Source organism: Chaetodon trifascialis, chromosome 11 (genome assembly GCF_039877785.1).
Source record: "Chaetodon trifascialis isolate fChaTrf1 chromosome 11, fChaTrf1.hap1, whole genome shotgun sequence".
In the NCBI taxonomy this organism is placed as follows: domain Eukaryota; kingdom Metazoa; phylum Chordata; class Actinopteri; order Chaetodontiformes; family Chaetodontidae; genus Chaetodon; species Chaetodon trifascialis.
In genome coordinates, this window is record NC_092066.1 from 3,166,058 (window position 1) to 3,270,000 (window position 103,943).

The 103,943-nt window shown below is 44.9% G+C and overlaps 1 protein-coding gene across 4 annotated transcripts; it reads right to left on the reverse strand.

Moving 5' to 3' along the window:
* Window positions 1-2,654: 2,654 nt before the first annotated feature.
* LOC139338828 (neuropilin-1a-like) lies at window positions 2,655-74,637 on the reverse strand. Of its 4 annotated transcripts, none has more exons than XM_070974104.1 (18): window positions 73,912-74,637; window positions 72,836-73,010; window positions 52,027-52,208; window positions 44,939-45,166; window positions 39,757-39,927; window positions 33,754-33,920; window positions 24,964-25,119; window positions 23,324-23,468; window positions 20,615-20,790; window positions 20,333-20,488; window positions 16,740-16,884; window positions 12,384-12,566; window positions 11,687-11,731; window positions 8,490-8,627; window positions 6,851-7,149; window positions 6,373-6,469; window positions 6,237-6,272; window positions 2,655-5,708 (listed from the first exon to the last, which is right to left on the reverse strand). In XM_070974104.1, the coding sequence occupies exons 1-18, from the start codon at window positions 74,000-74,002 to the stop codon at window positions 5,434-5,436; spliced, it is 2,865 nt and encodes a 954-aa protein (XP_070830205.1). In that variant the 5' UTR covers window positions 74,003-74,637; the 3' UTR covers window positions 2,655-5,433. The 4 variants fall into 4 exon arrangements, with proteins under 4 accessions (XP_070830205.1, XP_070830206.1, XP_070830204.1 ...); XM_070974105.1 differs by having other exon boundaries at window positions 11,687-11,728; window positions 73,912-74,619; XM_070974103.1 differs by having other exon boundaries at window positions 6,364-6,469; window positions 11,687-11,728; window positions 73,912-74,619.
* Window positions 74,638-103,943: the final 29,306 nt, after the last annotated feature.

A 103,943-nucleotide genomic window follows, 5' to 3' on the forward strand; every position in this document is an offset into this window, starting at 1 on the left:
GCTCCCCACCAGGTCTGCAGACCGGACCCTCTTCACCCCCCTGACCACAGGCGGCTCTGTCAGCTCTGCAGACTTACGCTGTTCAGCCAAACTCTCAACTCAACACAGTTATATTTGTTAAAAGATACCAAATATATCAGGCTGAATTTTCTGAAAATGTGTATAAAAACCTGTAGAATATTTCCATTTGATGGAGATAACACATGTTGTCAGTCAAAGCTGCTGAAGGGACATTAAAGGGAAAACTTTTTATTTTAAAGTTGCTTCACTGACATTAAAACATCCCAGAAGTGAAATAAAATTCATGAGGATATTCTAGAAATTGGGCTGTGTGAGTTTTTGATGATATCTCCTATTAAATTAAACATTTGCAATGTGCAATGAGCAGCAGCTGATGCTGCCAGCTGGCCAGATGACTCATGAAGTCACCGTGTCCATTACACATCTTTACATCACTGCACAAGCATCCTGCCACATTCCTCTGATGATCCCACCCTGTTTGCTGGGAGTCAACACATTACGGTGGCTTTAATGCTCGTGGGTCTACTCAGGGGCTACTCTCCCTCTCTCCCACTCAGGGACTAACATGAGCCTCAGCTTCCACCTGTTAATAAATGTCCTCAGAGACCCTCTACAGGAGGAAGCACCATTAGGACCACATCTTTTCAGTTAGCATGTCCAAATAAGTTTACAGTTAATCAAATTAGCACAAACCAGCGGACAGACAGTGAACAGCAGCAGGATGATTATAAGCTTTGATGCTAGAGGAAGTATTAGTGTTTGTCAAAAGTGAAAGCTGGAGGAAAAGCCCTGATATGTTCAGTGTACGTGGCTGTGCAGCAGAGCTGAATGGTGGAAGCAGACATGCCTGCTCGTCATTCTTTATGTTTGATGCACATTCACAGTCTTGGCATGGGATTGAGCTTGCACTACCTTTGTGTCACATATCTTATGTTCTAGATGTTCAGCAGCTCCAGTTTCAACAGCTGTTCTTACCTCTTCATAAGCTACAGCTTTCAATCAGACTGATGAAGAAACACGTCTGCTTCAAGACTGTCACATAACACAACGCGTCACTGCTGCAGTCTGCGTGTGACTGCACTCAAACTCTCTGCAACACAAACATAAGACAGCAAATGAACACAACCGCTGTCGCTGACACCAGCAGGCTATGGGAAAGTGGTAAAGTGGCACCAATATGGGCAGGAAACCTCATCGAAACCGAAGCCACAAGTCTGAAGTTCACATGAGATCAGACTGAGCTGAATGTTGCTGTTTCACGCAGCTCATAAAACACCTTCACCGAGCAGAGGCAGACAGCTTAATGGGGAAAAAATGGTATTTAGTTTGAGTCCACACAAGCTGCTATTATTATTAAATGTTTCAAGAGGCAGTGCTGCCACCCTGTGGTCAAAGCTTGATATAGCATGCAGACAGTAATGAATACATCATGTGAACGCATTATAAGGCTGTAAGGCTTTCTTTTGTTGCATGTAAGAGGAACAATTTCACTTTTAAGTGCATGCAGAATGAATACAGAAGTAGGAGGAACTGTATTTTACTTGTAACAGGTGGAATAAGCTTCAGGACTCCCTTAACAGTGAGATTAAATTAAGATTTCTCCAGGCAAAGCATATGAGCTTCTAAAATGCTTTGTTATTAAAAAGTGCAGCTGATTGGCAGATTAATGAGCTGGTTGACTGACAGAAAATGAATGGCATCATTGTTTGAGTCATTTTTCAACAGGAACTCAAAGTGTGACTTCAGGTCCACTAAGTTTAAAGCTGCAGGAGGCAAAAAACTGAACACAGGCGACGTGTCCATAAACGCTTTGCAGCCTCGGGCCAGAGCGCCCAGACCTCACAGGCGGCTGCAGCTGCTCAGAACAGATGAGCATGCACATCTGCATTTGTAGAAGAGCCAATAGGAAGGCTCGTTTTGTGATTTGACCTGTTTGGTCGGAGTCTCCCGTCACGGGCTGGATTTTCTAAAGCCTGAGGAGGTGCAGACTCTCAGAGCACGTGAACTACAACATGCTGAAAGGTCATTATGACATTTTTGCCCAATGACGCAAAAAACGGCTTTCTACAGCTTTAACTGTCAGTCATCACAAGTGAAATGGTAAACATGGCCACGCCACGTTAAGGTTAAAAGAATAGTTAGACAGTAACACGTCAGTTATTCTACAGATTAAACCAATGAAACGTTAAGAGGTACTGGCAGGTGGCTTTTGTTTGGACTGAGCCAGGCTAATTGCTAAGCTAAGCTAAGCTAAGCTAAGACGTCTCCTGGCTGCAGCCTCACACTGAGTGTACAGACATGACAGCGGGGTCATCAACTCTTATAAAAAACAAACAAACAAAAACAAGCGTACACCCAGAAACGTTTCCTGTAATCTTCATGACTGAATCACTAAATAAAAAGCAACATGTTTCCCATCGACCTGTTTGTGGTGTGCAGCCATGCAGGTGCTTTTTTTTTAGCAGATCTGCTAATCAAACAAAATGTCCCTGATTATCATCCACAAAACGCTGTTTTTAATTCCTTCATCAAACTGCAGCTGCGATGAAAACTGCGTAATTAAACCAAAACTCTGCTTTGTCAGACAGAGTGGAGGTCCGTGCTTTTAAAACAGAAAGAAACGGCCGAGCAGCTTTTACTTAAAACATTTATTTGATCCAATTCTTTGGAATGTAATAGTCGATGATCAGAGTCTGAGACAACAGAGACGGATGAGTCTGGGTGCTGACCAGAGAGTCAAAGTACAAACAATACTTTTAGTCACTTAAGGCCTCACTGCTTTGCCATTTTTTTTTTTACTTCCTTATTTCCTTTCTCGTTCTGTTCTGGATCTGAGACAGCAAAAATTACAGAAGCAGTACTGAAAATAAAACACTTTTTTTCTTGCCATACAAAGAAAAAAACTAAGAAAACAATGGCACGTACGTCAGTGACAGAAACACAAGGTGATATTATACCAAGTAAATAAAACTGTTACCTTTCAAAGAAGCTTTCTCCAGAACGAAAAACATCTCTGTAAATTGTACTTTTCAGAATTATAACATTGTCATCTGAAACGGTGTTAAAAAGAAGCAACAGTAACACTGCCCCCCCACCCCCCCCTTCATAAATCAACATCATAAACACAGATTTTTTTTTAAATATATCAGTGCAACATTTGTTTTCACGTCGAGTGCTGCAGCATCCTTTCTTGTTTAAAGGGGAAGGAGCATAAGAAACACTTTCTGTCAGGCTGAAATTTCTACACTCTCCATTCGTCTTGTTCTTTCTGCTGGAAACACGTGGACTCGATGTTTTGCTGAGGGGACGAAGACGACCGAGTGTCTCAACAGAGCACCTTCATCTGATTGGACGTGAGGAGGCGCGACAGCTTCATGTGTCTGAAGCCTCTGATGCTGCTTGATATTCACGTTCTGAGCTGGCGTGAACGGCGGGCAGGCACCGTCCCTCCAACACGTCAGACGACCACAGCTGCTCCATGGCTTTAAATCTCTGATAGTAAAGAATCTGTCAGCTTTGTCGTCCCGTTGATCTTCGCAGTGAGCGTAAAAACAGCCGCTGGAGGCCGACGGGGCTGTTCGAGGCAGAGACTCAACCCTCCGGCCTGCGAACACGTGACCAGTATCACAACACATTCAGCTACACAAGCTAAAACACAACTAAGCAGAATGATTAGCACGACATTTATATGAGGCTTCTCTTTCCACTTTCCGCTTAAAAATAACAGATTTCTTCAAAAAGGAACCAATTTCCGAGTTTCATCTAAGCTGTTAAGAGGGCGTGATGCCTCGTATGATAAGATGCTCCTGCTAACAGACAGAGGAGTGAAGAGGAGCTGCTGCAGAGTCCCACCGAAGACAAACACAAAGACACGACAGAAACAGAGCTTTTACTGCAAACAATCGTCTTTCCAGCTTTTTTAAACATCACCAATGAGCGCTGTGCTTTCAGAGGCTTTTCTGCTCTGATTAGCTTTTCCGCTGTGTGGAAATGTGACTTCATTCATTCTTTGTTTCCGGCCCGTTTCAGCTGCAGGGAGGTGGACGTGTGGGTGAAAGGGACGCAGCGATCAGCCGCAGTGATCGCCTGTGGTTAAACATCACTTTGCTCCATTAAAGGTCCTTCAAACAGTCCTCTGATAGTCAACACAGACAGAGAACAGCACTGTCATGGCAAACATTAATTCTTGCTTTTTGATCAAGACGGTCAAAGATGGACTCTCTCCTGGACTGTTGGACACACTTCTGCTTCAAGGTTTCAGTCTTTTTGTGCGCCAGTGAGAGACGTTCAGTCCTGATGATCCACCGCTGACGTGCTGTCTTCATCTTAGGACCGAGGTTGTCCCATTTACCCTGTACAAAAGTCTTTTCTCCATAATCTCAAAAAGCTTCATGTTCCCAGAGAACAAAGGGAAACCAAACAAGGACTCTGTACATTTTCTGAATTTTGGAGTTTAGGACGTTTGATTCCAACATAGAAAGGATACTGCGGCACTGGTGTCTTTTCTCTAAAAAAGGGCGCTCAAATATATTAAAACCTATGTACAATATGTTGGATGTGTCATGTGCCATGAAAACGAGGCGTTCGGGGCTCCTACACGTCCTCCGTTCTGACATTCCACAGATTTCCCAAAGCTTTCCCAAACCTAAACGTCACCTTCTTAACTTCAACTCTTTAATCATTGTCGGCGCGACCGTCATCGAGGCTGGAGGATGTTCACATCTGCACCAAGGCGCCTGACAGTGTTTGTGTAGGAACCCTGGACGAACGCCAGCTGATGAGGAAAACAAGGCAACAGAAAAACCAGAGGAAAAAAAAAAAGGCACTGTTGGAGCTAGACACAGGTCACGATGGTACCCGCCTTCACACACACACACGCGTATACAGATAAACACACACATACACACCTACAGCAAGACACATACACACCTTAAATGCAGATGTATATGGATGTGACACATGTACACACACACACACTCAGAGGGAAACATGGCCGGCTGAACAGCCAGATATCAGACCAGCGTATTTCACACACTTTGCTCATTCTGTGAAACTATGACATGAAAACAACAAAAAGAAATCGACTCTTATCTTCCCGTAAAAGCACACAGACGATACTTTCATCTGAATTGGTCTCAACACCAGCATGTGATTACATGAAATCAACAAAGCACGCCGAAAAACAAATAGAATCCTTAGTTTTCTTCTTTTTTTGCTGTACAGATTCTTTATACACAGTGCCCCCTACAGGTCAGTCCCTTCCACTGCCGCTCCTGAGAAAAAAAATTACATTGGCTCACTTTCAGCCCACCCTGCCGTCCCATTGGTGGCTTCAGCCCTGTGTTTCTCTCGCTTGATTGGCTGCGTCACGTGTCCATGCGGAGCGGTCGCGGCTCCGTCCCTCTTTTCCCCTCACGCCTCTGAGTAGTTAGTCTGTCCGTTCATCTTGTCCTTCTTTAGCTTCACGCCGTCCACCAGCTCAAAGTTATAGTTTTCCAGAGCGGATAAGTTCCTGTCCGTCATGCTGCCGTGCGAGCAGGCGCAGTACAGGACCACGCCGCAGATGGCGCCCAGGAACACGCCCAGCGCGGACATGGCGATGATGGTGATGAGGATGGGGTCCAGGGTCTTCAGCATGTTGCCGGGGCCGCCCAGCTCGCTGTTGTCCTGTGAGAGGGAGTCCATCGCTGCGAGAGAGAAGGACATGGACACCAGTTACGCTGCGTTCAAATGACTCATGATTACAGGCCAACGGTGCTTTTACATGTTCTGGATCATAAAGTGTAAAGCGGGCTTTTCCAGAAATGACCAAACATTCCTTCCACAGCATACATTTCCTCCACGGTATAACTTTTGCATGTTTTTGGAAGCAGACTCTAAAATCTCCAACCATCTGTGAATGCACCACCAGAACATGGACTGTCCAGTCAAATGAACAGTGAAATACAGATAAAAAAATAGGAAATCAATACAAAATCTTGCTAAAACAGCAAGATTAAGCATAAACAGCTCATTTCCTAAATCATGGAAATTGACTGCTTTTGTCCTGTAAGATGTCAAAAAACATCAATTGTGTGCGAGGACGAGCAGAATAAACGTTTTTAGCTTCTTTGGAGTAAAGAGGATTTTTCATCGTCATCCATGATATTTCTCTGCACAGCTGAGCAGCAGCTCAGCTGACTGTAGCTTCAGGTGTGAGTCATCAGTGTACGTACGCAGGATGAAGATCTCAGTCGGTGGAGCTTCTGGATCTGGAGGGAAAAACAAAAAACAGACTCTGTTAAACGAAAGCCCGGCGGCTGGATTCAAGCAGAAATCTGAAGAAGAAGGTTACAGCGGCACAACACGCACCCTCGCAGTCCTCAGTCTGGAGTCCGTCCAGGATCTGGATGTTGTCCACAGCTATGTGACCGGTGCTGTGTCTGCCCGCGACGCCGTCCACGACCACCTGCAGAGACATCACAGTCACTGACACACGAGCTAAAGCCGCCCATCACGCCACCCACAGCGAGCTGCAAAGGCTCAGTCAGTGACCTGCTGAAATACCTGGTCGTCAGGTAAATAAGATCATCACTGCACGTTTCTTTCCTGTCATCTCTCCACTGTCCGCTCGAATAAAACCGACTCAGCAAATATTTCTTAAAAATTCAAACAGGCAGATTTTTTAGGGCTTACAAGCCAAAAATTAGTCTACAAAAGCAACAAAAGCAAGCTACAAATGTTCATTTTCATCCTATAAAGAGGAAAAAAAGACTCTTAAATCACAAACGTGAGTTGCTGCAGTCACATAAACGATCGTTTCAGCGTCCGCCATGCAGGACTCTGTCACCTGATAGGACACGCTGGAGTGCGGCAGTAAAACCCGGGCCTCCCTCCAGCGGCCGCCCTGGCGCCCGCTGACCGTCCACAGGAACTGCTCCCCCACCTCCATCTTCTGCTTGATGTCCAGCTCCCCCGCGTGCTCGCCGGACATGTGGTACCAGAAGGACATGCACAGGTCGGCGTCGGGCGCGGTGATGGGCAGGCTGACCAGCCTCGCCACCTTCCCCTCTTCATCGTCTTCCTCGCCGGTCTTGCTCGGCGTGTCTGTGTCGCTCAGCTGCATGTAGATGAAGTTGCCCGGTCTGCCTGCGGGGGGCAGCAAAAGGCAAGGTAAGAAGTGTCAGGGACAGTTCTGTGTACATGCTGAGTGAAAACATGAAGCTCCTCTGTGACAGTGAAAGGTTTCCAAACCTCGATGGTTCATTCTGCTTCACTTTATTTATTCAGCTCATGAACACCTGACTGTCGTGCTGCAGGTGTGTCACTCTCCTTTCATGAATAGCTCAGAAATCAGACGGGACTGTTCAGGATCAAGCTTCACACACTCCCAAAGGGATGAAGCTCAAGGACTTCACAGGGTTTTCAGTGAAAATTCGATATCTGCATCTGCAGGAGGAGTTTGACTCGACGTGACAGCGGGCTCATTTTTCACTTGTGATCCGGTCAAGTCAAGAAATCAAGGTGAGAGCATTCATTTCAGAGCTGCTGCTGTCTCCACACAAACATCCATCACATCACCGCGCTGATCAATCTGAGCGCTGCGTTCTTTAGAAAGTCCTTTTTCGAGGCCGTCCGTGCATTTTCAAAACACTCCAGGGATGAAACTCAGTGCCGCTCGCTCAGTTTCCACTGGGATCTGTTTCTTTGCAGTGCTGCTGATGTTTCAGGGTGATTTAAGTTTGGGATTTGTGGTCATTTGTATGGATTTTAACAGCTCTTGTGTGTTTTAAGGTCACATGTAGCTCATTTTAACAATTACAATTGTTAACAATTACAATTAATTAGAGACTTTATTCACCATTTCATGATGACATTTGTGTTTAATTCAGCTCTTCTTGCACATTTCTGTTTGTCTGTGACTCTTTGTTACTGCTGCTTATCTAAGCACGACACTCCAGTGATGAATGTTATTATTGTCCTTGCTTCTTAATGCCAAGACTCTGACACAGAAAATAAACAAAACAAAAAAATGCCAGATACAACTGAGCTGTTAAAGACCGTCTAAACAACAGTCTGAATTCTGATTGGACAGTTCAGCCGAACGTCTGATAACGCCTCTATTTTTGGACGGGATGTCTTATTATTATCAGAGGACGTCCCTGATTTGATCTCATCTCAGCGTTTCCTGTCAAACATGCTCATGTCAAAACGATTCTGGCTCTATTTATCGCTGATAAGCAGCCGGTCTGGATGGATTTCACCTGGATGTCTTCAGTGTTTAAGCCTGGAGAAGCTCACATTAATACTGATCCACTTATAAAACTATCGACCTCCATGTTTGGTCTGGCTGACTGAGCGGCTCCAGGCTGAGCGCAGCGCCACGACAGCTCTCCGTGCTCCACGCTGTCTGTCCTTTGTCCTGGTTCAGTAGGTGCAATACTCCATCGACCAATGCTTCAGCTCAAAGGCGAACACACATGTCCTACCTGTGTGGTCGAGGGCGGGTCCTCTGTGGACGACGGGAGCCCCGTTGGGCTGGATGAGCCACTCGGCCCCCCTCCCGGTCTCTCTGGTCCAGCCGCAGAACGACGAGAAGTCAAAGTTGCAGGCGAACCACACGTAGGCTGCAAGAGAGAGGAGGGAGGTGAGTTTCTACATGAAGGAGGTTTAAGGATGGAGGCTGCGAGTCTGCTAACAGATGCATTATTATATATAATAATAGATAAATGTTTAGTCTGTATTACAGCAGAAAGAAGGAACAAATAACCTTTGCAAGATGGCAGAGCGGATATAAGAGCTGCTTATATTTTCCAAACAGCATTTAAAGATCCAGAAGGATTCAGCTTATAATAACAATCAGCTCCTATCTGTTCCTAAAGCTGCCATTCAAAGCTGCTGGACTCTGGCTGTGTGGCGACGGATCCCCCGTTTTACAGGCTGAAAACTCTGATCATGTGCAGTCTTCACCCACTAAACTGGCTTCAGTTTAAAGGGGGAAGCCTGAAGTTGCAGGTCCTGTAACATCAATATTTCTGCTGTATTGCACACACAGTGTAGAGTGTACAGCTTGTGGAAACAGCAGACAAAAGGCTTGTGCAGATGGAAGTGGGTGAGAAAGACAGAGACAGTTGTAATTGTATATCTGGCAAAGCGCTGCGGGCACTCTGGTCCACGGCCTCGCCGGAGCAGGAACTGAGACGTCACCGCTGATAGAAAACAGCGCCAGCGCGGACACATGTTTGGGATCAGGACGCCGAGAGAGACGGAGATGAATGGAGGGACCTTCCACGGGGAAAGGCGTGGTGCCACCAACATGCGGATGTGGCCCCCCGAAAAACCCCAAAGCCTCCCTTTCCCTCCCTCCTTTCTCCTGTGCCAGCAGGCGACTGGTGGCGGCGGTTCACCGCAGCATCCAAGTGAACGGAGGTCTCTGAACGCCGGGCGCGTTGTCTCTGAGAGGCTAATAGGATGCAGGGACGGTAACCCTCCTCCAACCCCGAGCTGTCTTCACACCATGCTCGGATTCGGCTAATTGAGACCCAGGAGGCCTTTCTGCTCTCTCTCCAGCTCTCTCTTTGCACCTTCACTCTCCCTTTCTCCTCCTCCTCTTCATCCATCTCACCCTCCTTCTTTCTGTCTATTCACTCCTCTTGCTGGCTCTCACTCCCTCTCTCTTCAAGCCTTTGTCTCTCTCCTTTGTCGCTGTTTTTCGGCCTTTCTGCCGATTCATCCCTCTCCTCCTGCCGTCGGTACTTACAGATGAATTGAATCTGGTGAATTCACAGGGGATGATGAAGTGCGACACGGTGCTGATGTTCATGCAGACAGTGAAGCTCATTGACAAAAACACGGCGCTGTGGAGTGTATGCAGGCTGCGTCCACTGGTTTCCCACCACGTCTCAGACCTCGAACGCCCTGAGCTGCTTTCTTCACCTCTTCAGGCCTTCAAAAACCCTTTAAATTAAGCAATCCCAGAATAGTGGGTGGACATCACTTTGTTTTAAGGTCACAGCTGAAAAAAGGTTGATCCCTGCTGCTTTAGCTCAGTCTGAAACAATGCAGACACGCTTTCCTGAAGCATTTCACACAGCAGCAGTGAGTTTTACTGCTTTAAGGGCAAGAAGCTTTGTGTGTGCGTTGTTTTCTTCCTCTTCACATCTTGTCTGAATTACGGCTTTCCTGCCCTCTTAATGCTCGCCTGGTGTGGCTTCTGTCCTCCTCTCAGCGTAACTTTATCTCTCTTTTCTGTCTTCTCCGCAGAATTCAATTCAGGCCAGTGAAAAAAAACATCATCAAAAACAAAGCAGGTGAAATCTATCAGCGTTTCTCTCTGCAGTCCGGTCGTGTCATGGCTGAGCGGGACTGTGCTGAAGCCTCATTTGTGAACTGGGGCAATGAAAAAGCCATTTACTCTCACCGAGTCACTTTCACTGTTCTTTGTGACTGCGGTCAGTACCGCCGCTGACACTGAGTGATGGGACCGCTGACTGAATTAGGGTGCGTTTGGCTCAGTTAAAATGAGCCCTGGTGTGTTTGCCCGGTAGGGGGGGGTGGGGGGGGGGGTTTGTTTAGGCTGGTGTGAAAGCTGTCAATGAATCCTGGTGCGGACCAAACAAGCAAGACCACCTCCTGTCGGGGGTCCTGGTCCAGTCCCAGATGAATGTGGTGGGAACGCGATTCAACCTCTGTCCGACCTCTACGAAGCGTGCTCTCCCACAGCCAGGTGTGCTTTGCAAAGCAGGATGCAGATAAGCTAATTTAACAGTTGCGGGGAGCTCGTCAGAGTGAATGGAGGTCGGACTTGGACCAGTGACACGCAGCACGTTGTGTTTGTCCAGCTGACAAATCTCCTTCAGGACCTTCTTCCTGTGTTTATGTTCTTGTTCCTGCCTCACACACATCTGATCAATGAGCAGTGCAAGTTACTGAAAATTAGTTATTAGTCACTGCTGCTAGTTACTTTATCTATTACATCATAGAAAAGTCATTATTCACCAGAGAAAGAAACTTCTCTGTTACTTTAAATCTTTCTTTCATTATCACTGAGGCGACAGGTGTCATTATACTCCTGACCACCGGAGGGCAGCAATGACCCGTGCTCCTACCTGTGAGCTACATTTGTTTTGGTTTGACAGGAGGATTTGGTAAAAGAAGACTGACAGTGTTGGATGTTAATCGAGCTTTGGCTGCAGCAGTTAAATGATTGCGCCACCTTCAGGTCAGCTGTGAATCCTGCGTTTGTTTGCTATCCTCTGCTGCTGGTCATGATATTTAGAAGACTAAAGTAACGAAAGGTACACTTTACTTTGTACTGCGTTACCCCAAACACTGCCAATGAGTTCCCACGTGGCTGCATTTTGGTTAGAAAACCCACCAAGTTCCCAAACTCATCGGCTGATTCAGACCAAAGCAAACAAAGCACAGGTGTAAAATGCCCTTAATGCACTGATCTGGCAACCCTGAACTGACACGTTTATTTGTACATTTGTCTGTAAAATGATTCAGAGAACAGAATATATGAGACAGGGTGACAGGCAGAGAAAGCAAAAGATGAGACAAAGGAGGAAGAAGATGAAAGACGCTGGGATAAGAGGAGAAGAAGAAGAAGAAGAAGAAGAAGAAGAAGAAGAAGAAGAAGAGAGGAATACATGAAAGATGAGAGTCAACATGGAGGCGGACTCACCTGGTATGAAGTCCATGATGGGGTTGACCACTGTGGTGCCTCCTGCTAGAGACAGATGGGACAGTCAGAGTGGGGTCAAAGGTCAGGTGCTTCAGTCCCACCCACACAGATGCCAACACGCACTCAAACACACCTAAGCTTATGAGAAATCAACAGCAGGCTTTCACGTCGAGTCGCGCTTCAGGAGAAAATCCAAAGGTTTTGTTTTCGAACGTGAACTTTTTCCAGAAATCTTTCTCACAGAAAACAGATGATGATTCTGATCGTGCACGACAACCGAAGGGATGGAAAAGGAGAATTTTAAATGCGGACAGGACGCTTTAATGTTACGTGGCGTCTTTAAGCGAAGCGAAGATAAACAGAAACATATACGGTTCAGCCGAGACTTAGACAGAGAGGGAAGATAAGGCAGAATGTCTCATGGTTTGAGTCCAAAGAGACGAGAAGATACACCATAACAGACATGAGAGAGAGGAGCGCTGCAGGATGGAAGAGATGAAAGAGTCACTTCAGACTCTGAAAGCACATTAAAATCATTCTGATGTAGAATCTGTGTGTTTTAAAAATGTTGTTTCATGTCTTACGGCTCAGTGTTTTATCTCCGAGCCGTCACGTAGTTTTAAGGAAAGCTCTTTGAATGAAATCATACAGACCCGAGGAGGGGACGCAGTCAAAGAACCGGGCTTCAGAGGTTTACCTGTCCCTGTGTCATAGTCGCCGGGGGCCTCAGTCTCGCCGCTGCAGTCCTGCCGTCCTTCCTCGCAGTCTGCAGCCGCGGTCATGCCGGGGATGGTGATGGGTGCCGTGATGGTCGCTCCAAACGTGGTCATGGGAAGTGTGGAGGCGCTGGGCGTGGTGGGAGGCGCTGCGGTTGTGATGTCTGGATAGGGAGATGGATCAAGAGCAGTTTCAAAATAAAAGCCATATGTGACCTGAAGAGATCTGATTTCCTTCACGCTTAAAGAGAAAGGACTCGACTCTTCTTCCTCTGCAAGAACTTTTCCAGAAACCCGAGAACCTTTTCAGAAGCTCAGGAACTTTACTTCCTTCTCTGGTCTGAAAATAGCCCCTGCTGAGGGAGGACTATTTTCTGATGGAAGAACTATCAGGGCAGAGTTTCGTCTCGTCGCAGGAAAACTGCCTCAAACCTGCTGCTTCTGAATCTGTTACCAGTCTAATCAACCTGATCTTCACAGCTTTCTTAAGTTGAGATGCAAATGCAAACAATAACAAGCAAAAGCAGCGTTTCATCTCCTGATTCATGCGATAACAACGAGGCGCTCAATGAGTCATCGCTGCTCTGGAGACGCGTTTTCAGTAAACAAAGTGTTGCTGCTTTTCGCACAAAAACAAACAAACACTTGCAGCTGTTGCGTCTTAATACATCGTTCAGCTCGTCCTCGCCAGAAAAACGAGGTCGACTCTGCAGGGAGGTTATCACCTACTTGACCCGTATTTATGTTTATTGTTAGGCGGCGAACCCTGGAGGCCACAGCTGCTGAGACAGGAGCAAAGGAGGAAGTCAGGTGATGTTTAATAAAGAGCAAGACAGCCTGCATATGGAGGACGAGGGTGGATGGGTCAGAGAAACACAGGACTTTCACCCGAGAGGCCGCTGTTCATGTTCACGTCCCGTGTGAGCAGACGTAAGTGATGTCACACACATAACTGCAGCTTTTATAACCCAAACCACGATCTTTTCCTGAGGCTAATCAAGTCGTTCAGGGTCTAAATGTTACCTCGACCACGTGACGGCGAAGGCCTCACTAACCCGATCTTCAAAGCTCTGAAGATGTGGTGGAAATACAAACACGGCCTGTATTTCTGGAGTTTTTTGGTCCAAACAGGCCAACATGCAGCACTTCTACGACCTTCAAAGCCTGAAACCAGGAAGCAATTCCTCAAAGATACTAAAGATTTGCTAAAAGCCGGAGATGTAATGCAAGTGTTGGAAGAAACAGGGCTGAGAGGGGATCACGTCTCACCACAGCACGACGTGCACAAAGCTACATTTGGCCAGATTTCAGAGGCAATTTTGCATTGTAATGGCATCTGAAGCTTAATAAGACCTCTGGCTTTGCATTATTTATGCATGAGATACTGGCCTGACTCTCTCACTGATACCACCGCTGAACTCAAGTGTCTCCACCTTCCTGAAGACTCAAGAGCCGGCGCTCTTGTTTCCCATCAAGGACCAAAGTGATAATGACAGAAAGTCTTGTATCTTGTTAAATTCCGGCACACAGTCGACGTCTGGTGGTGTGTTTTTATGGAAATGAAGCAAATTGAAGTTGAATTAGCATATGTAGGCTATGTAAAAATCACAGATGGTGTGCATGTAATTAAACTTTGTAAGGAAGCATGTTTGCGGTGCTTTGAGTGGGATGGAGGTTTGCTCTCACAACGGCGCGTGTAAGTAGATGATTTAAGTTAAAGCTGGAAGCGGCATCAGCGGAGGGAAAGAAAAACACCTGATTAAACGGCTGAAGCTGATCTGCAGGCGCATTGTGAGCTTGTTAGCTTCTCTGGCGCTTTTGTGAGATTCAGTCGGCGTCTTGATGTTTCTGTGGAAACAGGAAGAGGCTTCCTCCCACAGCAGAAACACTTTTTGAGAGTTCTTCAATGAATCCAGATGAAGTCGCTTCACACGCAGCACCTCCATGAAAGAGGCTTTTAATAATATCAGCTCGGATTATTCAGTGAAATCGGCTTGTTTGGCTGTGAAGAGCGCTCGACATCAAAGTTTCATCATTACGGGCATTAACGAGGAGATCGACCCTCAGCGAGCATCAAGGTGTGAGAAAGCTATGATTTGGATAATTGGACGTGATTGCTAATGTGTATGTTTGAGAGCGTGAGAAGACGTGCCGAAGCGTGTGTGTCTCTGAAAGCGTCTCTTTATATACATATGCATTTCTAGGCCTTTCCCAGCGCACACATGTGGTTTGCATGCATTCAGCGAGCACATGCGTGTGTGCACGTACTCTTTTAGCAGCCTGATTAAAGTGTATGTCTCCTGTGACAGCGTGTGTGCGTGCGTGTGCGTGCGTGTGTGTGCGTGCGTGTGTGTGTCGTCTTTGTTCTCTTCTTCTGAAGTGGAACTCTGTTCATCTGGGACGGATACAGACGCACTGCTTCAAATACCACTCTCTTTCTTTTTTCCTCTCCTTTTTCTCTTGCTCTCACTCCTTTCATCCTCTCACGCACGCACACACACACACACACACACTAACCCTCACGTGGACTCCGATGGAGGTGCGTGCCGACATGTTTTCATGTATCTAAAGCAGAAACAGTCACTTTCACAGCTCGTTAATGGGTCCAGGACCTCCTGAGACCACCTGTATCTCACAAAGTTTATCACCTCCGTTACTCCTTGCATCATTATTATTATTCCACCTCTCTCTCTCTCTCTCTCTCTCTCTCTCTCTCTCTCTCTCTCTCTCTCTCTCTCTCTCTCTCTAACACACACACACACACACACACACACACACACACACACACACACCTCAGCGTCTCCTCTGCAGCCTCTCCTGCTTTGGGCGATCCTTATCATTCTCCCTACAGGGCAACCAGATACTCCAGAGAGCCTCCCTTCATCTGTTCCTCCTTCACCTATTGTGGGAGGTCGAGTCCTCCCCCTCTCTTAAACACACACACACACACACACACACACACACACACACACACACACACACACACACACACACACACACACACACACACACACACACACACACACACACACACACACACCGTCCAGGCCTGACCGCTGCAGCAGCAGAGATAGCAGCCTGCCACGGCGGCGTCAGCCTTTCATGTGCTCGCTCTCTCTCTCATTAAAGCGCAGATAAGCAGCCTGAAGTGTAAGCAGTTTACTGTTTAATGACTGATCGCTCGGCTGACTGAGGCCAAGAACACATTCATGCTAATGCATCTGAAAGTGCTGCTTGCATGTTGAACATTTTCCCTCTGCGCTCCTGTTTTGGAGTGTTTTCCTAAAATTCTGGCATCAGAAAAAATACCTGAACGTCGTCTACCGGCCACATGAGCCTCACAGGAAACACACTCTGCCCATGTAGCACTGTTTGACGTCTGTAGCGCACGATGGAAATTCCATGCTGAAGAAGTTACAGGTGATTTGTTCCAAACTGGGGGATAAAACGAGCTTTTCTGGACGTGTACTTTGACGCCATTGATGTACATCCTCACATAGAAAACAATGTTGACATGATGTTTAGACGTTCATCACAGAAGCTGTGCTTGTTTTTTAGCCCTTTCACACTGACAGGAGGGCACGAGCAGATTAGCATCGGCCTTTTCAAATCCACTTGAGAACATGTTGAGTGTCGGTGGTGAGAAACGCTGCAGATGGAAGCCCAAAGTCAGGCGGCGTGGCTCTCTGAAGCGTCTGAGGTAACTGATTACTGCTGCGCTACGACAGTGGCATTCATCATAAAGCTGTTATTCCTCATTCATGGCAAACATGGAAAAAGACGCAATTTTAAAAATAATGTTCAGCTCTGTATTAAAGTGAAGATTGTCAAAATGACCAACAGGCTGAGCAGCCTGAAACTGAAGAACTCCTCTCCGTCCTCTCTGATGCATCACTGATGCATCACTTGCATCAACTGTCGCTGAGTTGAACAACTCTGCCCAAGCCAGAAACCACAGGACTGTTGTGCTTTACTATCAGCCATCATGCAGTATTGAAATATCAAACTGCAGTATGATGAAGGATGACAGTTTGCACCTCCTCTTCTTGTTGTTGGGTGTGTGCAGTGTAAACAGATGTTTTACATAATGTGCATAAAGCAGCTGTGTGTTCACTTTGTTGTTCTTTATATCATTAGATGGTTTCATATTGCATTAGTTAAAGATCAGAAAATGTTAATGTTAATGATAAAATGCGACATTTCAGGAATTTTTCTTAAATTACACATAAATATAAGAATCCTGGAGCACACAAAGCACCATTCAGGAGACATAAAAACACTTTCTGTTCTTTAATGAAGTGATGAATGTTGGTTTTAAAGTCCATGCAGACACTCACCGTCCAGCTCACAGCCCAGCAGCTCCAGCCGGAGGCCCACCCCCTCGATGGTGGCTCTCTCTGGGTAGATCCTGACGAAGCGGGTCAGGAGGGGGCCCACTGACTTCAGCTCGGGGGTGTCGTGGTTCAGATTCCCGATGAATATCTGAGGAGGAAGACAGAGACGCGTCAGGGCCTCAGGGAGGAAGAAGAAGGTTAGATAGGGTTTGAAGGTGTTTTAAGGTAATGAGGGCAAACTTCAAGCTGCAGATTGTTGTTTGTGTTGGTTTCATAAAGCTCAGAGTATCAGAAGAACAGTGTTTACGGATCAGTGAAGCTCTACGATGTAACTTCAGGCTGTATTTCATTGAACATAAATAACTCTGAGGCCATGAAATTCTTGTTTTTCCAGGAACTGAAGAAAATCTGGTTTTCCTTTTCAGGATAAATCAGGCCGTGTCATCAGGTCAATGATAAACTGGCACATCGCAGTAAACCTGACTGCTCTTTCTTGCTGCTGCTGAAGCTCATTGTGGTGTAAATCCCGTCCACGGCGCCGAACGGACGCAAAACAAACAATAACGTTTACTGTTCTGAAGCGGCGTCTGCTTCTGATCGAGCGTCGGTCAGTTTGATAAGCAGCTGAAACAAAATGAGAAGAGGAAAGAAAAGCAAAAGCCAGGAAATCAGAAGCAGAGGCCGTCCTTTCATACGTCCGACGTGGAAGCAGCACACATGAAAATGGTTTCCGTCACGCTGGGAGCCAAGTGGCAGGACACCGAACACCAAAAGCACTCCTGCCCGTCTGCACCGCCGAGGTTTCCTCCTGCATGATTTATCAGCGCAGTGCGGCGTGCGGGCGTAGCTCGGATGTGACCGTGTGTGCAAAAGGCAGGATCTTAAAGAACACAGCAGGATTTGAGTCTGTATGGGAAGGAAAAGCACAAACAGGCTGTTCTCTTCGTGCGGGTTGAACTGCTTTAGCGCATGCTAACCAGACTGCTAACTCTTTAGCATTAACCTTTGGTGAAAAAAATACCACATCGTTGCTCTGTTTACATAAAAAAATCAGCCAGAAAGGAAAGAAAGTGCATTAAAATGATGCTATATGCTAACGGCATGACAAATACAGCAGGTCTGTCGCTGCATTATTCATTGGTGTGTGTGTGTGTGTGTGTGTGTTTATAGTGAACTGCATGGTGCATGGATGGTTTTTAATGCTCCTTTGAATGAATTAACTTTATACTATTTGTTTTACTCGTCACAGAATTTTAAGCTCAGTGATTGGACGCTTCCTGCTGACACGCTCCTCGTCTGCGTCATTCGTGTGTGCACAAGCTTGAACCTTCGACTTCTTATCAACAAACCAGATGTTTCTAAAGAAAGTCACTAATCTTTCGTATTGGTGAGTCAGTAGCCGAAGGAGAGCGCCAGCTGTGAATCACCAACAACGTCTGCGGGGAAAATAAATTCTACTTCTGGAGCCAGTTGAGCCCAAACTCGCCTGAAATGCTGTTATGTTTGGTTTAAATTGAGCTTTTCTTCCAAGGAAATTAATATATTTTCCTCAAGTTAGCGCCAAGTCATGAAGCTCCTTCCAGGAAACTTCCTACCATTTTTTTCTCCACCTGTAAGAAGTGCGACTTCCCCCCATTTCTAATGATCTAACTGAATTCAGCCATGCACTGCTGCTTCTCCGTTCCTGATAAACCCATTCATTTCAAACACCAACGAGTTTAAGCGCGCTGCGTTTTGTTATTCTTCAGTGTGAACGCACTTCTGCTGCAGGCTAAATAAGAAAATCAATGATATAAATAACAAAATGAAATAAAGTTCAGCTCCAGTTTGAACCTGGGTTTATCAGCTTCAGTTGATGCGAGACGCAGAACTGCAGGACAATTACAATCCGCTCTTATTCGAAGCATAACAGCGAAGTTTTCCTCAACAAGCTCTGATACGTCTTCACCTGCTCTGTACAACACAAGAGTCCCTTTTCTCTATTTATGCTCAGGATGACCAGCAGGCCAGTCTCCCACTCTATACACAGCCTGCACTCATGTTTATGCATGAGCACATACAGTACGTAGAGTGTGTGTGTATGTGTGTGTGTGTGTGTGTGCCAGCCAGGGCCTCGCTGAGCCTTCCTGCCTCGTCTTTGAAGAGGTTTTATAAAAAGACACAGGAAGCAGAGCGCAGAGGCGGGGCGAAGGGACGGAGGAGCGTCCAGATCTCCGTCTGCAGTAAATCAGCAGGAGCCTGATGCCGAACCCCGTCCTCCGCCCGGCCGGCCATCTGGAGCGCAGAGAGGAGGATGTCGCACCAACACGACCGGTCCGGGACAGGAAGCGCAGCCTTGAAGGCGGTGACGCGAGTTTCCTCTTGAGGATCAGAATCGAAGTCAGTCAAATCACCAAGAAGGGTCAGAGGGCGAGACAGAGACGGCGGGATGTGGTGTTTGGTAATCTGACGTTCTCATTGTGCCGTAATACAACTGCAATGTCTTATATTTTCATTCCAACTGCACGATTCTTCTTCTGTTTACTCAAACCGTGACATCCATGAGATGCATGTTCATTTTTAGACATGAAAGCAGAGAAAAAGGCTCCAGCCGACGGTCATAAAGCTAAAGAACATTTTTCAGTTTGGAGAGTGACATTAACGGCTAAAACAGCTAAAATATTCACAGCTATTAACAAGCGTGGGGGCTTTGTTTCAGGAGCATAATGAAGTCAAAAAGGTTATTGTGCATAATATCAGACTGGTGGCTCACAAAAAGTAGGAATATGTAAATCTGCCGAATCACTCCTGGTGCTCTTAAAGCATAAATGCTGTAAACACGCAGTAATAATTGAGGACGACTCAGATAAACAAATTATCAGCTCCTCTATTCTTTCCTCTGGATTATCGCTTTTAGGCAGATTTTGTTGATTAATTCACTTAATTCCAGACTTTTTTGGGGCGTCACTGAGGCACAGTTTTATACAGGAAGGTAACAGGTGGAGGAATCATTAGCACAAATCAAATGACTTTAACACCCACACCTGGATATCAGCACGTTTAACTTCCTGTGCACGAGTTAATAAGACCACACGGGACCTCTGATGTGCTGCGTTCAAAGTCTGAGCGAACGACAGTGAGGCGAGGAATGAATAACACGTTCAGAATAAATCCTGCTCTGATTTTTCCTAAACCTCACACTTCATCTCTGCTCTGTGTTCCTTTGTTGCGCCCTACATGTCGTATCATTTGCTCCTCTGACGGCCCAGTTCCCTTCTTCTTTTCTTATGTAAAGCATCCGCCAAACAGCCCAGTCACAGCTCGCATGAATAGCAGTCTATAATTTGGGCGCTAAACGTTTCATTCCAGGAGCGGCGCTGCGGCCAGTCGAGCGTCTGCGTGATGGCCTCCAGGAATGACACATGACAGGAAGAGGAGGTTTATTTCATGTCAACAGGCTTTTATCTGCCTCCTGTGTAATTTCCTTTCTGTTAATCTGCGCTGGCCACACCGAAAGCGAGCGAGAGGCAGAGTGTGGATGCAGCGTGAGAGAGAAAGTGGACTTCACGTCAGACCTTTCACATCCTAAAAGCTTAGAAACACATCGTCAGACCAACCTTGGGCTTGGTGGTGTTGTCCTCCTTCACGATGGTCCACTCCTCTCCGTCCAGGCTGTGGCCCACCTTAAACCTCTTCATGAAGACGTTCCTGTCGCGGTGCTTCCCTCCCTGGATCACCACGCCGCTCACCATCTTGTCCTGGCCCAGATCCACCTGAAAGGGAGGGCGAGAGAGGTTTGACTTTCCAGGAACGACGAGCAGACTTCGCAGCAGTGACGAAACAAAACCCGTTACTGATCCCAGGCCCCCCGTTTGACCAGTCACCCCACTGAAACCCACCTGGAGCCACTCGTTTCTGAAGGGCTGCTTGATTTGCTGCCCGGTCCAGCCCGATCTCCCCGTCAACAAGCGGGCGTTTTCAGCCACCCAGCCCCGGTCGGAGTATGACGAGGCGTTGATCTGAGCGTCCGAGATCTGACCTGACACCATCCCCAGCATCACTGAGCACGGGTAGTCTGTGCAGAGGGAAGGGAGAGCCAAACGGCCATGGATAAGAAACTTCTGAAAGGCGTACAGTACGATAAGAAAGGCTACTGTCATCCTTATCTCGTCACCGCTTTAGTCAGCGGTTTCAGCTGATGCCCTGCGGGCGCTGCTGCAGTGTTTAAACTGAAGAGTAAAAACACCAAAGACTCATTTATCACTGTAGGATGATTGAACTGAACATGGAGGGATGCAGCTTTTAGTGTGTATGAGCGTGTACGAGCAGATTCCACATTGTTTCGAGTGAATGACTTTGTTGTTGACGAGTTGTAGCTCTGCTTTTATTACCACCATTAAAACCAGTAGCACTGTGTGACCACTGGATACGCCACAGTGAGGCAGACATAGACAGCAGACATGGCTCTGGTTATACTACATAAGAGGTCTGCACACACAGGTTTTATACTGCTACAAAGGCCGCGCTCAGACCTGCAGCACTGCGTCAAAGCATGCAGCCTTCTTAGTGGGTGTTCAGGACGAAAACAGCCAGTTAAACAAAATTCAAAGGGCTGCGTTGCTTCAGGTACCAGCGAGACGATGAAATATGACCCAGCAAGTCCAGTTTGAGTAGCAGATCCATCAGCTTGAAGGATTACGAAATGCCAAAACACTGCATGATGTTCTGAGGAGGGACTTCACGGGCGAAACAGGAAAACACTGTTAATGTTACCAACTCATCCACCAGGAATGTGTGCTGGCATTGGACGAAGTAGAGCCAGGATGAGTTTCTCAGACTGGACTTCCAGAATCAAGTCAAGCCAATTATCTATACAGCCAAAATAAAAAAGGCCTTTCCTCTTTAATCTGCCGAACATACGGCAGCCCGTATTCTCAGAGCCTCGATTCAAATAAGAAAACTGAGAAGTAGGAAAGGAAAAGCTCATAATTCATATTCTGTAGCATGAGTAAAGCCTTCGCACACACTCAGTCCTTCGGGTTATTTTTAATGCAGGCTGCTGTCAGTGTGAAAGTGGAAAACTACTGCACTGTGGAATATGTGCTTTTTGCTTGCCCGTCTGAGAGTCGCACGAGTCCACGCTGTCAGAAGCCGAGAGGCAGCTGGTAGCAGAGTCCTTGGCAAGTGCCGGAGGTTCAAAGTCTCGTCTCGTGACACCGACAGACTCGCCTGTCGAAGGGGAGGCTACACGTGGCCTTCAGGCTATCAGACAATCTGTCCAACAACCAGGCCGCTCTGCTTTCTCCAGTGCTGCTCCAGCGTTAGGAAGAGAGATAACTGACGGGTAATTGAAAGGCTTAAGATGAGTGTTTAGTTTCCTCCGAATAAGAAAACTTAATGAAAATCTAAAATATGTGGACACAATGATCTGGTCACTGCGAGCCAAGTTAAATCCATTATCCACAACAAGCTAGATATAATATCCGGGCTCGAACAGTCGTGCTCTCAGTGTGATATTTGAATTTGATAAACGCTCCCGGAGTCGTATCCGGTGCTTAACAACAGCTCCTGAGGATGTAAATTCCTCCATGATGTGAATTTACAGCCTCCCTGGTCTTTATGGAACCCCCCCCCCCCGCCAGGACTCTGCGTGTGTTCTTGTGTTTCTGTGCTCATCAGCACCAAACGTCCTCCCAGGGATAGAAAAAACAGGCTAAATGACCAAAAGTGAATCTGCTCCTCGTGTATTTCATCACTTCTTTAAATTGCATGTTTTGCATTTGGAGTTCAGTTTAGGATTAACTACAGAAATGTAATTAAATCTAAATCAAAAGAGGATGAAGTTTAAGGTTTCGGGTTCTGTTCAGCACCTGCGCACGCACGCACGCACGCACGCACGCACGCACGCACGCACGCACGCACGCACGCACGCACTCCCAGTCTCCCAGCTGTGTCATTATATCTCCTGAATCACCTGTCTAGCGCTCCGCGGCCTGTTCTCCTATGAGTAAGAGCCTAATATCTACTTTATGGAGCCCTCCTACTGAGAGTTGCTTGTAGCACATCAAGGACTAAGGTTTATATAATGTTAGAGGATGAGTAATGAGGCAGGATGATTTTCCTCTGCTCCTCTGTAATGAATAACGGTGTCCTTCTGTGGGAGTTTGCGCTCGCCTTGGAAGCGGTGATTATTTTAAATCAACAGAGAGCAGCAGGAGATTCTCATCCGGCAGCCAGAAAGATGTTCGTTTGATTCACGGTGTGCAAAAATGAGAAAACGTTATTAAAAGGAGAGTTTATGGTCCGAAAAGGAGCGCCGTCCAGCGCCGAGAGCGGGTGAAACTTTCACTCGTTTCCTCCACAGTTCAAGTCCCTTTACATGAGCTCCTAACGTCACTTTGTTTATCCCCTCATGAAACATTTAGTGTTTATGAAAAGGCATCCCACGTTTACGATAACGCCCGTAAAAGAACATTTTGAGATGGTAATTATGGAAAAAGTGAGCTGGCAAGTTCTGTCCCTCTGTGGTGTTTGGTAATAACTCAGAAAATGAAAAGAAGCGTGTGGACGGCGGCGCTGACAGGACGTGAGGAGTCTGCGGACGGTACCTGACGTCCTGCAGCCGTAGATCTCAAAGCGCATGCAGATGCCTTGCTCCCAGGAAATGGGGCGGATGCGGATGTAACGAGCCAGAGTCTGTTTGGGGAGGAAGGCGCGCACCTCGTCCGTGGGGTTGTGGTTCCCCTGGAAGATCTGAAGAGGAGAAAACACAGATAATTACTTCAGGTACTTCTGCCAGTGAAGTACTGCTACTACTGTTACTTCTACTACTGCTCGTACTGCCACTATGATGATTACTGCTGAGCCAACACTGCCACTACTGCTGCAACTACTTTTACACAATTACTACTACCACTGCCTTTACTTACACTACTCCTACTACTAACATAATTATTACTACTATGACTGCTTCTACCACCACTGCTTTGACTAACATTGTCACTACTACCCCACAACTAATACAATAAATACTGCTGCTGCTACTACTACTACTTTTACTACTAGTGCCACTATTACTGCTGCTACTGCTTGACCGGTATATATATTACTACTATATATATTACTACTATTCCTCCCGAAGCAAATGCTATGACTGCTGCTATACATGTATTACCACTACCAGTACAACTGTACTACTACTACTGCTACTGCTGCTACCACTGATGCAGCAAATACCTTGTGAGCCAGTACTTAATAATAATAATAATGATAATAATAATAATAATAATACATTTTATTTGTAGCGCACCTTATATTCAGGCGATCTCAAGGTGCTACAGAGTAAAATTTTGCAAGTTTAACATCAAGTTCAAGGTTAATAACTTCTTCTGCTTCTACACTGTGACCACCTCTGCCTCTGACATCACTGCTACCACTACTACTACTACCACTACTACCACTACTACTAGATACTGTTTTCACAAAATGTACAATTGTGTGAAGTACTACTGCTGCTGTGGCTACAACTACTGCCTCCACTGTAAGTATCACAGCAAAAACTGTACTACCATTTTGTTGCTGCTACTCCAATATCATCATCAGCAGTACGTACTGCTGTACTGTAAGTACTGTACTTCTGCTGCTGCCGAACGTGTCTGAAATGACTTTCTGTCTAGAGGTTGCACATGACTCCAGTGTGTCTAAACACTGCACTGACGCACATAAGAGCTCCAGCTGCAGCGTTGTTTGCAGCGGCAAGCGGTCACAAAGACGTTTTATCGCAGAGCTTTCAGGCTATTTTCTGTCGGACAGAAGCCTACATTATATTCCTCTGGCACAAATCTGTGCTATTATTCAAAGTGGCTGAAATGCTGCATGAGCAGCTACATAACGGGTGTAATGATCAGCTGACCGGGAACAGATTCACGCTGCAGTTTAAGTGGAATCTGCTTTGACCTGCACTGGATAACGAAGCTACCTGAACCATGAAACTCACCGTCAGCGTCCCTAAAACAACTTCTACACTCGTGTTTTTCTGAAGTCGTGGACTGTGATGAGACAAGTGGGATCTTGAGCACTCATTTCAGTCGAGGCTCTGATTAGCGATGCTGCCAAACGCTGTCAGCCTCGGAAAACATTGATTCAGCCACCCACACTTCTGTCCCCATTGATTAGAATACAGAGTCCCTCGCTGCTCGTCAATATGAGATCGCTCTGAGCTGTTACACAATCAGTGACTCATCAGCACCTTCTGCTTTGAGCCCTCCTTCACGGTCACCCAGTCCTCTCCGGTGGAGCTCAGGTCCACTTTGTACGAGCGAACGTAGTAGTGCTTCTTGGTCTCCTTCGAGATCGCTCCCTGCGTCCCGATGGCAGTGACGAATCGGAGAAATCCCAAATCCACCTGGAAACACAGCGAGTGCAAAGACAGGTCAACGGAAAGATCCAGACAGGACGACAGAGAGAGAGAGTTCCTTTAAGAAAACGCAGATCACTATTTGATGTACACACACATCGAGTCAGCTGTGACACCTGAAAACTGCATGTAAGTGGTGGATAAAAGTACTGAATTAACACCACTAAAAGTAAAAGTTAGCTTAAAGTAATAAACAAATGCTAATTAGCTGTTTTAGATAAACAGCTGAAAAAGCTATAAGTGATGGGAAAATGGTGAAAAAGTAAAAGTAATGGATTATGACATTAGCAAACATTTTCTGGAAGGTGACGACTGTGGGGGGGTGCATCGGTTTGTGAAAAGGCTTTCCCCTCTCGTAAAAAAGCCCTTAAGGGAGGAAACGAACGTGTGAAAATGCAAAAGTTTGGGATTTTACAGGCTGATTTAAGGCCAGTGTGCTCTCAAAGCGTCAAACAAGAAGCACGTTTTCTGCTGAACAGGATTCCTCTTTTGGACTTTCTTCTGGGACCTTAAAAAAAAAAAAATCTAATTATATAGAATATAATTTTAAGTTAAAGCACCAATTTCTACGTGAAGAGCTTAGGTGTTAAGCAACTGTCTCGCACCGTGTTTCACTTGAAGCGTATGGGAAACAAGAGGCTCAGATCTCATTAATTATACTGCGATGGGTCCGTAAGCAGACAGTGAAAAATCAGAGCAGGACGCTGGAGGGATCTCCAGCCCCGTTTGTTAAGACAGCCGCCTCTCTATCACATAACAAAGACCTTCACAGAGCATTATGCAGTCCGTACACTCCACCGCCAAACTGCTGACGAGAGCTGGAAGTCACGAGCGCTCTTCTTAATCACGGTTGCTTCAGATATCCACTTAAACCTGCTGAGATGAGGCGCTGACGGCCGAAAATCCTCTTGATCATTTTAGTGTCCGTTGTGGCGACGGTGTGAAGCCCTGAAGTGTTTTCTGATCTAAAATTTACAGTAAAGGAGACGTGAGTGTTTTCCAGAAGCCTCTGTGATTCCCTCTGTTCCACTCATTGATTTTGACTTAATGCGGTTACGTGCGATGACTTTTCTCAACAAAACAGCCTTTTCGTGGGGAGGGATGAAGCGTGACGTGCGGTTTAGCCGTTAAACTCGGGCCTGTTGAGTCAGGGGTGCGCTGAGAGCCGCTGATCCGCGAGGATCCTCTGAAGAGTCTGTTTTCTGGGATACTGAGTGTGTGAGTGTGTGGGAACCAGCTCAGGATCAATTTAACGGTTGTTCACCCGCATCTCTAATGGCTAGTGTGTGACCTGTGGTGTGTGTGTGTGTGTGTGTATGTGTGTGCGTGTGTGTGTGTGTGTGTGTGTGTGTGTGTGTGTGTGTGTGTGTGTGTGTGTGTTTTGTGTTAGCAGACTGTGAAAGACACTGTGAATGAATGAGGACTGAATAATGGCTGCATAGTACACTGTCATGTCTTCAGCTCTAGTGCATACTTATGTCCAGTTAGCCTAGCTTAGCACAAAGACTGCAAGCAGGGGGAAACTGCTAGCCTAGCTCTATCAAAACTTACATACTGCTTATTTCATGGCTACCTCCCTAACTTGATGAAACATTACAAAAGTGGGCAAACCTAATCTTTAACCTTTGACAGAACAAGGCTAACAGTTTCTATCCGCGTCCAGTCTTTGTGCTAAGCTAGGCGTAGCATGTCCTGCGTCTCAGTGCTGACAAACAAACAGTTATCACGCTCTCATCTGACTGTGGAGAGGACAACAAACAAGCAAAATGTCAGAGGTTGGGGTCAAAATGTCAGGAATAAACACAAACAAACCCTCCAGCAGACGAGTTGATGACAACACGGGATTAGCGATGACTTGTGTTAATGATGGAGCTCATAATATGTCCGAAACAAAGAAGTTAGATAGAGAAAAACGATGAGTTCTCAGGCAAAAAAACACACACAGATCAAGCAGAACTAACTATGTCCAGGTTTCCACGTCACACATGTGGAAAGGCCATTAGCTGGACTGTCTCACCAGCACGACAGTCTGCACATAAACTGGTACAAAATCAATAGAGCCTGCAGACGTAAAGCTCATAGAACAGAGATTATCTGCAGCACAGTTCTGTAAGATTATTGTCTTCAGTACTCCTTTATTACTAACCTTCGTTCAAAGCTATGCAGACTGGCGTCACTCAACCTCCAGCTGCCATTTAGCTCTTTTTTTCTGACAATCAGCTAGTTTTTAATCCCCAAAAACCCTGCAGAGCATGACAGTTATCTGCTAAAACAAGGCAATTAGCTGCCACAACTTAAAATAGCCAACACGTCTCTGGTGGCTGAGGGGAATTTCCCACTTTGATTGTACGACTAGACCCACTAAACGCATTGTCTGGTGTCTGGATGAGCTGGGAAAACCTCCCGGTAGAGCCAACAGAGTCACTGACGACAGATTATGAAACGCGTTTTTTTAAAGTGTTTTAAACTTTATTTTTGTTTAAAGCAGAATCTGAGAAAAGGAGATCAAAGTGTAACTTAATTTTTCTTTAATAAAGAAGCACCATCGTCCTTTTTCATGAGCAGTTTCACTTGTTCAAAGCTGTTCTTAAAATAAGTACCTCCAAGTGAAATTAAGTGATCGTATGTTGTGGCTTTACTTTCTCATGAAATTATGATCTGAGGGCTAAAAAACAGATAAAACGGCTCGTTCAGATGGCCGAGGCGTTTTATCTCTCTGCGGCAAAGAGGCGTCCAGAAACACAGCTGTTCAAAGTGCTCGGAAAGAAATTAATAAAAAGATAATTATCATCAAAGAGCGCAGCAGCAGCAGCGATAACAGAAAGCCTGAACAGCGGTCTGCTGAAATCAGAGATTCTCAGGGGAAAACTGTCCACAAATACTACAAGTATGGATACTTCCAGACAGAAAGCAGCTCCGCTTCCTCCAAACTGCACTAAACCATGAAGAGGAATCACTTCATTTTTACAACTGTATTAAACGAGGAGACGCTCTATTTGACTTCCATTTAATTCCACTTCGGCTAAACAAAACTGCTTGTTTGTTGAGTTTGGAAATGATCAGCTGCATACCAAAATACACAGCGCTTCAGCATGTGGGATGCCTGTAATACACGGTGTGTAATTATACTGCCATAGAGACGCTGCTGCTGTCACACTGTACATGGGAAGGGACCCGAGGCCATTATTTAACTTCTCCCGCTGTTGCTTTTTCAGGAAAAGGGAAGAGAGGAGCAGCTCCTCGCGGGTCCGTGTGGGCTCTGAGACCGACAGGGAGACCCCTGGGAAACGGCATTTCGTGGGATCGCTCGCCGGCGTTTCCCAGCTGCCTTCTCATCTGAATTCCCACGAGATGAATCCTCTATATGTGTGCAACAAAGGCACTATGTATGGGAGGTTTTGTGGCGGACAGAGACGAACAAGCTGCGAGGTCTTTTCTGTTCTTCATCACGAGTCGAGAAATGAAGTAAAGTGGCGTCCAAATATTTTAGCTTGTTTAGCTTTGATTGAAATGAAGCACTGTCGAGTGTCTGGTGAAACGATCAACTTCAGGACAGTCCCTTGGTTTAAGGACACTGTAATGTCCATTTTTATCTTTATTTAAGATATAACACTGACACAGACCTGATGTTTGTATTTTCCAATTATTTAACATATAATGATGAAGGAGCTGCTAGTTTAAATTCTGCTTCAGCTCAGAAAACTTGTGACTTTTTCCGTTCACGGTCACAATTGTGCACATAAAGCTGAATGCATGATGCAGTTTGACCAGCAAACTGGAGTTGGTGATGCTGTCCGGCTTCAAACAGGAAGAGTCTCGCCATCGGTCAGTCACTGCATGTTCTCTGCAGCCGCCGGTCAAAGCTCCACACTTCCTCCATCAAACGACTACAGCTAATTGCTCTTCCATCTTCTAATTACTCAACACTTGGCAGCGCCTACGTTCACGTCACAGAAAACAGTCACACTCAGAGCTTTTTAATGACGGGAACAAAATGCAGGAAGGGGACATAATTCAGTCAAGTGTGGCTAAATGAGATTGAACAGAAAACGCTGCTACTTCCTGCCAAAACAGGACACGGCTTTAGTAGTGACAGTCAAAGAAAGTTACTCACTTGTCATCTGAGGTTTTAGCGTTCACAAAGTGCAGTCCGTGCTCATGTGCATCGACGTGCACGTTTACAGTTTGTTGAGTCTGATAATTACGCTTGATTGCCGTCAATTTAACGTGACGCTGTTTTCAAACAGGCTCCTTTTCCACACTGATGATGAGAAGTGTGATTAAAATCGAGACGCATTATTTCTGCAAGTCTATTCTGAGTTTGTCGCAATTTTTCTGTTGCTATTTTTCATGTAAGCAGCCAGCAGGGTAGAAAGCTGCAGTGCTGTTCATGAAGAGGACAGTGGATTCTTTGTTTGGACGACTGTTTGTGCAACGAGGGGACACGGCCGCGATCAAGCACAGTAGACATGTTTCAATCAGGGAGCATGCATCTGTTTGGTGACTTTTCTACCTTGCAAACCTTGAAAAAACCTTTCAAAAGGACACATTTCCAGTAAGAAAGTGGGACTTCTTTTTGCCGACTTGAGGTTTTCATGCCAAAAAATGCAACACGCTAATTAGACAACCCTGCTAGTAAAACAAAATAACATGAATACACAGCTAATTAAAGAGCTAAAACCTGCATAAACATTGGCACGGTCATTTAAAACCCTTTGGAAAAATGACTGAGTCATGTTTTCGTTAGCCGCGTATCTGCTGAGCGACTTTTGGAAGCGCTCGTCTCTTAAAAACTCGTTACAGCATTTAAAAATGCGTTTCTGAAAAAGAAGGAAGAATTCTGTGTTGGCTTGTGAAATATTTCCTTTCAGCTTTCTCTCAGACTAATGAGATCTTCTTGGTTTTGAGGCTTCATACTCTTTGGTGAATGACACAGTTCCCACCTCGTCTCTTTCGCTGCTTGAGGAATCAGATTTACGATTCGCACAAGGCAAAGACACTTGACTTCTTTCACCGCAGCCGCTTAAGAAAACTCAGACGTGACCTCACACGCACGTCGCCATGTTAATGAGTCTGATTTGTGTTGAGGCTTCTCTCCGTTATTGGCATTTCTGGGAGTTGGAAGTTCGCTGTGGCGTTCCTCCAGGGGTCTGCTCTGGATAGCAAGACCCTTTAACGCTCTCTGGAGGATCTTTTGTCTTTCAGCCCCCCCCCGCCCCCGCCCGCCCACCCCCGGCTTGGACAACACACTCCGCTCACACACCGCCCAAATGTGTTCTCCAGATGCGTGTCGCTGCCTTCTTCCTGGTGGCGTCAAAGAGATCCTGAAGACAAACGGCAGGGCGTCTATAAATACCTGAAGTCCAGAGGGGAAGGAAGCCTTTCCTGGGCTTGCATCACCGTTTTCAATAACAAGTCAATTTACCGCAGCTTGTAAGGACGCAGCGATTGGCCACGTTTGAGCCACATTTGTACTATTGAGGCTTGAACGCAGCGTCGACAGAAGCTAATTTTTGCACTTCTCTTTATTTGTGTAATTCAGTTTTGCTGATTAATTACTTTAAAAGAAACTTTTTAATGACCTTTTCTGGTTGCAAGTGTGGGCTGATCTATAATTTGGACATCAAAAGTTACTTTTAGAGCTTATTTTACTTGACTTTTTTATTTTTGCTTTACAGTTAATCATCTCTGCTCAGTCCTTGCTTGCATGAAAATGTGGTTTATAGATACGGAGGCTTTGCGTTTCATTGCAAATATCAAACATGCTGTTGAAATGAGTCACTCCAGTGCAAAATATGATTACAGATTTCTCATAAAGCTCGATAATGAGCTCAACGTCTGCCCCCATCCAAATTGCCATTGGGTAACATCACGCTGACAACATTATGAATAGTAACCTGAAAATAGTATCAATAAAATATAAATGGCTTTAAATGAATAATAGAGGTGTTTGCAGTGGAGGAGGCAGGCATGCAGGAATTAACGAAGTCATAATTTTCTTCTCAAGTAAGATGAATGGAAAGCCGTGAGGCAAACCATGCTGTGCGGAGTTTGCCATGCACCACACTTAATCAAATAAAATGGAAAATTCTCTTTTCACAAAAACAACCAGCCATAACTCAAAGGCCTCACAGAGTCGGGGGGCGGGCAGCAGCACCGGTTCTGAGGCTATAAATCACTGTGGCAGGGGGATGGTCTCCTGTTTCTTCAGGAGGGATCGCCTCCAACAGCACACACACAGAAATCCGTCCACACACACCAAACCGGACCATCCAGCCTCGGGATGGGGGGCGAGCATGTGACCGAGGGGGTCCGAATCTCATGACTGGCGACCTGAACGGCGAGTGTCGTCACTGAGAGGACACATCCGCGCTCGGCAAGCCGTTCCAGGCGTTTCATAAAACATGAGAAACGCTGTAAAATGCCAGTGAGGGGATTAAAAAACATGGCTGCGTCACATCAGGTGGGCAGACCTCAGGCACCAAAGGGGCCCCCAAGGCTCCAGCTTCACCGTGTGTCAGGTAGTTTGTGATCATACAACTGATCTGAATTTTTAATAAGACAATGCAAACAATGGGACTATTACCACAAAGCAACCCAGCTTTGGCTGCCTGCTTCACCTGGTCGGTAATCCTGCTCTGCTTCTATGATTACAGATTACAGACGAAGAGCGTCGGCTCCTGCCTGAGCTCCAAATCGGTCGTCTTTTCTTGACTTTCCAGTCCTCCTACAGACGAGCAGCAGGGTGAGCACACTGACTGTGCTCGTCTATCGCGTGAAACCAAGATGTGTTGATTAGAAACGCTGGACGGGATATTTTAGCTGGAGCTGGCAGGAAAGTAGTGAAGCGATCGCTGTGTGAATACATGCCTAAATCTACACATAATGATAAAGATGGGTTTGAAAATGCGTTCATACAAACACAAGATCTCCAGTGTTTCCTGTTTAACTGTTCGCTAAATTAGCATAACTTGTGCAAAATGTACACTGCACATTTTAAGTGTGCTGGACTGTAAATTCAGCCTCTCCAAGCCCATTAACTTCTACTAAAACACTGCTCTTCATAGCATTACATCCCAGCGGGCTCAGCTGTGGCCCAGTAGCTAAAAGAAGTCCCCTGACAGACAATAGAGTGCCACTACTACTAATCCAGCACCGAAGCCGTCTTCCTGTCTACTTCCTGTTGTAGCCCCCATGGGAAGGAAGCAAGGGTCTGTTCTCTACTGCGAGAGGCATTGTGTGTCTTCCTCTATGAGTTCCTGTCCTGGACAATGGGACAATCCTGCACTCCAGCTGCACCTCACAGGTCTGGCTGAGGAGGCGATCGCATGTACAACTATTTTCTTTGGTCCAAACCATATTAGGAAAAGCAGATGCCTGTTTACGAAGCCCAATTATAAGTGACTCATAAGCACCTACGGTGTTAGCGACTCGTCATCCTGTCAGGTCTGATGATTTGGCGCTAAGAGGAATCCAAACAAGTCATATGGTTCTTCCTGTAACATCAGTCAGACTGTGGTTTGACCAAAGGTGTTCCTTGTTGGTGATATGAAGCTTGTTCTGCTCTACAAAGCTAAAACACAGCATTTACATATCTGGTCCAAAGTGAGCTGAGACCTGAAGATGAGTTTTTGACAACAAAACAACAAACATAAGTAAATGAGACGGTAAGTAAATCTACTCATAAAGATAAAGTAGCTTTGCTAACAGGTTCCTAGCCTAGCTTAACAGAGTAGCATTAAGCTAACGGTCGTCTCAGCTTCTGACTGTGGAATGCATGTAATTTGCTTTTAATATGACGCCAAACCTACATCATCCTGTGGTACTGAAGCAGCTCACGTACACAACAGTGTCTCAGAGTCTCTTAAAACGTCTCACTAAACATTTGGCAAGAAACTGCTGCTGAACAAGCTGCAATCCTGCAGGCCTAAAGATTATGAATGTGGCTGCAACACTGTACTGTATGCGCTTTTCATAATCATTATATATACAGTATATCACTATTTATATAGCCTTCACCTTATAATAGATGATAGAAAGTCTCATTTTTGGGTTTGGTGACAGAAGCGCTGTATCCTGACTGAACAAAAGTAGGAAAAGCTCCAGAGTTTGAATACACTGAATGAAACAAGCTTGATTTAAATGAACCAGAACCAGTTTGTTGCATGGAGCCAGCAGGTCTGCGCCTCTTCCTCTCAAACCTCCTCAAAGATATCGAATATGTTCAAAGAAATTAAACAATGTGCTGCTCTGGCTCCACAGTCAGTGATTGTAGGCTGAAACGTCAGATTCCACAATGACGACAAGAAATGTCAACTGTGCTGCAGCGGCAGATTTCAATAAATAATGCACGCTGGCTTATTTCTTTTTCCCCTCTGTGTCCCTATAACGTGCAGAGAAGTGCTACAAATGAGTGAACAATATTCAGACCAGATGTGAGCAAGATCTCAGCAGAACAAGTTCAAACTGAGGAACACCATCGAGCGAGCGAGCGAGCATGCGTATGTTTTGAGATCAGACTCTGGAATGAGGACCAGTGTGACATAATTTTGCTTTTTCTGAATCGAAACTCGACCTCAGAGAATCCTCCCTCGACTTCCAACATAGCCAAACATCACTGACCTGGATCCACTCCCTGACGGTGTCATCTGACGGCGTCCAGCCGTTCTCCCGGTAGTTGAGACGCGAGCGTTCAGGGGACCAGTTGGAGTTATACTGGGAGGAGGCGGTGATCTGCTGGGAGGAAATTTCCCCCGACTCCATGCCCAGCGACTCCATACAGAGAAAACCTGGCAAAGACAGAAAAACTCCATTAACAAGAGTTCAAAAACAACACCAGACCTAAAACTTTCTGTCTGAGTGAACGCAGTGGTTAAAAAAAATGACTTTTTTCATTCATGTATTTATTGTATTTATCTTTTTTTAACAACGCACCATTTGAACCATTGAATCAACACGTCCTCACACCGAAACGACTGAACAGATCGATCGTCAGCGACCAAAACAAAACAACATATCACGACTGGACAGCAAGTCCAGTGCTGAAAACTGCAGCTCCTCTAACGGCCACTTTAGGCTGGTTCCAGAAGTGAGTCAGTCCCCACAGACCCCCATATTAAAACTTTACAGCAGAAGTGAACATGTTTACAGCCTGACACAAAAAACTGTTCTGGTCTCTAGAGCTAACTTTAGAGGGAGGACATTTTCATACAACTCACTTTTTAAACTACAGTAAAGCTTAAGCTGATGCATAATTCTGGGCGTGGCTGCTTTGAGTTACAGCTGGCTGCTCGGTTTCAGCAACCAGGCTTCACCCGACCCACCTGAGCTCCACCCACGCTCCACCTCCTTTAGCCGGGAGTTTGGTGGAGGCAGACGCTGCCAAGCTCACATCGTGAAAGGCTGCAGTTCGGTCATTTTCAGGTTTAGGAGGAGATCATGGGTTGAAATAAATGTGCTGCTGTTACGTCAACATTAAACATAAATAACCTGCTTGCACAGTCGACATGTCATTTTTCTGGTGTGTGTCATCTTCCTGATGAACTTCCCCTTTAATATGACTCAGAAAGTTTATTACACACATCATTATCTGGATGAACTGACTTTGAGTATTTTGCTCATTTGGTTAATGGCTGAATTTACCACTGAACTCAGTAACTGGGATTCTAAAAAAACCCTCAAAGTCATCAGTCTGTGTTGGAAAAGAGCTCTTTTTGTCTCTGACTCAGGCAGAGAAACAAGTGAGCGCTGTGATTGTCACCCAGACATTGTAAAGTGTCTGTCCCGGCTCCCTGCTGGCCAGTCCGTCACTGCAGTGAAGGAGTCATTTCAAACAGCTCCTGCACGTTTGTACAGTATCCTTACACACTGATCCTACGCACAAACCCACTGAAAACGGCAAAACTGTCACCAAATTTCACTGAAACTAAAACTAATAACAAACTGCTCTTTGTTTCATGGAAGGTATTGATTGCCGAGCATGATATAATAATAATAATAATAATAACAATATGAATATTAAATACTCTCAGACAGTGTTTTAAGTTCAGTTACCGTTTCAAATCCAGTGTGATGGACACAAATCAAAATAATCAAAAACATGTCACAGCCTTGTCCTCACTGTATATTTACATTTCGACATCCATCAAGAATGACTTGATAAGTTGAGAAACTCACTTTTAACAAACAGCTTTTCAAATCACCACCAGTAATTATTGCGGTCATAATCAATTAATTTATCCAAAGTACTGAAAAACATCCACAGCTTCAACATATGGCATTGGTATTTCTTCATAAGAGTACTGGCAGTAGTATTTTTATGAGCTGTAGTATTTCTATAATCTGTACCCTCTTATCGTGACCCTTTTTAACACTTTTTTAATACTTGGGATCAATAAAGTCTGACTGATTTCACAAAACTGTTGTCCCTTAACTTCCTGTCAATCAAATACTCAGCTGATGCTTTCATTCTCTACGTGCACACATGCACTCAAACACAAATGCACATAAAATGCACATAAGCCCGTTTAGGTGCATATTGCTGCTCATGTTATGGTAGATTCAGCTCTAATTTAGCTGATTTTCAGGTTTTCACTCCTCTGTGGATTGAGAAAATCCTGCAATCCTCTGGACTCGCAAACCTGTTTCAAAACAGCATTTGTATAAACTCAAAGTACACGTCTGTGTCTTTGAGACGGCAGTGTCCACTCTGCAGCAGCAGGGGACCCTGGGGAAGGAAGAGGGAGGTGGAACAAAAGGAAGTGTGTGTGTGTGTGTGTGTGTGTGTGTGTGTGGGAGGCCTGTCTGGAGACGCCAGGTCTGCCAGACTGACACAAACACACTTACATCATTCCAAGTTCCACAAATAAATTAGGGAGAAAGTTTGCTTGCAACATCACCAAACAACTGCAGAGAGCTTGTTTTTTCGTGCTCATCATCAGTATTTGTTAACTTGACAAATTTCAGGCCCGTATCTTCCGATTCAGAGCTTTTCCCAGAGGACGCCTCTTGCCAGAAAATGCTCTGAAACTGCAGCTACACAATGGGAAAGTAAAACAGCTCTGGATATCAGCCAGCTGATCCATCAGTTTATCTCCAAACTCTCTCGCTTTTCTGTTTTCCATCTGGCTTCGGCCTCCGATCTAAAACTTCTCTATTGCTCTTTTCTCATTTCTATTCATGAGGCAACCTCCCTGTCTCCCTCACAGCAGGCATGAGGGATAAACTTCCCCCCGTCCCTCTACCTCTCCATCCAAAAAGTCAGAAAAGGCATAAAACTGACGCCCCCACCGACCGTAAAGGCCCCGCCGGAGGCCATGTGATGATAGTGATGACTGGGACGGAGCGAGAGAAAACCCTGAATTCACTCCAGGATATCAGTTTGATTCCTCCCAGGCTGTTAGCAAAGATCCTGTTTGAATGGAAGTGCTCTCTGAAAAGGTTGTTTATAGCAGTGCTCCCAGCCTTTTTTTGTCAGATGGACCCTCCCAACCCCAAGCTCTGTCAAATGAACTCATGAACCTCTTCATCAACAGCAGCCATCATAGCAAAAATGTGTCCATTTCACTGGATTCAAATACCTGTTGTTTTAAAACAGTCTTAAAAAGCAATGTTTTCAGAAAATTGACTAATATTTATGCTAGTTTGGTCAATTCTGCATTTACAGACCTACTAACCAGGATCTACAGCTAATCATTTCAATACTTTTAGCAAACTATTTTGACCATTTCCACAATTTAGCTGTTTCAATTGTTCGATTACTTTTAGCTAACTGTTTCGGCTGTTTAGCATTAATTTAGCTATCAACCACTTATCTCTTTCTTCTAGCTAACTATTTCAAAATGTAAACATTTAGCAGTAACAAGCCAGTACTTTAGGCTAATGTTAGTTCAGCTGCTGAGCATTAATTAAGCCATCTGACATTTATCCGTTACTTTTGGCTAATTATTGCAAGCATTTAGCTATTACTTTTAGATGTAGTTAAGCTAGCCAGCCGTTTACCCATTACTTTAGCGATATTACAACCATTATCCATTACTTTTAGTAGCTAATTATTGCAAGCATTTAGCTAATACTCTCAGCTAGTTCGACTGTTGAGCAGCGATTAAGCTAGCCAGCCGTTTATCCATTACTTTTTGCGACAATTTATTCGCTATTTTTAGCTATATTCCAACTATTTGACCATTACTTTAAGCATATTGTTTGTATCATTTAGCCATCACTTTTAGCTAGTTCAACTGTTGAGCAGTAAATAAGCTAGCCAATAATTTATTTGCAACTTTCAGTTACATTCCAACCATTTATCCACGACTTTTAACTATTAGCTAACTATTTAAGCCATCAACCACAAATTTTAGCTAACTATCTTAATTATTCACACATTTCCAATCACAAGTTCTGTTCGGGTGACTCAAGATGTGGATATTTTTTCCTAATGGTGGAGTGGTGCAGTACCATGGTACAAGTACCCCTACAAGTACAAGTACCCCTGGCTGGGAATCACTGGTTTCTAGGCATCAGAGAGGTTGTAAAATTTGGAGAAAAGACAGTGTGATTTGGTTTGGTGTGAGGCCTTAATTCAATCTGTTGGGCTTAGACGGGGGTCTGTAGGCAAAGTAATTGTGTGTGTGCATGTGTGAGAGTGTGTTATTTAAGCTAATATAATTAGAGCTTTGTCTAACACCAAAGCTGCTCTCAGCCATCCCAGCTACGAAGGACAGATTATCTCACACACACACATACACATACTTGATGCGTGTAGACTACAAGCATATATTATCAGCATGTCATGAACATTCAACATAAACATCAGATAGCAGACATACGTACAACCCAACGACACTCACATGTTCGGCCCAGAGCAAAACAAACAAGGAAATTATGTTGACCCCTCTGGTGAAAAGTCTGCTTACCGTACATGTGGGAGTCTGTGACACTAGCCTGAATAATGCACGAGTGGTGACTGAATGAAGTGGTATTGAACATAATACACAAGTAACACTAAAATTTTAAAATTAAAGGTAAAAAGTGGATACTGCTCAAGCCTATCTATTGCAGTATTTGACCGTAATCAAAGCCATAGCATATGTTTAATCTAAACACGTTTATGTTGTGGAAAAGAAATCAATTGCCATGTTCAATGATCACTGTGTGCCGTTGGGATGTGTAAATCCTTCAGATAAAGGATAATCCTGAGCCACACACAAGATCCACAGACAGTCAACTGAATTTAACAGATTTTTACATTCATTTCTCCCAAAGTGCACGTTAGCCACCGTGGGACCTTAAGTAAACTCACCTCTGTGCACACACTCGCATTCCTAAACAGGGGTGACTGGGGTCGAGGTTACGAGAGTGCAGGAACCATACGGGCCAACATAACTTAAATCTCTGCAGACACTCCAACTGGGTCGTCAACGGCTTTCTTTTAAAGACCACATGGACACGAGCAAACACAGGGCGTAAAAAACAACTCAGCCAAGGACGAGGAACTCTTCATCTCATGATAATATCCTCATGTATGAAATCGGCCTAATGCATTGTTCAGCGGGAGGAGATAAGAGCTAAAAGTAGGTCGAACTGATGAAAATATAAGCTGTTTTCATCTGAACCATTTTTAAACTCACAGCTATGAGATAAGATTACATTTACATTGCTGTGTTGTCAAATTCAGATCCTGATTCTGATCAACTTTAAGCAGACCTGAATCAAAAAGCGGTTGCAAACACTTCCGAATGTTGTTTTTTTCCTGCAGATGACATCAAGCACAGGATTGATTCACACACTTTTTCTATATTCAGGTTGTATTTTCTTGCATTTATTGCACTGGCTCATATGGAAAACCCAACACCCCTGGCAAAAAAGTTGGTTTTGAGTCCACTTGTTCAAATTTAACCAGAACAAATGAACATTTGATAGTTAACTGTAGCAACGATTCGCTGATCACCAGGAAATTAACAGACAAAAAATAGCTTGTTTCAGTCATTTATGACGCAAAAATGCCACAAATTGCTTTTTTTCCCTGTTTTCTATGATGGTTTCTATGAAGCAGTTTGCTGATGTCAGCTCTGGAGTCTGGGAAATTAGGATTTCATCTTTCATTCTAAAGATGAAAAGAAAAATTAACTGTTGATCATTGATGAAAATAATCAGAAATTGAACCCCTAGTGGCAAGAACCTGTTAACTGATGTCTTCGGTGGGGTGTTATGTCTCTTTCTTCTCCTTAAACCACACACTAAGAGCACAGCTGATGACATGAAGCAATCATATGATGACAATTACTGCATGGAGTCTGTTTCTGTTCGCCTTCCCTCCACACAAAGAGGCCAAAGATCACATGCCGATGAGCTCAGACAAGAGATTTAGTGTCTTGCTAAAGGACAGTTGGGTTGAAGCCGAGCTGATAGACAAACCGCTTCTGTATATTCAACACTTTGTGTTTACTCTGAGGGGTTATCAGCAGCGGACGGAGCAGATTTAAAATCTAAACCTATTTTTCTGCAGTGTACAAAGCAAACAAGAAGTGGAAACATCCAGGAAAAAACCCTTCCTAATGCCAGATGACATGTCCGCCCTCAATATCACCCTCCCACTCTCCCTTTCTCATCACTGCTCCAGCTGCTCACCCTCAGCCTTGTGGCCCGGGGGGAGGCTCCTCTCGCGGATGGTGTAGTTGGCGGAGAATCCCTCTCTGGCGATGGCACTGTCCGTGGTGATGATCATGGACAGGATGCCGGTGTAGGAGATCACACGGCCCGGGGATGTCTGGCCACAGTACCGGCCAATGTGGGGACCCACTGAGGGAGGAGGAGGAGGAGGGGGAAAGGGGGATTCAAGAGGAAAGGAGGCAGGAAATGAGGATATGAGGAGAGAGAGGCCGAGAGAGGAAGAAGAGGAGAAAAAGGGAGGCATAGAAAAGCAGCGAAGAGACAAGGGGAGTGAGGGATGGAGCAGGAGAGGTGAAGAAAAAGGAGAACGTCAGCTTCATCACTCATCATCTGCACAGCGCTTGTATTATTCACTCTGTCCTTCTCTGCCCTCGCTGTCCTGGGAAATGTTTCGTGACTTCGGGCAAAAACACACAAGCCTGAAACTTGTTTTTTTTTTTTTTTTCAGTCTGTTATATTCCATCTACACAGAAGTCTAAAAACATGCAAATTTAGATTAAAAACTCCAAAACTTAAAGTCGGCTTGTTTAATCTGCTGTGCCGCGAGTCCTCAGCTGAACACCGTGAGCAGCTGATCTCCTGTCAGCTCCCATCTCTCACCTCTCGTGAGTGATGTGGCACCTTTGAGACAGGAATAAAGGTGAGATGGCAGGTGGCAGAAACAACATGTTGCATTAACACTTATTCTCCACAGGCTATTTATAGACACACACAGTCAGATCAGACATGTTTGGATCCAGGCTGTTAAATTCAGATTTATTAGGAGCTCAAGACTTTCTGTGATGGAATAACTGACATCATTGTTTATATTGTTAAAACAATATCATATTTCTCTCTCAGAGTATCAGACGCAGTGATGTGAGAGGAGTGAAGTTGGATCATGAACTGGAATCAGAGCCTCTGCTCATCCATCTCTGTCCAGACTCATAACAAATGCAGTGACTTTGAAGGAATTTAATAAAGGGTATGAAGCTGAAACATGCTGTCTTCACCAGAGGAGCACAGAGGACTGATAGAGAGCTTCATCACACGGTGCAACGACGATCACCTGAAGAAGCAGAACCAATCATCCTGCGGTGGACTACAACGCTTCAAATATGGATGCTGCCGTAAAATGATGCATCATTAATCTATACGATCAGCACAATTTCAAGGTGGAAACCAGATTTAGCGTCTGACCAAATGTGGAATATGGTCACAATCTCTCCTTCTGTGCTTTTGCAGAACATTACGATTATGATGACGTTCACGAGAATCGGACGGAGAGCCAGTAGACGTAATGCGTCTGGCCACGGCTGTCACCAGCATGAAGGCATAAAAAACGTATTTTCATGCCTCATACTGTCAGAAAATCCAGACTCTGGGAAGGCTCACAATGACGCTCGCTCCCAGCTTCTGCCTCTGACATATCATCATTACATTCGAGTCGCAGAGCCAAGCCTCCATTTTTCAGAAGGATGAATCTCCAGCAGGCTTTGAAAAACCCCAAAGGTAGTTTACAAAAGAGACTGCAGGTATTTCCAGAAGCTGAAAAATCTTTCAGCCCATCTGAATGAACGAATAAGACGACGCTTCCTTAATCCTTTCCGAGGAAATTTCCTCAAAACACTTTGCAACTTGGTATTAGAGGAAACATGAAGCATTTATTTTAAAGAAAACCTCAATTTAAACCAACATTAATATTCATGTATTATTCATTTAAAGCAGGAAACTGTCTCTTCTATTCGTTGCATCATATGCTTGCCTGCAGACAAATTCCAGTCTGGAACGCACAGTGGGACGCTTATAACTGATTAACTGGAAGTGCACCAGTTACACGAGCTGCCTCTATTTTCCCTACAAGTACCAAATTATGTTGCTCTTTCCAGAAAAATTCTTGGGAGATATGGATTTGTAAAATAAAGAGTTGCTAGACATAATCAATCTAATGCGTGATAAGTTACGTTTTAGCTCATTTCCTGTTTGCGACCCCGAAAAGCTTGTAGCCTGATGTGACGTCTCCTCGCTTCATGTGCGTGACATCAATATAGATAATTCCAGCCGATGATGACGGTTTTGAATTTTGATTCACATCAAAGAAATTAAGATGCACATCTTGTAAATTGTGCAGTGGACAGATAATCCTTGACGCATCTTCAGGACGGAGCGTGAGAGGCTCAGAGCGGGGCTGACGTCTCCTATAACGACACCAGCTCACAGCGACAGGCTGTCTTATGTCTTAACACTGCGAGCGCTGACGTCGCTGCCTGCCCACAGTTTGCTGGCCATTTCATCCTGTTCTTATCTGTGAGAAACAAAGCCAGGCTGCCGGTGCCTCCTGTTTGGTGGAGATACTGTATCTGCAGCCTCTCCAGGAGGGAACGTTCAGTCCAGACTGAAGTCATACATGTTAGAAAAACGACACTTTCCCTTCAGCCTGGAGGCAAAATAACCGCAAACAACACAAGTCAATCTTGTTGGAATGCTGATCTTTGCTAATCTGGCGGATTATGTTTATCAGTTACAGTTTAAAGCAGGTAGCTGATAATCTGTGACGGATTACAATTGGAATTATTTCAGCCTTATCGGCGGCAGTGTGAAACGGTTTCCCTGTAAGTCTCTGCTGTCGATGCAATCAGCTGTAAAATGGAAAAATCCTGCAGGCGACATGGCTGCATTTACATTCAGGAAATGGTCATATCTGCAGTAAACAACAAGCAGAGGGAGAGTCGATTCCAGCTTTTCAGCATTAGAAACAATCAGCATGTCGAAGTGGAAGATAAAATAAATAACTTTCTTATTATTATTTTCTTATATTTTTCTTATATATTTTATCTTATATTTTCTTTATTCTTATTATTACAAATCTCCTCTGAAGAACAAATCCAAACATAATGAGCCTTAGATGTTTGTTTGTCTGATCAAATCCCATCAGAAAAAAAAAAAAAAACCTTTCCCTCTGATGAGCAGATACAGCCCTCAAAGAAAGAGCAGTGCATGATGGGAATGTTTGGTGTTCGTGTTAACATCGTGAATGTCTTTGATGGGATGAAAAACTACATCCTGGTCTTCACCCTGCAGCAGAGATGCTTTGTTATCTGCACTGACACACATGTTCCCAAAGCAAACACAGGAATACACACACACACACACACACACACACACACACACACACAGATCATTTGACAGGAAAAGCCCTGCCATGTTCTGTATGCTGGCACGGCTTTAAAGTGTGTGTCACTGCGTATATACCTGTGCCAGTCTTTGTGTCCCTGGCGTTCCCATGCCAGTCTCCTCCCTGGCAATAACCAGGCAGGCTTTGGGCACAGCAGCGAGTATTGTGGGCATCCTGGCAGCCTACTCAGGCCCGTCCAAGGTATGTAGCTCTCACCATTATCTGCACGCTGTACGGCTAATTAGGCAACAATGGAAGCTGAGAAACGCCGTCCAAACGAGGGGACAGAGCGTGAACAGGGGGGACAGCAGGACGCATCGCCGTCGTCCATGTGAGTTTCCAAACGTGATCGGTGAGGGAACAATGAACAAGCTGTGAAGGAGGCACATCCAGCCTTCATGTGCGCGCAGGAGGACGAGTTTCAAGCAACAGACTGACTTTAACACAGCTGAGAAATTAATGGTTATTACAGTGTCCAAGTAGTTTGACATGAAATGAGTTTATCCTCCTCTCGGTGGGCAGATTTTAACCTTTGGGCAGAGTCGGGCTAGCTGGTTCCCCTCGTTTCCAGTGTTTAAATGAAGCTAGGCTAACTAATAATTCCCCAAATGTGCAATCACTGAGATACCACGCGTTTTTTTGCTGAGAGCATGAGGTGAAAAGAGTTGAAAAATAATTAATCTTCTGGGAGGCAGCATGAATAAACTGCAGCGAACAAACAATGAGCAGCATTTGGTGTATTTTAGCTGAAGCGTCAAGTTTGAGAAGTTTTTTTAGTGACTTTTAAGGGCTTAAGGAAAATCTGCATGTCTGATTTCTGCCTTTATTTTAAAATCATCATTTCTTCATGCTCTGAGATGCAGAAGTGACTAAAAATGTGTCATTAACAGTTAAATCCCGTCTATCCCCTTTAAATTGACTTCCAGAGTCAACAAATCAGGGCTAAGGTGGACAGAGTGGATCCCTTGTGCAGTCAGCCAATCAGGACAGAGGGACGCAGTATCATCCTCCCGTGTCAAACAGCCTGTAAATCCTCTGATAAAAGAGAAATACGACTAGAAAAACAAGAACTCTGTGGTTAATTGACGTGATAAAATGCCTCTGGAAGAGAAAAACGTGCGCTGTTGAAGGATTTATCCTGCTGTTGCTGATAAAAAACACGTAAAGTTGTCCCCCAAAACACAAGTGAAAACACACACGCTCTTCCTCCTCCAGCCCACGTCTTCCTCTTGTCTTCATCAATCTATTTTTCGCCTCCGCTTTCTCCTTCGCCGTCGCTCAATCCGAGCCGCTGCCACCTGCGGGGAAGCCATCCATCCTTTGTTCTGCTGCCTCCTCCTCCTCCCCTTCACCTCCACATGTCTCCACCTGTGTCTCTGTCTCTGCAGGGTGAAGCTGTCCCCAGCGCTTCTCATCCTCCTCTTCTCTCTGCTGCTTCTCGGCTCTGTGAGTCTCTCCGGTTCTTACGCTCCACCTGAGGAGACGCAGTCCTCTTCTCTCTTTGCTCGATGTTGGTTGTGAATTCGATATTATTTCTTATTTTGGATTTTTTTTTTCTTCAGCGAAGGCTTCAAGCTGAAAGAGGATGTGGGAGTTCATACAATGCTTTGGAAATTAGAATTTAGCATTTTCCCTTTTGCACTTTCTTTACAGCAATGTTTACCTCAGCTGGGTCTCGAGCTGAAAAAAGGCCTTGAAGGTTCATAAAATGCTTAGAAAGTTAAAGCTCAGCAGCCAAAAAATAAGCTTTTTTGTGTTTTTCTTCGGTGCAGCTAATTGTTCCACAACCCTGATCTTTCCTGTGGATGTTGAAGTAAGCTAACCTGTAAAAATATGAATACCTTCCTGTCGTAGCATCATCATCATGTTTTGTTTCCAGCTTTGTTCTCGTCTCCCTTTAAGACTCGACCACAAACATTTCCCTCACAGTCAGCTTCAGCTCAGCTCTCAACACTCACGTCAGCCCGAGCCAAACCCTCCGCTCACCTGCGGGGAAGCCGTCCCAGATCTCCAGCCAGTCGTATCGGCAGAGGGCGCCCGGCGGCGGCGTGGTGTCGGGCTCCATGTTGAAGCTGTCGAACTCCACCACGATCTCGGACATCTTGGGGGCGAATATCATGAAGGTGCAGTCCAGATTGTTGGGGTACTTCTCGGGGAAGCCCGGTGTCTTGATGACGCCTCTGGGAGCCGTAAAGTTCCTGGAACATTCTGGACCTGCGAGGACAGAAGACACTGATGAGCTTTGGAAGCGAGTAACTGACCCCTCCCCGGGGTCAGGGGTCACGACGTGGTAACACATTCCCTTCCCTCTGAATGTCACTTTCAGTATTTTTATGTTGACACTGTTTACTATAAAGTCTGAATCTCTTTTTGACCTTTTTGTCTCCGCTGCTGTAAAAACTAGGACACAGACGTTGTGGAAGAACTCGGCACATAAACTCAAACACCCTCCGCTGTTTTGACCTTTCTGGGTGTCTGAAACTTTGGCAGCCTGGAACACTTTTACAGCTGTGACTTCACTGGAATAAAGATTTGCTTTAGCGGAGTCTTCATGGGTCTTAAAACTAGGCCTTCCTCCTGAACAATGACTGAATTCAGTGAAAAAAATGTCTGAGATGGGAAATTTCCCTTTTTCTGAATAACAGAATCACATGACAGTATCACAAAAGAAGTTTTATTGACGAATCTCATCCAATCAGACGAAGCGGTCGCCTCCTCTGTCAGAGCCGCCTGTGTCTGTGTTGTGTCTGGGGCGTGGGGGTGTGGGGTGGGGACACTCAGAGGCCGTTTACAGAGACTGATGGTCAGCAAACAACACACACGGACACACTCGCAGACGGACGACCGTATTGGCTCGTCTGATGCACGCACACACGCCACCCCACATAACCGCTCAGCCATGACCTCATAACTTGCATTCAGCGTGAAGTCAGACGCTGCTTCGTGCCGTCACTGTCTCACTTTGTCCACCTCAGATTGAAGCACACATGCTCTGATGTGTGCTTCAGCCACATCTTTAAGACTCTGACTTTGCTCTTGCTGCTCTTTGATTTATATATTTTTGCTGCACGGTGCTGAAAAACCTCCATAAATGAATATTTACATGCACAAAAGAAAAGGCCCACACGTGTCGTCTGCTGTTATTTGACACTCTCTGACAATGATGCTCAATTCCTCGCACTTCCATTCATGCACGTAACACCTTCTGCTGCTAAAATCCTCAGCTGTGTTGTGTTTACATATCTCCCTTTTTTACACTCTTCTCGCCATTTTCATGCAGCAGTGCGATGCTGTTGTGCTGATCGTGAAAAAGGCATCGTAAAATCCTCCGCTGGGTCGCTGAACGGTTTCTACAACTGTCTCACCTCCTCATTAAGATAATGTTCGCTCCGGCTTTACTTCATCTCTCGGCTCATTTGCTTTGCTCTGTTTACCTTCAGTGCATGTGAGACGCTGCTGTATGTGATGTCTTAGAGCAGCAGTTCTGTTTATGTCCAGGCACAAACCTGCAGCACAGGAGGGCAGCTTGCTGAAGCTTGTTTGAGCCAAGGTCGCCGTGGAGCTTGTGGCGTGCTGTCGATACCGTGCTGGCACTGAGGGACTCGTGATGCTGCACGAGCGCAGACAGCATTATGCAAAAGAGACCCTCTCAGTGCGAGGCTGCAGTTTCAGACAGTCAAACACAAAACGCACTCAGCAGTGTTAACAGGTGACATGAACCCCTCCTGATAAGAGTGCAAACAGAGCGGCGGCGGACACGGCGGCTGTTCCGCGACTGATGTTTTTCGGACACAAGCTGTTTTCTCCGCGGTCGCCTCCACGCCGTTGACGCTGCTCGTGACGAATCTCTGCGTCGGCTCACATCGCTCAACCGGCGGCTGGCGGTTCACACCTCCGCTGTCATAAAGCGACACGAGGTTACAGGACGGTGACTGATCTCCGCGGGAGGAAGATGACACGAGGCGTGGACGAGGGTCAAGCATCCCCGGGAGGCACGAGAGCAGCATGTGTGTGCTGGGAGTCCTGATGCTGCCAGGCCAGATGTGTCCAGCAGTTATCTGATCACGCCTGTACACATGAATCCACACACACACACACACACACACACACACACACACACACACACACACACACACACACACACACACACACACACACACACACACACACACACACACACACACACTCCAGCGGACCCCTTGCTGTTGACACAGGTGGTGTCATTAAAAGGGCGACATGATGAATGATGTGGAAGAGACGAGGCAGGCTTCGATCCTGCTCAGCTGGCACACTTTCCACTCTGTGTGTGTGTGTGTGTGTGTGTGTGTGTGTGTGTGTGTGTGTGTGTGTGTGTGTGTGTGTGTGTGTGTGTGTCAAACGTGCAGATGGCTTCAGTGCATCCAAGCTTCATGAGAAATCTGTGCTGCTGTATGTCGATCAAGGTCAGACGTGAATGTGATTTCAGGGCAACAAAGCCTGGAATTAAAAAACGAACAATGCCCACGTTTTTTTTTCCTATGATGCATTCATGTGAGAGCTTAACCTCACAGGCCACCGTAGGCTTTTCAGAGATCTGAGGACAGGGATGTAAACATCTAAGAAGCGGAATAAATCTCTGACTTCCTACAAACGACCGTTGTAAATGAGAACGTGTCTTCAGTCAAGGAAGCGCTTAAACTCAAAGAAGGTCGGAAATGTTATGAAATCCTCAATCCGCAGCAGAAACATTTGTTCCTTAGGCTGTGGCTGAGCTGTCAAATAAATGTTATTTAATCTGTGAGAAAGCAGCAAATGAAGCCAAAAGCATCACTTTGTTGGTGTTGTTGAGCTGTGTGTGACGGCCTGTTTGCATATTTGTGTGTTTGTCCAAAGAGGTTGCATGTGTGGTGCGTTTGAGCGTCTCCGTTACTGCGTCACGTCACTAACAGCAGCCTGCTCTCTCCTCAAAGCGCCGTGCACTGCTCTCATCTCTCATTGGCTCATTCACCGTCCATCCGTCTTACTCTGTTTCACCTTTTTTTTAATCAACGACCCCCCCCCCAGTCGAGTAAACCGCTGAGACATGTGTTTCCGCTTTGAAAACCTGCAGTGAAACCACAGAATCGGGGCGAGTATGGTTCCACGATGCTGCAGAGGACTCTCGTTTCTAAATGATCTGCACTCCGCGGTCGGCCGAGGGTGGGGTTTGGTTATGAGAGGCTGATGCGCCGGAGCCGTGCGGCCCGGAGATTCAGCCACTTTCACCGAGCAGAGCTTGTCATTTGAACGAGGGTTGCGGCCTCCTGCGGTGGTGTTTTGGGGTTTTCGCATCGTGATGACAGAGCGAGGGATGTAGAGAATAAACTAACTCCTAAGATTCTGATATAAGTCTCATTATGCATGTCATGACACTGACTGTAAAATGAGAATAAGCCTTACAAGAAACACAAGAAACACAGAGGACATGAAGGCATCGGTGGCAGCTATAAGGAAACCAGTGCTGACGGTTGGCAGGAGAACGAACAACTCTGGTTTCTGGTTTGAAAGTCGAACACTTCGCCTGACCAACTGGCCGCTCGACTTTCTCCAGACTCGCTGCGACTGAGGGAGGATGGGCTTCGCTCGCGTGACTGTCAGTCCAACGTCAGGACGGGTCATTTTTAGCGTTTGGACAAACTGTCCTGTTTGCTGGTGGAAACTCTGATCCCGCAAACTTCACGAGTGTCAGAAAAACACACAAAAAACCTTCAGCAGGATATTTAGTGAGCTGGCTTCTGGGCAAACAGGTGAGTGTGAGGAAAATCCTTTTTAGTGCACTTTTACATATTTATTTATTCTATATTTAAGTTCAGTTTTGTCAGTTTACCTGATTTCAGTGAGGAGCAGCGGTGCCTGATGAATTGCTCTTTCCTCTCATTATGGTGTGCTGTCATAATGCTGCGGGCTGACGGCTGCTTTTGTTTTATCTCACCATCATAATCACTTTACTTTTATGATACATCAGGTGTTTTCATGCTTTCAGTCTGCGAGCTTACTTAAAAATCACACACACAAAAAAAAAGTCCAATATCTGAAAGTCACTTTGGAAAACTGTGTTGCTGTGATGCTTTCAAGGTTCATCATTTGACTCACTGCAAAATAAAAAGCAGTTGTGAGATCAAAGAACAAAAACAGAGCGATCTGGTAGCACAGAGACAAAGAGGGACGTCTCAGCAGAGCGTGAGGCCTGTTTGTAAGCAGCAGCTCGTTCAGCAGCCAGCTTCAATCTGCCGCTCTGACTCTAATGGATTTTAAATGTGGCGAGGAGGAAGGCGGCGACATGGCAGGGGGATTACCTGAGTGAGTACACGTGCTGTTTTTAACTTGTTAGAGGGTAGAGGACCCATATTGAGGCCAACACACACACGCACACACAGACAGAGACTCCCCCACACACATGCTGTCCCAGTTTCCAAGCCCCTCTTCTATGCCAGAGCATCCATCTCATCTGCAGGTCACCCCTGTTGCCTCCAAGGACAAACAGCCCATTAGCTAAATGAGCCTGGGGTCCCATGCACCTGTCACACACACACACACACACACACACACACACACACACACACACACACACACACACACACACACACACACACACAGATAGATGTAGGCACATAGCAACACAAGACAAACAAAAAACATGCAAAAGATAATAATTCACACACACACACACACACACACACACACACACACACACACACACACACACACACACACACACACACACACACACACACACACACACACACACACACACACACACACACACAAGCTCGTTTGAAGCGTCCGTCCTGCAGCAGAACAGCAGCCAGACGTGTTCGACAACAACAGGAAAACAGTGTTTTTTCTGACAAACGAGGCGGGACAACAGCAGCAGAGACGCACAGACGCGACATCTGCGCCTCTTCAGAGCTGCAGGGTCACGCCAGCAGACCTGACGGCACGCGAGCAGCATCATCATCATCATCATCATCATCATCATCATCATCATCATCATCATCATCGGGCTCATTTCACTCATCCTATAACGGCATTAAGAGACGAACGTCCGAGCGTCGTGGCTGCTGTTTGTGGAGCTTTTCATCGTGTCACATGATTTTCAGAAAGAGGTTAAAAAAACAAAACAAAATAAAGAGAAAACTAAGATGTCGCTGATGGCTGGACCTCGCGGTGAGCTGACCGCCGTCCTCAAAGTCACGTCAGGAGCTAGCTGCTCGCTCACATTACAAATAAACATTTCCTCACTTGGCTGCAGCTTTGCAGATCCAGCTTTTCGGTTAACAAGAGGAAGTGGAACTGGAAGAAGTGGCTTTAAATTCCATTTACCCACTTAAATTGATGGTTAATCCTCGTTTTATTAGACTCCCAAAACTTTCACCACCATCTATTCTGTGAAAAAATGATCTAAAGTTGGAACTTTCCTGAAAGTAAATGGCACGCAGGCCCAGGCTGTACCGCGAATATAAAATAAATCCCGGTTTGATCATTATATTAGCGATCAAAGCTCAAATATAAATCACCACACATCTATGTGGAAAGTATATCTTTACAAAATCCCACCAGGGCCGGCGTTCCTTCTGAGCTGATCCTCTGCCGACCCACTTCGAAAGATTTATTACACTGACTTTCTAATAACATCCTGTCATTCATCAGCTCCATTTGCACCCTGAAATTACAGCAGATCTGAAAGGTGTATCAGAGGCAGGGCCAGCGCAGAGCTCCAGCACAACTTCTCATATTACCGCCTTGCTCTTCATTTAAGCACAGAAAAGCACTCGACTTTCCATTTTTCATATTAAAATACAGTCATTTTCATCATAAGTCCACCTGGGGATTGTTATTCCTGGATCCTGTGATTCTGTGAATGGTTATTGCTCTCAGGGGCACAAACAAAAAAAAGAAGAGGAGGAGTAGTCTCACGCAAACGTCTGTTCCCTTTTTATCTGATTTATCTCCGGTCCCCATTGGTGGAAACTGAAGTGGTCGCAGGAGACTTGCCGTTTGGCAGCCGCTCAAGTGGACCCGAGAGGGAAGAGCAAATACAAATGTAGGACACGGGAGCGAGGTTCCTGTGTTGATGTAGCTCTGTCCTGCTAGCATCCTGCCCCTGCCGGGACTCACTGTTCCTCCAATGGAATTCTGGGTCTTTGAGTTTATTTAAGATGCAGCTGAGAGGTCAGTGTACCAGAGGTTCAGCTCGGGCTGTTTAGACAACCTTGGACAAGAGTGTGGAAACATTTTTAGCTTTATTCTCTGGAAGGTTATTTTAGGATGCGGTTTCGTGGTTTGGTCAGACGTCGAAGAAAACAGATGCTTTTGTCGTTTGCGAAACGTCCTTATGATGACAAGTTATTCAGATTTTTTGCAGTTTGGGTCTTAGCTTTGGTTGTCGCTCCTACTGGTTATGGATGAGAGCTGGAAACATGAAAAAAATGAATGCAGCGAAGTCCAGCAGTGCAAGAAACAAGCAGCCAGGTGATCAGACAGGTTGTATATGAGCCAACTAAAAGTGCTGTCACAGACGCAGGCTGTCAATCTAAAGAAGGCGGGTTTAACGTAATACGAGCTGCAAACTGAGCTAAAAGAAATTATTTGACCAATATTACCTGTGCCATGAAGGCATGCTAGGCTAACGATGAACCAGGAAGTCAATCTGTGAAGTGTAACGGATGCTAACAGCAGAGATTTTGGGGATTAATAAGATCTGCTGGAGGTGGAGGTGCCGATGGTGCCCCCAGGCGCAGCGTCCCACAAGCCTTCCCTGGTTTGTCTTTGTGATTATTATCATATTTCTTATTTCTTACAAAGCTGCCTGCCCCATAAAATACATAAAAAAGTATCTATTACTGATTATTTTTCATCATTTGCATCACATGCATGTCATCAATCCAGGACCTGCAGAACCAACCTGTGGAAACCTGCTGGCTACACCTGAATTTAAATTGGCTGCTTTCCATGCGGCCATTCATCACATTCGGCGGAGTGTGTAGGAAACTGCAGAGCAATCGCAGCTTCGGCTCTTCACTGGTCACATTACGAAAGCGCACACCGCTACACACCTGTCTTGAAGACCTCGTAGCGAACAGAGAATCCCGCCCCGTGCGTCTCGTAGTCGGAGATGAACTTGATGAGGAGCTGGCCGCCGCTGGAGATGATGGGAGACGGCGCGATCTTTCCGCAAAACTTTCCCACCAGGGGTGACTGCTCGTCTCCGCCGTTGTAAACCTCCACCAAGTCGTACCTGAAGGAGAAGAGAGGAGATGCAGGTTGAGGTTCACGCTGCAGCAAAGAGCTAAACACAGATCTTTGGATGAGCTCATAATTGATTTTTACATTAACCCGTCCCAGTGGATCACCGGGCACTGCTCCCTCCTTCTGCAGTGTTTCATGGGTGTTTGCTTGAACGCACACAGCTGCTGAACATATGCATGAGGAACTGTTCTGTCTGAGCCTAATTTATCCGTCCAAAACCTCGTCTAAAAGTTAATTAGCTGCTCTGTGATTAGTGGCAATGCAATTTAAACAGGCATCCAACTGATTTTACAAGAGAAAGTCGATTTAGCAGATATTTAACAAAAAGCTGCTGCTGCAATCTGGAAGCACTGAGGGAAGACACTGTCAAGTTGCATTATGGGAAATGTAGGCTCAAGCATTATTAAGCTTTACTCATACCAGAGAATAAAGGGTAGGGTATCCTAGCTGCCTCTTGCTTTGAGGTTGAACTTTCTTTTCGTGAAAGGGCATATTTATAAAAACTTTAAATAACCGTTTCCATTCTTGAACGTGATCCCTCCACTCTTTGTCACAAACTGCGAGTGAAGCTGAAAAGACGCGCCCACGCCGAAACCACAAAAAATGCATGTCATCTGTTTTTCTCAAGCACGTCTTCCTGACACTGAGTGCTTCCTGATTTCAACTGAATTGAGGCGTTTCCCCCAAATACCAGCGGAGTCAGCTGATCTGCTTTGTTTGCAGCGTTTCGTCCTCTTGTGCTCAGAGCTGATTGCACCGCAGGACCACGAATTATGACGAGTGAGTGACGGAAGTGAAGAAAATCTCAGATTCAGCAGCTGGATGGTGAATTATTCACTGCATGCAGCGACATCTGCGTCTCTCCCGTCTTCTGCACGGTGAAAGGATCAATATCTGTGGTCATATTATGTCAGCAGAGATGTCGCAGATAGTTTGATGCAAGCTTCATTTAATCTCTAAGAACAAGGCACTTCTGTGTCTCCAAATCATGTGCACGTTCAGAGAACATCATATTTTTTTCCCACGAGCGAGATATCAGATCCCATCCTACATCCACTGGTCTGGAGTGAAAAATGAGCTTGCGTGCGTGCTCTTTCGCCATTCACGTTGATAAGAAAGCATCAGCTCTGTCTCGAGTGAAAGAGGAAAGACGTCAGATTTGGGAAGGAGGGTGGGAACGGGAGAGAGGCGGGGTGGCGACAAATGGAGGCTCTGAGGATCCCACCCAGAGGCTTCATCAGTCTCCGCTGTCTGCAAGGACCTCCCACCGCCGCTGCGGCACCTCATCCTTTACCTGCCGACACCCCCTGTCCACCCACTGTCCGCTTCACAACATCTCAAGTGTGTGTACGCTGGAAGTGCAGCTGTTTGTTTGTGAAACACTGCGCGGCGCCTGCAGGCGTACATGTTTGCTTTGCACGTGTCGTGCAGACGTTCTGCAAAGTACTCACTGTAAGAGCATTTTTAAGTGCAAGTAACAGGAAAGTGTGTTTGTGTGAGTGTGTGTGTGTGTGTGTGTGTGTGTGTGTGTGTGTGTGTGTGTGTGTGTGTGTGCCTTGATAAACACCCCCCCTCCTGCCCTCTCTGTGGCTGATTGAATCAGAGCCTGTGGAGGATTCACATCATTTACAGAAAGCTCGCCGAGGTGCAAGGAGAGTTCATGACGAATGGACTGATTATACAGGTTCCACACTGCAGCTAAAAACACGACCGTGAGCAGCAGAGTTATGCTCCCGCTGTCCGGTGCTTCATTTTAAAAGTTTTTAAGATGAGAACCTCTGCAGTATTTCACAAAAACAAAGGGGAGATTTGTTAAGATTGGCCAACAGTGCACACGCACATATTTCTAGCCGCTCTGTAAGACTGTGATCATCTAAATAAGGTAAAATAAAAGTGGATTTCAGCTGAAGAAACACAGAGACCTGTTTGTGCTCTGACAGCTGAGCCCCTGAGAGTAATTGTGGGAAATGTAGGAAATGATTCTGAAGTAGTGGCGGACACAGGCGGCACGCAGACAGACAACCCGTGCTGACCATCAGACCTGACTCAGACGTCCCCTCTGACCAGGACGGGAAAAGTCCGTCTGACGTCCAGACGGTGGAACATCTGTCCTGGAATGTGTAAATCAACCTTCGTAGCAGCAGACCGTCCTCGTGAAGCTGCTCCTGAGCATTTCCTTTGCACTCTCCTGCCATGTTTTCACATCTGACATTGGTCTTGTTTAGACGTTTGTCTGTTATTATTGCCATGCTGTCTGAGAGCGCTGTCTGACTGTTTGGACAAGCGCTCTACAAATAAAGAATAAAATACAGAACTTGTTATATCACATAACGAGCTTCTTCCTTCTGCAGCCAGCTGTGGAAACAGCATTGCCTGGCGAGCATCGACAGCTGAAGAGGTACAGCAGAGAAGCAGGACCTGATGGTGTCCTCGAGCGAGACGGATAATCTATAGCAACTTTGGGGTCTCTGCACTGAAGCTGGGCTTGACCTCTGACCCCTCCGACACAGAAAGCTTGGTGGAATGTCAAAATATGCCTTCAACATGGCGGCTTGCTGACCAGCGAATCGGCTCTCCAGTCAGAATCAAACGAGTCCCTCCTCTGCTGAGATCCACCTTTTCAGGCTTCAGGTTCGGGCTGACGCTCAGACGGTCGGCTCGTCTCACACTGAAGGGACTCAGCTGAGTTTTTAACAGCATTAGCATGCAGACAGAAAGCTTGTTAGCTGGAGTTTTTTCAAGAGTCTCCTCACGAGTTTGACGTGGGAAACTTGTTTTTCTCCCCAGATCTCTCACAGACGTCTTGAGCTGAAGGTTTTTGTTTCTCGATGTGACCAACGGAGAGCAGGGAGACAGACGGAGCTCCAGAACATCAACTCAGCACAAATAAGCATTTGCTTACTTTACCTTTGTGAACAGAAATGTGGTCATTTATTTTATGACGAACTGGAAATTTCTTCAGCAGTGGAAGACGTGGACTCAGAGGCACGGCGGGTAAACTTTTTCCAAAAGCACATTTTCCGCAGAAGCCTGATTTCTAAATATGCTTCTTTAAAACATGATTCCTTTCTTTTGTCTTTATTGCAGCGAATGCGCAGACAGGAAACATGGCTTAGAGAGAGGCCACCACAGGCCGCCAAGACATCCCTTCATTTAAACATCTGAAGATGTTTTAGTTTAACTTCCACCAGCAAAGCCATGCTTCCATCAGAGGGAAACCTGATGAATACAGCACAATCTAACACACTCTTATCAGAGAAGTTGCAGTTGGCAAACACACGACAATTAAAATTGCATAAATAATCAATAGAAATGTAAAAATTGACATCGACGGCAGCAGCAAACCCACAGCAATGCAGAAACATTGAAGCTCTGTCCATACATGCTGGTGTAAAGTCCTCTGCTTAACTTAAATGTCAACCTGCACTTCACCGCTGCAGCTGCATCCTCTGAAAAGACGAGTATCAGACCCAAAAACATAAACAATCCCAAAAACATTTGTTCAATTTCCACATTGTCAAGCATCCAGTCATTGTGAGGCCGGTCTGTTTACACGCATTATGTATCAGCGGCGCTGACAGCTGAGGGCGTAAACAATGTTTTCTATGTTTAAATGGAGGTTTGCGAGCCGGAGGTGTGCGAAATCTGTTCTTTCTCTCTCCATCTCTGACTTTATGCTTCTCTCTGTCTCTCCATGTGTTCGACAAAGCTTTACATGCCCGCTGAGAAATGGACTTAAGTGCTCACTTGTAAAGTCTTAGTGCTGGCGGTGATGTTTAGGTGGCGGCGTTATTATTCACAGCATCAAACCTCCACCTCGCTCCCCCTCCTCTCCCCGCGTCTTGCAGAGGCTCATAAAGTTAGAGCCATGGGGAGAGAGTGTGTGAGTGTGTGTGTGTCTGTCTGCATGCAGATGGCTGCGCTCGCTCCAGTCCTGCAGGCAGTCGGTGTTTACAGAGACAGGCCGTTTAATGAAGTGGCTCCATCTCTTCACACTCTAGTTAAGGAGAGAGTCTCAGCCTGCAGCCCCGCGGCCTCCTCTCCGCCCCCTCACATCACTCATTAGCCACACCGGCTACTCATGCCCTCCAAATGCAGCTGTCCATGGCAAATGCCTTGCTCAAGGGCAAAACGATGGCCAGTCCATCTGAGGGCTGGCAGCAGATGTTTAAATTAACATTGGAGGCGATTAACCGGCGCAGTGACGTACAGAACAGGAAGTGCAAGTGGACAAAATGCCGAGCTTGATGAGCAAACAGGAGCGGGGGGGACAGCGAGACTCCTTGTCTCGCACGTCTTTGCCCTGGGCTGTGCCTCTCAGGCTGTATGCCACCATCATCTGATTGGTTGGCTTGTTGTGGCTGATTCTGCCTTTGAGACATCTCTGCATACACACTCAGGGCTGAAAAACTGACCACCTCGTCATGCTTTGCAGCTACTGATTATTCTGCATCATGAGTAGTTTCATATCTGATACTGTGAGTATTTTGCTGATAATACTTTTTGGATTTGCATATTTATAGTAGAAGTTAATTCAAAGTAATAGAGTCAGAGCATTAATGATACAGAAACTGGACTATTTTTATAGAAAGTCACATCACGACCTCTTCAGTTCAGAAGCTCCAGAACAAGAACGTGAACCTGAGCTAAGCTTGTTCTGCTGATAACATACATAACATACAAACACAGTAACATAAAAACATAGTTTCAGTTTTCCCTCTCGTGTGAAACCAAGGCTGCACCATCGGCTTCACCCTGAAAGCAGCAGCAGATATGCTTTACTTAAAATGAAGACGTGGGTGGTTAGCTAATCAGGAAAAAAGAAACACCTACAGGAACCCTCAGATAAAAATAAATCCAATTAATTAGAGCGAAAATCCAATAAAAACTCTAATTATTAAGATGTCTCATTATCACCCACACAGTTTGATAAGTGACCCACTAAGATAAGTGACACAAAGTGACCACAGGCGGCGACACTGCTGCCAAACGTGAAACAAAAGGCGATGTGGTGGATCAGCTCTTTGAATAAATAGGATGCAGATGGAGGAGGAGGGTTTCTCGCAGCGCTGCATTCCTTCCTGCCTTCTTCTCAAGCTACTGAGCTATGAGCAGACACCCTCGCCCTGCTGCTCGTTAACATGCTCGCGGTGTTGTGTTGTGCCCCCCTCCCGCCCCCGCAGCTAGCTTCTTAACACACATCTGGAAGGTATCTCGGGAGTGTTTACGGGGTGAAGTTTGAGCCGCCGTTGCGTTCGCCTCCTGCAAAGCGAAGCCGGGGATGACTCAGCGTTTCTGCAGAGCGTCCTCCCTGTCGTCCATCCACCTCTCTTTCCCTCCACCTGGATCCGTCTGTGCAAACACCGTCTGCTCTCCACCTTCCTCCCCAGACATTAAAAGATTCTTCCGAAAACTCGCACCTCTCCACAAACCAGCTGGCTTCAAAGGAAGCATCCCAGCTCCGATGCACCCAAACCAAACTTTAAAAGTCTGATCAAGTGTCAAGGCTTTCCCACTTTTCCCCAGAAGGCCTCATCCACCTCTGCTCCACGCGGCGAGTTCCTTCATTACCCAGAACGGCTTTCAACAACCTCAAGAAAACAGTGTGAACTTGTTGCACTCGGCTGCTGACGGAGGAGCGACCGTGCCAGCAGCATCCAGGAGGCGTGTTGCTCCAGCTGAGAAGAAGGGCGTCACGCCCCTTTATCAAAAGCCAAGAGGCATTTTCGATAAAGGAGGAGGGCGTCGTGCCCTTTTATCAAAACCCAGCAGGCAGTTCAGGCTAGTGTTTGATTCTCGAGGGTCCGGCACCTAAAACTGAAGGTTCCTCTTGACTCATGATTCAAAGGAAGACGAACCTGCACCAGATAAAAAGAAGAGGCAGGAAACATTGCCAACTGTTACTTCCTGCTTCCTGTTTATTGTGCTACTTGACCGAGCTTTCACACCACCACACACTCCACGCTTAAAGGTACTCCATCAGGAATTTACGACAGCGGCATGAATAATCAGCCACATTTTCACGTCTTAACAAAGCAGCTCACCATGAACGTGCAGCTGCTGGAAGCTTCAGTTAAATCAGAGAACATGTGATCTATCACGGTGTTTCCTGACCTGCTGTCACACTATGTCAGATTTTTGCTTGTGGCTCTGTCACATTACAATCCAGCTGGGACTTTTAAAGATTCAACTGTGCAGGGAGTAACGGGGAGCATATTTCAGAGTTCAGGTGATCTTTGGGCTCAACACCACCCACGACATGGAGGTTGAAAAGCTATGGAGAGCTTTGCCGCATTGTGCCGTCTAAACAATGGCTGCGCTCGGTGAAACACTGTCTTTAGATCCATCCTCTGTGGAACAAAAAGAGCTTGAAACGCACACACCCACTACAGCACACGCACACACCCACCCTTTTTATCACATGTGAGGACATAACCTTGACTTGATTAATGTCCTGGAGATGTACGGTAACTTTTACCACAACCACTACATTTAACCCCCAAACTGAACGGTTTACAGTGTGACATCAAGCTTTTTGACTCCAGGAAGTGCTGCATGTGAGTCCACCAACAAAACACACACACACACTCACACACACACTCTCACACACACACACACACACACACACAGGGGAAGCTGCAGGCTACAATGCTCAGATTCTGCATTACACGAGCAGTTTCTGTGTTTTACTGCTGATACACTCAGTCTGACCAGTCGTTCTGAGCTCTGCTGGGAGGCTACAGATGGCACGTGTGTGTGCTGTATCCGAGTGTGTGAGCAGAAAACACACTATGACACCACCTGCCATCACACACACACACACCAGTCCATCCCTCCCCGTTTCTCACCTCCCCCGTGTTCATCGAAGGATCTACATCATCTCCCTCTCACCGCCTTACTCACACTCTCACTCACACTCACACACACACACACACACACACACACACACACGAGTCCTCACTACAGCTCTACCCACAAATAATACTCTTAGTCAGTTTCCTGCTCACACACATGCAAATATTTGCAGAAATACTCACTTCTGCAAACTGCACCGTTTGTACTTCTGTTCCTGTGAGGAGCTTCATTCTTAACACTGTTAAGACGCGGTGAATGGGATGCAAGCGCGCAGCTTCGCAAGGCATTATGGGATAGCGGGTGGCGTGGGATTGAGCTCAGGCACAAGAAAAATGAGGGCTTGATGACAAAAGGTGAAATCTACCTGGACGTTCTGCAGAGATCTTCTAAAAACCTCAAAGTCATGAAAAAGGCTGGATGGCAGATTGCTTGTTTACACAATGACTGCTAATGAGCAATACTTGTTAGGCTTGTGCAACCCTGACTCCTCGAAATGAGGTTTATTTGTTTGTCCAGTGATTATGCCTCAACTGCTGCCTGGATGATGTTCACGGGTAACTTTAGTCCATGTAGTAACATCCTTCATCCAGTCATGTGTTCACAAAGTGGTGAACCTCATCCATCCTCACCTGTGAACGACTGAGCCCCTCCAGGATGCCCCTCTCATACCCTATCATGCAGTGTTGGGAAAGTTCACTTTCTACATGAACTAGTTCAAAGTTCAGTTCACAGATTTTAAAATGAACTAGTTCAGTTCATAGTTCATCATTCAAAATGTTGAACTAAGTTCACCAAAAATGAACTCGTTCATAGTTCTTTTTTCCATTTGTTGCTGCGAGCAGTTATTTTTCTAAATTATTGCCACAGCCCATAAAGACCCACAGACAGCAATCATGTTATCAGCGTTAACACTGTCACTACGCGTCAGATTTCATCTTCATATCCAGTTTTGAATCCTTATCCAGCCAGGGTTTACATCAGCACTGAGGGGACAGCATTTCCCCATTGCTGCTTTAACACTTTGTTGATGTCCATTCAGTCCACACCAGCCGCAGCTGCAGCTTTCACCCCATGTGACTGAAGTGCAAATTTTCTTTTTGAAAAGGGCAAAGTTTGCAAAGAAATGTATGACATTTCCCATCCTCACCAACCTTGTCAGAAAACTCGTTTAAATGATCATACGACGCCTCCTTGCTGCTTTTTGTTTTGATGATGCATGCGGCGATGTGACACTGGTGGCTGGTGTTTTTTCTGCTACATATCAAGGCCTGTTTACGGCGTGTTTTAGCCGGGTTTTCAGATTTCTATAGAAATCTGGCACCCTATTGAAAGAAGGTAAACTGAGAGAGCGTGCCGTTCAGACACCAGAATGAACGAGTTCACAGTGACGTTCGTCAGGCAGTCATACAGTACGTTCAGTTCACGTTCGCCCAAAATATGAACGAGTTCATGAACTATCATTCAATGGACGCGTTCAGGCACAACACTGCAATCATGACACCTGTTGCCAGTGAGCCTGTTTACCTGTGGAGGGTTCCAAACAGGTGTTTTTGGAGCGTTCCACATCATTTAAGTGTCATTTCAAGGAGAGTTGGGTTGTGATTGACAAGCGAGAAGCCAGGCGTGTGTCCTGAAAATTAACCCAGTTCTTACTCTAACCTACACCTAAATATAACCCTGACCCCAAAACCTTAAGTCTTAACCCTGAAACAGCCTTCTGAATAAGTGAGGAGCAGCTCACCATCAGCATCAAAGCAACGGTCCTCCCAAAGAGGAGAGACTCGTTAGTGTGAACAAAACTGCTCATTAGAGCTTTGCGCGCTCGCTAGATGTCATTTTCTCTCACACACATAAAGCACACACACTCAGAAATACTTACTCGTGCCACCCGTCCACCCACACACATTTCATTTTCTGACCACGACTGTAATAAAAGCAATAAGCGCACATTTGAAAACAAACATTGATTCGTTTATCCATTTTTTGGTAAACCCGGCATCCGCAGAGCGACGACCAACACTTCCAAAAAAGGAGAAAACCCTTTTAAAACGAGTGAGATCTCACACACACACACACGCAGACACACAAACTCCCTCCTCTGCCCAAAAAATAAATTGGGCCAAGCAGCCAAAGTATGAATATCCTCATCCTTCACCTCGGCTGTGCAGATACAAAGCCGCGGCAGCACAATCCTGCTGGGAAATTAAAAGGGAGACGAGGAGGAGGTGGAATTTGTTCTCATTTAGGAAGCCTTAATCTGACAGAGGAGGGGAGGAGAACGCCGCTTCCCCCCCTCTCTCTTTTAGGCAGACTGTTTAGGGACCCTGAAGGATGAAATGAGATTTGGTGCAAACTCAGTGGGGTTTAATATGGGAAAGCTGAAAAGAACGAAAGTCAAAGTCAACGTTTTGGGGAGAAGTTTCTCTCGGGGTCAAAGCAACTTTAACGGAAAACAAGGTGAGCTCGTCGCTCCGTCTGCGAGTTCAGACTTAAACAAACACAGAAGGGCGTTTCCGAGTGTGAATTCGGAGAAACTTCTCGTCCGTACCTGAGAGATTTGGGAGGAAAAAGGCCTTTTGTCAAGCGACACTCAATCCACGCCTCTCTGAAGTGAGCTGGGGGCGAAGCAATAAACACTGTGTCACTTCCACTGCGCTTCGACATGTGCTAACCCTCAACACGTTCATCTGCATTCACACAGAGGCCCGGCTCTCTATACATCCACCTCTTCTGCTCCAAAAACATGTGAAATTAATTAGCTGGCTCTACTCAGACTCACATATAGAAAGCCCAGCAGGGACCGCTCCGGTTTGGCAGCGAGGGAGTCGGGTTGACGGACAGATGGGGAGGCAGATACAGCAGGAAGATAAAGAGCTGGACGTTGTGAAGCAGCCTTCATTTCAGAGTGACTTTATTAAAGCTGAAAAGCCTGCTGGTGTTGTCACTTAACGAGCCGCATCTGAGAAATAAACCAAGTTAAAAGTGGATAAGCGCATTTGCCAAATTAGCTTTTGCACTCACGCAAACACACACACCAGAAAGACTCCTCTGTTCTTCGTGGATCGCTGCTTTCAGAGCTGCAGGCTAACACTTTAGCATCGTGAGCGACAGAAGGAGGAGAGCGGCGTCGGCTACATATTTCAGCAGCATCTGAGACGTGTTTCTGCGTCACGTTACAGTTAAAATTAGACGTCACACAAAGGTGACATCCTGCTGCGGTGAACTGACCTGCTTTTAAATTAAAAAGATGTGTTTCACACAGAAGAGTGGAGATACAAACCACAGCAACACTGTCCAAAAAGTAGGCTAATTTATTAAGCTAATAGTGCACATTCAGCGTTAGCACATGCACAGGCAGTGTGCAGTTTAATTACTTGTTTATTGCTGTTTAAATAAAGCCATAAATTCCTTTACTGGACTTTACTGAAGATAAAGACAGAAAACACAATAAATTCAAAGTTCTGATGTATTTTCATTGATTTAAAAACCCAACATTGTGTAATATAGTCGAGCAAAGCCTCACAGCGAGCAGCTGAAACTAAAAGATTGGTGCTTATGCAGTAATGCATAAATTACTTAGACTGACTATAAAGGGAGCGTTTCTCATAATGAAGACCATTACTTTTAAACAATACAGGACTCTAATGCAGGGCGGAGAATGGGGAATTGCAAAATTGTGCTATTATTATGGATTATTATTACAGAATTGTGCTACTGATCCAAACAGCACCACCACTCTGACTGCTTGTTGAAGGATACTTGTCAAAAATGGCTGGTATTAGCATTCACTATACTCTAATGTCGGCATGTAATCCCAGAATGAATCACGCTGTGGTGACACACAGATCGTTTTGCTCTCAGCACACCCATTTCCTGAAAACCTGTTGTGTTTCCTTCAGTCAGCAGTCTTATTTAAAAGAGCTCAGAGCTCATGACACTGTGAACACTGAGTCACTCCAGCGCTCGCTGCGCTCCTCCAAGCATCCAAACGTTAACAGACTGAAGCTTCGGAGGCACGAACACGATCGCGGCCACAAAAACCAGTAAACCAGTCTGACCTCGGAGAGCTGCAGGTTGTTCAGAGTGCAGAGCTGACCTGAAAGATCTGGGTCATCACTCATGTTACATCTATCTGTGCATTTTATTTTTGGTGTGTATGCACATGTGTGTGTGCGTGGACATACATTACAGACCTCTGAGGGCATAAATATGTTCATACAGTCACACTGTGGGGACTCACTGTCCTTATGGGGACAAAATACAAGTCCCCATAGTGTAAATCATTCAGCTTTAGGGTGTGTTATGGTTAGAGGAGGTCTCCAGGAAATGAATGTAAGCCTATGTAATGTCCTCAGAAGCTATGGAAACACAACTGTGTGTGTGTGCGTGTGTGTGTCTGTGTGTGTGTGTGTGCTTGCTTCCCACACACTTTAATCTGTTTATCGTCTGCCCACAAGATGCGTGTGTGTATCCTCTACCTACATGTCTCAATGGGAGGTCACCCTGGGGCGTTTCTACACAGACAGACACACATTCCTCTACGAGCTGTGGACCAAAAAGACTCCATTGTCCACGCTGACCGCGAGCGGCCATTAGGCTCCGACAGGGGGGCGGGTTTCCCGTCGCGCATGTTGAAGAAGACAAAGCCCTCCAGGCCGCTCATCCTCCTTGGAGGTCAGGACACAGCTTCACCCCCGTGTCCGACGCTGACCTGTCGCAGGCGTGACATTGAGCTTTCAAGCTTTATGAGTTCACAAGGAGGCAGATGAAAAGACGTAAAATCATTTAGAATTGGTGGATGGTGTCTTGTGACTTTCAGAAACACATACGGCACTTTATTTTACAGACTTCATGAAGAAAGAAGGCCTGTCTGTGATGTAAATCTGCATCTATCTATCCGTCAACATTAAAACTGTGATCAAGGCACTGATGCTGAATTCCTAAAATCCACTCAATCTTCAGATATTTTAAGCACTTTAAAGCTCACATAAGGCCATTTTGTGCATTTTTGAGCCAACTGGACAGGTTTTTCTGGACCTGAGGCTGTTTTGCCTCAGAGCTTAGCTGAGGTGTGAAAGCTGCTGCAGTCCAGAAAAACAGTGGAGAGCAGATTCCCGTGGAGTCCAGACTCAGCGTCCCAAACTGGACGCTGAGTGACATCAATGGTGTCACATTAGCGTCCTTTGTCGTCGAATGAAAAACTTATCTGAAGCTTTGAAAACACGCGTGTTGAACGGCTGCACCGTTATGAACTCCTGCATCCTGACACGCCATGCACACAGGCGTGACTCACTTCCCTGCTTTCATGCAGCAGCAGGACCAAAGTAACAGTAAAATAAAAAGAAACGTCTTCCGCGTTTGCCAAAAAATTGTGCATTTTTCAGGGATGGTGCACCGTGTTGTGATCCACGTCTCTAAAGGGAAGAAAAGACTCAGTGTGGATGAAGCCTGAGCCTCAAATCTCCCAAAGACTTGAAGATTTCAGCGTCCAACCATCCATCCTCACGTGGAACATCCTCCCGAACGCCTGCGCCGCTCCGGATAAATCCTCCAAACTTACTCAAGCAGCCAACCTAAAAAAATCCAGCAAGCCAGCGGCTTGTTGACATCTCTGTTGTTTTCATGCTTGCTGTGCGTCCGGTGTTCACAGCGGATTTAAACGTGAACACGCCAATAGGAGCCGTGTGCAGAAATAGTTCAAAACAAGCTTTATCGCCACTGTAAAATCCAACTGCTCACTCTGATAGAAGCCCCTCTCTCAGGCATAACAGCGTGTATTTTGCTTTGGGAACATCTGGAGTGTATCAGCGAGCGCATCCTGTAAATCCTGGGGTTGCAGCTGTGTGTGTGCGTGTGTGTGTGTGTGTGTGTGACGTTGCTGACTGGGTTTCCCCCCCTCTTCCACTGCCAAACTCTCTCCTCGTTAATCTGCTCGTTAAGGATCTAATCTGACATGTGTTTTCATTTGTGTGTGAGCGTGTGTGTGTTTATGTGCGACGCACTGATGAGCAGGGAATCCACAATAGCTCTGATTACATTTACAGCAATTTGTTGGTTTTATTGTGTGTGTGTTTGTGTGTTTGTGCGCTTCAGAGTGCTTTTTCTGAGCTGTGCGTATCTACACACAGTGTGTTATTTATATGTGTGCTGATTCATATGGGAAGCCGAGTTTGCGGCTATAATTGTTTAGAAAAGCGAATCCAAACAATGTACAGTTGCATAAGAGAAACAATAGCAGGATTCAAAGTTCACCCTTCCGTCCGTCAGACAAATATTTGCTCCTGAGAGACGAGAGTCGGCCGGTGAAAGTCGGCCAATGGTCTCGCTCTGATCTATAAATGGTGGAAAGGAGGAGCTGTGTTTATTGATAGATGAACTTTCTAACATTGAGCTCTGGGGCCAAGCAGTTAATCATAAATTAGTGATACTGAGATCAGTGATGTGAAATTAACTAAAAGGATCAATTCAAGGCTCATTTTGACAGAAGTGTGTCCTCTCGCTATCAGGCTTATCTTATCTTAGCTTTACATTAGAAAAATGGCAGCTTTATCAAACCTCCACGACAGGGAAGTTAAGTTGTTACAGACAGCAAGAGCGCAGGAATAAAAAGGAGATGTAGAAAAAAGAACAAACAGACAGAAAATAAAAAAAAGTTGTCCATCATTTGTCCAAGTCCAAGAGGAGACAGAGACAATATGGCCAACAGGAAAAAAATGGGCTGAAAACATGACGGGTGCACACGGAGTTCAGAGTGTGAGGAGAGAGAAAGTGATGCTGAAGGACGTGACGGGATGAAAACAACTGCCCGAGGGTGGTGGTGGTGGAGGAGGAGGAGGAGGAGGAGGAGGAGGAGGACAGACAGGGAGAGGTCTGTCACCGAGGTCAGGATCGGACTGACCATGCCAACCAGCCCCAAGCCCTTTGTCTCTCTGAGTCTGACTCCACTCTTCCTCTTATCTTCCACCTCTGTCCCCTTTGCTTACTCCTCATCATCGTTACTCCTCTTCTTCTCCTTCTTCATTTCTATTTGTTCCACTTTAATATCTCACGTCCTGCGAGCATCACACTGAACAACCAGGAGCGATTTAACGATTAAACTGACGTCCTTGGTTTGAGTACTATAGGGAAGCCTTAGATTGATGCATCGTGGGAAATGTAGTAGTTTTGGGAAACAAAGATGGCATGACAAAAGGGAGAGGCATATTGATCAGTACATGCTCTATTAAAACCCTGTGAGTATTTAAATCCTGTTAATTGTTGTGGAAACAAAGGAAACTGAAAGCGGAAATCAGACGTTTTGGTCCCAATTAAAACCTAAAACTGTCAAGGTTTCATGAATATTTTCTGTTTAAACAAATGAAAAGAAATTCCACATGTGCCAGTGCAACACAAAAAACAAAATCTGAAGCATATTGCATAAGACAGGACAATTACTCCTTCAGACTACAAACAGGAAAACACAACAAATACCCATCTTTCACTGACCAAAGTCTCACGGCTCTTTTGTACTTCAAAGTAACAAATGGAAGGAACTCATCGCTGCCAAACACCGAACAAACAACCAAATAATTTTTGGAGGCTCATGCCTCAAATTTCCTTGGCAGTGAGCCACAGGCTAACCACTCTGTGACAGCAGCACATTTAGCCTTCCTGTTTTGTGTGGCCGCCGTGGAACTGAAAAACACAACCATCTGGAGGGGAGGCTTTTATTTTCTTTAAAACTGGCAAAGTCAGACCGAACGCTGAACACAGGGCCGCCGGTGGAACAGCCCTCGGTCTGAAGCCACATGAAGAAAGCTGAGATTCAATAGAATATCTGTTCTGCGGCTCAAACACGAGACTAAACAACTCACGGGGGGGCTCTGCTTTCGCAAGAGGAGGTCATCAACAATAAGCTGGGAACTAAAGTTCATCCAACTGTTTATCAATCCATTCAGCAATTCATCCCTCCATCCCAGAATCCTTTGAGCCATCCGATGATTCATACATCTGTCCCACATTCTATTACTGAACAACGCATCCACCTCCTCCATCCACTCACCCATTGATCCATCTCTTTGAGTCATCCATTCGTTCAGACAATGCATTCATCATTCGTCCAGCACTCCACCATGCATCCATCCATCATGGGGTTCATCCATCCATCATCTTTCCATTTGTCAACCAGAAATTCATTCATTCAGTGTCCACCAATCGACATGTCCATTCACCCCCTAATACTTCATCCATCCAGTCATCCATCCATCCATCCATCCATCCATCCATCCATCCATCCATCCATCAATTCATCGTTCAATCACTTCATCCATCCATTCATCCTTCCTCTATCCATTTATCCGTCCAAACATTCACACATCTGCTGATCCATCCACTGATCAATTCATGGCCATCTCTTCATCATCTGCTGATTCTTTCATTCATCCTGCCATTCTTCCATCAATCATCGTCAGATTCACCCGTCCACTCTTCCTCCCTCTATCCTTCATCCATCGTCCAGCAGCCCATACGCACTCATCCATTCACCATCTATCCATCAGTGCTGCCTACCATCCAATTAGCGTTCAATCGATCTATCCATCGCTCCATTATCAACAATCAAACAACAACAACAACAACAACATAACCAACGATCGATTGATCTTTCATCCATCCATCATTCATACCTTCACTGACAAACTGCAGAGTCCTAACGCTTCCAGAACGTTTGATTGGTTCTTTGACTTTGAAAAGGTGAAGTGACTGAAAAACAAAACCCACAGCTGACGTTACAAACAACACAACCTCCCCAGTTCCCACGTATCCACGCAGACAGATGCTGAAGGCTTTGAAATGTGTGTTTGTGTTCATGCAGAACTCCAGGCTGCAGGACGTCGGTCCTGTGACTGTGCGTCCGCCTGAGGAACCTTGTTCTTTGACTAATCGCTTGACCTTTAGACATGAGGGCTGGCTCGTCTTTCCATCACATGTGGAGGAATTTATAGCTTGTCCCTCTATTTCGTTCTTTCTCACATCACAAGCGGTTACTTATCATCACGGGATGGTCAAGACGTTGCAGCTATTCTGTGACAAAGTGTTGCTCTTTGCTGCGTCCAAGCACTACCTTCAGTCTCCAAAGTGATCGTAAAGTAGAATCAACACCTTTGGAAAGCAGCTTCAGCTAAGAGCAAACACTGTGACCTTAATGAGCGAAGGATTTATTGTAGGATGTGGTGTAAGGTTGCTTTTGTTCCACCTAATCAATGATGGATTTCTCTTGAAATGACTCAAACATTAAATACTGTCACACCTTTGTCTGGATATTGCAGATACGAGGATTTTTCACCAGAGGCAAAGTAAAGGAGAAATCATCCGTTGTCTTAGGAAGTGCTCCTTAACACTGATTCTACAAGTCTGAGGTACTTTAACGAGGGATGATCCCACTCTTTTAAAAGTTTAAAAGCTTTTAAATGCTTGCGGTGGAAAGCGCATCCCTCCAAAATCTCCCATCTGTGTTCAGTTGGGTTGATATCCGATGACTGTGAAGGCCGTAATATATGATAACTTCCATGCTCAGTGACCTCTTGTGACCATTACAAACCCATAAATCCAAGATGTGACATGAAAAGCCATAAAAGTCGCCGTGTGTGTGTCAGAGCTACAGAGCTGTGTGTCAGAGGATGTGCAGAGCATGCACACAGGAGCTGTTTGCACCACACAGTGCACATGAAGCATACTGTAAGTGACAGAAAGTTTGGTTGCGACTATGTGTGATGTGTGTGCGTGCTGTGTATGTGTGAGGTGCAGCCTGTGCCAGTGCAGCCTCGTGTGGGAGGAAACAGTTCAGCCAACTCCTAAAAAGATGTCCCAAATTATCCCGCCACCGACGCATGTTCCTTAGCCGTGCCTCTGCTCTATTTCACCGCGCTCCGCAGGGATTCACTTTGTCGGCCGCGCTATTTCAGACGTGGACGTGAGACAAGGCTCGTTCTGGTGCCGCTCCAGATTGGCCGGGGAGGCAGAGCCGATGGATCTTAGCGCGTCTGAACAAAAGTGTTACTGGTTCTCGTCTACACCAACGTCTGTTCGCTGAGCGCAGACGGAGCCACTCGAGAGTTTGTCGAAGTAAAAGGTTGTCGTTGGAATTATCACCCAGACTGGCTGTTTTACAGAAGCTTCTGAAAGCCTCGCGAACCTCAGACTAATGCATTTCATCCGGAAAAATGCTACAGTGAATGTTTGTGATGCGTTACATTTGCTATTTTTCTGACATCAAACGGCACTCTGTGGGTTAAATATAAGCATTTTTTGTGACGAAGGCGTCATTGTTTCCAAACTGGCGCATCATCTAATTTTAGCCGAAAACTCCCCCAAAGTTTCAGTTTCCTCTTTCATGAATCACACTGGCAGAAAACATTTCAGTATTTTTAAAAACACTGTAATTAGGCATCATAATTACAAAGTGTGGGTCACGAGGGTGCATCGGGAGGATTCGGCGTGTTGTGTGACACAGATGTGGACCGCGTTTGCTCGAAGACGCCACTGTTAAGGCTTCTTTGTTTGGCTCGTTGGCTGCAGACGTGTTTCTCAGCGCTGGAACATGTTTGTTCCATTTTGGTCCAGTAATCTAATTATGGGACTGGGAGAGATGGGCAAGCGGTGACAGGCTATCAGATGGGGGGGGGGGGGGGGTCATTCCAACAATAAACTGAGAGTATAGTTGAATTAAAAATGAGATCAGTGGAGTGTTGTTGAAACTGTCTGGTAAACTAAATGCCACTGGCTCGATTTTCCCGACAGAACATTAAAAGTCCATCTGGGAAATTCAGTGAATCTCAACCAGCTCAGTTACGATGAGGGTTACTGGGAGAGAGTCAAGGTTCTGCAGAACTGTGTTTCATCTACAGCTAGAACAATCAGCCGATTAGTTTATCAAAAGATAAATATTCAGCTAAAGTAGACAAGAAGTAAGTAAGCTGAAGTAAGACCAGTTGTCACTTGTTGGGTAAAATAAGGAGAAATATAGCAGACTCATAAAAAAAATAAATAATTAGAGTCACCTTTTCATTTACTCATCAAAAATGAAACCAATCAAAACTCTCATTCTGCTGTGTGTCTCTCATGTTTTCACTCCTGATGATCAGATGTAAAGATTTAGCTTGTGAGCTCTGTTCATTATCGATCGACATGCTGACTGCTTTCCTCGACGAGGTGATTCATCCACTGGCCTACGTAAAACTAAATGTCAGAAAATAATACAAAAAAAAAGTCACAGTGACTTCTTCAAATGTTTTGTCCATCCAACAGTTGAAAACCCAAATATGTTTGTTTACAATGCGGCAGAGAAAATCCTCCTATCTGAGCTGGAACCAGAGAATGTTTGATGATTTGGCTTTGAAGGGACTTCAAAGATGAACTGATTGCAACATTGTTACGTTAATCTTCTGTTGATCAAATCTGACTTTTGACCTCTGACGTCTCTGGACACTTGCTGATGGACAGATGCTCGCTGTCCCACGTGTCTCCGGATTGAAAGCCTATCAGAGGCGGCCTTTAAGACCTCACACTCATGGTAAAACATCACAGTCTGTTGCTGTTTCCAATCACGTCGCTGCCTGGACGGGATCACATTTCCGAGCTGACGTCGGGTTTGGTGGCATCAAACTGTGAAAGCAAACTCTTAAATATCATCTCAGGAAATTTTTAAGTGGGACTGCGGTCTTGCCAAAGGCTTAAAGCCCGGCTCAGTGGGCATATTTCGAACATTTGACTCGATCCCAAAAACAACACCGCTCCTGCCAAGTCAGAGAGCGACGAGCTACACCCCATCATCATCCAACATAAACTCACACAACAAATAATGAAACCAGTCGAGCAAATCGGAGGCCCCTGACCAAACAGTCAAATGACATGTTAAGGTGGCTGCAGGGTGGCCAGGCCGGTGAGCCGTCGCAGGTTTGAATCCTGTGCCGTCCTCACTGCAGGCTTACCGAGCAGCGTGCCTGCAGCCAGAGTCGACAGTCCCACCACAGAGAACGAGCTGGGACAGTGACGAACAGCTCGCAGAGCCTCTTCAGATCCATAAAAACCAGTCTGGAAATCTGATGACACTTTGTCACCGTCTGAATATGAAATAACTTGATCTTTCTTTGTCTCTGGAAACCTTCCTCTGGTTCTTCCTCAGATGCAAGATGGATAAGAACATTTTAGCAACATGTTCAGCACATGTTCACCTCAAATGAAATCATAATATTTGCCTTTACGACGCCTCATTCCAGCACATTAACCTATGGAAAAGTAATTTAAACAGACAATAATACTCTGTTGGTGGTGTGCTACAGCGCCAACCACTGTCTAAAATTTTATCACCAAGATTTACTACATTTCATTAAGTACTTAGACAGCATTATTACATACTTAAACTGCTCCCAGGGCCACCACACAAATAAGGTCGTTACAGAATGAGCTCTTCCAGGTAAAAGCTTTCCTAACAGCACAGAGGAAGGTGTGTGATCCACTGAAAAACACGATATCCACTCTCTGTCCACAGCGCTAATGGTTTATTAGTCCCTTGGTGGTGAAACATGATCCGATAGTATTGGAGGACCCCATCTGTGAGACAGCACCGGACAGCCAGCCATGATTTACACAGGAGCCGTTTATGGAGCTTTTAAAAAAGACAGAGAAGCCGACACAAAAACAGGCTTATTTATGGAGGAGAGCAACACATGGGCTGCTGTGTGGATGCACACAATCCAGTGTGTGTCTCTGGGTCGGGGGGGGGGGGGGGGGGGGGGGGGGGTTTGTGTGTGTCTGCATGAGTGCTTGTTTACAGGTTTTTGTAGGCTAACGCTCAGGAAAGCACCACTATGTGCAGGAATGACTTGTGGTGCATGTTTGAGTGTCTGTGTGGAAAAAGCTTGTTATGTAAAGACATTTTTAAGTGTTTTTATCCAGAAGTAACACCTGCCGGGCCTGGCTGATGGTGACGGGAAACTGGGCTGCGTTAACATTTACTCTCATTATTGATTAATCGGACAACTATTTTCTCAATGAATCAGCTAATCGTTCCTCTATAAAGCAAACAGGCAAAAGCAGATACCATCAAATCACTTCAATTTGGCAAAAAAAACCAAAGAAAAGCAGCAAATTTTCCCATTTGAAAAGCTGGAACCAATGATATTTACAATATACACAAAACTGTTGCCAATTCATTTTCTGCTGATCGACTAATCGATGAACTTATCGTTACAGCTGCAATTGGAAATATAAAGGCGGATGAACAAGCTCAGAGTCAGAAAACGTAAGTGCAGACAAAGTAAACAGCTTCAGACAAAACCGTCAGCTTAGAAAAACCTGACAGCAGCACTTCCAACAATTTGTAGGATTAGATTAGATCCTCGAGGTTCAGAGAAACTCCTCCAAATACAAACAGGTAAACTCTGCCTCCAAATGAAAAGCAAACAGCATCTCTCTCAAAAAGCCCGTGCACTCTGCGTTTCTCCGGGTTTACTCTCCTCTAAATTCCTGCCAAAAAGCCCGAGCAGAGACACGAGACACCCTCCCTCCTTATCAAGTATGAATTACAAAACCCATCAAACCCCATTTTCCTCTGAAGCGACTGCCAGCAGCCTGGGTGCCATATCCTCCAGATCCCTGGGAGCTGATGAAGAACTCCTTGACCAATAGGTGGCAGAGTTTCACACTGTATCCAGGCAGGATTGAGGAGAGAGAGCAAAGCAGGGTGGGAGGAGAAGGGAGAGAGAGTGAGGAGTGAACTCTTACTTGCATTCGCGGTCCTCCAGATCAAAATGCGGATTGAAGTTGATGAGGATCTTCTGGCCGGGCTCTGGGGCCGTGATCACCCACACGCACAGCTGGGAGGGCGGGTACGCGCCGGGGTAGCCCGGGGAGGTCAGGTAGCCCGCGGTGTGCATCTCTATGTTCCCCCCGCAATTACCTGCGCCGCAAGAGAAGGCAGAAAGTTGGTCAGTTAGCGGAGGGAAACGCACTTTGTAGACACTGAACTTAGACGCTGACAGCACATTTTAGCGTGAACATTAAAGTGCATGAGCAGGGGTGGGGTGAGGACACTAAGACCTCCAGCTGCGGATCACCAGAAATCCAAATATCCCACCAGAGGAGTAAAAATTATGTTGCGAGAAAAGCGCCGATTTATGCGCCAAGCAGCGCATCCACACACACTGCAACAATAAATTCACACCTCAGGAAACTGTACCAGCTTTAAAAAGGCGATAAATCCCCGATCAGAGAAGGTGTGGTACAGAGGCTCCTCTGCGTCCCTGCCATAAGATGTGATGACGCCCATTAAGGTGAGGCAGGCTCGTGCTGCTTCTGTTCTGTTCTGTTTAATTTTCTCAATGAATGATTTATTCAGCCGCTCGTATCAAGCTTCAGCGGCAACGTGCAAAAGCTCCAAAATGCGTCTTTGCGTGGCTGACGCGCCAAAAGACCTTCATGAAAAATGTGTGATATTTTTATTCTAATGAGTAAATCTTAACATGGGGACTCCTAGTGCGTCTGTGATAATACATCGTCAGTTTGTAGTGATTGTGAGGCACTTTGTGCATCTTTTTATCGCTAAACATGTTTACAACAACCCGGTTTTGGTACATCTTTGGTGTATTTTGAGTAATATCCTTCGTTGTTTTCATCTATTAGAGTCATTATAGTGAAAGCAGTCTGTACGCGGTCTAACTTGAGCCCCTGCGGACGTGCTCTCGCAGGGAAAGCCGAGGCAATAACAGGTGAGAGGCAACAATGGTGCAAAATGATGCAAAATGGATCAATGTTCTGCCTGTTGTCAAGACACATGCATTCAGCGACGAGTCAACACCTACCAGCATGAGTCAACGAGGCAACCAGGGTGACTTGGGTGAAAAGGAACAATAGCAATCCACAACGCATCCTTAGATTGTACAACACAGACATTCTGGAAAAGAAAATTAAGACAAACGGAGGAGGGGGGAAACGTCCAGAGGGGCTTACGTCCTAAAGAGAAAAATGACGGAGAATTGTCTCAAAGTAAGAAATGTGGTTGTTGTAGGGACCCCAGCATCCCGCGAGCTTCAGCACCAGATCCCCGCGTCTGTCAGGGACCAACTTGCCATCGCCTGGAATCAAAAAATAATCCAAACGCAGGACATAAGACGAAGAATCAAAAGGAAAATTCCGTTCGCCAAAAGTGGCAGCCGCGCGCCCTTGATTCTCTGTCAAACCTCTCACTTCTGACACCGAACAGGAGCGACGGACGTACTTCCAAGCGTAGAAACGTACGAGAGAAATGTGTAGTTAAGCGGCATTCAGAGAAAACCGACAGCGAGGAACATCGGAGCGCCGCTCCTCTGATTTTACTCCTTGTTTCAGCCCCGCTCTCTCTCCGCCTCTCTCACCCCGCAGCGACGAACTGACCGTCACAGCAGAAATGTCAGAAATACGAGGCGAGCCGTGAAAGTAACAGCGGAATTTCCACTCCCCAAATTCCTGCTGCCAGACGCCTCTGCGCGCAACCAGCAGCGACCGACCGCTACAAGGGGCTGGAGCAAACTGACACCGGTGCGCCCTCTGTGCGCTCCCGACGCATGCGAGCAAGAGAACTGCGCACGCAAACTCCGGCTGGCTGGCATGTGAGCGCGGCGCAAGCGGTGGGCAGTGTCCGCCGGGCGGGCAGTCCACATCTGATCTTTGTTAAACCGACCGTCCAAGACACATGTTTCTGAGCCGGCTCTGGTGACCTACATCTGGCAGCTTGGCCCACTGACTCAACGTGTTGGTTTTGGTTGTTTTAGTGATGAAAATGCAGAAAACGGGCCAAAATACTCAGGCTTGGAGACATGCTAAATATGTAACTGCGTTGTATTTGTTTCGTCTTCCCAGTCAGTGACTGTATTAAGCTGTAAAGCTTAAACGATATTTAACTTTGAGGGTTGTATCATTGAACTCATCCTGACTATGTTTAAGATACTGAAAAGTGATTTTTTTCAAAATGGATATGAAGAGCTCTGGAAACACATCATTTATTGCTTTAAAGGACCCCGGATGGATTTTTTCTTTGTTCATTTTAAGTTCAGTAAAGGATCTATAAGCCTTATTTCTGCCATATTGATGAAGTCTGATGGGAGATCATTGGATTATATTTAGACTGACATCACAGGATGAAAGGCTGAACAGGGAGAGGCAATGTCTGACTGCAATGGAGGAAACATCATGTTGTTTTGTCCACAGACTGTGTTTTACTGTATCCTACACTTCACAAAAATAACAATTTCATGTACTTACCACATAAAATACTCATCATAAGAGAGTAATAAACAATCAGACTTCAATGTTTAGCATGACTGACAGGCACCTTGTATTTCTCCAGCAGCACTGTATCCTGGTCGTGTGGAAAGCTTTGAAACAGCGTGTTGATCACGCACAAAGATCAAATTTACAAAAAATACAACTGAAAGATTAAAATACTGAAGGAAATTTTGGTGGCTTGTCAGAAAACTTTAAGGAACTCAGTACTTCCTGTCTGCAGCCTGTTTTTGGTAAACAGCAGAGGACTGCATCTCCCAGGTGTAACTGTATGTGATTAATTAGACCTTGCTTGTTCAGCACACCTCTCCTGGCTAAATAAAGATAAAAATGTGATTATGTGACACTTATAAGAGCTGCTAATGGCTCACCCTGCTGTACTAATGCAGCATAATTCATTATAGCTTTAAGAAAAGTGTTGTTGTGCTCTGCTCTCAGCAAAAAGGAGCCGTTTAGTCTCCCTGAATGTCAGCGTTTGCATCCTCGCCGAGGATCCGCCGCCTGCAGTTTAATCACTTCAGCAGTTGTTCAGATTAACGCCGCCGTCTCAGGAGAAGATTTAAACAAGAAAATAACAATAGTGGTGAATTGTATTTTAAATTAGGCTAAACACAGGTTGAGGATATCTTGGCAGAAATATACATGGCGTCGCTGTCTGATGAAAACCATCTATCTCTGTTCCAAAACAATAAAAACATCACTGGTTCATGAGAAAGATGCATCATCCAGAGGCTGAAAGCTGTTTTTATGAAGTCATGACAAGCTGATGGTTTGGGGATAAACAGTGTTCTTCGCACACAGTGTGCACTGAGCATAAGTGAACCATGACGGTGAGTTTCATGACATTTATACTTACTAAAGTCATTGCAAAACAAGCCTAAGCAGTCTAATTATAATGATCATCAGGGTGAATTCATTTGGGTGTTTCGGGGAAGTTATAGTTTAAGATGAGCGTTAGCAATGCAGCGGAGGCGTCGTGAGGACAGACGCTGATGTTCTTCACACGCAAAACTCCTCACAGGAAGCAAACCTCCAGCCGGCCAACGTGCAGAAGACCCCGGTGCAGAGCTGAAGGTCAGGCGAAGATCTACATCAACATTTGTTTGAGCTGTTCTGTGCAGAGACAAATACTGGAAAAACACACACAAATGTCCCGGAAAGTGTGTTTGTGTTGTGAAACTTTATCTGTGATGGCCTCATAACCTGATGACCTCCCATAATGTACCCCAGAGTGACATGGACCCACATGAGGGACCTGTGGTCTGAAAAAGGAGCTTTTTGTGCTTTGAGAACGTCTGAAGAGAACTTCTACTAGAGAATAAACCAGCTTAAAGTCTGTCTAAGAGGCACAAAAGCCCAGTAAGCAATTCATCAAATCTAACTCAAACAAGGTCACGTTGTGATACGACACAGCTGACCTTTTCAGGAATACAGCGACACTGGAGCGACATTTCAACAGAGAGTTTCCAAAAGCAGCGTGTGATGAGGAAATTTAGAACCAGAGAAGAAAACAGCAGAAAGAGGAGCGTCTGCTAACTGACAGGACGGCAGCTGGCCTAGAAAAGCTAATGCCACCGGAATTTCAGACAGACATGAACCTCCTGAAAACACATGGGCTCCCAGGTCAAAACGCAGCGTACTTCAGTGTATTACAAATATAATCTAAGTACAGAAGTACACTTTTACTCTTTGTGCTTAAAGTACATTTGACATATATGAGTCAACTAGATGATGATGTCATTAAGTTCTACTTAAATGTATTAGAGTGAATATACTAATCCTGCAGTACTCAAAGTGGTATTTCAAAATACTTACAAAAAGCACGATTTAATGCAATTGTAACTGTACTTAAGTGTATTTTTAAAAAGTGTACTAAATTACAAATACTTTTAATGGTAATAAAGTTCAGCTATGAAAAGTATACTTTGTCCTTAGCAAGCTTTATTAAAGTATATTTAAATGTCACTTCATTTGAAGTATATTTAAGTATATTTCCAGCATACTGGTGATATAATACAATTGTACTGCAAGTGTTTTTGAACACTGGTGTCAAAGTTCATGCTAAAAAGTTTACTGCCAACACTTCATGTATACTCAAGTATTACCGAAGCAGTACTAAAGGACTACTTGTGTACACTTACGTATACCTGAAGGTGACAAAATAGCACAAAGTGTACTTAGTACATTCTTCAGAAAGTATAATTTAGAGTAATATTTTGTCTGCTGTGTAAGAACTGTTAGCACCGACTCCGGGTTTCCCTTTGCCAAATCAAAGGCTGTTTGATTCTGTACCTCACTGGAAAAGCTCCTAATGTGACTCGTGCAGTTACTACAGCTGAACTTCATTCATCTGCCTGAACATAATCAAATGGAGAAAAGGGGGAAAAAGTCTGTCACGCTTGGAAGAAAGACAAATACGACGTGTGCGAGAGGACGGCTGTAAACAGAGAGGATGATGGAGGGGGCGAGCGAAAGCGAGGAGACGGAGTGATTGACTGACATAAAAACAGAGGAAGAGATCAGCAAATGAGCAGCTGAGTGGCTCTGGCAGTCACACCGCTCACTTCTCAGAAACACTTTGTATCGCCGTCCAAAGATCACAACTAATGTTTCCAGCCGGCGCTCAAACACGACTCTCATCGAGGTCCCAGATTTGGTTTTCAGAAATGTTTACTGTGCTCGTCTGTGTCGGAGCGGAGACAATAAAACACTCTCTGGCAGCGCGAGGCACTCGTAACACTGCCAAGCAGGCCTGAAATAGCATCAGTGGCAAAGTACATGTTAGTGACGCAAATGCTAAAAGCGAGAGCTCGGTGTGTGTTTGTGTTGTGACAACAGGTCCGAGCTTCTGAATTCTGATGACAGCGGCTTTCTCCTCTCCGAGCTGACGGCTGATGTTTGCTGCAAATATTCAGCATCTTGATATTTTTCCATTTTTATGCAAAGCGCCTCCAAGTACACAGAGCCATTAATCAGGATTTAATAAAAGGCCAATAACAGCCCGATAAATCACTTTAATGCTGGTTCGTGTTCATTAATTATGGGGAGCATGTTTGTGTTAGTGCGTGAGTGAGTGCGAGAGGACGGGCCGTGAGACGCAGAGCGTGTGGTATGTGTCGATCGGGCATTTAAAAGTGCAGCCATATGTCTGTGTGGCAAAGGCAGCCAATGTTAAACAAAGGATATTTCTCTGTGTTCTTAATATATCACCATTTCCAACCCTGTCAAATGTATTCTCGAAGCAGCGGCTGCATCTGTTTTCCTTTATTTCTGGTCTTTGACATATGTTAAGCACGAGGTGGAAGGAGTTACTCTGCATGTCGAGGGTTCAAGAAGTAAAAGTCCTGTTCGCTCACAGGCCATATGTGGTGGCCGTCAGTTGGAGTGCTTCCAAAGCTCAGCTGAATCATCAGCACAAAAGGTGAGGACCTGTGTTGGAAAATATTCTTTGAAAAACACGCCAAAGCAAAAGCCTGTGTGCAAAGAGAGAAGTCAGCTATGATGAAAACGAGCATTTCAGCAAGAAATATCAAATCACTTATCTTAATAATGCTAAAATTGAATTAGCGTTTGCTGCTAACGGTGAGTAAAAGCTAAAGATTACATTTTTTAGAGGCCCATTAAATCATTCAGCTGTTTAAATCAGTTCACTTTGCTATCTGGGTCAGCTGTGGATGAACTCAACAACTGTGGTGCAACGTTTTTCTATCAGATGAAGCAACAAAGCCAGTGCACAAGGTTCCTTATGGGTGTTAAAGTGTTTAGATCAAACTGCCATCACGAGGCATTTTAGAGTGGAAATAAGAAACGGTCATAAAATAAACCTGTGGGGTTGTTAAGTTATTCAGGAAACTGTCCTAACACATGTATATTTTCTATTTTTTGATCTGAAGAGGAGTTCAAGTTGTGCAGACACATTAATGTGCTAACGCCACCAGATGCTACATCGCGAACTTTGCTGCATCCTGCAGACTCTGCACCTTCACATCCTCTGATTCAAGCGACCCGGAGAACACACCTGGCAGGTGAGATGGCAGCTGGTTTGATGAGACAGCTTCAGCGTGTGAAGCTACTTTAATGCCACTTTTAACAACATGTAGAGCTGCTGTAGCGACTTCCAGTGAAGAGTAGCTTGTAGCTTCACTCGCTATCGTTTCAAAGTGGATTTCCCAACACTTACAGCAGAATAGTGGAAAAAAATCTCATAACATGGAGAGAAAACTCCATGAATGCTTTAACTCTCATAGAAGCCAGCGGACCAGATGCTAGCGAGGACACAGGCAGGACTTCGGATCTCAATAGCCAACATGCAATCACAGCCTAATGTGCTGCTCCACAAAGGGTGATGCATCGATAATGATACAGTAACTGCTTTCACATCGTAACTGTGCAGATACACATTAACACTTTGTTTAATGTGAACGTACACGCTGGAGCAGAGGCACCGTCACATACACATTCGCACACATGCATATAACGGCTTTGGAATGATGGAGGAGGGGCGGTATTTCTATAATGACACAGCCATACCTCAGTAATTACAGGAGACACTGACAGTGATCCATTAGCCTGCTGCACTGTGCCAGAGACCAGCAGCAGACACAGGCTGGCTAACACTGGGCTTCTAGTACACACAGAGTTACTTTTATATATACACATCCCATTATTATGCATTGAAACGTGTACTGAAATACACACGGCTACAAAGCAGCGTTAGCGGCCATCAGTCTTCATTTGTCTTCTCCTCAGTCCGACTGAACCATGTCCCATTTACCGAGTGAGGTAAGGATATTTTCCTTGTGTTTGAATGTGATGCACAGTTAGTTCGACTGTGCAGGTATGTTAATTACGACCTATGTTTGCGTTTATGGCAGCAGCAAAGGACGACGTCAGGTGATAAAAAGCGAGGAATTCCAGCGCATGACTTCCTGTGTGAAAGCGAAAGTCATGTGCACCCTCATTCGTAATTTTTTGCTCCTTTTCTTCTGCATGCATGTATATTTTCTTTTTAAAATTTAATTTACTATGCATCTTTGGCATAAAACTGCCTTCAAATTGAAAACGCTTCTATTTCCTTAAATCTTAGAGAGCACATGCCTGTAAAACCACTATGTACACAAAGAGGTGCAGTGACACATGTATGTAAATATATGCGTATGTGAATGCCTACCAGATCACATAGGAGATGGCGTCATCACAAAAACGTGCATTAATGTGCATAAATGCTTGTTGCACACACCCCTCAGCTCCGCCACACTCAGCCCCCACCCCTGATAAAATAATCCACCATAACTGAAACACTCTCATAGCTCTAAACCACGTTTGTCAAACTCCCCTCATTCCACACACACGACACAAACACATGCACGGATACACACAGACAAAATGCACACACTCTGAAAAGATATTTCAACACAACACGAGGTCACGGCTCTGCCGATAAGATCTCACCGCCTGGCACTGTTCCAGACGGCCTTCTCTGGTTCACACTCTGGGACCTGGACCAAGCTGTTGTGTTCTCTCTCTCTCTCTCTCTCTCACACACACACACACACACACACACACACACACACACACACACACACACACACACACACACACACACACACACACACACACACACACACACACACACACACACACACACACACACACACACACACACACACACACACACACACACACACAGAGCCTGGCTCTGCAGTGGCCTTGCCAGATACACCTCCCAAAGGACCTAATGATGAGGCTCTGGATTGGGAAGTGAAATGGACGATGCTGGCCAAAAACGCCTTGTTTGAGGACTCGGATTGTGATAATTACTGTCATTACCAAGGAGGCGATTTGAAAAAGGACGATGTAACCATCGTCCAGCTGTAGTGGTACATAAAAGAGCGCTAGCTCATCTCAGCTACTGCACCATGAGCTCGGCCAATAGCTTTTCAGACTGCTGGAAATAACAATAAGCTGGATCATGAGTATTCCTGAAAAACCACAAGTCGACAAATACACAGCAAGGCTGCTCTCTGCTACCTCCTCCAAAAATATTTACTGGACAGATGGCTCCTTCACATCACTGATCACTCATCCACAGAAGCATATATATTTAAAACAAGCTCTACAGTGACAAAAGTCGACTAAATGGGCGTTTTTACACAGTAGAACAGAAATGCATCATATAGTGCACATATTCTACATCATAGGACTAAAAAAGCATCATCTGGAAGTAAACAAATTATGGTTGGGAAGATCATTTACTTAAAAATGAAAAAGTAGGGGACCGAGAATCAAACCCTGTGGAACTCCACAGAAAAGCATTTTTCTGGTTGAGGAAACATTTCTCCCATTTCTCTGTTTGCTTCTGCCTAAACATTACTGAAACCATCATGTTTCAATGCCTCTTAAACCATAACTTTTCTTTAAAATGTTATTATAATAATAAAAGATCTATAATAAAAGATAAGACAAGACAAGGCTTCTTAGTCACCAAAATGTTATTAAGAACAACACATCATGAGGATAAAAACAAGAGGAAATAAAGAACATTTTCAGCTAGTTTACAGGATAGCACTGCTGTTAGCATTAGCATGACTTCTACACGTCTTTGACCTGTTGGCTTGACTGAAAATGTTGTCTTTCCGACACAAAAACTCTTCTCAGAGTCATAAAACTCAGACAGGTTCAGGACTTGTCATTAACGTTTTCCATCACAGAACAAATCAGAGATTTTCAAGGCTGTTTTCTGAAACTGATTTCCACCAGCTTGTTCCTTATCTAAAGAGCCGTGACATTAGATGCTGAGTCACATCGGAGTCCCAGACAGCTGAAAGTCATACCTTTTCTGCCTGTCAGTAGGATTTGAGCTCCATTACTCAGTAGGCCCACAGAGCTGCATGGACAAGGTTTCCATCCGACAACAGCAACACTACAGCGAGTCAGTATTTATCAGATCAAGTCAAGCCAAACACATGAAGTGACAGTTTCAGAGAACCAGGTTCACTGCAAAGTTCTTTACCCCACAACTAAAGGCACATATCCAAAGGAGGCACTGGTTTCATTTTGAGATATACATTCCAGGAATTATACGGTACCTCCGTCCATACAGTGATGTTTTTAATGCACGATAATATTGCTGATATTTTGAAAAAGGTTAAAAATGATTTCAACATTTCCTCCGTATGATAAACATCTTGTTCTGGATCCAAACCGCTCTGAACACTGGGATGTACAATTGTCCCTGAAGTCGTGCTTGGATGAGATTTTGATCCCCTTTCAGTACCCAGATCAGGTTTTCAAGTGGAAATAACATCACTTGTGTTCCCCTCACATTTCTGGACAGAGTGATGTTTGCATCCATTATTTTTTGGGACAGCTGTTTGAAACTTCGCCTTTCATTCTCTTTCTTGGCACAGCCATCATCGATTTAGCCTAAGCCCTCGCTTGGCACCGAGCGTCTGCGAGGGAAGGCTCAAGTGCCAAAATCTGACACTTCTAGAAAGGCTGATACTTTGTCAAGTGATACGAAGAGCTGCTCGACAAGAAAGACACACTGTCCCGCGTCTCTGTCAGTGCGTTTCTGTGAGCGCGAGGACGGCGTAGTTTGACATCTGAAGAGACTACTGCGCACCAATCAGAGTTCAGCAATCTGATGATACATGTTGAGCTAATTTTACCAGAACTGTCACTCAAACGTGATTAAAGCGCCCCCACACAGTCCTGATGAAGCAGATTCAAGACTTTTTGACTGTTCAACTTAAAGTTTAGCTCAGTTCAGTTTTCGTTAAACCCCTAAAAGCAAACACAATAAAGAGTCAAATATCAACACACAAGAGGAGAGGATGCACAAAAATGAACTGTATTATTTCGGGGAAGCCCGCTAACTTGTCCTTTTTCTGGCGATTCTCAGCGTCAGATTCTCTCATCTGAGCTGCTGTGGAGACGCGCCAGCAGCTCCACATTTGTGCCATTGTCCACCGTTGCCAGTAAGATTCGCTTTCCCGTCATACAATTCTTATTCAGTTATATTTATTGTCACGCCGGGCAAAAAAAATTCAAGCTAAAGCCGCTTTTGAAATAGTTTGAAAGTGATTTCAGGAAGATATTTAAAAAAATTTAGCACTAAATATAAACCTAGTTTCTTAAATCTCCACATCATCGAGCAGAAAAAGGAGTGAATGAATGAAAATGAATGAATGAATGAATGAATGAATCAAATGAATGCATCGTGACCCAAAGGTCACAGGGAGTGTGATGAGTGGCCTGGAGCTGCAGACGGGGGCGGTTACTCATTTGTGGAGGGGTGTGTGTGTGTGTGTGTGTGTGTGTGTGTGTGTGTGTGTGTGTGTGTGTGTGTGTGTGTGATGAGAGAGGAACTGAGATAAGAGAGTTGGTGAGATTTGTGGGAGTTTGTTTGTTTGCTGAGGGGAATCACTGATGCCAACTTAGCGATTTTGCTGCTGCAGAAGATTTAACAACTTTCCAGACTTCCCTGGTAACTTTTTCTTTTCCCCGAAAAGCACCAAACAGCAAATGTCGTGACTTTTAAAATGTATCTGGAAGTTTTTGGCAGCCGTTGAAAAGTGACTCAGACTCTGAAATGCACACGTTCCCTCTTAATGACACAAAAAAGACGAGTGTAATTGTTCAGTACTTCAGTGTGTTTAAAAACTAAAATGTCTGGTTGTTGCAGACACGTAGAGACATAAATCAGCACAGTCACTCCGTGTTTCAGGCAGAGGTGAAGATGTCTTTTCTTTCTCTACATGGTCAAAAATACACACAATAACATACATAACACACATAAAAAGATACTATTTAACTGCAGCATTATTCAACAAAGCACTGTGTTCATGTTGTTTCCCATTACAACATCACAAACTGCCGTTTTGCACTCCAGTTATTTATGCTAACGCGCTCATATCCATCACATCTTGTACAATGCGACTCAGTTTTTACGGTTTTGTGTATTTTTTCTATGGTGCAGTAGTACAAACACTGCATTTGGCAACATAATCTTGTACATAATGTACATATTATATATATATTGTTGTAATTTATTTTTCATTGTGTATCCTTTTTATTGTCCTTTTGATGTTTCTATGCCGCTCTGTTTACGCTTTGCTGGCTGTAACAATTTAATTTCCCTGCGTGCGATCAATTAAGTTTTATCTTATTGTATCTTATCTTATCTTAAAATGTGTGTTGTGATTATTGCACATAAAATGTGTCAGTTTGAGCGATGTCACTGTGTGTCATAACGAAGCACTTTTACGTCGTCACAACGTCACTTTTAGCATCAAACCGCGGCCTGTAGCAGCTTCTCCTGACGTCAGTCGGCAGCACTGACGGGAAAGCAGAAAGTGAGCCGAAGAGTAACAATGAAACTGTGTGTGTGTGTGTGTGTGTGTGTGTTTCAGCTTGTGTATTATGTTTGGAGAGTGAGGAGTGCGAGAGAGAGAGAGAGAGAGAGAGAGAGAGAGAGAGAGAGAGAGAGAGAGAGAGAGAGCTCTGTTTGTGTGTGTTCGACTGATAAGACATTATCACTGTCCTCTTCAAACATGCTCCAACCGGCCTGAGACACCGGCAATTACAGCGCAGCAGCTATCAGGGGTCAGAGGTCGCCTCGGTTGACTTCTAACGACCCGAGCAGTTAATGAGTGGGGGGGGGCGAGTCGCGGCCACCGGCTGGTGTTTTATTAGACATTCCAGCAGAACGTTTACTCCTGTTATGCAGAGGTTATGAGGTTATTCACTTTCCTTTAATGTTTGACATTTACGTGTGAGAAAACTACACACAGCGCACGCACGCACACACACACACACACACACACACACACAGAAGGACGTGCATGTGCTTTCCTGATAAAGACAACTGTTCAAAAAGTTTCAGAAATTACACCCACTGCATGAATAACACTGTTTGTTTGCTCTTTCTTTGTTTGTGCTGCATGTTTTCTGTGTATCCGACAGCATAATCATCCTCCCTGAAGTTTTTTTACTGACTGTGTTTCAATTATCTTTAGCAAGCTGCATCATCTTGGAACGACAAGGCCAGTTATTGTACACAAGTTTAACTGAGCTGAATGTGTAATCAAGACTTATGAGCCAAGCAGTATTTACTGTGAAAAAACATAATAAAAATAAGCAAATGGAATAAAAATTCAAGCGAACGATGAGACATGTTGAGATCATTTGAGAAAAATCTGATTACAGAATGTAAAAGAAGCTGCTGCAGACTTTATGGAAATGAGTCTCAACCATTAATCTAATGAAACTGATGAAGTTTCTTCATAAAGGAGCGGGAAAGGTTCAGACATGTTCACTCTTACGAGGGACACTTTCATACTGTACGATCCAGAGGGTTGCAAGAGGAAATGGACTCGTTTTTAGGTCACTGGATTAAAATATTTCGTTCCGTAAAAACATTTTGAAAAGTTTGCTGTGATGTTTGTGTTGTGCTCATCTTGTTCACTTACATCTATTTTCTAAATTAAATAAACACCATATCCTGTAAAAACTACTCTCAAAACTTTGTATTTCCAGTGATTCAGGAGTCACATGACTAGTTGATGGTCTGTCTATCAAAACTCAAAAACAAGCTAAGAAATGACCCTGATGACGACAAGACTGCCAAAAAAAAAGCTGAGGGAATGAGAGTCAGAAGGACTGCTGATAAATAAAATCATGGTTTTTATGTGTAAAAATCAAAAATCTAACTGTGAGATATTTTCCCTTTCTGTCCATAAACAGCACACAGCCTGCCCTCCTCTGTGTGCGACGCCTCCTGTCTGAGAACAGGCTTTTGAACACTCATTTGCCCCCCCCATTAAACCGATGCGACAACACAAAACAGAGATAAAAGATTGTGTGTAAGCCGCTCGCCTTTCCAGCCGTCGTATTAAGATAATCTGCTGTTGTTTGCTCCCATTTGTGGCAGAGCAGGAGTGAAAAGACGGATGAGAAGGATGAGGAGGAAGATTAACGTGCCGTGACTCAGGTGAAAACCTCCATGAAACTGTATTTCTGCCTTATACAACTTCTAAAACATTTGAGGAAACACACCAAAGGAAGCAAAACTATAACTATATATGAGCAAGGCGCCGACACGGGCAGGATTACAGGTTTAATTCCCACTGATACCACCCATGACAGGAACGTATGCACTCCCGGGACTGCAGCACCACTTGGCTGAAATCATAAAACACAAGTGGCAGACGTGACCTGCATTTCCTCCTAGTATATACGGTTATATCTCAAAACGCCACCCTGCAATAATCCTCCCAATCTATATAGGGAAAAGCCACTGACAACCATTTTAAAAATACCACACTGTAACACTCCCATTACCAATAACCTCAGCAAACATTCTCCTTCTTCACATGGCCAACCCCGCTATCACTGTATTTACATTACCCAGAATGAATGACCCTAATCGAGTGCGGCCTGCAGTTCCTAAATCACTGAAAACAGCCACTGCGGCCTGACAACATGTTCAATTTTCCAGCCGCCTCACCTCATTTTTATTCTACGTGTGATGCCCGGTGTCATGGAGCAGCGGTTTTAAGCCCGAGCACGAGGAATGGAAAGGAAGGGGGGGCTGGGGGGGTGGGGGGAGTCGAGGCCTGCAACGGTTTAAAGCACCATGCATCTTTTCTATCTGAAGGACTCTGCTGGTTACCGAGTCGATGGTTCACTGGGCCATGAAGAAGCCGATTTGTCCTCCTCCCAGAGACAGGCTTTGCTTTCAGCTAGCCGGCACGCTGCAAAAAAAAAAAAAAAAAATCTGTCTCAACAAGTCGTTTAATCTGGTATCGTTTATGTTTGTCTTTAAAAAAAATGAGAGAAGATGCAGATATACTGTGAAGACAACACGTCACTCCACAAAGCTCTCCGCTTGATTAAAGTACATTCGACAAACACGGCGAGCTGAAAGACGAACAAATAATCTGTCACTCCACTGCTGCAGCTTGATCCAAGATTTGTTTTCGTCAGTCAAGCGCTGTCCTGAAGATCTGCGCAGGAATCTAAATATTCTGATTAAAACAGGATCGGAGGGCTCAGCAGTGTTTTGCAGTGCAGAGGTGAAACATGGGAAACAGAGGTGAGGGTGGACAGAGGGCGCGATCAATCATCGGACGCCTCTCTGCGAAAGGGATGAGAGGACAGCAGGGGGGTTCTTAGAAAGTGCAAATAAGTCCAGGAAAATCATCCATTAACATCCATCCATCTTCTTTGGAAGAGATGAGCGGTGAGAGGGTCATTTCACAAAAACAAGTCACATCACGTTTTCTCTGACTTTGTGTTGTTTACATGAACAGAAATGAAAAATCAGCCAGTTACGTCAATCTGTCGTCCACCACAAAAATAAAAAAAATCTGTATCAAGTTGTGAATGCAAACAGAACATTTCAAACTGCTGCAGCTTCACATTAAAAGCATTTCACTGGTGAAACCCAGGTTGACTCTTATTATGAAGGAGTCGCAGGAAATGCAGTGTTTATCAGTGAGCTCTGCGCTGACCGCTACCATTCATCAAAAATGCACCTTAAAAACAAGACGGTGGTCAGTTTGTGCAGAGTGATGGAACGAGGAGGAGCGGCTGTTAGATGAAGAGGCTGACATGCTGGTTTAAAGCCTGTCATGCTGTGTGCACGTAGAGTCAGATCACTGCCGCTCACAGAATGATGGAAAAAGGCCACTTTCTACCTGACGTCTGTATCAAAATGACAACAGTTTGCTTTGCGATCTGTAGCATTAAACTGCCAGTAACCACAGGCGTCAACCAGGCGAAATCTGAAGGATTATAACTGTAAACTCTGGAGAGCTTCATCTTCATCGTGACAGTAATAATCAGGTGGTTAAGTTGGGGAGCAAACACGGTCGCGACTGAATGACAGTCCATCACAAACTCCTTTTTCTGCTGATTTTGTGGCTCTGTAATAACATCATCCAGCTGTCTCCTTCGCTGCCATTGGATCTTTCACCTGAACATAAACAAATGCCATTTTGGGGCATTTTTCACAAACAGCTGACGTCTCCATTCAAAGAAAGAACAGCGTAGTTTTAGGATCTGACCTCGTCCACAGAGCCTAAACTGACCTACATTACAATCACATCCATCCGCCAGGACAAACCGCAGTGCAGGGCAGAAACGAGAAATGATGTTATCTTTGAGCTCTAAACACCAGAGTGACTCACTGAGAAAGCAGCCTGTCTGTCAGCAGAGACGCTGTCACTCCATCACATTGATTATTTGGTCAGACCAGACGATTGTTTACAGGCCGATCAATAATTAGAGCAAATTGTAATCACAGCTAAAACACACACAAATGAATGAAAGCAGCCATTCATTCATTCATTCATTCAGCTCCGTCAGGGAGTTTATGAAGTGCAGACACACATGAAGCTACGCATCAATGCATCACACACCCTGAACAGGTCAGCTTGTGTGTGGGCGTACACATAAATAAAAACACATGTACAGCACACATTACCACTGCTCAAAACGTGCAAACACTGCCGGAGCATGTGCTACTACAGTTTGCAAGATCACCAGCGTGGCCTCCCTCTGAACGGCGTATATATATATATAACATGAATGTAGTTTCATGATTAACATTCAATGTCAGTTTTTCGATGCCTGTGCAGGACATAGTAAAGCACGACTCACGAGCATGGAGGCCAGCATTATCCTGAAATGTGCGTACAAGCTATTCCTTATTTATAAGAAGGGATGTACATTTAAATATCATTATATTCATCTAGCAGCAAAGTCTGCAGAGCGCCACCCATCTCTCTCTTATTTAAATCTTATGGTACACGATCCAATAATTGCTTAACAGATACTTCCTCTGTTCGTATTAATTTCAGCAGGACTGGATTCATGCATCTCTTAAATGAAATTAACTGTAAACAGCTCTTGTTCCTATTATTCCCTTTGGAGATGTTAAAGCTTTATTACCAGATGTCTTTTACGATCATAGTTATTAATTCTTGCTGCTTCTGCTGCTGCTTGTCTGACTTCATATTTGTTTAACTGCTGTCCTTGTACATCGCACGCTGGTTGCCTGGCAGTATTGATTAAATAAAGAATCTATTGTAGGTGAGCTGCCTGTGTGTCTGTGTTTCCTGGTGCATGAATGTCTGTGCAGTGGAAAGACAGAACTGCATGAAAAGCAATGTCTTCAAGCTTCAAACCAGCAGAATGTTGATGGTGGACGATTCTGCGAAATCCTGATTGCATTAAAACATGCATGAATGTTTACTGCCCGCATCTTCAAACCAGCATGACGTCTTTCAAGACAGCCTGAGGAGGAATAAATCATTCTGTGAGCCCCATGCGGCAGATTCGCTGCTCACATTTTGCAGCAATTTTTGAAACAATGAGTCTTTGACGTTACGCATTGTCACTAGCAAATTAGCTAGCTAATGCTAAGACTCCACATGCTACATGCTCAAGGTTGTAGTCAATTTTAATCAAGTCTGTGTAAATAAACAGGAGTTTGTATCTTTTCAAACATACTGGTTAGTGCTGAAGTGAGGAGAGCCTCCTCGGCCAATGCTGACCAACCTCGCTTATCTAACGGTAATCATAAAAATAACCAGACTCATCGTCTGTGCATCGTCTGTCCTGAGTGAAATCAACAGTCAAAATCGACTAGTGTTGTGAGACGAGACGAAAATGCTGGTCATGTGATGATATACTATAATACTATACTATAATTAAATATATAATGCAATACTTGCAATTCTTATACTATATTGACTATAAATAGAATAGAATTGCATTACTAAAAAGAGACTAAAATACAGTTTTCATTGACTAAATTTAGAGTAAAATGTCAACAGTTTTCTAAAACTAGACTAAAATAGTCACGGATCACTCTGACTAAAATAAGACTAACATGCTCAGACTTTCTGTCGACTGAAACTTGACTAGACTAAAAAGAGTATGAACGTGACTAAAACTAATAAAAACTAAAATGATAACAGACACAAAGACTAGAATAAGACTAAAATTAAAACAGGCCGCCAAAAACAACACTAACTGTGACTTATTTTAACTGAACTTATGAAACTAACATGCTGTATTAACCAGGTGTTTGTCCGGTACGCCTGTCGCTGCCACTCTCCGAGGCTCATGCACGTCCGTTGGTAATTGTTTTGGTCGTCACCGACTTACATTCTGTAGTTCAGGTATGAGTACGAGTCGCATCTTTCATGCAAACATTGTGAAGCAGACGACGTTATTGTGGAAAGTTTCGCTGATAGAAGTTTCTCTGCAGACACAGAGACAGCTCTGAATACAAAAAACAACCAAAAACAACATCGATTTTGATTCAGGAAAAAAAAACTACTGAAAGAACCTGCATAAACACACACACACACACACACACACACACACACACACACACACACACACACACACACACACACACACACACACACACACACACACACACACACACACACACACACACACACACACACACACACACACACACACACACAGCTGCAGACCGTCACCCCTGGCCACTGTCTCTGTTTGAAGTACATTTGCAAGTGAATTTCATAAGTGTGGCTGAATTGGAAACAGAAGCCTGCAGATCAATATTTGAGTACAAGTACTTTGGTTTACTCCCATGTGAGCGTGTTCACATGCATGTGTGTGTGTGTGTGTGCGTGTGTGTCAGGCTGCCTTGGGCGGTGCTAGTGGGACCGATGCCAGACAGTTTACTGTCTGGAATTTGATGGGGTCTGGTAATGTTTTATATGCGCTCGCCTCCATGATACATTATGAATGAAGCGCACCTTCCATCAAAGAGACAAAATAACGGAGGGCGAGACATTCATGGACGGACACGGAGCCATGCGTGCATGCATGTGAACGTGTGATTCTTTCATTTAATCATCGCATTTTTCTTTTCTCTCTCTCCCAAACATACACAAACACACACTCACACAGTGCAGCAACATTTTTAACTCTCAGTTTGACAGTTTTGGCTCACATCCTAACACACACACACAGTGACAAACAAAAACAAACACACACACACACACACACACACACACACACACACACACACACACACACACACACACACACACACACACACACACACACACACACACACACACACACACACACACACACACACACACACACACACACACAGAGCAGTAAAATTTTTATCTCATCTCTTATTGAGGCAGATTATGGCTCGCCATGACACACACACACACACCCACAGAGTAACCCAGTGGGAGGAAGACAGAGGGACAGACTTCATTTGATGATCCAGCAGACCTCCTCGCTCCTCGCTCCACCCTGAGGTCTCCTATTTCCTCACTTTCCCACAGATGTCTCCTTCAATGATACACTATTGATTTATTGTCCACCACACGACCGAGAGAAAGATGCTCAGAGAGGGACGGACGGAGAGATATTGAGCCGGCGAGAACGATGGGAAGACAGAAATAAAATGAAAAATATTATTAACGTGACAGAGCTGCTGGTGCGCTGATGCTGTTGTTGCCACGCTGTCATCAGCAGAAACCGGCTATTTGCTGAACGGCCATATATAGATTCCACCAACAAAATGGGATGAAGATGTCTTTTCTCCTGTGCTGAAAGGAAAGTAGTCAACTCGCTCAGAGTCACTGAGAGTTTCCAAGGTCGTTTGTAAACGAGTGTAAAGCAAATGAATTATTGAGTGTGCAAGATGAGACGCTGGGCAGTGTATTACTGTCTCCTTGGCAACATATTGACTCTTCCCAAAATTAAATTAGGCTCTGTTAGTTGTTTTACTCCTATGGACAAAAACGTGACGAAGGGTGTCTTGTATTTTCTGGAAGAGGAGCAGGCGATGCATGTTTGGGGTCTAACCCTTTCTGATCGTCTGCAGCCTCTCTGTCACGTCTGCAGCGGCAGACGGTGAGGATGAACCTGGCCTGGTTTCTGCAGCCTCGACTCTGCTGCATTCATCCCTCTGCTGGACTCAGCTTCTACATCTGATCACCATTAACAAAAGACAAGAGCAACATCACGTTTATCAATGCAAAGAGTGGGCGGGGCTTACACAAGATTTGCACTGTTGAGGCGTTTACATGTCACGATGCTGGTGGCGTACGACACACATCAAAACACCGGTGTGTGTTGCTCTGAATGTAAAAACACACACGGATGACATCTCGACGTCTGACACCGTGAGCTGATAACTGCATGCGCCAGAAAAGAAGCACTTTTATCCCATTTGGCACAAGCCCAGCTGATCATTGGCTTTCCTTGTCTGTATGACACATCTGGGTGACACGATGCCTGCGACATGGCAGGCGAGTGTTACAATTCGGGCTTCTGTGTATCTTTAGCTTTAATCCATGCTTGTGGCGTTTAGCCTAAACCAGGAGTTTAGGGCCAATAAGGCTTCGATGGGACACGAGACTCCAGAACATGAATCGCAGGCCCATTCACAGCTCCAGCTTTATGAATTCCTATTAGTTGGAGTTAATTAATCTCTAATTCATTCACATGTAAACAGGATTTTGTTCAAAATCCAGAAGCATTTGGTAGCAAATTAATTAAAGAGAGAACGAAGCCTGAGTCAATAAAAACAGCAGAAGCGGCAGATCGCAGCGGGACGAGTAGCTGACGATCAGCGCAGCTGGCAGACGTCCATCCTGCTGAAGCCAGCCGCTGACCTCTGACCTCTTCGTGGAAGATGGTACTCAGAGAGGGAGAATCTGAAATAAATATCATATGTAGGTATATATGATGCGTGACATATTTCATATACATGTATACATTTCGCTGCAGGACAAGTTAAAGCCGCCGCAGACGACACAGCAGTCTCCACCTCTCGCTGTGTATTTCCCATCTGAACACAAACACACACGAGCAGCCCTCCTCAGCGTGCCGAACAGCTCATCCGTCTCAGGGAGTCCAACACAAAATTAGGGCCACTCTCTGCTCCTAGTTGCCAAGGCAACCACACCGAAATATGGAGGCTTTCCTGCACAGAGGCGAGCAGCATGGCCGCATTATTTACCGCCGGCTGAGGCTGTAATCCCTGTCACCGACCCGTTGTGTCGCCTGCTACACCTCTGGAAAAGAACATCCAACCCCCACGAGCAACAGCAGCCCCCCCCCCCCACCACCACCACCTCTCACAGACACACACAGACACACTCCCTGCATTGTGGGTCGCCAGGAACAGCAGGGTGACAGTTACCATGGCAATATCGATAGTTATCTTTTTTCGCTGCCTGCCCCCCCCCCTCCCCCGGCACGTCAACAGGTGAGCTCTGTAATGTAAATTTGTCACGCTGTCGCACACAGATGAGGAAGTCCACAGGGGAGCGCACATGTACACACACACGCAGTCTCTCTTTCTAGAATGATCTAAATGTCTCTATGAATATATACATGCTTGAACATATACAGCATGATAATATGTATATGCATGTGTGCATATATAATACATATGTGTGTGTGCTGTATGTATGCATAAACAATGCACACATGCACCGAGCAAGGTAACATAAATACACACAAATTAAGGCATCTACAGCCAGAAAATGCAGCAAAAATACATAAATGAATATAAATGTGGCGTGAACGTCCACAGAGATAAACACGCAAACACACCCTATGTCTACATGCACAAGCACACAATGCACAGTTACTGTGTATGTATGTATACATGCGCATACATGGATACACAACCCCTACAAACACAACAAGCCAGCACTGGAGACAGTTTGTTGTTTTTACAAACACACAAATGCACCAAACCCCCCTCTGTTCACCCCATCAGTCAAATCCATAATTGGCCGTCCATTATGCCAGAGTTCATTTGCATGGTTCCAGCTGAAGTGTTTACCAGATGTCTGTGGGTATCGCTAACATGATTAGGCTGCCGTTCCGCTAATTTATTGGGTTGATCCTCTGGGTCCTCGTCCATCATCGGCTGCGTTCAGGAAATTCTGTGAAGCTGCTGGTTTTCACTGGAAGAGCTGATGTTTGTGACAGCACACGGATGGTTTCCTGTTGGTGGTGTATGTAAACGCCGCTCGCGACGCCCTGCTGTCCTCGCAGAGTGTGAAACTGTCTGAGCTTGTTTCTGTTACAGCAGGACCCCGAAGAATTCCTGTATATTTATCACGGTTAGAGATCAGAGCGAGCGGGTTTGATTCACTTTGACATGTCTGAGGACAGAACGCAGAGGCTGAAAAGATAAACCCACAGCGTGCTGTTAACACTGAGGATTACGGCTTCTAAGAGGAGCTTTGAGATCCCTCTGTTCCTTAATATTAACAGTTTTGATATCAGATTAATATCAGAGCAGAACTCAGATCAGTCTACTATGTTTGACGTTTCTGAAAAATATCACCGTCACCGCCCTCCATGAATCACCAACCTTTCGCACCAAAGTCCAGAGCTTCTGTCCATCAAGCACCCTCGACATTTCCTCTCAAAATGTAACTGGCAACAAATACATATAGCAATATATGAATGCAATATCTAGGAGACGGGATTAGCCATTTCAGTCAAGTCAAATTTATCTATACAGCAATAAAGCTGTCTCACGTCTCTTTCATACTGAGCAGGTCTGGAACAAACTATGATATTATCTACAGAAACCCAACCATGAGCAAGCAGGTGGCCACAGTGGAAAGGAGAAACTCCCTTTGAACAGGCAGCGTGCCGCAATGCCTGCACACACTGCACTGGGATTCACCTGAAGGCCTTATTCATCACTGCTCTCTGTAAGCTTGCACGGGATGCTTTGCTTTGTCCTCCCATAGACTCAACCATTGGCGTATTCTTGGATCTGCACGTCTGCTCCCAGGACTTCATCCCTCTCACTGTCCCCAAGCCCCGCACTGAACTGGGAAAAGGGAGCTGCTTCTTCTTGCTTGTTGCAAAATTATCTGAATCTTCAGGAGCTTCCAGACATTCTGGAAATGACTTACTCCTGGTTAAACAAGGGTTAACAAAGAAAGAAAAGAAACCTTGAGCAGAACCAGGGAGGGAGACAAAGAGAGCGAGAGAGCAGGAGGAAAAAGAACATACAGCAGCACAATGCAAGTCCCACATAGAGATATGAAGTAATAATAATGATGATAATAAAACCAAGTAATAAATGACTGCTTGCACAGATTATTATTCAGTAAATAGGAGAGGTTTGCTATCATCCAGAGAGTAGACGGTTCCTTTGTGAAGTGATGGGCGTGTGAACACAGAATAAGCCCAAACATGTTTCCAATAATTTGTTATGACACACATATAAATACAGATGGAGACGTGTAAGAACATACAAACATCTGCAAAAACATGGAAGCAACTTGCACACACACACTTTCACTAATCTAATTCACACCGAAACGCACACAAACGTGATCTACTCTCACACACGCTGGCTCTCATTTGCAACCGACTCCCCGCTGTCACAACATCGCATGTAATGGATGTGCGGGTCTGCCAGGCAGCTTCGCTCACGCTCACATCTCCTCAGCACCATCCACAGAAGACCAGGGGATATTTCCTCAGTAATCTTTGTGGAAGTTGAACCGCAATCCTCTATCCAAATGACATCTAAATAACATGCTAGGTGTCGCGCCGATCTGAAATAGCAATCACAGACGTAAATGTCACCGGGAATTCACCTCGAGGGTGTTTCAAGAGGGAAATTGTGATCCTGAGATTTAGATTCAATATAAATGGCTAATCTGATTTCTGTACGCGCTGCCTGACTGTGATGCGGAGGTGGATTCAAATGCCAAGCAAATGTCACAGGTATTACAAAAATACACATATCTTATGAGGTATGTCTGTCGAGTATATGATGTTGATGTAGTGTTGCTCCAAATTGTGAAGAATACATGTATATATGGGCATTTTGATCACTGATACATTTATTTATGTGGTATAAAGAAGAAAATATTGTCTAGGTATTGGGAGGAATCTTACATGGTGACAGCATTTGCTTAGCAGCAGCATACTACAATATTTTGTGCAAACATGAGTCATGGATGCATGCATTGTTTACTGGAAACTTTACTTGGAGTGAATGTTGGATGAAACTTTATTTTGAAAGCACCTTTCACACATGAGATGCAGCTCAAAGTGCTTCACATAATAAAAGACAGAATGAGCATAAACACAGGATGTACCTACTTTGCCTGAATTATTTTATCATGTCTTACAAAGCTGAGCCATGATGTGAAAAGAGATGAGAGATGCAGCTGAATCTGTTACTTCCAGCTGGCATGTTAGCATTTTTTGCACGTTAGCTTCAGCTCAACGACTTCTATTTATCTGAGAGCAGAACTGAAGTTCTTAGGTTTTAGAAGTAAAATCTCAACCTGCAAAGTAACTAACATCACCTACAATAGCTCCTCCTGAAGCAGCTATAACATTTAAATTCTGCTTCCAAAGCAATAATAATTAGTAAGATTATGAATCAGGCGTGAAAAGCCTGCTGTTGTGGTGTGAGATGCAGTAATTATTCACACTGGCACACACTTTCGGACGGTTTCCTAAAGGCATTCACCATGTCGTCGTGTTGTAAAAAGAACGTTTGAGAGCGAAGTTCAACCTCTCTCACCTCTGCACACCTGGATAATTGCTGCACTGAGTGGGCGTGTTTGTAGGACTCTTGGTTCTCGAGGTAACAGAAATTATTGAATGCAGCACCAGATTTCAATCATCTGACAAGTAAGCCTGCAGACACCTTGTTTCCAGCTCCTTTATATAAGAAACTAACATCTCTCTAAATGCTTTTCTGCTGCATGAATGTTCTGCATTTCCAAGCTCACATTTAGCAGTGAATCCGTTTCTTGGCTGTCATGGTGACGCGACCATGTGATCGATACATCCCTGTACGAGTTCAGTCAGGGCTATTTGTTGCATTTCTTCTCCTGTATCTCTTTTTCTCCCATTTCCTGTCAGCTCTGTATTGTATCCAATGCTAAAAAGGCAAAAAAGCCCCCACAATGGGTCTTTTACAGTTACAGCACGTGTGAATAATCATCATGGACACTCCTGACTTGACTGAAAGCAGACCTGGACTGTTGCCTGTCTTGCTTCAATTAGATGAATAGATGAGAACAATTATGTCTAAACAAGTAATAGTGGGAACTTCAGCAATTAAAAGCAGGAGAACTTATAAGCAAGACGTGCACACACAGGGCAGGTATCATTACTATTCTCACCAAGTAGACGTGGAGACTCTGCAAGGTCAGAACCTCAGAGTCTGGCTTCAGCCTTGATCCTGGTCTTTATTCACGGTAGCAGGCAGGAGTGTTCGCGGTCTCCATCCTGCACCCTGAGTGGTTTATTAGTAAGCTGAGCAGCACTACGGTCGGATTAGAATTCACTTCCACCTGCAACGAGCGAGGGGAGTCCATTCAACATTTCATTCAAGGCGCCCCAGTCATTGGCCATGCCCTGCATCAAGTCTCAGAATTAATACACCATGACTTGGCTACACTGACCCATAAATTACACTTGTTGTTGAGGCTCATCGGCTGCTTTGAAATGCTCTCCTTTGAAGGTTGGAGCTGTGGTCAGAGGGCCGCCCTGTGACCCGAGAGCTCAACCTCTGCGACCGCAAATGTGTCCATCAGCAGCACTTCTCACATTGTCGGTGCAACATTTTTCCTCTACGTGAGCTTAAATTAAAGGCCTGAAATGCAAATGATGGTGCAATTAGACAAGGTGGATGGTGACATTTGATAAGAGGTCCCTGCTGTACAAACACAGAGACACATGCTCCAAATTAAGCTGGTTAATGTATTAAAATGCCTTGCATCAGTGCTATTGATATGCTGATCTATGACTGAAATCTGAATGGAAGTTTTCATTAGTTTTCATTAGCCAGTGGAATTAAAATCCCATCTCATAAATTAAGCAAAAAAGCCTTTGAGATTTAATTGATTTCCCTGGTGGGGTGAAGATCCATTCAACACATAATTATAGGTTTCATGAGGATTATCAACATAATAATAAAAAAGCGTGAATGTCAAAACCAGGAGAAGAAAAGCGTCTGCACAAAAGATAACAATGACATAATATTTAGTTCTTACAGCCTCGCTGAGAGTTTTCCTCCACAGTGGAACGATTGATAACGCTGGAAACTTCACCCGAGAACGAATGAGACTGTTTATATCTTGCAGTAATTTTCAGAATAAACCATTTGTGTATGGAATATTCCAGCTGTCATACGTGCCGCTTGTTTTTAATATTTCACAGGAGTGAAATACGAGGAGAGTGTATGCATTTTCACTTCCCCAAGAATAGCAAATATATTCAAAAAACGACTTCTTCTGGGACTGTTTCAAATGTTCTTTACGCCATTTCGTCTCACGCATATTTACAGCGTCTTCACTTCACCCCAGTGAAGGCGAGAGCGATTACATCTTTTATTTTTTAATCTTTTCAGACGTCAGATTCAGCTGTTTTTTGAACACGCATCATTCTGTTAGGGCAGATGTTGGATTTTTCACTTTGTGTCACGACTGACGAAAGACTGGATGAACACAGTATATTTTCTCTTTGGTTTGTAATCATTACTGTGGTGCCACGTCATTTTGGAGAGATAGTGCTGAAATAACGGAAAGGAAGGAGAAGCATGTGAAGTGATCAGAGTCAGTACCAACATCATGATGCTAAATATGAATATATATTATAAACTGGACTGGGCAAAGAACACTGACGCTCTCTACACGAAGGGCCAGAGGCGACTGAGGTCCTTCAACATCTGCCGGACTATGCTCAGGATCTTCTATGAGTCTGTGGTGGCTAGTGCTATTCTCTATGCTGCTGCATGCTGGGGCAGCAGGCTGAGGATGGTGGACGCCAACAGACTCAACAAACTGATCCGCAAGGCCAGTGACGTTGTGGGGATGGAGTGTGACTCTCTGACGGTGGTGTCAGAGAGGAGGATGCTGAATAAGCTACGGACTATTATGGACAACGTCTCACACCCACTTCATGATGTGCTGGTCAGGCACAGGAGTACGTTCAGTGAGAGACTCATCCCACCAAAATACTGAAGACTGAACGCCACATTCCTGCCTGTGGCCATCAACCTGTACAACTCCTCCCTCTGAATGGCCCTTGTCTATGTATATATATATATATGTTATTTATCTGTATGTATATTTTGTTTTTTATATATGTATATAGATTTTTTTCTCTTTAAATTGCACTACACGTTTATCTCTTCTATTATCTCTTCTTTCTCTTCTACTTCTTCTATTCTTGTAAGGCGCACCTGTAACAAAAACAATTTCCCCTCGGGGATCAATAAAGTACATCTGATTCTGATTCTGAAGCACGGCTTCACCAGAGACTATCCTTGTTTTTTGGCCAGGTTCAGGATTTATGCTGTTCGCTGTGAGAGCATCTACTGACTGTTCTTGCCATAAAGTAACATGTCCGCTAATTTTCCTGGAGTTTTCTAGTTTCAGAAAAACTGGCCTGCAGTTCCTCAAGTTCTCTCCAAAGTCCAGGATGGAAAGCCAAACGTGTTTTGGGACCATCAAACATATGATGCTGCTGGGTGTTCATTTGGATTCAACTAGTGTGTTACACACTACTTTACTCAGAGTAAACTTAATTACAGAACAAATGTTGACAGCACAAGTTGTAAATAAACACAATGTCAGGCAAGACAAAAATGACTTTTTGGACTTTTGCTTGAAGTAAAAGCAGCGTTGTTGGAGCTCAGGACTCAAGCTGAAGATCAGAGGAATAAGGGACAGGGTCACAAAAACTGGGGTAAAAGATCTGGAAGAATGAGTGAAAAAGTAGGTTTGCAGACATAACACCCGAAACAGACATCTTAAACTCTGGACGGATCTGCATCATCCCTCAAAGGTTTAACTGAAACGCGGTGACATCCCATCAACACTGCTGGTAATCCCAGTAGGCTACTGTGTTTTTCACACCAACAGCAGCACACAACAGCTAGCATTTCGCTTGTAATCCTGTTACACGCCGCATAATCCCACCCACCCTCACCGTGATGGTATGTCACTCACCGGCTCCGACTTGGACATCTGTTAGCTATCTGCAGGAGACAGACAGGGAGCGATAGTGACAGACACTTGATAGAGGAGTCCTTGAGTTGACAGGAGGGGAGTTGGAGACAGACAGCCCAGTGTACGGGGTGAAGAGCGGAGGCCCTGCCAGAAAACCTGCCCTCCCACCCACAACCCTCCAACCCCCCAGAGGGCACGAGCTGGAGTGTGCTCGTGCCAGCAGATGATAGCAGCCGGTGAGCAGACGGTGTGTGTGTGTGTGTGTGTGTGTGTGTGTGTGTGTGTGTGTGTGTGTGTGTGTGTGTGTGTGTGTGTGTGTGTGTGTGTGTGTGTGTGTGTGTGTGTGTGTGTGTGTGTGTGTGTGTGCATTTGTGTGTATGCGTGTGTAGGAGTGCGTGGTTAAGACGAGGCCAACAGACTGCTTACAGGCCGCAGCTACACGTAGCCAAGACCGAGATGATCAGACATGATGCAAACAAGCACAATGACTGAGCGCACACGCCTGGTTTATTGTACATACCAGTGCCTTCATTTTCCTTTACAGGTAGACAGAGACATGTCACCTCCAATAATGTCATAAACGTGACTCATCCTCCCTTAATAATCTCCTTGCGTCAGGACGTAAACGACACATATATTTGCAAACTTATTCAAGCTCTAAGTTACTTTAATCAGCAAGAAAATTTCACTGATTTGCTGAAAGTTGCCACAGCTATCAGTCTTAAATGCTAATTCTAAGCTAACAAAAGTGCAACAATTGTGATTTTCAAGTGATTATCCACTAATAAAAATATAATCCTGATTACTATATTCCATTTCTGCCAATAGATTCCCCTAAATCCTAAACACTGGTCCTTAAAGTCAGCAAATGTCACTTTCAGGTTGCTAGCAAGCTAATTTTATTGCGGTAGCTACAGTATTTTAGAGGAAGCTACAAGTTTGAGCTACTTCCTGTCTCATAAGTCCACCTTTGAAAGGTGGCTCCAAAAAGTTTACAGTCCAGATATTTACACAATCTGCCAAATGCACTGTAAATTTGGCTAAATGTAGCTTCCATGAAAACAGCTAACTAGGCTAGCGTAATAAAGAAGCTGTTTTAAGCTATGTTTTGGTGATGTTTTGGTTAAGTCTAAGACTAACTGTGAATCCATGCTGAAAACTTTCTCAGAGCCACATGAACAGTTAATAGTAAAAACAAAGGCAGACATAAGTAAAGTTAGCATTTAGCATAGTAATTTAGAATTACAGCTAATGTTCAGGTCAGAGTCTTCTCTACTGTAGGATTAAAAATATACGTCTTTGGCTGTATTTCAAGCACTTCTGTCACCAAAACCTCAACATAAATTGAATATTAATTTCATCCTCAACCCGAGTCCTAATCCTCGTCCATTACTCACTCACACACTTCCTAAATCATGTCGACAACAAGGGTAAACACATCCTCAGCACACATATGCACACCCTCAGGTGTGTTGATAAGAACGCACACACCCACACATAAATCACACACTCGAGGAAAAATCGAAGATTGACAGGCGCTGTGCAGGCTGGGAGAGAAAACAAGACGAAGGAAATATCAAGTATCATAATTGCATGTGGGTGAAGCATTTGATATCATCACAAACCGCTGATTACAGCTGACAAGTGGAAATGTTTTTTTCTCTGGGTGATATATGAAGCCTTTGTTCTTGATGGCATTTGATTTTTTTTTTTAATCATTCTGAAGCACCTTAAATTACAAACATTGTGTCAAATGTACTACATGGACTGAATGTGTTATTGATTGATCTCAGGGTTTAGCCAAAGATCAAAGGTTTCACCTATTTAATATTTTTATTTTAAAATTAGCCCATGGGTCAAAGGCTGACATCCGTTTATCGTTTTCTAATGGATATCCAGACCAAATTAATAAAATATTTATAAAATAAAAACACACTGAACTGCTGTGCTGAAATCATCTGTAATGATATGCTGTTTGGTGAATCTTTGATCCAAAGCACACGTATTTAGCATATTTAGCATATTTAACATCAGTGTAACGGGTCCCCGACCCAGTGGGGTATTTTCATGCTTCACCCGCTGAACTACAAGAAACTATGAATAGGAAGCATGCAGCAGCGTGTACGTGTGAGATACCCTGCACTGTGTAATTATCAGGCAAACAGCTTTTAATGTCAGCAGCTTAACACATATTTAATGGAATGCTATATTGGGATCGCTGTATGTTCTATTGATTGTGTTCTTTAAAGCAGAGTCAGTGTTAATTCTGAGGAAAACAAGTCCAAATAGCAATAATGTGATAAATAAGAGATCCCTTCTGGGAAATTTGCTATTCTCTGGCTCTCAACTCTGTCATCTTTATCCACTGCACAGATCTACTTCATGTTGAATCACCCAAGACACTCAAGTAAAGTATACTAAAAACTTCCCCCAGCATTGTCCATCCTCTGGCCACTCAAACTAGAAGCAGAACCACAAGAGAGTCAAATGTAAAGGCGACGCAGCCTCAAATGTCCACTCCTTCCATGTTTAGTGGACTGTTCACTCCTTACAAAATGCGCCATGTGTCTTTAAAAAGGTACAAACATGCACCTGCTTTCGACTGGCTTTTTTTTCTTCGCATAATTGATGACCACCACGTTAGCGTACCCCGTCTTTTCTCATCTCCTTCCATCATTTGTTCAGGCCCTAAATGAATATGCAGAAGGAGTGTGGAGCACTTCACTGATTACAGGCTAGGTGTGCTTCAGGTGACAGCCACGCTCAGCTTCCAGTCCGCCGTACCTGCTTGATGAATAGCATGTGTGCCTCGAGCAGCAGAATTCATGGGAAACAAGGCACAAACAGCTTGAGGGTGGATACTTGCCAACATGGGTTGTTACACCCTGGCACTGTGTGAAGGACGTCCTCTCAAATCACACAATCAGTGCATATAGGTAACTCCAAAAGTGAGCAATTCACATGAATATACAATTAGATTTACTGATGTTAAATTACTTAGAACAGATGTTACCTTATTTCATTTATTTTGCACCAAATATAAATATGTGAAAAGGAAACATGCAAACTGTGCAGGTGTGATAAAAATCGTCTTTATGAAACGCTTCAATGCTAACCCCAGCAGAATTAAATGAAGCAGCAGAAGACATTTATTCCAAGAGACACATTTTTCAAGGCAGAGAAACAAGTGACAGAGAGCATCACAGCATGCAGGCCTTCCTGCTCTCACTTCTCCAGGCTATATATAGTCGGACTGAAGGTTTCCCTATATCTCCGGTGGATGCCAAATGTCCTCGCTCGGCAGGTGTCCTTATCTGTGGCTAATATTAGCCCAGTGCAGCGCTGGATGCACCAATAGCCTCTTTGGGGAGAGGAGGGAGGGCGATGGCGGGGCTTCGCTGGTCCCTCAGGACCATCTGTCTTAGCCAGGCGCGCAGCATGGGGATAATGGCATCATACGTGCTGCTGCTGCTCACATCAGGGGGATCCTTAGATTTCATCTATCAGCTCTCGTCATGTGGCCAAGGAAAAGT

What these genes read in the sequence shown, in the direction of transcription:
- LOC139338828 (XM_070974102.1), bottom strand. Translation starts at nt 74,002, where the DNA reads ATGTCTGTGTTGTACAATCTAAGGATGCGTTGTGGATTGCTATTGTTC. An exon ending in TGCCTCGTTGACTCATGCTG is followed by an intron (nt 73,011 to 73,911) that starts GTAGGTGTTGAC and finishes CTTGCGGCGCAG; the next exon opens with GTAATTGCGGGGGGAACATA. An exon ending in CTGGGACGGCTTCCCCGCAG is followed by an intron (nt 39,928 to 44,938) that starts GTGAGCGGAGGG and finishes CTCCTCCCTCAG; the next exon opens with TGGGTCCCCACATTGGCCGG.